At 38.4% G+C, this 101,086-nt stretch overlaps 3 protein-coding genes across 3 annotated transcripts; 1 reads left to right on the plus strand and 2 right to left on the minus strand.

Moving 5' to 3' along the window:
• Positions 1-2,928: 2,928 nt before the first annotated feature.
• LOC139719376 (26S proteasome non-ATPase regulatory subunit 6-like) lies at positions 2,929-22,488 on the minus strand. The gene is made up of 8 exons (XM_071630791.1): positions 22,315-22,488; positions 12,116-12,321; positions 10,794-10,939; positions 9,969-10,188; positions 9,257-9,365; positions 7,461-7,629; positions 5,500-5,605; positions 2,929-3,984 (listed from the first exon to the last, which is right to left on the minus strand). Exons 1-8 carry the CDS (start codon positions 22,457-22,459, stop codon positions 3,916-3,918), a joined length of 1,170 nt encoding a protein of 389 aa, XP_071486892.1. The 5' UTR covers positions 22,460-22,488; the 3' UTR covers positions 2,929-3,915.
• Positions 22,489-30,526: 8,038 nt separating this feature from the next.
• Positions 30,527-51,426, plus strand: LOC139719347 (ubiquitin-conjugating enzyme E2 N-like). The gene is made up of 5 exons (XM_071630761.1): positions 30,527-30,672; positions 47,477-47,578; positions 48,922-49,066; positions 49,703-49,847; positions 51,333-51,426. The coding sequence occupies exons 1-5, from the start codon at positions 30,640-30,642 to the stop codon at positions 51,424-51,426; spliced, it is 519 nt and encodes a 172-aa protein (XP_071486862.1). The 5' UTR covers positions 30,527-30,639.
• Positions 51,427-60,075: 8,649 nt separating this feature from the next.
• On the minus strand, positions 60,076-94,186 carry LOC139719324 (DDB1- and CUL4-associated factor 1-like). The gene is made up of 33 exons (XM_071630739.1): positions 94,083-94,186; positions 92,937-93,087; positions 92,072-92,185; positions 91,216-91,353; positions 89,991-90,746; positions 89,204-89,305; positions 88,522-88,721; positions 87,713-87,851; positions 86,429-86,638; positions 84,652-84,821; positions 83,540-83,659; positions 82,927-83,029; positions 82,146-82,268; positions 81,094-81,247; positions 80,437-80,514; positions 79,749-79,892; positions 78,995-79,107; positions 78,198-78,389; positions 76,932-77,158; positions 74,554-74,629; positions 73,666-73,727; positions 72,962-73,040; positions 71,283-71,354; positions 70,500-70,556; positions 69,823-69,905; positions 68,211-68,295; positions 67,013-67,246; positions 66,245-66,338; positions 65,388-65,492; positions 64,838-64,911; positions 63,287-63,391; positions 61,529-61,781; positions 60,076-60,232 (listed from the first exon to the last, which is right to left on the minus strand). The coding sequence occupies exons 1-33, from the start codon at positions 94,184-94,186 to the stop codon at positions 60,162-60,164; spliced, it is 4,788 nt and encodes a 1,595-aa protein (XP_071486840.1). The 3' UTR covers positions 60,076-60,161.
• Positions 94,187-101,086: the final 6,900 nt, after the last annotated feature.

The following is a 101,086-nucleotide window of genomic DNA, read 5'->3' on the forward strand; positions in this document are numbered from 1 at the left end:
TAAAGACGGCTGCATCGAACCACATCAAAGGGACAAATGCGCCTGTGGAATTCTTTTGTGCATCCATGGAAAATTTACAGCTCTTTGTAAAAGATTACAGCCAGCTGGAACTCCGTCTCGTGAGCCTCCTTGATTTTATATAATACTTATTATTATGTACGTGCCGATTTTCACATAATAATGATAATAAGTACCATGGTTAATGATAATTACTACCTTGTACATGTATTGAATTATTTCATTTCCTTTAGGTCTTTCTTTTTCTTTCAAACTTCTTCTTAGTCACAGTAAAGTATATACATTTTATCGCCTGCCAGAAACATCACCATCTGCGTAGGAAAACTACGATATGTTCATGTGAAAATCTTTCTTACTTAAAACTTTGTCCATGGCGCAATGATAAGATACATTTTCTAGCCAGCAGCCGTTTGTACTCTAGTCTTTAGCTGCTCCGTTGACGTACTCTTGAAAGTTTGAGCCGGCAAATGTCTTCACGAACATCTAAGAAGGGGGAGGGGATCGACTAGTGGAAGATGAAAGATTAACTGGAAAGACAATAGAAGACTTGTCCTTTCTGGTGCAGTTGTTGTTGTCGTTCTAGCATATCCAATCAGCCCTCATTCACTTTCATCCAAAAACGGCAATCATAGATACATATACACAAGCACGAACATGTGAACACATATGTGTACTTTAACATCAACACAAGCACACTACAGACACTAGTGACCATAGAATTTGAATTTGAATTTGAATGGATATGTTTTTTATCGAATGTTTGTCAGGGAGCAACCACGGATCCGTCGGCTGCTCACCAAGCCCAATTATTAAGGGACTATGAGCATAAAATTGCCTAGGGGCGTAACAACTGAAGCTACGGGATTGTGATTGATGGAGTGCACAATCTTGTCCAAAAAGCCTCGACGGCTTCTATAGTTATCAGCGAGTTTTAGAGCTGCGACGCGAACGTTAAGAAGACACTAATAGGTACAAATGATGTTCTGCACATGCGGAAGACAACCGTTTCCATTATCCACCCGCAGTCTGCGTCATCTCAGCTCTCGCGTCGCAGATCTAAAGGTGTTTAATATGTATAATTGCATTAATGATATGCGGACTAAACACTACATGTTTATAACAGGGAATGGGGAATGTTTATATCAACATTGTTGTTTGGAAATCAACACGCTGTAGTCCTTTTATGATAGTGCATGTATTGGCCCGTCAGAATGTAAATTCCTCATGACTTGTGTCCAGAATGACGAGAATCGCATTCATCAAAATGTGGGATTGTAAATATCACACCACCAGATGGCGCTATCCGCGTCGTAGCCTTCAGCAGCATAAATCGGCGACATGTGCTCATGTACTGACAAACACACTGCTGTAAAATGAATGCACTACTCTTTGCCTAGAGATTCAAGCGAGGCTGCTTGCAGCGACAGTAAAGCTAGTCCTTCTCCCGATTTTTTTTTTCCATCTTCCTGCTTTTCCTCTTTCCTTCCCTTTTCCCCTCCTCGGAATTTCTCGATTGACATTATTTTTAGCATCTGCCTCAAAGATACATGAACGCGCAAGTGAAATGTTTACCTGTAGCTGAGTGTAATTATTTACAAGTGTAGTTCTACCACATGTATTCAACGCTCTCCATGCACTATCCCACACATGCACACACATACAGACAGACACCCACACATGCACACACTTACAGACAGACAGAAAGAGACACCTACACACTCACATACAAATCATACACGTAAATATTCATCCATGCAAACATACACCTTCATTCAATCAATACAATTCTGCATCCACAGAGCTGTGTGCTTCTCTTTTGTTTTTTGTTTTTTGTTTTTTGTTTTTGTTTATTTATTTCACATACATTACAGAGTCTGTCATTCTGATAACCATTCTGGCCTCTCGACAAACGGCCTCCCCTGGTTTGACTTTAGAGGACAATACATTTCACTGCGAGTGTTCCTACCTCTGGCACATCTTCTGAACTACACAACATCTGAGTCACAATGACAACCATGCGACATTCACATGACTAACATGGATGGGGTCAATGTATGGCCATGTGGTAAGCAGAAAAGGAGTTATAGTCTCTATTCAAGACTCATGCCATACACAAGGGCAGGCGTCACGTGGATTCTGTATGCTTGTGCAAAATTGTGAAGTTAAAAAAAAAACCCTGACAACAAAAAATACCCTTTTTGCTATGAGTTGGACTTAACGATCACAGGGATTGTATTGGATTGGAAAGGAAAGCACTCATCAGAGGGTTGGTGTGGTAAGAAGTCATACTCATTAACCCTGGAAGGTATGGAGTAAAACCTGTTTGCACTTCACAGGAGTTACTTCTCACTGTTTTTCATGGATTTTATTTTGATTTTGGAATCATGAAAGAATGTCTATATCTACAAATTCTTAAGTAATTTTGCTTTAAAAGAATTATTTCATGCCTCCTTAAGATATTAAGAAAGACCAGAAATCTTACTAACCTTAATCAATCTTATCATTGTACATATATATCATTACATACTTGTGGAGGGCCTGAGATAGTAAGTGTATTGTAGCTAAAAGGCTTATTCAAGGCTGTAATCATTTAGCACTCAAAGAGATCTTGCACGTAATCCACTGTATCCTAATTTCATTAGATGTGATGTCGCATGCTGTTGTTGTTCTTTATAATTACTAAGTTCCATTTTTCCTTTTTGACATTGTAAATCATTTACAAATCAGCCATTGGGAGGCAATGAATAATACAATGAAACTGAGCTGAAAGGAACTAAATTTTCATACGAGAAAAAAAAATGTAAGGAAGATATTTACACTTTGGCCCAATAGGTTATTTCTTTAAAAGCAAGATATTGTTTAAAACTTTGTTGTACTTATCAGTCGGTTATATGCCCTTTTTCAATAGTACAATTGTATAATACACTGTATAACAGCTTGAACAATTCTAGCAAGCCATCACATGTTGCAGAACACATACAGTATATCAAGAACAGACAAATGCTGTTATTCAGGTACTGAACAGGGGGGAAAAACCAACTTTAAACATCAGTTTTCACTCTAACTTACAGAGTACATTTGGTATGTCATTTGTTGTAATGGCATTACGGTGAAAATCCTACCATACAACTTAAATGGGGACAAACTTCAAGCTCAAGAACCTATCACTGATTGAAAAAGAAAAGAACTAGCTGGTATTCAACCAGTAACCATAAAATGCTTGTTTGCTCTTTCTATCTCATAATTATGTCAGACTGTTTCATCCCTTAGCCTTTCCACTATCATTATACTTCACATGTCATAAGATAAATAAACTTACAAATGCCTGTGCCATTATGAGAACATAATAAGGTGATATTCAGAGGAGTCTTATTTCCTTCTGCTGACATAACAACTTAAGGTCTGAAGTGTTTCACAACTGATAACCTTTTGTTACCAACCAAAAATTGTGCAACTGCCATCAGAACTTTAGCAAAACATCCTAAACTTCCTGGTTACTTTAAATGCTTTAATATTGTTTTCACTAAGGAGATGGGGAGAAGAGAATGAGTGATTATGGTAAGGGGAAAAGGCATAAGAGATATGCTGCTCGCCAGACATTGGATAGTATCAAACCAGCAGACCGTATGATCGTATCATCCTGTGCTTCTGGGGTTTGGGGTTTGGGGTTTCTTGTGTCCCCTTTTGACATGCACACTGAACAATCCTTTGAGCTCTAGACATTAACACCTGCAAAAATGAATGCTTACCAGAGTTATAAAGTGTCTATGTACAAAAAATGTCAGTTGACAAAAAAACGAAAACTGCATTGTTCAAGACAGGTATGACAGAATGGAGCAGGATGTCATCAGATTACACAACTTGGGGTACCTACAAATTGTAACACAGGGACTTCTTCTATATGTTGATGACTCTACTAAGTTTCTGCACTCTGTTGAGAAGGATATCACCTTGCTTGATGGTTGCCTGTAGAAGAACAGGAGTAAAAAGACACAAGGGGGGTTATAAAGTAAAATATAGATGGGAAAGAGATACAGTGGACATAATTATTTGCTAAATACACATTCTGAAGACATAGTGACCAGTTCAAAGCTTAAAGGGAACGTATAGTTTTGGTTGACACCTACAGTAACTTCAGGTTTCTTACATTTTGGGGTGAAATAATGAGAAAACTCTTATGAAATATGAAAGATTGTGTAATTCCAAGAGGAATTCGACTTTTATTTGATGAAAATTGCTTTTGAAATGGCTGAAATACCCAAAATCGAGCAATCCTAATTAAAGGTGGGACCCATCTTCTATTTTGATCGCATTGTTTTACTTTGTTCTTAGATGTCTCTGCCATTTCAAAAACCGACTTTTATCAAATAAACTTTGAATTCCTCTTAAAGGCACATGGTCCCAGTGGTTAAGTCAAATGCATACGTGGGTGCACGGCGCAAGTTTCCTATAGAGACCTACGCTATCGACTCCTCTTTAAAGCTTACGCTGTGGCCCACTTCCCGAAGTCCGAAGAAGTCCGATCCACTGTAGTCAGTGCTCTGATCACAGTTCGGCTCATTATTCAGCTGAGGGGAATGGGATGACAGCTTTAGCAAACTTCTCTTGGGATTTCATAATAAGAAGCACATATGCAAGCACCCTGGCATTACTACAGACTGCGCAATGCGCAGAGAAGACAATGAAGGCAACATTACTTTATAATAGCAACACCTACGCACTTTACTCTTGATGACAGCTCAACTTTGGTAATCTACATATCGATGCTAACGGTGATCGGCAGTATCATCAACAGCACCCTCTACGCTACCGGGGACTAAGCGCCTTTAAATGGTATGCTGTATACTATTTCATAAGTGCTTTCTTGGCATCTCGCAAAAAGTTAAAAGCCCAAACCTCATCTCCACCAAAACTATACCAACCCTTTAAATACAAAACGGTACTTAACATACAATTTGGTCAGACTTATTTCGTCACTGGGCGGCAAGACCTCGTATCTTACATTTTGGTGAAAATGACTTTTTCTGATTAATGGTCAGATAATCAGTTAAAATGATGTCCTGTCCGAATCTTAGCTGTCTTACCCCACAAATGAAGCTGCCATGGCATGTCAAAGGAAAGGCTCTCCCATTTGATATAGTGCTTTGGCTGCCATGTTTTTTGCTCTCCTGAACATATGACATTTTGTAAATACATGTATGAGGTCTTGTCGCCCCAGCGACGATTCGGATATGCTGAAAATATAAGATTGGCATGCTATCTTCCTACTTTCATCGTTTTCTCGTCTCCTCCATGTCACATAAAAATCACTCGTTACAAAGTCTCAGTAAACTGTGCCATATTAATTTTTCGATCCATAATATGAGCATCCCTGCTTTTTCCAGAAGCAGAAAAAAAAAAATCACAAATGAACACAGAACAAAAAACAACAACAACAACAACAACAACAACAACAACAACAAAGAGCCTATGCTGAGTTACCTGATACTGGTAGTTTTTGCTGTCAGGCCGATTGGTCTCCACGATGCCACCAACTTTGTCTATTTTACAGTGCAGCCTGCCTGCTGCAATGAATCTTGATAATTCTCTGTTGGTGAAAACAATAGTTATATCCAAACATTGTATGGCAGTCACTTCATCTTTTTAGCTCATACTAGCAAAAACATAAACAATGACACTTGCCCTAATTACCACAAAAGTCAATGGGCTGTATAAAAGAAACAATTGCTTGTGCTAGCTTTTTGCTTGAAACCATATGAATAAAAACAAGCAATTGCTTGTGAGCAAAAGTAAGCAATTGCTTGCTGCCAAGTAATTGCTTTACATACAGACCATGCATTCACCTAAAAACATCTGCATAAAATGGACCTTTTGCTTGTTTTTACTATTAATGGCTTATATTTTTCAAAGCTCTGTTAAACAAGCTTGAGCTTTTGCTTAACTGGGACATTCACTTTTAAGCCTTCTGTTCATTCAGAAAAGAAAGACCAAAGTTGCGCATGAGTGGTATAAATTAACAACAAATTTATCCTAAAGATGTATTGGTTTTTGTTTCAACAAGGGGAATGCCCTGTGGTTAGCCCACAAAATGTGATGAAAAATGGGTAGGATGTCTGGCATCTGTGGAGAGCAAGGAGACCTCTCTCAACGTGCCTGGCAGATCCAGGCTACTATAAGTCAGGGCTGCATTTTCGACTGGTCTGACCTGAATCTCGGACCAGTAGGAACCCATTTTGTCTATTTTTTACTGGTCCATTCCTGAAAAAAATACTGGTCCAACAGTGACTTTTACTGGTCAGGGACTGTCGGACCAGTGCCAGTGTGCAGCCTTGTATAAGTGAAGTGATGTAAATCAGGCAGTATATGTATGTGTGTGTGTGTGTGTGTGTGCGCATTAGTGTGTGTGTATATGTGTCTGTGTATGTGCATTTATGAATGCCATTTTTAAACTCTGCTATGTCAGGAAATCAATGTTGCCGCAAACACTCTCCATTTTGAATACATCCTACCAAACCTGTGGTTTTTCTTGTGTTTGCACAGGTGTGACGTCCCTTTTATTTATCATGTGCAGGGCACGCAAAAGGTTTGTACAAGTAGAAGGTCATGCATCTACATGTATATGGATTTCAGCAATTGCTTGAGCTTGACATGCTTGTGCTAATGCTTGAAGCAATCGCTTGCAAGCAAATGCTAGTTTTTATGCATACGGCCCATTGTCTAAAGCACTCCCATCACAACGTACCCACTTATAAGGAAATTTGGCACAACTATTATTTTTCTATATAAACTATTTGTTTGGCTATGACAAAATTTCGATACAATGAAAGAAAACTGCCAGTCCCAATGAATTTGTTTTAATAGGAATCACTTGACACTTTTCAATATCACCAATATTTGTGCTCTTATACTGTCAACATTTGTGGCAAAAATGATTGTGCTATAGGTCAGTTTTAGCCAAACAAGTCTGTTAATCCATTTGACGGAAAGAGTAACATTGGTCTCATGACAATGAAGAATAGATAACAATCTAAACACTAATTAAAACAGCAAAATAATGGATACATGGTACCAACCGCAGTATAAACATGAATAATACCTGACTGTTCAAAATAAGAGGAAACGGTAATGGTAGTAGTAAAGTAGAAGTAGAAGAAGCAGCAGGAGCAGCAGTAGCTGTTGTTATTGTTGTCACCACACGAGTAGTAGTGACAGAACACATGTTAAGAAAAGAAGCAGAAGAATTATTGAATGTGGTACAGCTGTAGTGGTATGAGTGGCAGTAGTTGCAATAAAACAGTATAGTCCAAGTAGTAGCAGTGGCGACAGAAGTAGTAAAAGGAAGCAGTAGTACTCATCAATGCAGAAGTAGAAGAAGTAGTAGCAGTGATTCCTGCAGCTGCAGTACAGGAAGAAAACATAATACTAGACAGTGATATACATACTGGTCAATGAAGTCCACACTGACGCCAAATGCATCCGCCATGTACTGCAGGGTGAGGCTGCGGTAGGATTCCAGTAGCTGGGTGTAGGCTAGAATCCTCATCTCGCGTACGTAGTATCTGAAGTGGGGTGCCATCGACCGATCTATCTTCAGCTCCTGTTCAACCTTAGCTGCAGAGTTTAAAAAAAGATGTGTGTGGCTAGAGTGTGACATCTCTTACACACGGGTTTCTCATTAATGCTTTCAGTAGAACATGAAAGCGCTGCTAAGTGACCAGCCATCACCAAATCTGCAGTTAGTCTAAATCACACATGGTGTTGTGTGAATACACTACCTGTACCTGGGTATACACGCAAAATACAGGTCAGACATCAGATTTTCATTATGTGCATCTATAAAGAATATACCTGTACTATGAAGAATATAACTGTACAGCCACACCATGAGAGCTAGGACAAACTCCAACTTGTTGAACTGCTTGACATTACATCCAAACTCACTTCCAAGGCCTAAATCAAAGGAACATGCAATATATAAACAGGAGACTAAATGTAGGTCTCCAGTCATCAGATGATGTAGCTATAGACCGATTCTATGAGGCGATTTGTGTATTATCGGCATGGGCAGCGCCATTACTGCGGTGTTAACACCTACCCCCCCCCCACTCTCCCACTCCCCTCCCTACATGAGCAAATGATGCACGCGCATGGAAGGAAAAACTGATGCATGGTTGTTTTAGCCAATAGGCATCTCGTACTGAGTGCGCGAATGCTTGCTTAATGCGCGAACATTTGTAACAAGTGCGCTTACTCCTGCTACAAGTGTGCAATAAACATGTTTGCCCGGGGCGGGGACACCGCAGCTAGAGCTAATGGCTGCGCCCTGTAACCGCAACTTGTCTACTGCCCTCAATGAACTCGAATCGGTCTATACTGTAAAGAGTAGAATTTTTTTTTTAGGTGGTCAGTTGGGCCACCTGAGCAGGAGTTTCAGGCGGCCAAATGGATTTTTAGGTGGCCCAGAATGAGACAAAATATATTCAATCAGCGAATTGTACATTATTATGTGCATAACCGTACTACTCTAGATCTCCACGTGCATCCTTTGCGCATTTCCCACAACATGAAACTAATACAAAAATAAAAGCACACACATTTTTTGCATGTTCTATATAAAACCTTTGAATATGCGAAATAAAAAAAAAAAGTGGAATACATTTTACCCAGTGGTGTGCAAAAAGTTACTTGCACAAAAATGTTTGCTTTTACAGTACCATGTTAATTTTTTTTTCCTACATGCCTCCTTTATGACAGAGCCGAAAGCTCCTGTGTCCCTTGTTCATTATGATTTCAGCTTTGAAATCTAGCAGAAATCACTTTAAATCAAAGTGTGACAGTCCATGGTACATGCTGGCATCACATGTGAGAAATACAAACACCTTGTACTGCAGAGAGTGGATTTCATTAATAGTCAAGAATGTAATTTTTACAGGTAGTTTGAATGTCAGGCTTATTCTAAACCATATCACAAAAAAAAAAGGGCCATTCCTTGCAAATTCAAAGTACATATCATGGTACCAAAGCTTAAGATCTGACACCAAATGTGCACACATATTAGCTTGAATACCATGTGGACATGGCACTCCAGCAAATTTGGTCTGCATGCTAGCAGGTTTGGCTTACATGGGTTTGGTTATACATTACATTTCTGTCGTTAATTTGTCAAAATTTATTTTCTACTCCTGATAACTGCATGGTATGTTCAAAAAGCAAAGTCTTTGATTCTGCACACACTTACCAAGGGATTGAAAGAATTCTGCATAGCGGCATTCATAGAGCGAAAACAGGAATGTGCGCAGTTCTGGAAGGCTGTGAAGCACCTCTAGAATTTCTGAACCTTTGACAACCTAAATTAAAATGATCAAAGGACAGGGACACGTGAACTGGAAAAACTCACAAATAAAGTCAGTTCATTCTTCATAAATACCAAAGGTGAATATTACTAATGCTTTGATGGATAAAAGAAAAGAAAAAAACTTCACAGCAATCAAACATATGGTACACCTTGATTCTTTCATGGCACAAAATACAAATTTCTTCAGAATGTAAGAACTGAAAACCCCTATAGATGCACAATATCACTACTATCGTATTCTAAGGACCTTCATAAGCTACTCTTTAAACTGGTGGATTACACCTATGCCATGCCTGTCCATTCTTTATTATTTGGATGATAAAAGTAAGACTACATTTTACACACTTGCTCAAGGCCATCATAAATGACGTTTAAACATAGTTATTCAAATACGATAAGAGTGGCTGTCTCACACAGGTTTATGTCACTACTTTGTCAAAATTTTAATCCCTAAACACTTTTCTATTTGTCTAAAGCTTGGTACTCAAACATGTCACACAGTGTCTTTTGCCATATACAATTCATTCATGCAACAAACATGGTTTTTGCAATGTATTCGGCAGTTTACCAGAGCCACTGCTCGCCACACACTTACTTTGGTTCTCAGTTCTGTCCTGTTCAGTGCAATCATGGACACGATGACAGTGTAGGTCACAAACTGTTTGTAGTCCATCAGCTCATAGGAGGTGAAGGTGGAGACAGTGTCGAGGAAGAAGTTGGCAGCAGCCTTGAATTCCCTGATGGACATGTTGTAGACACCTTGGTACACCTTGAGACGGTTTCTCCTATCCCAGTCTCCGCCTTCATCAATCATGCTGCCAGAAATCACCGAAAAAGTAACAAATTGAAATTGGTCGGGTTGTAATCATCAAAAAACAGTGGCCATAAATGCATTAAAAGATTATAATATATATGTATTACTGAACATTCATCAAATTTCTTCAACATGGATTGGTGTCATTACAACTGAAGAGAAAAAAAAAATCACGTAAGTACCCTTTGTGACCTGCATCAACCCAAGTTTTGTCTCCATTTTGGTATGTACCTTTACATTGAGTCGACTGAACTTAGCTGTTTAGAGTTTTTGCATACATATCATGATGTATATATACTTTTTTTTTCATTTGCCAGTACCTAAGTTTATTAATGATAGAAATACCAATTACTTTTTTAATGATTTTAACTTGATATCTTTGTTTTCTGTACATATACGAGAATTTTTTGTTTTCTCTTTGTCTCTTAATCAATAAATGACTCATTTGTCATTTGTCTTTTCATATTTCACTCTACATGTTTCTTACTTGTTGATCTACATTGCTACTCTGCAATTCAGCCTCTTGGCTGCCATGGCAGTACTTTTAATTAACCAAATCAAATAGAAATGAATTAAAAGAACATATAAATGCATGTAATCTTATACCTTTTGGCCTTATCAATATTCCGGGTAATGAGATCATTATCGTTCCAGAAGATGCCAACCCTGATGAGATGAAATATGATGTCCAGTCTGTGTCCAAGGGCCACTGTCTTCTCAAATGCCTTCCTAAAAGTGGTCAAACAGGACTCCTACAACATACAAACAACAAACAAATAATATTTCACTAACAGGCTCAAAAGTGTCACTTTCAGGTATCACATCAGGGTGCAATAGTTCACACATATTCAAGAATGCTTTACTTAATGGTATTGGGGAAATCAAACATCAAACCCAATCCACAAAATTATGGAATCATAAAGTTTCAAGTGTTTTCATGCTGCAATGATATCTGCCCAAACCACATCTGCATATTGAGAAGATTTGATGCCAGCACCTCTCTAGTCTCCCAATTTCCTAATAAAAAATAAAAATATCATAAAATCAAAATATCTCCACAGATTTTTCTTTTCAAGATAAAATTAAGAGTACCATATAATCAATTCCTACATATAGCAACAAAAACTCTCCACAGATTTTTCTTTTCAAGATAAAATTAAGAGTACCATATAATCAATTCCTACATATAGCAACAAAAACTATCAGGGGAGAAAGAGCTAATACCTCAGTTGCTAAATTATCATCCCAAAACATGACTCCCTTTATGATTTTGTGTATAAGTCGATGAGAGAGATGTGAGCTACACTCAGCAAATGTCCACAGTTTCGTGTAGCTGTGATCAACATATATCATCATTTGTGAGGACATGCAAATTTTTAGGAGCTCTGTAACTTCCTTAAATGTGTGATTTCATGAAACTATTGAGTTTTAACATTCTGTTCTATCAGTGAAGTCTACTTTAACATGGTGTGGCAGTAAACTTGGAGACTGAACAGTTTGGCCTGTTTAAATGGATTTGAAGACAGAGGTACATAATCATGTAAGACATTCTTCATTCTGCTTGAAAAGACTCAGTTGCACTTTTTCTCTTAAAATTTTTCTTCACTTTTCAGTGTTACTGATAATGTTCTCAATCAGATAAAATCCCTCCTTTCCACTCTCACATTTCTGAATACATCTCACAGCATGTTCAATTTACAAATCATAGTAATGGAGCAATTCGCCATTTCTCATTACGCTTGAATAAACTCAGTCACAACACTAATGAATGTTGCCGTGCACTCTGTTGTTTGAGATCACTTGATAAATCATCATCAAGATGAGGACAATAACTGTGACAATATAATACAACAGGAACTGATTTTACAACAAAGTTAGACTAGTATGGACAATATACACCAACACGATTAGACTTCATGCCTCATTACCTTGTCTCCAATTCGACAGAAGAACTCTGCCTTGGCCAACAAGGCATCACGCACTTCAGTCTCTCCAAGATTTTGTTCAGCATCTTTCAGAGTTTCATCCAACTTTTTCAGCTCTGCTGCATTGTCATCTTTCATCGCCTGCAGAACTTTGGTGTCAACCTTCCAGTTTAGCTCCTTGCAGATTTCTTCATAAAATGGTGCCATTTCTGAGGAATAACACATGAACATGTCATCACGTCAATCTTCTTGTACATGCATACAGGCTGCTATTTTCAAAACAATGAATACAAATTACATGACCCACAGTCAGTCATGAGTCAGTTATTATTGTTATTGTTCAGTCATTAAATTTTTTTTCATGCTTTGTAGACACACCAAATTGAAACATTATAATAGTACTCCTTGCAAACTATAAATACAAGTATGTACGTGCATGTAGTTCCACTCTCAGAGTGAGAAGCCACATCCTCTTAATGTAATTTAGTACACTGCACATGATTTGCAAATTTTGAAAGCTGAAAATAGTCCTGGCATTTCCTCTAAAGATCATTTGTATTCTCATTTTATTTTGTGTTTTAGGTGGACTGGAACTACAAATAGAGTAGATTCCACATTCCTGTTATTCACAGGAATACAAGTATATCAGTTTAGCCTATTTCCTCATGACCAGGTAATAGTATGCAAGGCTGCACACTGGCACTGGTCTGACTGTCCCAGACCAGTTAAAATCAATGTTGGACCAGTAACTTTTTCACAAATGGACCAGTAAAATATTAAAAAAAATAATAATAATGCCTCCAGCACCACTTCATGGCGGAGGCATAAAAAACTGGGTGCCTACTGGTCCGACAGACAGGTCGGACCAGTAGAAAAAAATCAGTCCTGTAGTATGCAATGTTAAAATCACAGATCACTGCTGATTTGTAAGCCAGTAGAAAGTTTAGTGTTTAGACAGCTGGCTACGTACATACTGGATGTACACTGTACAGTTTTGTATGTCCACTGTATGCTTTTAATATGCTACACAAGACCATTCTTGGTTCATGCACTAGCAGCCATTTGATCTATGGTGTTTTCATAAATAATTGCACATTGCAAATGCAGATATTAGAGAAAAATATAAAATAGTTCTACAGCTTTTGTACATAGTTTTGAAACATGTACAACACTCCAAATCCCCTCAGGCCCAAGCCCTACCAATATTAAAGATTAACATTAAATTTACTTATTTACATTAAAGTAAATTAATGGCACATAAAAATTCATCAAAACAAAACCCTTTTGATATATGGTAGGTGCCTATAGGGCTGTTAATACTCCCAATAGAAACTAAATTGATATGTAAAAACCTTGCACCAAGGTTGAATCTCTTGGCTCTGTGTATAAACTTAGTTAGACTAGAGTTAATAGACAGACCTTGTGAGTTGCGACTTAAATTTCATTTAATTTTACTGTAAACTTATCTGTAAAATAAAAATCATTCATATATTCTCTACAGCTAATGCTACGCCTACAGTTTTACATTAAACGAGGGCAATTTTGCAATAAATCTTGTTATTTACAGGGACAAAGAGTGGCAGACCTACCGCTTTCATGCAGGCCGGCCAGGATAGTGTACAGTTTTACAAATGTATCTTATTATCGCTTCATTTCAGACCTGGACATTACATGACATGTGTATATCAGTCCGGGAAACCCGCTCATGAGGACCGCTCCCCTGTAAGAGGACTGCCCCCGCCTCATGAGGACCCCGGGGTTCCTCATACTAACCCCGGGGGGAAGTCCTCACGAGGACCCCTATTCACTTCTTTTTCATCTCACATCTGACGTATAAATTGTCGCAACTTTGCATGGTGATTTTTTGTCACACACACATGTCCACTATCCACAAGATCAGGTTAGTACTGATTTCATTTTTCTCGTTACGAATTTGTGTGAAAAGAGGTCAGACTTCAGCTTCACGAGGCTGATTCGCACGCGGAGATGTGCGAGCCGCAGAAAAAAGCACCGAAAATATTTAGACGGATCAGGAATAATATATTTGTTTGTTGTTTGTATGTTGTAGGAGTCCTGTTTGACCACTTTTAGGAAGGCATTTGAGAAGACAGTGGCCCTTGGACACAGACTGGACATCATATTTCATCTCATCAGGGTTGGCATCTTCTGGAACGATAATGATCTCATTACCCGGAATATTGATAAGGCCAAAAGGTATAAGATTACATGCACTTATATGTTCTTTTAATTTATTTCTATTTGATTTGGTTAATTAAAAGTACTGCCATGGCAGCCAAGAGGCTGAATTGCAGAGTAGCAATATAGACCATAGAGTTTGTAGGCCCTATACGTTTTCATGTCATTGTGACTATGTGCATGTGTGTGCAGTGTCGGAAGGTACCGCGGTGCCGGTGCAGTGGCCGTGCCGCAATGTATTGGCAAAGTGTGCGTGTACGTGTCTGTCGCGTAGCTGTCCAGGGGGGTGTTTCATAAAGCTGTTCGTAAAGTTACGAACAACTTACGAGCGACTGGTGATCAGTTCTTGTGCTGAATTATGGAAATTCTGATAAGTATATCACAACTGATCACCAGTCGCTCGTAAGTCATTCGTAACTTTACGAACAGCTTTATGAAACACCCCCTGATCTGTCAGCTGTCTGCACGCACGCATGAAAACATTCGAATGTGATTAGCACGTACATGCTCTGTAACGTTGCATCTGACGGCGATGTATTGTTCTATTTTGAAGAGAAAATGAATGCACTTTTCCAGCAAATGTACAATTATCAAATGGGTGTATCTACAAAATAAATAATTTTCCACGGATTCTGGTTTATCTCGTATTTCTGCGGGATACTTTTCTTTACGATGTAAATTCACGGACACGGCGTGAGTCGTATCATCTGTAGTGTGGTATACAATCATTCATCATCCAAATGATGAGTGATTATCAAATGTCTTTTTAGAACATGAAGAAACATCTTTAAATGTTTAATGCTATAATGCCATATCAGTATCATTTTGACATCCATCTGCAGTTTCCAGATTCCAGTTGAATGTGCTACAGTGTACTGTGAAGAAATGCAGATAGCCTGTACATACCAGCTGTGTGGACACAAAAAGTCACAAACACGAATGATGAATAAAGCAGTGTTTTTAATATCATGGAATTTATTTCAGTCGTACATTCTTTGTTGAAAAACATGTTTTATACCTGTTTCATTTAATAGCACAATACATCAGAATTGCAAGTACACTGGTATCAGAAATGCCATTACAACACTAAATACCAGTATTAAGATGGTCATTTTCCCTTGACATCTGTAGTGGAAAGGAAAAGCAAATGTATTTCTGCATGCATGAAGTTTCATTTCAAGTATGGTACATAATCTATTTGTTTGAAAATGCACAGAGTGCAGGCAAGACATACACTTGGAACCTGGTCTCTCATAACACAGCTATACCAGAGTGATATTTCATTTCATAAATTGGATATAGAAAATAGTAAAGCCCTCTCTCGTTACCTTTCTCAGAATTACCGGACGAGAACACATATTACACCATGTACTTTCATTTTGACAATCCTCGAAAAAATAGTAAGATATCAAATAGTAAGGACCTCCCTCATCGCCTTGCTCAAAAAACCCGGACGAGAAACTACTATCTTTTTTTACTTGGCCTTAATTGTTATGTTAAGAAGTACCGAAAATTTTATTTTGGATGCGATATGTTGTCATTTAAGTGAGAAAATTTCACTTTCGTCAGAGATCGTGCCCATTTTATCGGTTGGTTTTTGTTGATTGCTAGTGTGTTAGTATATGTGTAGTGTGCATGTAACAGTGCAATGCTGTGTTTAGTGGTATATTACCGTGTATGTTGTACCTGCCGCGAACGGCTGCACGGCCGCTTACTGCCGTAGTTACTCTATACGTCAGATGTGAGATGAAAAAGAAGTGAATAGGGGTCCTCGTGAGGACTTCCCCCCGGGGTCAGGCCGTCAGGCCGTCGAACTGTGCTGTCTGAGGGAGGTGACATGTGTGTTTTTCAGGGGATACAAGGAAAAGTAGAAATTACGCGGTGCGTAATATATGTCCCCGCCGGAAGTAGCATTTTGTAGCAAAATGTGCAATATAGGTAAAAAATCAAGGTCAAAGGTCAAAGATGTCAAAGGTCAAAATTCTGTGTAAAAGTTTTGAAGCCCTCACCTAGTGCCATCACATAAAGCAAACGGAATCGAAATCGGGTTAGAAATGGCGAAGGAGTAGCATTTTATAGCCACTGTACAATACAGGTCAAAAATCAAGGTCAAAGGTCAAAGAAGGCAAAGGTCAAAATTCTGTGTAAAGTTTTGAAGCCCTCACCTAGTGCCATCACATAAAGCAAACGGAATCGAAATCGGGTTAGAAATGGCGAAGGAGTAGCATTTTGTAGCCAATGTACAATACAGGTCAAAAATCAAGGTCAAAGGTCAAAGAAGGCAAAGGTCAAAATTCTGTGTAGAAGTTTTGAAGCCCTCACCTAGTGCCATCACATAAAGCAAACGGAATCGAAATCGGGTTAGAAATGGCGAAGGAGTAGCATTTTGTAGCAAAATGTACAATATAGGTCAAAAATCAAGGTCAAAGGTCAAAGAAGGCAAAGGTCAAAATTCTGTGTAGAAGTTTTGAAGCCCTCACCTAGTGCCATCACATAAAGCAAACGGAATCGAAATCGGGTTAGAAATGGCGAAGGAGTAGCATTTTGTAGCAAAATGTACAATATAGGTCAAAAATCAAGGTCAAAGGTCAAAGAAGGCAAAGGTCAAAATTCTGTGTAGAAGTTTTGAAGCCCTCACCTAGTGCCATCACATAAAGCAAACGGAATCGAAATCGGGTTAGAAATGGCGAAGGAGTAGCATTTTGTAGCAAAATGTACAATATAGGTCAAAAATCAAGGTCAAAGGTCAAAGAAGTCAAAGGTCAAAATTCTGTGTAGAAGTTTTGAAGCCCTCACCTAGTGCCATCATATAAAGCAAACGGAATCGAAATCGGGTTAGAAATGGCGAAGGAGTAGCATTTTGTAGCAAAATGTACAATATAGGTCAAAGGTCAAGGTCAAAGGTCACGACTGAAATTCTGTGTAGAAGTTTCAAAGCTCCCTTGTAGTGCTATCATATAAAGCAAACAGAATCAAAATTGGCTCATAAATGACAGAGAAGTAGCAAATTGAAGATTTTGATCACACACGGACGCACACACGGACACACGGACGGACACACGGACGGACACACGGACGGACACACACACGTACGGAGCCCGTTTCATAGTCCCCTGCTCGAACTCGTTCGGCGGGGACAAAAATCCATCCAATCTACATATCTCCAGCAGAAATATGATCTCTATCCAAACGCAATCGTAAATTTTAGCATCTTCTTTATCTAGGGGTGGAATTATTTTTACACCTTACCTTCTCTAAAACATGTATTTTAGAGGAGTCTCTTAGCCTCTCAAGCACGGATTCCAGCCTCCCTTCACAGTGGTCCCACCTATGTCATCCTGTGTTGGCCTGAAACCTAACTCCTCCAAGCTGCACATTGTTTGGGAATCCTGACTGCCTTTCTTCATTGAATGATACATATTCTTCCAGCTGATGCCAGAATCATCATGCAAACTAGCAACTGATGGCGTAATGTATTATTGATCAGTTATTTTAAAGCATGCTGATGGCTCATTTTACCTGTTGCTGATGTTCTATCTCATTACATTGACCTGAGACTGAGTGATAATGATATGATATGATATGTCTACACATGCAATAGGATTGTGCATAGTGTGATGTATTGACATACTACTGTACCGTACATCTGATCTGGTACTGTGCTGGTCATCTCAATTTCAGCTTCTGTGCTTGTATTATTATATCAAGTGCAACTGCACTTTTTAGTGAAAATTACCTGTTTACTGCAGTTTTTTCCAACTGACATCAGAGTCATCCGACCAATCAGCTACATACAGTACTGTGCAGCTGTGCATTGTTTTGACTCATCACCTCATCTACAAAAGAATTGCTTTTACATGTAACGTATGGGTATTATTGACTACCTGCCTACACCTGTACTCTCCGAGTTTAAGCTGAACTATTTCTGTTAGTCCTACATTGATCTACATCATGGAGGTCAGCAAGAAACCACACCACATTCTACTTGTTTTTCTCGCTACTGCCTGTGTTTTTCACATACTGAAATGTGACCTTCTCACAGCCCGCAGTCACAATAGTGCTGGATGTAAAGCTTCTATCCTCGTGTCAATGGGCAACAAACTGAGCACTATTTCTTCAAGGGCACGTTTGTTGACCTTCCACTCGGTATCCCCAAGCCACCTTGCAATGCTACTCCTCCTTGGTGGACAAGTGGAAACAAACCCCGGACCTCTTGATAATCCAGTTCCAAATTTTCCCTGTGCAATCTGTGACAAGGAAGTTCACGATGATGATCCTGCTATCAAGTGTGATGCCTGTACTTATTGGTGCCACATATCCTGCGCTGGTGTTTCATCTCGTTCTTACCAACAACTGCTCAATAAGTCAAGGAGTTTTGCATGGAACTGTTTTCAGTGTGGTTCTACCAACGTTGGATCCAGCTCATCGCTGCATGTACTTGACTTTTCCCATTCCAACAGCTTTTCTCCTCTACGAGATGATGACGAGGATAGCCAAGCAGCCTTCCCTCTCACGTCTACACCGACAGCTAGCCCAGCTAGCCATCTACCTCCTGCCCAGCCAAGCTTTTCACCTCCAAGATCGCACCGTACGCCGAAAAATCAAAGAAAAGCCTTCCGGGTGATGGTAATCAACTGTAATGGCCTCAAAGGGAGCACAAAACGAGCAAACTTCCAAGCAGCAATATCACAATACTCGCCCGACATCATCCTTGGATGCGAATCCAAATTGGATGCTGACATCTCTTCTTATTCCATCTTCCCTGAAAATTTCTTGGTCCTACGCAAGGATCGCAATCAGCACGGTGGTGGCGTGTTTGTCGCAGCTAGGAGTTCAATAATCATCACTGAATGTCCTCACCTTGATGCTGACTGTGAGATCCGGTGGTGCAAACTGGAGATGCTTAATGCTAAGCCCCTATTCATTGGCAGTTATTACTGCCCACCAGGCGCTCGTCAAGCAGGCATAGCTGGACTTGAAGCCTCTCTGATGTCTCTGATGAGAAACCAACGAGGTCATCCCAATATTGTTCTTGCTGGTGATTTCAACCACCCGGACATAAACTGGGAAACCCAGGCTCCAACCAATCCTGCCACTGCAACCTACCATCAGAAACTATTGGATTTATTTCTCCTGAATTCTCTGTCCCAGTTCGTCAGAGATATCACCCGCCCATCTTCAGGGAACATCCTGGACCTAATCGCTACTTCAAACCCCGCACTTGTTGATGATGTACAAGTTCATCCAGGGATTTCTGACCATCATATCCTGACCTTCAATATCACTGCAAATCCTAGATTTAAACCCAAACCTTCACGCAAGGTGTACCAGTTTAACAAGGCTGATCCATTACAACTTAAAGAAGCTGCTGAAGCTTTCTCTGAGGATTTTCTTCTATCTGATCCGGAATCTAGATCTGTGGAATCAAATTGGTCCATGATTGCTGACTTCCTGAACAGGTGCATGTCTGACCTTGTCCCTTCCAAGCTGACCAAGGGCAAAAAGCACTTACCCTGGATCTCCGTCTACATTAAACGTCAAATGAGGAAAAGAGATCGGCTCTTCAAGAAAGCCCGACACTTGTCAAATCCCACTGCTTGGAAAACCTACAGAGAATTCAGGAACCAAGTTGCCAAACTTGTGCATAAAGCACACCTGGACTATGTCAACAACATCATCGGAGGTAGCCTCTCAACAAACCCAAAATCGTTCTGGTCATACATCAGATGCTGCCGCTCAGAGTTTACAGGCATTTCATCAATACGCACAGCAACTAAGCTTTGTGCTACAGCTAAAGACAAGGCTGAGAGTTTGAATGATTTTTTCCAATCTACGTTCACTCATGAAAATCTGCACCAAGTTCCACAGAAAGGTCCATCACCATACCCATCAATAGGACACCTACATATCCACAGGACAGGAGTAGCAAAGCAACTACTCCAACTTGACCCTTCCAAGGCAAGTGGTCCAGACCAGATTCCTCCCCAGCTCCTAAAGATCATTGCCCATGAGATTGCCCCTGCTCTCTCCTTTGTCTTCCAGCAGAGCTACAACTGTGGCTTAGTCCCACCCCAGTGGAAAGAGGCATTAGTTACCCCAGTCTACAAATCAGGTGACCGGAGCGATCCTTCCAACTACCGCCCCATTTCACTCACCTGTATATGCTGTAAAGTCATGGAGCACATTGTACTCAGTCATGTATCGAAGCATCTAGCAAGAAATGACATCCTCACTGATGCTCAACATGGCTTTCGCCAAGGGCTTTCTACAACCACCCAACTCTCGTCAGCAGTACATGATTGGTCCTCTACCTTACAAAAACGCAGCCAGATTGATGTAGTCTTCTTGGACTTCCAGAAGGCATTCGATCGTGTGCCACACCAACGCCTGCGTACGAAACTCCAGTACTATGGAATCTCAGGAGACTCTCTCAACTGGGTCATGTCCTTTCTCAGTGAAAGGAAGCAAGCCGTGGTAATTGATGGTACACAATCCTCATGGAGAGCTGTACCATCAGGAGTCCCCCAGGGATCTGTGATTGGCCCGACTCTCTTCCTTTTGTACATAAATGACATACAAGATGATATCCAATCCTCCATCCGGTTGTTTGCGGACGACTGTGTTGTCTACCGTGAGATTGTGACTGACGATGACTTTCACTTACTACAGCAAGACCTTCAACTACTATCGGCCTGGTCCCAAAACTGGCTCATGAACTTCAACGTGAAGAAATGCGGCATCCTCTCAATAACCCGCAAACGCACTCCCAGTATTTATCAGTACCTCCTTTCCAATCAAGTAATTCCCAGAGTCAACGAGTACAAGTACCTAGGTGTGACGGTTACGGCTGACCTTCGGTGGAACAAGCACTGCCAGACCATCAGGCACAAGGCAAGCCAAACCCTGGGACTCATCCGCAGAACCCTGTCTCCATGTACTAAAGAAGTAAAGGCCAGAGCCTACACTGCACTGGTCCGTCCACAACTAGAATACGCCTCTGCAGTGTGGAATCCTTTCACTTTTATTAATATCAACTCACTCGAGCAAGTACAAAAGTCTGCAGCCCGTTTTGTCCTATGTGATTACAGCCCAACATCATCTTCCACAGCCCTAGTAACAGCACTCGGATGGGATAGCCTTCACTCTCGCCGCCTTCTTGCACAATGCACACTTTTTCACAAAATCCAACATCACCTGGTTGCCATGCCCCTCCCACCCGATATCACCCCAGCTAACTACATTGGAAGACAAGATCACCAACTCAAATACACAATCCCTAGATCCACCATTGACTCCCACAAGTATTCATTCTACCCAAGAGCCATAAGACTATGGAATCGCCTGCCGGGACCCATAGTAAGCACCGCCAACCCAACATCATTCCAAGGAGCTGCTTTGCCCATCCTCAGGGCAATGCAGCCTCCTGCTGGATCAGCCACTGTGTAAGAGGATCGACGCTGTTTTTACTCGCACTGAGCACCTATACTCACATTTTATTGTATGATAGTGAGACATCTGTACATACACTGAATGACACCCCCTCATGACACACAGTTCGAGTTCATCCCAGTATAGCTTCATGTACAAGCTGCTTCAAGGGATTACTACATCAAGGTATCAAAGGTATCAAGTATGAGGAATCCCGGGGTCCTCATGAGGCGGGGGCAGTCCTCTTATTAGTCTAACGGGGGAGAGGTCCTCATGAGCGGGTTTCCCGGACTGATATGCAGACATGCAGATGCAGCTTTGCTGAGGTGTAAAATCCACATAACCTCTTGACTAGTTTGATTTCTACAACACCTATTACACATTTAGAGCTATTCTTTATCTCCTTTTGCCTCCTTGTCTTAATTTACTATCTATTTAGGAAGCTTTGAAAATTGCACAGCCCAGCACACAGCTCAACAGTTCCCTAGGTATCGAAACTAAACCCAGCACAGAATCTAAGCGCTGGGACTGATTAAACAGTCGTGACAAAGCATTTCATTTTTTTATTTGTGACTTACTTCCACTTGTGATCCCCGACATTAGCTCATCTCTGGCCTTTTTGTCATTTTTATGACTTTCTTGCGTCAAAAGGAACTTAAGTTGGGCGAGATTTAAATCTGGGTTCTTCGTAAGACCCTCTTCCTCGAGATTTTCAGACGGCATTTTCGGTGTAATTGACTAGAACTTCTCAACGCGTGTACTACGTGCTACACAATAATCGTATGTATGTGTGCATCATATGTATCTGCGGTGGGCGCGCGCGGGCGGATGCGGGCGCGCACACATTATTTCCAGTCATGCCAGCCAGCCAGCTAAGCTACATTTGTGGCGAGTTTGAATCAGAGTGGATCAAGAAAATTAGATCCTACAGAGGTGTTTTAGAGAAGTGTGGTACCGGTACATAGAGCTGCATTATCAGGGGTGTGGCATCGTATGTCATATTTTTGGTTAGAGGATAACTATTGGATCTAAAATGGGTGAAATCATCTTTGAATCTTAGGTTGGACGATATGGATAAGCAAAATTGGATTGCTGAAGTTGATAGAAACCATGTTTTCATTATAGAATTTTTAAACAGGAGATTGGCTTGGAAAATTATTTATTAAAGTTGGATGTAGTGGATATAGAATAACTGTAAATTTCGTTGTGGGGAACCACAAGCTGCCTATTGCTAATTGTCGATATTTACCTGATCAAGCGCCCGAATTATGTACTTTATGTAATTTGCAGGTTCAAGGGGATGAATTTCATATTTTTTTTTCGTTTGTCCTTTCTTCAGTAAAACTCGTAGGCATTATAATGATTATTAAGATGTATCTCTCATGCCGTCCTAACGTTATTAAATTCCATCAATTATTTAGTAGTAGGAGTATTAAAAAGTTGAAGAATTTGTCCAGATTTTAAGATAATTATGTCGAAGTTTGACTAGAATCATTTTTTCTTTTATTGTTTTTTTTAAGTAACTGGTTGTAGTTTTTTTAGGAGTGCCAAAACTGTTAAGTGTGTCAGTTGACACAGTGTGCTCTATTTGTTGTTAAATCTTGCCGATATTATATTATTTATGTGTTGTGAATGCCAAAGTTTCAATCTTTTTATTGTGTGTTTTATACTCATTGTATTTCTTCCAAGCCCCGGGAGGGGCCGTTTCAAGAAATAAAATTAATTGTCATTGTCATTGTCATTGTCATTGTCATTGTCATTGTCATTGTCACACGTATAATACACACCAAATTAAAATCTCTTTGCTTACACACACACCTATACAGTGGCGTACCGTGAATCAAAACATGGGGGGGGGGGGGGCACCTTGTGGAAAAGTAATTTTGAGGGTGTGTATGCTTGTGCGTGCGTGCGTGTGTATGAGTGTGTGCGCGCGCTGTCAGTCTGCAAACTTAATGTTGTTACAATGGAATGTGATACATGTTCCACAGCGCAGTCATTGAGCAACATTGTAAGTTTTCCTTACATGGATTAGGAAATGACGGTATGTAACGACAAATTACTGGCAGCAACATCAGGATAATTGCATAACAATTAGATACGAGCGAGCTTCAAAATTTTGACATTTTACAGTCCCAAAACTGCCGTTTGTAGCTATATTTTTTCGCTGTAGAAATTAAGGGGGGGTGCAACGGGCGAAACTGCTGGAAATTACTGGCAGTAACATCAGGAAAATGGCATAACGATTAAATGCGAGCGAGCGAAGCGAGCGAGCTTGAAAATTTTGACATTTTACAGTCCCCAAACTGCCGTTTGTAGCTATATTTTTTTCGCTTTGGAAATTAAGGGGGGCGCACCGGGTGCAATTGCTGGCAATTACTGGTAGCAAAATCAGGAGAATGGCATAAAGATTAAATGCGAGCGAGTTAAGCAAGCGAGCTTTAAAATTTTGACATTTACAGTCCTAAACTGCTGTTTGTAGCTATATCTTTTCGCTTTGGAAATTAAGGGGGGAGGGGCGCACTGGGCGCAACTGCTGACAATTACTGGCAGTAACATCAGGAGAATGGCATAACGATTTAATGCGAGCGAGCGGAGCGAGCGAGCTTGAAAATTTCTACATTTTACAGTCCAAAAACTGCCGTTTGTAGCTATATTTTTTCGCTTTGGAAATTAAGGGGAGAGGGGCGCCCGGCGCCCCCCCCCCCCCCGATCCACCACTGGTAGTCAAGGGTGTCGGTTTATGATTGGGGGAGGTATGACCAGCGAGGGGGCGTCGAAGTGATCAAGCGGGGGAAGGATGTCCAAAATCTGCACTTTAGAGCATCCCCTGTGTTTGTGCATGTGTGTGTGTTTTATACATGGAAGAGTTAGGAAATAGACCAGGTCAAGTCCTTAAATATTATTGGCAATGCAAGGCATTTTGATATAGACTAGTATGTAAAGCAACACTACAAAATCAATGATCTAGCTTTGATAATTTTGTATAACGAAGCGTAAGGTACAAAGGTGTACATTCTGCATCACATTGCGCAACATTGCAGCGACTCTTTTTGCCGTTTGGATGTTCTGAGTACTACACTGCTTAAATCCTGCTTATATTCAGAATGCCAACCAGGAATCACGCTGAATCACAATCTTTTGTCGGCTCCGGGCTTTTTGAACAATGTTTAACATTATATGTCTCTTTAATTATGATTATCAGAAATCTTAGAAAAATATCTTATTTCTTTATCACACTTTCGTGTCGATTTCAAAAGCAGTTTACTAACCTTTATATTACCATATATTTTGGTAAGGTTTTTTTTTTTTTTTTTTTTTACCAGCGGATTTTCTTTCTTTTTTTTTTGGGGGGGGGGGGGCGTGCCCCCCCCCCCCCCGTAGTTACGCCACTGCACCTACACTCAAAACACAGTCCAGAGCACGCAGAACTGTAATTACGTTACCCAAAGAGACTGTAAAAATTTCTGGTGGGTCCTACCGCGCAGCTCTAATTCTCGTCAGTGATGATGTCTGTTAAAATAAAAGCAATTCATTTCAATTCAGCACATTTCAATTCATTAGGAATAATACATACGATGTACACAGTAAAAAAAAAGGTAAGTGCTTAGCAGTATGTTTATGCAAGCAACTAGTGCTTCATTTTATTTCATTCATTTCATTTCATCTTATATCATTTCCAACAGTGCAAAACATTTTCATACGCAACTTAAAATAACATAATATCTATACAATGTAGTAACAAAAAAAAAACATACGTGAAATTAACAATAGTCCTGCTACGCGTCACAAAAGCAGATGAAATTGAATTAAAATCAAAGTTGCAGGAAATGGAGGAGACATGCTGAGAAAAAAAAAAAACTAAGCTTGTAATTTGCAGTCTCCTCATTGACAAAATAACTAAATAATAATTATCAAGGAAGCACGTTGTTAGATATGCATGATAAACTAGAAATGTCGCTACGGCGACTGGTGTATGCCTCCGCCATAATGCATGGTTCTCCTAATAGGTCTATAGTACAATGTCTTGACAATGTGTGATGACAGTTTCACACAATTGGCAAAATATTAAAATGACAGGTTTGCCACACTTAATGTGCTGAATGTTCACTTTCCTAGAACTAGGTTCAATTGGAGGAATGATTAAAACATCAAAGTGCAGGTATTTGGGGGAACTGATGATTTTTACTTGACTTTTGACCCTTTTATAAGTTTATGCATTGAGTAATTTTCAAGGTATTGAGAAAAAGTATAATTTCAATATCAAATGGTAAAATAGTATTATCTAAACCTGGCCTTTGACCTTTGACCTCACAGTTCCAAAGAGAATCACTGTTAGGTAGAACATGCATAAATATGTAAGTTTCATGATAATACCTTGAGTTACTTTTGAGATATGGAGGAAGAAGTGCAATTTAGCACTTTCACTTGACCTTTGACCTTTTGACCTTTGACCTTTTGGCAAGAAACTTCCCACAGAATATATATTGGGTTATACATGCATTACATCAAGTTACAAAAAAATCCTTCAGGCACTGCATAAATATAAGGAAAGTAGTGATATTTTGAGGAGTTGACCTTGACCATTGACCCCCTGACCTTTCACCCATGACCCCCAACTTCCCTAGATAATCACTGCCCATCGGTACATGCATATATACTAAATTCCATGAAGATACATTGAACAATATTGCGAGATATGGAGAAAAACATGAAATTTCAACCTTTTTTTCACAAAATAACCTGTGACCTTTGACCCCGTGACCCTAAAATCCAAACAAAGTATCACCCCCCCCCCCCCCCCCCAGGATATACCCTCATACCAAGTTTAATGCAAAACCACCTCACGGTTCTTGAGATATCGACAAAAACAAAACGGGACGGACATTTACGGACGTACGGACGGACGGACGACCCGAAAACATAATGCCTCCGGCCACTTCGTTGGCGGAGGCATAAAAAGTGCACAACACATACGGACCTATACAAACAAACAAACAGACGGACAAACAAACACAAGGAAGCTCTCCTGATGAGAAAAAACAAACGCATTGGAGGAAAAAGATTAAATCATCTTGAAAGGAAAAACAGAAAGAGATATATGAGGACAGGAAAAAGGCGAGAAGGGAGAAGAGATGAAGGTCCTATCACCAGCACACTCGAGGCACAAGATGCGAGAGATCACCAAGCTAACATTAGAAAAGAAATATATAAAAGAAAAAATGAGTATGACGAATAAGAAAGAGAACTTAAAGTTAAGGCTAACTAAAAGTAACTCATTACTTCATATAGGAATTTATGAACAACTTCTTCAATTTGAATGTGACGGTGTTTAAACTTAGAACTTGTCTCATACTATTATCGAGGGAATTCCAAAATTTGGGGCCAGTAAAAGAAAATATAGATTTAGCAAACATTATAGTCCTAGTTAATGGCAACATGGACTCAAACACAGATGGGAGAGAATAATTGGTAAGCTTTGTACATGAATTGCCCTATAGATGTAGAATTACAAATCCTTTACCTTTAAGATTTTGTTTTCATGAAATAACACATCAGTGTGACTTCTCCGCGATTGCTTACCTATTAGGGTGAAAAAAAATAAATGAATAAATAAAACACACACACACCTACACACACACAAGATTTTTGCAAAATGTCTGACAGCAAGAGGCCTTTAGTATCGAAAAAAAGTGATTCATATTATGATCATATCAACGCCTATGCAATAATGTTGATAATTATGATTTATACATTATGTGATATAATGATTATATCATGATACATATAGCGCATGATAATCATATCAACCTATTCTCATGGATTCAGTCATCCAGATACATAATAACACTAAAACATAATTTCTTAAGAGCGTAATGAACTGTCTTGCAGTATTTCTAAGCAAGTACCAACAAAATTTCACCAACATTCTACATTCAATCCATGTAAATAAAGAGGTTTGTGCCTTATTTGAGTTCCAGAACCAGCACTCAGGGGCAGATTAATTGAGAAAATGCTTGTAGGAACGTATATAATATGTGTAGAATTGAAGAAAAAGAGTAGGACCTATCTTTATCAGAGCTGCTACCCCCCCCCCTCCCCCCCCCCCCCCCACACACACACACAGTAACACACCTCTGATGAAACGAGTAGTCTGGGTGCCAAAGGCTGTCTTGTTTTACCGTCCATCCGATTATTTTTTTAATGTTTTTATATCCTATGTGCTGAATCCGAATCTGGATGATGCAACTCTATAATTGCATCCTTGAGAGTTTGAAGATACTCAAAATGGCCACCAAAACGGCCGCAAAAATCTGACATTCCTAATCATTTCCTTACAAATATTGTAAAATTGGACATTGGGCCTACTGGAAAATGACGTTTTATACCGTATTTCGAGGGTGCGGAATCCGAATCTGGATGATGCAACTTTTGCTTTCTTGAGGATTCTAAGATATTCAATACGACCGCCAAAAATTGGAATTCCCATCCCGATATTTCCTTTGCAACAGTGAAAAAAAAAAATGGTATTAACCTATTTTTGGCGGTGCTGAATCCGAATTGGAAGAAGCAGCTCTTTCATCCGTGAGGTTTTTGAGATATCAAAAATGGCAGCCAAAATTTGAATTTTGAAATAGGTATTTCCTTATGAAATGTGAATGAATTGGAAATAAATTGATGGCTTACATCCTATTTCGAGAGTGTTGAATCCGAATCTGGTTGACGCAAGTCTTGAATCCTGGGGGCCCGTTGCATAAAAGTTACAATTATGGTAACTTTGCCATCCAGTGGTAGCTACTATGGTAACAATGCTCAACAGCCAATCAAAATCAAGAATTCCATGGAAGTTACCACTGGATGGCAAAATTACCCTAATTGTAACTTTTTTTGCAACGGGCCCCTGGGTTTTTGAGAGATTGAAAATGGCCGCCAATATAGATATCAAAAATTTTGAATATCTCAAAAAACTCAAGTATTCAAAGGTTGCATCAACCAGATTCGGATTTAGTATCCTCGAAACAGGGTACAACCGTAATTTTTGTCTTGATTAATTCACCATAAGGAAATTCTTATTGGAGTGTCAGTCATTAGGCGGGCATCCTGCCCCAAAAAAGTGTTATATGAGAGTTAACCAGATACGGATTCAACACCTTCAAAATAGGGTAAGTTTATCAATGTTATTCTGAATTTTGCACAGTAATAGAGAAATATACCTAATATCAAAGCTTCATTTTTGGCATCCATTTTGGGTATCTTACAAACCCTCAGGGATACAAAAGATACCATATCCGAATTTAGATTCAGCACCGTCAAAATTTTATGTTAAAACCATCAAAAAACTCATCATCTGAAAAGAAATATATCTAAGTTTTTGACGGCCATCTTGAATATCTTAGAATCCATCCAGATTCGGATTCACACAGCACCCGCGAAATATACGGTAAAACGCAATTGTTCTCTCTAAAAAAAAATCGAGTGAAAATTTTCACTCTAAAAAAAGTGAATACAAAAAAGAGTGAATTTCGAGTGAAATTGGAGTGAATTTTGAGTGAAAATGCTCATTTTCACTCATTTTGGAGTGACGTCAGGGATCACTCCAAAATCTTCGAGTGATCCCTGAGGTCACTCCAAAATGAGTGAAAATGAAGAGATAGCTCAGATATCTATACTTTCGCTCATTATTTTGGAATGGGATTGATTTTTGTGTTATACATTCATCATTATAAATGTGTCCATTTCATTCCATTTCATATCATATAGGTACCTATACATAATATGTGAATCGATATTGCGTGTCAAAATTGCATTAAAAAAAAAGGAAATTCAATTTGCTCAGAAAGACGGTCACTCCGATCATCAAAGGCACAGATCCACCTGTGGAATTCTTCTGTACATCCGTAGAAAACCGACAGCGGTTTGAATATAGGCCTATTATAGACGAATTGGAACTCCATCTCTTATCCTTGATATAAACTAAAATGAGCTTAAATGAAAATTGAAATATATATATATATATATATATATATATATATATATATACACTGTAAACATGATATGAAAGGAGAGGCCCATAAAGAAATGAGTAAATCAATGAATGAAAACAAAGAGAAACTGCGAAGAATGCATGCCTCTTTTCAGCGTTACTTCCGCTATCATTTTATACAAAGTGTTCAATAACAGGTAGGTGCATGACAATCCCTGATGGTTTAGTATTGGTTGAGGTGAGGATTCAGCTCTTTACGTTTTGCGAGATATAGGCCTACTTATAAAACCACTTTATGAAATGTTAAGAGCATACAATAATTAAGAGGATGAAAATCGGTTTCGAAATGGTTGAGATATCCAAAACACAAAGTAAAACAAAGCAATCCTAGATTTTAGTAGGATCGCTTTGCTTTGGATATCTCAGGCATTTCAATTCCAATTTTCTTCAAATATACTTTGAAATCCATCCTTTTAAAACCATGGACCTACAGGATCTTTGGGTTACTGATGAGTCGTCCTTCCCAAATACAGTGTAGTTCTCTTTCCAACTCAATCGATGGTTTTACTTGGCGACGTCGAGTGCGGAAGCAGGTCTTGGAATACTAAACACACGTACAGTACGTGCTATGCGTAATACGTATCCCGTAAAAACATGTGCGATCGCTACATGCAGGTAACTTTGACCTAAGTGCGCGCTTTCTCTGACCTTGCGCGTCCGTTGATCTCTCGAAAAATAGCGTGAAATTTCTGGTAGATGTCGTCGTGATGATCGTAAGGAACGTTTTACAAGTGAGTGATGCACGCTGAGCATTCCGCCTTGTATTATACCAACTAAATTGCAAATGATTGAAGTCTGTCGTGAAAAGAAAACCTTGGTGAACATCTGGAGATAGGAGAAAGATCTGCATATAGTACAAATGTCGGCGGGACTACCTAAAAGAATTATGAAGGTAATTTTGGCGTTCGTTTTGTACCCTGTCTGATCGCATGCCATAGAACTGCAGTCAGTACTCGCCCATTGGGCGCATAGATAGCACACACAACAATCGCGGACTGGTTTGGTCTCACCTTTTTCATTTTTCACAGCATACAGCACAGTATCACATTCATTGGGCTTGTTGCGTGCATTATACAGTGCAGCGGATTATCATGACTGCCTCCCGGCTCCGCGCGTACTTTTTCACGTAGAAAACCCTCGATAAATGACATTTTATTTCTCTGTCAGTTTTTGTTAAGCTCGTTTGTTTTGTTACAGGGTACATGCTCGAGTCGATGCTCAGTCATGGCGTCTAATTTTATTTTTACTCCGGCAACCACCAAGAATATTATAATTGTGGATGAATGCTGTTATTGAGTGTTGTTGTCAGTTTGATTTTGTTTAATTAATAATGGTCACGGCGGCAGTCAAGCTTTCACTCTCAAGTTCCTGCTCTAATGTTAGTCTTGTGGTTTAGACTTGTCATTTCTAACCTAAAAATTCTATCCCCTTCATTTCTTGTGATATTTTCTGTCTGTTTGTCTGGCTCTTGTCTGTGCTCACAGCATTTTTGTCTACGACTACGTGTGTGTGGAGCTCAAACGTTGGTTTGCCCTTGTATAAGCTTGGGTCTTGACCGAAAGATCGGTCTTAAAGTGTAACGACTAACGTTAGTCGTCAGGGATATGTTCCACGGAGACACATGGATCCGGAGGAGAGCGATAACGTCAAAGAAATAAGATTAGACTCCTCCGGACAGATGGATCTTTCTGCTGTCTTGTGCCCATGCTCAGTCCAGTCTTATCTTGAAATTTAGTGTTCACTATGGGCATTGATCACAATTCACATTTTCTGGGCCTGGTATGGCAGAGGATTCCATTCATCCATTTATTTGTTGTCTCTGCGTGGTGAAGTTGGTCTTGCATCTGATTTTGGTGAGCTTCAGACTATGCCTCCTTGTGTTGGAAGTATAGCCAGGTGCCCGCACCTCGTCAGGGGCCCGAATACCGTCACCCCGCTTAAAATCGTTTTGAGCGCACTGAACAAAAATGTATGCCCGGCACTGTGTTCTGTACGCTTGAAACTTGGCAGGGCTACCAAAACCAAGCAAATTGTGATGAAAACCGAACAGTTTTTCGCGAAAATCTGAAATTTTAATAGGGCTATAGGAATACGTGTTATGTCACCCGCACGCATCTTTTACGTGTATGTCTATGGGAACATCACAGTCACCCGCACACGTCTTTTACGTGCTAAGTCTATGGGAGAGCGGGTGACGAGTTGCGGGCCCCTTCCTTAGCGCGCAACTTTTTCGCATCGTTCGCCTTTGACGACGATAGCTGCAAATTTTCAATATCGATCAGTGAACTTGTGATTCCATTGGAATTTTCAGCATTTTTCCTGCATGTGAGTTGGATTTCAAAGAATTTCAGTGGCGAAATGTGATTCAATTATGGGCAAACATTAACTATGACGAGGTGCGGGTCACCCAAGTACAGTCAAACCTGTCTTAGCGGCCACCTGTATATAACGGCCACCTGTCTATAGCGGTCACTGAAAAATCCCCCCGAGAGAAAAGCCCTGTTAAAGACCCTGTGTATAGCGGCCACCTGTCTAACGCGGCCAGCGGCCACAAATTTTGTTTCCCGCGGTAGCTTTTAACCTGTCTATAGCGGCCAAAGAGATGATAATTCAGCGTGTTTTTCTGCTTTTAGTAGCCGTACCAGTCATTCATGGGCAACTTTCAGTGATCGCCATCACTCGCACTGCTTTCATCGCTCTTTTAGAATCAAGCTTTCTTCACGACTGTACACATGCTACTGTGCAACAATAATTATTTCAAGAACACCGGCATTGTTCAATGCATGAAGCACATTTTTGCATAAATACACATATATACATGAACATGTACCCGGTACTAATAGATGTATACAACGTTGATAAATGTGTACATGTACACTTGTAGGCAATGCACTCAAAGTTGGATAACCTGTCTATAGCGGCCACCTGTCTATAACGGCCCCTTTTTTCGTTTCCCTTGGGTGGCCGCTATAGACAGGTTTGACTGTATACAATGTATCATGTACTTGGATGTAGCATCAAAGAAGGCATAAATTACATGTATGCTTTGGTGTCCAACAAACCAACACATCGACACCTGGCCAAATGTTTTTTTTATCAATTGATAGAAAATTCAGATATCGCACCATTTGCCCGAAATTTTACTCACATGTCAAGAAAATACTCTGAATTCACAAGCGTGCATTAAAAATGTGATTTGCTGTTGTACATTTGTACGCTCCAACTACAAGATAACTGCTTCAAATGCATGGGGTGGTCATTTTGACGCAGTCAGTTGCGCCGAAGTTTTGAAACCACCTGCCCCACCCTCCATTGACATTACGTGTGAAATGCATGTAATGCTTTTCCTACATTGTATATGTGCCATTTATAATCTTCGGTATCATCGTTTTTAACTTTTGCTTTTCATCTTGTTTATTAACCGGTTTTTCAGTAATATTTAGACATCTTCACATCCCCAAGAAGAAAGCAAAACCACTGCGCATAGTCTCATATGTGGAATGTTCGTCCTGTACGCGCAATGCAGCAAATGTGTTGGACACCTATTATACTTAGTATTCTGTCCAGGCCATGGATGATCTTATAAACCTGGATACTCCTCTTCTTCTGTATTCAAGGGAAGCTCAAAAGGAAGGTTGAGCGTCTGCTGTCTTTCTGTGTGTGGTAATGTCGTGATGTCAGAGATCATTTTAGTAGATCTCTTCTGGACTCTTTCTATGGCTTTTATTTTTTTTTTTATCCACTATGAAACGAGGGTATGTACCATGGAGTCTCTGTAATCTAATATGGGCCTGACCAGTCCTTTGTACAGCTTTGTGTTTGTGGACCTGTCTCTGCAAACAAAGCTATTCCTGATGCATGACAGCACTCCACTGGCCTTTTTTACAGCATGAGAACCATGACTATGGAATTTTAGCTCCCCATCTACTAAGATGACAAGATCCTTTTCCTGTGTGATGAAAACTACAATTGATGTAGGATGTCATTCCCAAGGGGTTGACTTTATTTGGGGTTATGTTGGCCAATATGAAGGACTGAGCATTTTTGCGTGTTAAAGTGCATCTGCCATTTTTCACTCCAGTCCATCAGAGCATCAAGGTCCTGTTAGAGAGTTATCTGGTCATCCTTTGTGGCAATTTTCCCATACAGTTTAGTGTCATCAGCATATATCTTGGGGCAATTCCACGGTTAGTAACGTTACATTTTAGGGACATTCTCATGATTTAGATTAGACTCATTTCTCTATCTGTGGATGTGAAGTCTCATTAATGTCACCAGAGATCATTCTAGTGTAGACCTAGAACAGAGCAAAGAATGAAATCATTTCATGAATTATTTTAGAAGAAAGATCTGCTTTTAATGCCGGTTAGTAACGTTACAAAAAAAGGACATAAAAAATTGATGAGCATCTTTGAACAAAAAGTTTGCTAAAACTGGTATAGCTTGAAATATATCAACACTTATTTTTCATTTCTAGCTTTAAGGGCAATATCTACCCCAAATATCCTTTCTCATTATAACTTTGTTTGAAAATTAAGTACAAAAATCATGGTTAGTAATGTTACGGTTAGTAACGTTACGGTTTGTCCAGTGATTACAGAATTATGTGTTAACTCAAATCATTACATGTTTCCCCATGAGAATGCAAAGTTAAAGCTAAGAAACATCAGATAAGACATGACACTCTTATTTCAATCATCAAACTCATGCAGTATAGTACCATTGTACTTGTACATTATGTTAAAGAAGACTAGAAAAAAGTTTGCATAAATTACAAACTAAAGAAAGTACCACTTTTAAAGACTAGGTCAAGTGATATCCACAGTTTCATAACTTTGCCAATCACTGTCCATCATGACTCACAGTAATTCACAAAAGCAGCCTGTTTTATTGAGCAAAACAGTTAATGTGTTCCTTATCAAGAGTACCTTTAATAAAGGGGAAAGAAATCAAAGAGCAAAACTAATGTTACCAGTATGTACAGTGTATGGCCAATTGTGGTGTGCGTAGTCATTGCACTATAGGAATCCGGCATAATGCAATGTTTTATATTATTGTGAAAGTAGTTTAAGTCATATGACATTAACTCAAATAATACAGTGTATTAGTTGAATTCATGTTTATTCAAGTCTAGGGACATGTGTTTTTTTCTTTTAGACCAGTTTGAATGTCTAATCTCTGCATTGTTCTGAAAACAAAAGTCTGTTCGCTGTACCTGAAGCGTAATTAACCGTGACAAACCATTGTATAATAATTTCAAATTGGGACAGAAAATTTGAAGTGATGGCCTCAATTGTTTTCAACACTACTTTCCACACAAAATGCTCTGCTGGCCCACATTTCCATCAATTGCCCCTTCACATGGAAAGTGGTTAAAAAAACATTAAAAAATCGCTCAATGTGCACCTTGTGAGCCTTCTGTAGTGATGCGAATACTGTAGACCCCCCCCCCCTAACATTTCCCGCCACGATTCCGCAATGCGCAAAGATTTTGCCGCATCGTCTCATGACTGTTTTCATTGAAGTCTCCCGCATATTTTGAGACCAAATTTGCGACGTCCGGGTACACCGTTCTGCAGTTATGTAATGTTTTGCATAAATGCATGTCGACCTGAAAACAGCTCAAATTCATGATATCGTGTGCAAATCCAATGCAAATTGTGTTTTTTCATTAATTTGATATTAATTAGATTGTTTCAACCTTTGACCAGTGAAATTAATCAATTGTAATGTAGATAAGCTTGAAAAAGTGCCTGGAACAAATTTTGGCAAAAAAAAACCAATAGAAAACAAAAGGTTAAAAAACATTAAAATACATGAGAAATTAACAAAACAATAAAAAACAAAAGAAACTGATTTTGATTTTGCTATTTTTTTTTGCAAGAAAATTGTTTGATGTGTCTTGAGGAACTCTTACACAAAAATTTAGCAATCCTTCAGTCTATTTTATGGTGTTATAGGTGAAAATATGATTTCATGTGTAAATTTGCATAATTAATTTACTAAAAAAAAAAAGCCATTATCTTTTTACTGTATGACCACGTAATCTTGTAGTTGACATCTGGCTCTATCATCAGGCAAAATTTTGCCAGACCAGGACCTGTCCATTGGAGTCTTATTCACTTATTTCATGGTTAGTAACGTTACAATACACACAGGCTGTGGTTAGTAACGTTACGTGGTTAGTAACGTTACACATTTTGACTGCTGTTATTTCTAACTTCTATAATGATTAGTAATACTTATTTTTATATTTCAGTTAGTCATTGGACACAGCAGGAAAAATTGAAATATTATCATTCATAGACAATTTATACTCTCTGGAGGTAAATAATTTCACTTTTTGGTTAGTAACGTTACATGACTGTCCGATGGTTGCGAAATGCACACATGTTTGCATTTCGAAGACATGTAAGTTGATTTTACTTAATCTATACATGAAAGCACAGCATTGCCTCTATGAATTCAATATTTGTGGCTAGAAAATAGCATTTAACTTGACTAGCTATCTTCTTTGCCATTATGGAGATTTTGCTGATGAAATTCAATCTGAAAGATTACTTGTTCAAAATTGGTGAATTCAATACCTAAAACTATCAAGATACCCTGAAAAATAGTTTTTCCTCACTTATCAATGTGTTCTTTCTGAAGTCAAACACAAAAATCAAGGAAAAAACCAAATTGAAATTTTATGGTCATGTCCCTCTAACTGCGGAATTGCCCCTTGACTGTTGCATGCAACCTATCTGGCAAGTCATTGATAATCGGGACATGCAAAGTTGGTCCAAGGACACTCCCTTGCGGAACTCCACTCCTAACTCTGGTCTATTCAGACAAATATGAGTTAACTATAACCCTCTGCCGCCTTTTCTTTAAGAAATCGGTTAGCCATACCTTTGTTGGACCAGATGTTCCATGAGCTTCCATCTTGGAGAGAAGGTGCTGGTGTGGGATGCTATAGTATCAAATGCTTTCATGAAGTCCAGACAGGTATTGTATACAACATCAACAGGAAAGCTTTCTTGCAGTATTGTAGTCCATGTCTCCATAACAGTCAGAAGCTCAGTAATGCAAGAGCATCCTAGGACAAATCCATTCTGCTCATCACTCAGCAAGTTGTTTTCCTTTAACAGGTGGTTCACTGTCTTGTCTGTTATTATGGACTCTAGAACTTGGCATGTTGATGTTACTGTAGGCTGATACAGTTTGTAGGTCGGTAATTTCTGACATCCATCTTCCTTCTTTTTCTGTGTACTGTCACGACTTACATAGCGGTCTTTCCAATCACTGGGTATTATTCCCTCCTGCATAGTTTTGTTGTCGATCATTTAAAGTGGTTCCAGAATGCTTTGGGGTTTGTTTTTATGTCATGAACTTCAATGTAGGTCTCTCTCATATTGCTTTCATCTTTGTTTATGAGGGTTCGCAGTTCTTCAGCCAACCTTTTTGCTCTCATGTCGTCAACTGGATGTTTTGGTCTTTGCTCAGTTTTTGAGGCTCTGTTTTTGGCATTTTTTCTTGAGTACCTGTTGAGTCTTCCATCTTTGTTTTGTTTTTTTCTTTCGCTTTGGTATTGTGTTTGGGGTGTGCCTGTCCATTTTCTCACTCAAGTTACATGTAGTATCTGCAAAAACGTCCACACCTCCTCTACACTTATGTTTTGCAGATCGGCTTCACAACTGATTTCCTCAAGTTCTCTGCGCATGTCTTCATATTGTCCTCTGTGAAACTGGAATTTACAACTGACGGTTGAATTTATGTTTCCATGCCTTCTCTAAATTTGATTTGAAGGAATTAATGCTGTTGCCATTGATGACTTCCAGTGTTAGGCTGTTGGCTACATGATAAGAGAAATTCCTTTGTTGTAGTTTTGGGTTTGTGTGAAGTTTTCTGAGCTTAAGTAATGTGTCCTCTCATCCTGGAATAGGTATGTTACTGAAAGAAATCTGGGCTATGCAAATCATCTAGGCCATTTAAGATCTTGAATGTCTCAATCATGCCTGCTCTGTGTCTCCTAAAAGATCTTTTTTTTTTTTAGAGGCGCAACTTCCTTAGTCATTCTGTGTAACTCGGGTCTCTCAGATGAGGTAACAGCTTTGTTGCTCTTCCTTCTCCAGTTTGACCATGTCTTCGAATATTTAGAGGAGCCAAACACTACCGCACTGTTCCAGGGATGGACGGATGATAGATTTATGTAATTGTACCATAAGCCTCTTTTATCCAGGCTAGAGAAGGATATGTCGATAAATGCACTCCAGTCATTTGTTTCTTCGAGCATTTGGGTAGGACAGGATCTCTCTTTTCTTGACCTATGTTGACGAGGGGTTAGAAGATCATTGTTTTCAAGATGAGTCATTAAAGAATCCCGTACAAGCATTCCCATTATTTTGCATACAGCACTGGTAAGACTCAAGGGTCAATAATCCATTTGAATCACATTTTGGACCTCTCTTGTGAATTTGTGAATTAGGACCACTTTAGCAGATTCCTAAATTACTGGTACATGTACCAGGCCTGTATTTAATGATATCTGCTAATATAAAGAACAGTATTAATTAGCCACATAGTTCCGTAGAATGAATGAATAAATGAATAATCAAACAATCAATCAATCAATCCTATTCCCCTGAACACAGATGTTTGATTAAATCTCAAAACCTGACATACAGTTTACTGTTTTTGTCATGGAAAACCAAACCTAAGCATTGAAGGGCAAAAATTTCTCTACTACAAATTAACGTTGGTAAAGGTGTATCAGTGAAAGTTTTGTTTAACTTATAACAAAAACAAAAAACAACCAAGGGAATTCTTGGTTTCACGTTTTCATAAAGTAATGCCATCGGTCATGACCCTCACAATCATACAAAGGAGATGAGGTTTTGATGTCATTGCCTTTCAGTTCTCTTATTGGTTAGCATCATTCTAAATCAGGTCATAATACCTTAGCATATGTGATTCCTCCTTTGCATACTTAGCTTTTGCCAACATTACAACTCTCGAATCTATAGGTGAGTGTATATAGAAGAAGGTTCTTCATTATGGATTCATATCAACAGGGAAGTGTACTGACGGTTTCCTTTTTTTTTATTTTGACATTCTCTAACATCGGAGATGCTCAAGCATGACTTCTAGGTGCTGAGTACATTGTTGGTGATTCTGTTTCTCTCACACAAAACAACCCCTAGAGTTACAGATTTGGGACTGAAGAAAAAAAAGTAGGCAAATGGACTTGTGGCACCTTGCAATGTCAGCTGTGTATTTACTGCATTATCCAGTACAATACTATCCAAGATGTAATTAGTCAGGGGATGTACACCATACATTGATTTGTTATGTCCCATCTACCTATGAAGATGAAACCGATAGGGATAAACAGGATGGAAGATAAGATCATCTGATTCAAATTTCAGTAGTTCCTTCCTCTTCCTCAGAATCATTTCTTGACAATCACTGGCTGTACGGCTGGTATGTAGGTTCTAGATACACTGTATGATCACTAATGTTAGCAGACCTGTCAGCAAACAGAGAGTGAGCAAGAGGGCAATTATATTCTCAGCTGTTGGGTACATGTAGGTACAACAGTTTTGTTTTTTGGTGTTTGGTGTTTTTTTAAATCACTGAACGATTTGCCGAAGGAAGTGCAGGTACAAGCTGTACTGGTACTCTCATTGCTTCATTCCAGAGTTTTGTTAAAAGTCTGATGGCAGGAAAAGTGATTGACTTGGTGCATCACTCTGTGATGGCGAGCACATGCATGTCAGTTGATCGATAGTACTGAATTCGTGTTGAGCCAAGTGGTTATGATACTTACAGTGAACCTTGGGTTATAGGCATTTTGTGATAGAGTGCACTCCCATCATAAGGAACACGGTTACAAGGAAATTCTTACAACAAAATGAATATTCAAGTCCCCAAATTGTTTTCTGTAACTTGATATGCTATACTGTTTGGTTATAACGAAAATCAATTTTTATGAAAAAAAACCACACCAAATAAGCATGCTGGACCTGAGGACTTTGTTGTAATGGGAGTGTCTGTACTGTAGTGAGTGTTGGTTCATTCTTTTCTTCTTTTGAATACTTGAAGGCTACATGTTATAACACCAATGATAATCTGTGTTGACATGTTTGACATGTTTTTAGGGGTATGGCCAAATATTGTGCATCATGTCCCCTGTAGAGTCTGTGTCCTGTATAATGTAAAGTACAATGGTTCCGCTAGTACAGTGTATTGTACTTGTAATGTAATTAAGCTTTTTCACTTCATGCTACGGCTCACCTGGTCATGCTATATATGTATTCCTCAGTTTTTTTCTCAAAATCTGCTGACCACAGTAACAACAAGTATACTTTCTTTCTTTGTTACATGCACTAACTTCAAGCTGACAGCTGCATGCCATCAAAAGCCCCTGCAAAATTTCATTCATTTGAAATGTAAAGAACATATCATGCATATAATGGGAGATGCTGAGCGCTCCCACAGGGACAAAATGTGGGCTACATGTGCTGTATACAATGTACGGTAATACTGATCACCCTCGCATTGTTATCTTGCTATCAGTATCATGGATAAAGCAAGCATTGGCTATGTACATGACTGGCACTACACTTGTAGTTCCTGGTAATATAATACAGCTGTATGCATGGACTGAACAATCTCTGAGGATATCATGATTATTTCCTTTGTTTCATTTTACATTTTACTGAACCTATATACACACAGTGAAAGCAGCTTTTAAAGGGGCATTCCGGATGATTTTCATAATTTCACATCATGTAGTACATAAATCAACAGCTCCATGTATAGATTCGTGGAATTTATTGTGGTCCTTGAGCAGAGAAACCGATAAATTGAAAATCTTAAACAAATTACACTGAACAGTGTTGATGACATCAGAGCTTCATATATTTCAGAAATGTAGCAGTGTAATTCCATTACAATACCACTTGCTCTACAAGTTCACCTGTGAAAAATCTATGCATGCCTTCTTCTTTTGTTCTGCTTCCTTGAGCCCCAACTCATGCATTCTTATGGTGAGGCTGTCATGTCATTATCCTTGTTCATTGCAATTTGTTATAAATTTTGAAAACATTCTCATTCCTTATCCCAATCACTATGAATTCTGAAACTCTGTACTCAGTTTGACTAATTTATAGTTGTTGAAATGTAAAAGTGTGAAAATCATCCGGAGGTCCCCTTTAATGACAGCTGGTGTTCAATCAGTGGGTATAAGTGACCACTCCTTGATATATGCAATCCTTTCTGAAAAACATGTTAAATTTCATCCTAAAATTTCGAACATGAGATCTTTTCGCAATTTTGACTCTGAAAAGTTCATATGTGATTTATCTTCTGTAAACTGGGAGTGTGTTTTATCAGGCAAAGATGATAATATCGATGCTATGTGGCTGGAGTTCAAAGCAAAGTTTGTTGAACTGTGCGATAAACACGCCCCCTACGTCAGCATAAGAAAGAAGCGTAGTCCCGCACCATGGATAACGAATGAATATCTGATACTTTCAAGAGATAGAGATTATTACAAATCAAAATTTGATTATTGTAAGTCTATTTCTGATACACGATCTATGCAGCATTTTTGGATAGAATATAAACGCATCCGCAATAAGATAAATAATATGAATAAGAAGTTGAAACGAGAATATTATTGTAATAAATTTCAGAGTGTTATGAATAAGGATTTAAAACAGAAATGGAAGGTCATTAATGATCTTTTGTCGAAAACTAAATGTGAAACAGAATATAAGTTAGAATATGAAGGAAAAGTTGTAGAAAGCAAATATGAAATCGGTAATGTTTTTAATCAGATATTCAATACTGTATTGGATAGAATAAATAGGTCAACCACACGAAACCGAAATCAATATGATGAGGACAGCTGTCTCCAAGATGTACCTGTAACTGACAGCATATTATCTTTTACGGATATCACAGAAGAATTTGTAATAAAAGAATTGAAGAGTATTGATGTATGTAAAACATATGGTCTTGATGGAGTGCACCCATTATTACTTAAAGTAGCTGCGGAAAGTGTTGTAAAACCATTGACTTATATATTTAATTGTTCCCTTAAAACGGGAAGTATACCAAAAGATTTTAAATCTGCCAAAATAATTCCAATATATAAAAGCGGTGATAAAACATACCCTTTGAATTATAGACCTATATCTGTATTGTCAATAGTAAGTAAGATTTTAGAAAAAGGAATTTATAAACAGTTGTATGGATATTTGAACGAACATTCTTTACTTGCCAATAATCAATCCGGGTTTCGACCATTACATTCGACAAATTCTTGTATTCTTGATATAACTGAACATATTTTACAAAATATGAATTCTGGATTTATAACAGGTGGTGTATTTTTAGATCTTCAGAAAGCTTTTGATGTCATACCTCATGATAAACTGTTAAAGAAAATGTGGTTATATGGTATAAAGGGTACAGAGTATAGATGGTTCGAGTCATATATTACAGACAGATCTCAATGTGTTTCAGTCGAAGGTATTTTGAGTGACTCTCTTTTGGTGAAAACAGGAATCGCCCAAGGTTCCACCCTTGGGCCATTGATTTTCAGTATGTATGTTAATGATATCTGTGAAATGAAGTATATGCCATTGACTAAACTCTCATTATATGGGCATTTCCGTGAGTTGTGCGACATGACCACCAAAATTTTACCCGCATATTTCAGGACAGCTGATAATCTTACTTTGTTAGCCATAGTTTGAAGTGTGTGAAACCAACTTTACCTTTAAGAAAAGTTCCCTTTTGTGCATTTTTATACCTTTTGAAACCAGAAAGCATTTTTTTACCTAAAAATCCCTAAAAATGCATTTTTGTTGCTCTTTGAGATTATTTTTTATATTTGAGGCTCAAATCAAACTTTGTTTGGTTTTACAAATCGAAAATATATTAATCTAGCAGTAAATAAAGTGGAGACCTCGATATAAGATATGTACTTCGGACATCAGCGTGCTCTTACATAGCTCGAGAAGCTGCTGTAACGTGAGTTACCGAAACATGAACTTTTTAAACTAGCAATTTTACTATGCCCAACTGAGACATGGTATTTTGGATTATCAAATAACTATGCAGCACACATCCAAGAAATATGATGAGACTTATAGTCTTTGCTTCGAATTCTCATAACAGAGGTCTTAAAATTGTAACGTGAGTTACCGTGTAACGTGAGTTACCACAATGTAACGTGAGTTACCGACATGATTTTTCTTTAATACCAAGAAATGATATGAAGGTTGTGATTGTAAGTAACTAATGAGTACATGATTACTAAACTTTTGTATTAAGATTCTATTTCAGTAGATCGTTATTCTCTTGGTCTCTCTCTATCACCAAACCAACTGGTCTACATGTACATGTACAATGTATTAATTACACATGTTCATCACATGTGCTTCAACAGGTTCCATATTCACTATTTAATATTACAGTGCATGTATACTGATCTGTTACGAAAGTTGTTATAAGACATTTCCTCTAAAGCTGCATGGACCTTGTTCCAGCACATTATCAAAATTTTGTGATAACTATTAATAGCCTTCTGATTGGGATAATCACGGCATGATTACTCTTGAAAAGTTCTTGTTTTTGTAATTCAAGTGATTACTATTTGACATTTTATAGTTTATACCTACCTGTATAGACCAAAGCCATTGTTTATGAGGCTGAAACATTTACATGTGAACAGAATTTTAAGATTGGAGCTCGCTTCCTGCTGTTTTTTCTGAGATTTTTGAGAACTGAACATTGTGAATTTGACACATTATATAGATGGTTTTATACTATTCTACTCTGAGGTTTTAGCTATATTGTTGCAAAATCCGACAATGGAACTTTTCCATGTTTACTATAATTTACTTTACATGCTGATCTATTACCAAAAACTTGTTGAATGTGAACCTCATTATCAGACATTTTCTTTAAGAGCTGGACAGTCACGTACCTTAAAGCAAACTATCAACATTTTGTGATATTAATAGTTAGCCTCCTGATCACAAAGTATTTACTATTCATGTTTTTCATTGGAATTTACTGCTTCAGTCTGCTTGATTACTCTAGAAAACACTAGTATACTTTTTACATACATGTATACATGTACAATTTGAATAATGGCTACTTGACATTTCATAGACCAAAGCCATTGTTTTTTAAGGCTTAAACATTTATGAACATGTTTTATTTAACTGATCAATACTGGTAGCAGATAACTAAAATTTATCTGCAGTTTCTGTAATTCAAGTCTAATTTCTGTACCAGTTGAGTATAAGAATTTGTAAACAAATCAAACATACAAACAATTATCAAATAATCAGAATATAAATTGCATTTTTAAAAGTTATAAGATTTATTGAAATATTCATTTCTGAACCTTTAAACTCTCCACAGACTACATGTACAGGTCTCTAGTCTTGTGACTCAGTGTATTAAATGGAATAGTTTATGGATGACTTGTTTTTATCTAGATAGCCGGAAATCCATTTAAATCTCGTAAAATAAAAAAACAATCAAATCAAATTCTCGATTAAATCCTCAATTTCTGATGCATTTGTTAACTGGAAAAGAGTGTAATTTAATGAAATAGACTCTGTTTCATATCATTTTGTTGAATACAATTTTTGTCTCAGTACAAATGAAAGCTTGGAAAACGACTCAATTAAAAATGAAATTTATCTTCAAGTTGGTATTCTAAATGTAAAGTTTCCTGCCTTTTGGTAATCTCATGGATAAAATGGGATTAATTACTGTCAGATCAATGTTCAAATCAATTTAGATTCTTTATTCATGGAGTTTGTTTGTGAAAAAAAGTTGTCTTGGTAAGTTTTCTTTGGATTATTAAGACAAAAAATCGTCTTGTGATCATGTGGACAAACTGTAACGTGAGTTACCGTAACGTGAGTTACCGCTTCACATGACGATACCTGGAGAATGTAAGACAATTTGAATTTTTACCATACTCGGTGATGTATGTTGTTAGTCCATGACTTTGACACAATAGACTTTAAAGTCTCTCTGTTTCTTGTTTTAGGAAACTTTTGAATATAAGACATGCCAAATTTTTGCATGTCCAAATCATATGCTGATGATACTGTAATTTTTTGCAGAGCAAGAACCAAGGAAGAATTACAGATTATATTACAATCTCAGTTTGATATGATAGTTGATTGGATGGATAGAAATGAAATGTATATTAATGTTGACAAAACAAAGGTTATGATATTTGGTTCTATTAAAAAAGTAAGAAATTGTAACATTGATATCATATGTAATAATTTCAGACTGGAAGTTGTAGATAAAATGAAATACCTCAGGGTTATTTTTGATTCTCATATGAAATGGACAAAACATGTTGATAACCTTGTGAGTAAACTTTCATGGGTAACAGTAAATATACGTAGAATTAAAACATATTTGAATCAGAAGAATTTGATTGATTTATATCATACTATGTTTGTCCCTCGTTTGGATTACTGTAGCATTATCTGGGGGAATACGACAAAATATAATATAATAAGATTACAACGCGCTCAAAACAGATATGCTAGAATGATATTAAATGCTGATAGATATACATCAACTGATAATTTATTAAGGTTGCTTAATTGGCAATCAGTGCAACAACGGATTAAATTCAATCATTGTATAATGATGTTTAAAATTATCAATAACGGTACACCCATGTATTTAAAGAAACTAATTTCCAACAGACCGATATATTATTATACAAGATATGCTGCAAACAATCCTCTTTTTGTTCCGAAACCACGTACAGAATATATGAGGTCAACATTTTCGTATCAAGGCACATTGTATTTTAATATGTTACCTATTCAAGTCCAAACTTCTGTGTCGTTTGAAAATTTTAAGAAACAGTGTAAACGTTTAAGTTTTGATTTTTGATTTTTAATTTCTATATATCTTACCCATCTGAGGTTTTACCCAAACCAAACAGTGATTATTTATTTATGTACGAATCTATGTGTAGTTTTCATATTTAAAGAAATTATGTAAATACGAGAGCTTGATTTTTGTTATCATTTTAGCTGAACAAATTCTTGCCGACCGTATTCACCTTTTTTTTTTTTTCTTTCTTTTTTTTTTCTCCCCAAAAACATCTTGCCGCAGCTACTACACTGTATTATCCGGAAAGGGGGGTGGGGTGCGGGGTGGGGATAGGGGATAGGGGATAATGGATACATGTAGATTGTATTTGTTTGTTTGTTTTTTAAATCATGGGTGATGTTTTACTGGTTATAATAAATGTATATTGTTATCCTGAATGTAAGATGTAAGACGTATTTTAATCTTACATTGTTATACATTTTATTCAACTTATATCATACTCAGTTTTATACTTTGATTGCCGTTTTAACTTGTCGTATTTTGTATTGTACTTCATGTAATATATTGTTATAGATTGTAACATTATACTGTATCAAATTTGTTTCGAATTGTAAATTGTATTTCAATGTTTTTATGTAATACAGGGCTCTCTTGTAAAGCAGTTTTATGTACTGAAGAGACTACCCTGTATAAAGAAGACAGAATAAATAAAAAATAAATAAATGAGTAAAACTTCACAGTTAGATTGACCCATTCAGCTTCAAATAATCATTGACTGGGTGGTAATGGTAGTTGAAAAAGCAGTCCTTTTAAAAATTGTTTGTTATCAGAGATGGACACAACAAATCAAAAAGGTATAATTCTGAGTTTCCTGCACAAGTATTGTTTGGAAAAAATGTTTTGATTTTGTGGAAGACTCTTTCATGTTTTTGTGATATTTGTACGGAAACAGGCACTCTTTGTTTTTTGTGTATCTCTTTGATACTTGTTTATTTCACATGTACAAGTGTACTTTGCCATCTTCATCGCATGGATTATTATAAACATATTGTACAGTGTACCGGTATTCATTTTGGTGATAGAGTGTGCCTTATCAACAGGGCATGTGACTGTACACAGACGTATTGCATATATGTAGCATAAAAAGATAATTTCTCTGACTGCTGGCAAACTGCAAGCACATGAATTTACGGAGGAACACAAACATGTTCCTCACATGGCTTGGAGCAGGGAGGTGGGAAGTCCCCCACCTCCCTGCTTGGAGTCATCGATTAGAGCAGCTACATTTGTATGTTACATGTATGTTGAATGTAGCAGTGCTGTTCAGGGTGTAGCTTGTGCAAACACGTAGCTCTCAGCATTTTGCCATTTCATTTGTCATCTCTAGACCTTGAATACATATAAGTGCCATGATAACATTGATAATCAAATATATATGGTGACAACGGCAATTAAAATGTGATTATTCAAACATCAAAGATAATGATCATTAGCTATAGGGACATTAGTGATGCTGTAGTAGCATGATTAAAAACAACTACAATATTTACTTCCACAATGAATTCAAGTCATCTACAGTCATAAGCACTGTTCTAGGCTGCCCATGTGGCATTAATCATTACAGCAGCATTTATACCAGGTACACATAGCATTGCCAGGTAGCCCATCTATTCACCTCAAGCAAGGATGTCTTGTTTGTAACCAGTCCAGAGTGCTCTTGTTGTGTATTGATCATGTTCTTAAAATCAACTTTAATTCAGACTTAACACTCATTGTTTTTTCCTTTCTTTCTCTCGTGATGCTCTCCTTTGCAGGAGACCCAGCGTCTCATGTCAGAGCCTGTGGCAGGAATAAAAGCAGTTCCAGATGAAAACAATTCAAGATACTTCATGGTCAACATTGTCGGCCCAAAAGATGTAAGTGCTACCAGCCCAGTTCATGCATTTACAGCATACATGGCCCTGGGTCTGTTCTGGTATCAATTATGAAAGTGTCTTTTGAGAAGCTGATCAGAGGCTTTATGTGAAAGTTATTTATGCTTGTAGTCCTTAATTTTTTTTCCTTCATCTTTTTTTTTTCTATTTTTCACCTATAGATGTAATGTAAAACCAGAAATTTTTGCGCCCATGAAACTTTGGTGCATTTTGCAAGGAGCCGTGATTTGTGAAAGTGAAATGCATGTGTCAGTTCTTATCTGCACAGCGCACAGAGTGCCAACCCGATGTTATAGTGTACACCATCATGGTCGGCAGTTTGCAGAAGTTTCATGCCATGAAAAAGGTCATCAACGGTCATGTTTCTGGTTTTTACAGTATTCATTACGTTGGGGTTGTTTTGCTAAGCTGAACTTAGGATTCTGTGCACGGAATTCTTTATGATGGTTTTGTTCCCAGATTTTGTGATAGCAATATTAGGACTTTGGAAGTATAGTACATCATCCAAAGTATAATTAATTTTGTATGTACCCCTATGGGCATCAGAAATGGTCCAGTACTTGTTAAGTTCATACAGTCATACTTATGACCATGCATTGGTTGTTGACCTTTATTTACAGTGTGTACATTGTAGCTTATAAAATATTAGACTAGTATGAAAGGAGGAAGGTTGTAAACTCCACTCATTCAGAAGTCCATTGGCAGCAGATTCATGACATCACAGCTTGTGTGATGATTTGCATTTTATGTCACTGTGTATAACATTATATTTGTGATGTAATCTGCTAGATGGCATTGTACTGTATCATGATAACCAGTGCATACTAGGCACAATTTGTTGTTAGTGGCTTTCATCAATTGGTGAAAATAGTGGTGGAATTAAAGAAAATGATTTGGAACACATGCATATACATGTACTATTAAGTGTCAAACAGTCAATCAGAGTTTCACCCCCATTTCACTCCTACTGCTAAGTTCATATCACTTTGCGTGCTGTGCACAGCATACATGTACACGATATAACTGAAGAGCTTTAGTGTACACCTAGTGATTTGTACATTTGTACATTTATATTTTATCACTAATAATCTGTAACTAACTTTTTGATCTACCTAATTATCTTTAAGCCAAATCTTAACGTCTAAAAGGATAAAGATTCCGACTGAATGGGATGATAAGGAAAATGAAGACATGCTTACATTTTCAAGAGTTCATATTGTATACTTGTCCTTTTGTACTTCAGGCTCTTTCGGAAACATTTCTGTTGACATATACTCATGTTGTAAATTTATATATTTTCTTTTTGTTTGTATGCTTTTCACCAGTCTCCATTCGAAGGTGGAAACTTCAGATTAGAGCTCTTCCTTCCAGAAGAGTATCCAATGGCAGCGCCAAAAGTACGGTTCATGACAAGGATCTATCACCCAAACATTGACAAGCTCGGACGAATTTGCCTCGATATACTTAAAGGTGAGGTTGTCATCTTCTGAATGGTAATCTGCCACCAATGCCAGTCACCTATCATGATATTGTTGATTGATAGTTTGCCCCATTGTGCAGCCTCTGCTGATCTCGGGGTGTTATGCCGATGAGGCTCATTACCTTGAATCTGACTCTGTGATTTATTGTTGATCTAATCTGATTTTTGTCGTCAGATATCACCATCACATAACTGTACCAAGGAGTGCAAAGTATGTTAAGATTGCAACTTGAACTGAAGACAATATCACCTTATACTTTGTTCAGTTTAGAGTACAGACTTCTTGCAAACTGCGTGGGCAATCTGATTTCATAAGCCTCAGTTTTATTAACTACTGAATCGTGAATTTATTATGTTGAATGATATTGTGATGTTGTAATGCTGGGTTTATTCTGATTTGGATAATCCACTACACAGTTTTTTGCGATGAAAAACATCACTATGCATAAAGGACGTAAATGTCACTCTCCCACTGACAAAGTTACAATTTTATGTAACATGAGAGGTGTACATGTGCAGGTGTACTTGATAAAACTCAAGATTTCCACTTGCTACAATATATTAAAGTGGATTTGACTGTAATGGAGAGTCTGCTTTCTCTTTTGTGTGTGTCATTTATTTTGTAGACAAATGGAGTCCTGCCCTACAGATCAGAACAGTGCTGCTATCCATTCAAGCCCTCTTGAGTGCACCCAACCCTGATGACCCCCTAGCAAATGATGTCGCCGAGAAATGGAAAGAGAACGAGGCACAAGCTTTAGAGACAGGCAAGTATTTGGTGTCACAAGTTCAGCTCTTGGGTTTCCAATCCCACCACATTAACTTTGCATTTCTTCATTTATATAGAGTATTGATATTGTGTTGATGTTATGATGTAAAAAGGAATGTTCTTGATTTGTTATTTTGTGTTTGTTGAACTGTTATATTTTGTCATTCTGTTGCAGGGCCCCCTAGGATAACAGTGTTTAAACCACTGATGGGGCTACCCTGGGTAAAGAAAACTGAATAAATTGTTTCATGAATTGGTGGGGGTATTTCAGTAACTTTGTAGTGCAGAGTGGATGTGACACATTACCTTTCCTTTCCACCAGAATACATGACTTCGATCTCTTGCTGTGGGACAATCTTCCAATGGCATAAAAAGAATGTTCTTCAAACCAATACACGGCCATGAGATGGCAAAACAATGTATCTACATGCAACCTCATTTCCAGTAAATTGAGTTTAAAGTTTTGAAAGCATACTTCTCTTTTTCTGTTTTTGTGTGATACTTCCTATCTTACCCTGAAAGGACCAACAATATCAATATATTGAATGCAAATTGACTTCACTAGACCCCTTATTTTTAAGAATAATTTGCATAAATCAAAACATACATTGTTTTTTTTACCGTATCAAGCTATTGCTATTGCAAAACAATGTAAGTCTCAAGCAGTGGTGCTCATATATATAAGACAATGTCATTCTGCTCGCGGTTCTGTGGTCCGTGCGCGGCACGCAGCCTATTACTGCATAAACATGTGGCAAAACAACGTATTGTATGTAGATACAAGAGTGTACATTGTTTTGCCAAGTTCATCATGGACATGTGTTGAGAAGGGGCAAACATATCGCCACGTACAAAATTATAACAATTCCCACTGGGAGGGGGCGTCGTATCTCAGTAACGGACTGTGTTCTGATTTAAAGACTTAGTCAAGAGTTAGATTACATCAAACCAAACTGAAATGTGTAACTGAGTCAGTTTTCATGAATTTTTGACATACATCCCACGGACACTTGTATGTACATCAATCGTGTGTTTATGCCTCCTCTTCTGTGGTTGCCAGAGGCATTATGTCTTTGCCATATCCATCCATTCATCCCAGATCATGCTGTCATGCTTAAGAAATCCAAGTGTTTTCTGGACATTCTTGATGCGTGGTCGAGGTTTCCTGTCTTAGGTGCAGATGTGCCGATTACATTTTGGGGAACAGTCCTTGTGGTCTTACATGTACATCATTCAGAGGTCATTGAACGTTGTCCCAAAACTGATTTCCAGCCGTAACTTCAAATAATAGGAATGATGCTATTTGTTAGGAAGGGTAGAGTTGAAAAAGCAACATTTTCCATGATATAATGATGGTGAAAAGTCAATGGTCAGGGTCAGAGTTCACTGTACAGTTGCCATGTATGTCATTTCCAGCTATGACTTTATATTTATCTGTCTGTCCTTTCTTTTTTCTTTTTCTTTTTCTTTTTTGTTCTCCCCTACAGCAAGACAATGGACCAGAACTTATGCAATGAGTTAGGACAGGCCTGTCAGCATCGTTGGAGAGACATCAAGCGGCTAGTAACCATGTACTACTAAGCAGATTTTATTTTGTCACACTATTTCAGTTGGCCTCCTTATTTTAGACCAAAAGCAGTGATAGTGTGCTGGGGGGGGGGGGGGGGGGGGGGGGGGGGCTACAGCAGCATCTGCTATACTTATGCTCCTTGGGAGGGGCAGTTTTAAAAAGGTTTTTTTTTGGGGGGGGGGGGGGGTAGGGGTATGGTACCAGGAATTGGATTATTTCCAGGAGTGAAAACACCTGATACAATGTGCAGGATGTTGATACAAGAATATTGTAGCTTGCAGTCTCAGAGAATGTTCATGTGTGAATATACAAGAAAATAAAATAAGAAATACATTTGTAGACATGTGTTTGAAGTGTCAGTGACATTGGAGAAATCTCCTCCTCATTCATATTGGAACTTTGTTCTAGTTCCAAACCTTGATTTCAGATTCTTACACCAATATAACTTTTCTTCTGGGTTATATTGTACGAGATGACCATGTCAAACATGTGTCTACTCCAGGTAATTTTGCTATTTTGAATGATATAAATGTAAGCGTTATGGATGGGAAATGCTTTAATCTTTGTAATCACTGTGGCAGCCCTCATCTGCAAATGTTTTACAGGATTTTAAGAAGAACCATCTGTACATCACATCAGCCATTGAAATGCACATTGTTCTTTAGTTGATAGCAGTTCCTAGTGTGGAATTGTAGGCATGAAACTGCTCCATAAATTCTGGAAAAGATTTCTTCTGGTCAGTATTCACATACGTGTTGACTATTCAAGGAAATGTCACACTCTGCCATGAATTATTTATGTTATGTATTAAGCACACGTTGAGCAGTGGTTATGTGTCGCAGAAAGTCCAAACTTTGTCTGACAAACCTGGTTCAGTGCTACTGAATAGTTAGGGGCAGATGTCAACCAACAGCACACTATCACTTGGAAACATCCAGATTATTAGCCTCATCTTAAAATTGCAGTACCTAGCAAGGAAATGACCCGAAGTACCCGTATCTCAGACATTACCATTTTCAGCTAGCTTCTCTTGTATGTCGTAATCTTTGCCAGACGTATTTAACTGTTAGTACAGGGAGGGTCGTTTTTGTTTTTGTTTTGTTTTGTTTTAAATTTCTTCCTCCTTGTGTAAAGATCAATTAGTTTGGCATTGTGCCTTTATGAAGACAGTCACATTAATAAGGTAGAGAACAACCATGTATTTGTTCTCTGTAACAGTTACAGCTCCATCATTTATATTGCACCTCACAGGTTCGATTGACCGTGTGTACTTGTAGCAATTAACTAATTATTCTTTTATATAAACCCATTGTTATCGAGCATGTTTTGAAAAGAAAATGTTGCACAGGTATATGAGAGTATTAATTTAAAGGAAGGGTTGGGAGGCCTCAGATTGTGTGGTAGTTTAGTGAAGATATTGCGTAATTTATGAGCCGTTTGTTTCCTACTGAAGAGAGCATTTCCAAATAGCAGACAGCTAACACATGTGGTGGGTGGTTATTGTTGCTATAATTAAAATCTCACAACTGAGGAATTACACCGTATAAAAATTGCAGTTACCCAAGGCTGATATTTTGGTCAAAACATTTTTTTTTTCTTCTTTTTTTGGTCACGGGTTGGGGGGGGGGGGGTGTTACCTAATTTCTGTTGAGCCGTTGAAACATGAGATTCCCATCAATATATGTGACATCCTGTAGGCCGAAGCATGAAGTTCAGTTATTACGTCAAGGACCATTTTCTCTGTTGAAAGGGCGGCTCGTCAGTCCGACATGAGAGCATAAGACTTATCATGTCGTGTTCCGTCACTCATCTCAGGCACACGAAAGTGGCTCGCTTCATTCGGAGGTGGGATGTTCAGTCTCATCAGTTTAATCTCCTCTCTGTGGCGTGTGTGTGTGCATTCTCTCTCCTCTCTCATTATTTTTTTTTTCTGCAAATATAGGGGTAAAAACTTATGGGATTGTCACAAGCATGAGAGAGTAAATGGCTGTGCAGTTCTGTTGTAGGAAGGAAGACGATGGGTGTACATGTATATACATTTGCAAAGATGAGGCAAGAGCTTTGAAGAGTTTGTAGACAGTATGGAGACACTGCTTTTATCACAAGTGGGGCAATACATGCTGAATTTCCAGTTGAACCACGCAAGACTGACGGATGTATCGCTTTGTAACCTACAGTTGTACTCTGTGCAACAGCGCAGAGGTATTTGCGCATCGTTATAGGTAAATGAGTGTTTTTGTACGATAGGCGTGTCATTTCTTTCTAAACCAAGACTCGACTTCTGCATGTCCCTTCATAACAATAATGTGATATCCTCAATAAGTTTCTGCCATAGCAAGTCGTTTGTTTGCCAATGTTTACTTATTGGAAAATCAAGTGAAACAAACTTTCAATCTTGTGTTCATTCTTGTTTTTCTTCATCTGAAAGGGACACTGCTGTAAATTATATTGTGCTTTATGTTTCATTTTACCTTGTAGATGTAATAATGTTCTGGTAGATTTAGATGAAGAATGTACAGGTATGCTCTCTCTGTATGACATACTGTCTAATCCTGAACAGTTCTGTTATTTTGTTCATCTATGCATGTGTCAGAATACAGGATCCTGTTCAGTGGCAGACTATTTCTACCCAAACCTTCTCTTTTTCGATTCTGATCTATGATTAAAATTGTAATTATGTCTACGTACACACAAACTCCAGGACTCGTTTTTTTATTGTGACACACTTTATCAGTGTATTTTTTTGACAAGTAACTCCCATTGCAGTGTGTGTGTATGTGTGTGTGTATGTGTGTGTGTGCACCAGAGCTTATGGAAGTGCAAATGCAAAGTTACTTTCACTTCAAATCTGACACTTAAAAATCAGTTGGCCTGAATATTTTGTACAGGGGAATCTCGCTATAACAAGATCGTCTGTTCTGTGTGATTTTTCATGTTATGTGCTGACTCTTGCATCTGAACACTTGGGGAAAAAAAACTACAAATGTACACTGTAAAATGTATAATTTATATCTTTAATTTCTCTTCATGTACATTTCAATGCAACACAAGATAGTACATTCGAACTTCCTTTCCAAATCTTGAAGCAAACAGACTAACAAATTCTGGAGTCTTTAAATCACATCATGAAAATGACAGACATCAAGTGAAAGATAGCAACATGCCACATCAAATTCACCGAGGGACTTGACAACAACTGTACACCGGTCAGACATAAAGGGTGCCATGAAAATGGCTACAATAGTGCTCCACAACCATGATGAATGGTGCAAGTTTACATACCAACTTTCCAGGTCCTCGATATTTTGTGGAAAAAAAAAAATTATTTTAGATACTTGTTATCTTTTCATATTCTTGAAATTGCTGCTTAGAAATTGCAGCTGCATGTATCTCAGGGCACTAAAAGCAGGATTTTTGTTCTGAATATTAAACTAACTTTACATTGTTTACAGCTGCATACATGTAAATGGCATATTTCACAGTGCTTTTACAAGTTGATTGATATGCGTGAACTTGACAACTTGTAACATGTCCCTGGCGACAAGTACTATGTATATTTGTCTTAAACATGGGAATTTACTAATTTTCTTTTGAAAAAAAAGAAAGAAGGAATTATCTGTACTCCTCATTCTGTCCCTGTGGTTCCTCATCACATCTTTAACCACTCATGGATTGGTCTTGCAAGTCCCAATTCCGAAAGTGTCATACTTTGTAATCGCGTAATGTAATATGGTGTACACATTATGTGTTGATGCTTCTCGAGATTTAACACGCATGATTTTATCCATGACGAGTTTCCACAGTGATTCTGCTTAACCCTTGGTCAAAGTCCTACATACATACATACATGTACATGTATATGCCCCAAACTCGTCGGCCTACTGCAACTTATCCCGACTGATGTGACGACAAATGCTGACATTCAACTCACAATCCCTCTGCCCCACTACTGACACAAGTGAACCTTTTCATTACGAGTCAATAGAAAGACACTACAGTATGAATCAGAGAATTGAAATAAAAGATGCAAAGGAACAATGGATGCTATGCCAGGGGGAGCCTTTGAAATGAACCATGGCATTGGATACCCAGATACAGTCATCTTTGCTTAAAGTTGACCTCACATAAGCCAAATAATCGCCTAAGTTGAAGGTCTTTTCAAGGTCCCTTCTCTTTATATTCTATTGACTTTAATCCCTGGAAAGTCAAATTTTCTCTGAATAGAAGCTATTTCTTCAGTCCAAATAGATTTGACTTAGGAAAAGCTGGCTGTACTAAAACATCATCTCCGGATAACATACAACTGCTCTCAGGCATCTCAATTTCATACAAAAGCCACAACGCATGCTATTCTTTCTTCAATTTCTTGTTCATCTGTTTTCCATCATAATGTATATCCCATTAATTTTGAGATTTTTTCTTTGCAAGAATTTTGCAATGCAACTGATATATTTGCATAATTAACAGCCCATTAAAAATATTGTTTCCTGCAACACAAATGCATCATTTATCATCTTCAAAGTGGGAAATCACAAATTTTCCTCATGAAAAGATATAAATTCTTGTTCCGACAATGCAGTTTTCAATCGCAAATTCAACGACTCACAAAATTGTCTTTACAAGTCCCAATTCCCACAATGTCATATCTGCGAAGTATACAATGTGCATCGTATAATGTTCATAGCGTCACCACATTCAAAAGTATGGTATCCTGCATTCCTTTCATGTCATTCTTCCATATTTATGACCAAACACTATGAAATAGAGCAGTTTGATATATTCATATTCCTCTATAAATTACTGACAAGACATTGAGAGATTTCTCAATGTCAACATTGTGCAGTCATAACCATCTGTGATTGTTGAGACATGAGATTTCCACAGGAATATGTAGGTCTTGTTATCTTATATCCTAAGTGCATGCTAAACAGAGATATGTTAGTTGAAGAAAAACAGGAAATGCAACTGGGTCAACAAATCGAGCTACAGGAAGATTGTGATCACATGATTGATTGTTCAACTGGACCACAGACTTCACTCTTGTGAGATTACATGTGACTCACTGTTACTGGCAAATTTGTATCTTCTTCATATCCATAGCCACAGTTCATCATGCACATTGAATGTCAACAAACAAGAGGTATTCAGCATTGTATGAAATAAACACTGCCAAGGTTTTTAAGTCATTGCATTCCTGAGTCAACAAGTAAGTTTAAGAATAAGAAGACTCTACTGAGGACAACTAGAAGCATTGGGATTGTCGAGCACAGTAAACTGGGATGCCCTTGCTTCTAAAGAACCACAATGTCAGCCATAGGAACACGGCCTCTCATTAATAGATTTTAATGATATTTGTTAATCCTACTGTAATCACTGACAAGAATTCACCTTAAACCTTCTCTCCACACAAGAAATATTTTCTCTTTATTTCTATTTGTAGCACAAGATAGCATTTTTTCACTAGATCTAAACCTAGGGGAATTCATGGCCAGAAAGCAGCTTTGGTTGACTTTAAATGACCTTTCAACCCCTTCACTTCCGACAATCAACTGATTACTGCTATATTTCTCGACCTTCCCACATAATACAACCAGCAGACACCAAGTTGAGGTTATGGCTCAAGAATGACACTTCAGACCACACTGCTATCATGTTCCTGCCAAAAAATTGCTATTTCTACTCTTTCTACTATATTATATCCCATCTGGACATTCCTAGACGAAATTACAACTGAACTAGAGAAGCATTCTGAGAGCGCAGACCTCTGCCAAGCAGCTCATTTCCACCACTGATCTTGTTCTTCCATAGAGATCACTGATTTCCACCCATACGTATGTGTACTGAAAGTTGCCTGATTTCCAAAAATAGAAGCCTTTTGTTACCTCAGCAACTTCAAGCTGCATGGCGTGCCTAGCCCTAGCAGAAACCAATACACGCACTTTAGTGCGCGCATGCCAAAATATAAAAAATTCTTCATAAAACCCACAAAAATTGCCTGACCACTACCAAAACTTAATCATCTGTTCCTCGTGTCATTCTCAACTTTCCTTATAAGTTTTATCCAAATCTGTTCACAACTTTTTTAGTTATTATGCATACGGACAAACAAACAAACACCAAAGAAAACACAACCTCCTCTGGATCCCTTGGCGCACATAGCATTTCCATTTCAAGCCAAATCTCAGTGACCTCTGACCACTGACCTACAGTGATTTTGCCCCAAGTCTAATCAGCACCTCTACACTTCATGTAGCACATCTGGACCTTGTACCACAAAAACCCATGGAGTTTGCTAAAATCATGATAAAAGAATGTGGGATGGACAGACAGAAATACAGATACTCCCATAATGCAATTTAATGCATCCAGCACCCTTCGAGGTAGAGGCATAAAAACAACATTCTTTACACACATAACTGAGGAAGAATACACACTCAAATTTCTGTGCCTACTTGTCAAAGATCACGATGGTCATGATATCTCCAGCGGAGAACACTGTTTGGTTTTTTTTAATGCAGGAATGATATTATCACAAGGAGAGATCGGGTGCATTACAAGTTAGTTTAATACAGTTTTTTGTACAAAGAAAGACCTGACAACTTTTTGTCACAACACATCATTCACCTCCATGTCTCTCAGACTAACTTCAGATGGACTGAGGAACCAAATATGACAAGACTAGCATTGACGAGAAGACGGGGAACCAAACAATATGAGCCATCTTATAGGCATTCCTGACTGGTGTTACAAAGCCATGTCACTGTATCTATTGTTTCATCCGAGCCCACTTTTCCCTACGGTGAGAATCATGCCATTCACTGCCCATGAAAACTCATCCGCTGACACCTACTCTCTGAAGCACCAAAACATTAAGGCTGGGAGGCCCAAGGTATACAGAAATATTGGGCATCACTGGATGGTGTACAGGAATATTTGGCACCACTCTATCACATCATAATGGACATACAAGTGCAATGGATTTCTCAGTCAATTGCAAATTCTTTTCATGTGAAACGTAATAAGCAGAGGTGTCAACGAGAGTGCCTAACATCCACAGTCCATTATTCGCTGCTGTAAATGTGATGTATCACACTTGAGATGCACACAAGAAAGCAAGAAAAAATGGAATTAGATTTCATTTTGACATTCAACTTGTCACATCGCATGCAGCTCTTGCAAGCAGAAGCTGTCAAATCAAACAAAGGTACAACTGTAGCAATAATGGAACCCTGAAGAAAACCATCTTTCCCCAAACAGAACCTACACATCCTTTCAGGCAGATAAAATGCCATGTTTCCAGAAAACAAACAAACAAAATAAAAACAGTATCTCTCTGACAAAATCATAAAGACCAGTTTGAGTTGAAAATTTGGCAATGCAAAAAAAGCAGACATCTGGCATGGAAGTCATGGTAAAACATCTGACTGCAACTAGAATACACAATGGATGCAAATTCTGTTGTACAAGCTTTTGCCACTTTCAAATGATTTCATGTTTGAACAATACCTGCCGCAACACTTTGGGGCAAAGGCATAAATAGCATTGCATTTAATAGTGTGTGGTAATTGCAACGTACTGCAATATTTTGTGTAAAATACAGGAAGTCACAAAAAGACAAAAGGTACTATCAAGATGCACTGGAAAACTGCTGCTAACATGCTGACTGTACAACAGTCATATACAGTGTATTCCCTTGAGCTATAGACAGTTAAGGCACTGGAGTTAGAAGAAAACATACTAGATTATCTTTTTTTTTCCCTGCACACAGATCATCACTGTGACAAGAATGTGAAAACTGCATCAAAAATTTCAAACAGCTCCATCATACATCTATGTCTGTGTCAGCAGTATAGCAGGATGTATGTACAGACATACACGGGAGCCCCACCAATGTCACTTCTGGGTCATATTTTTCTCAGCTTCATCACTGTGTCCATACTAAAACCGGAGGTAGTACACAAAACCCCAACCCATCCACCCCCTAAAAACACACCGCTGCCAATGTCCTACGAATCATGTCTCCCTAGGCTCTGTTGAAGCCAGGTTCTGTGTATCAATGCATATTTTATATGTAAAGCAATATCACCCTTTAAAAACAGGAAATGTAGAATGAAGTCTTTTGTGAAACATCTCAAAGGCCGACTACAAATAACATATAATTTTACATAATTCTTCTTCTTTTTTTTCATTTATGCTGCCTGTTCCTCTGAGAGTGATACCTGCTTAAACTCATTGAGGACGAATCCCGAATAAACTCGAGCGAGCATCTACAGGAAATGCGAGCTGCAGCAAGATCAAATCGTCCTAAACGGGTTAATGCTCTTTGTTGTATAATATGGTATGCTCCGTGTAGCCTTTGTACAATTCTGCTGCATATTAGAAGACGAGATGGACGACAGCGCTTCAGCAAATCTAGCTGCGAGATGTGGGTGGCTCTCCAAGATACATTTCAACAAACAGCAGAGCGGCGGACACAAACTCTGCTGGCACACACTCATCCTTGAAGTTACAAAGTATGAGAAGGAAATCATTCCCGGATTAACTAGACAGTGGCTGGCACATACATGTATGTACTACTGAGCAGCAGAAAAGCCATCAGTTCTAACACCATGAAAACTTCAAGAGATGTCATTTTTGGTCCTGGCACTCAGGGTGGCTATTTCGTCTCGTTATCGCCAAAAAATTTCATCAAAGCTTTCTACAGTGTGGTCCTCGCAAAGACTCTTAATTCCTCTCGAAATTTGCATCACCAGTCCCCAAGTGAGTAGCGAAACTCGTCATCATCGTCGTCATCGTCATCGAGAAAGGCATCCACATCTGAGCCTGTGGGAGAAAGGAGAAAGGCAAATATCTTATTGAACTTTCGGATGATGTAGTCAAAGACATCATCAGTCACTACTACTTTGTTTTTTCTTCCTTGAAAAAGGGTAATTTTCATGTGCCACCAAATTGACTGCACAAAAGCTTAAATTAGCCATGCTGACATCACAATAAAAAATTACTGTTTTTTTTTTAATAATTTGTGTAATTTATATAATCAACATGAAAAAAAGGCAAAATGGAGAGGCTAAATATACAGTAAAACATAAAATTTGACACTGTGAGAATAAGTTGTTATTCCCATCAAAAATTTCAATTTAACAACTCACTTTTACCCAGTCCATACTGTGTGATATTCATTGTACATAGACAGAAAATTTTGATAAGCTTCGATTACAGGTATTCCTCTTTAAAAACCTTCATTTCTGTACAAAATTAATTCAATCACTTGCAAATTACTGCAGCATAAATTTGTCATCAGTTCACATTCTTACGCTAAGAAGAAAATTTCAAACTGCTGTATGTATTTCAAATGCATGCAGAAGAATAAAGTCACTGGCCTTTCCAATAACTTTCAATATTACTGCAAAAGCGGAAATTTTTGCACATCCAAAAAATATGAATTTTGCTTGGTTTTAATTCAGGAAAACACACAATAGTGTTACATATAATAAGCGAAAAATGTTTGTGCTTTTATTCTTGCGCTAGTTTCTTATTGCACAAAATGTGTGAAAATTTCCACTTTTACAGTACAGTCAAACCTATCTATAGCGGCCACCCAAGGGAGACGAAAAGAGTGGCCGTTTTGGACAGGTGGCCGCTATAGACAGGTTATTCAACCTTTGTGTGCATTGCCTACATGTACATGTATCATCATTGTATACATCTATTAGTACTTTAATGCACACGCGTGTGTTTCATGCATTCAACAATGCTGGTGTACAGTCGTGGAGAAAGCTTAACACTAGTGCGGTATTATGACTGTTTGAGTGATAAATGCAGCTGTGGCGATCACTGAACATTGCCAATGAATGACTGGCCCTGGCTACAAAGCAGAAAACAACTCTGTATTATTGGCTCAGCTACAGATCCATCCGGTCTGTGGCTGCTATAGACAGGTTAAAATCTACCGCGGAAAACAAAATTTGTGTCGCTGATTTTTAGTGTCCCCTATAGACAGGTGGCCACTAAGGCAAGTTTGACTGTATTACTTTCTTCCCTGCGGAGAGAGATGAATGGCAACACGTCTACAGAGTTTTTAAAAAACAAAAAATTGCAATAACTATAGCACACCTGAATCTGAATTAAAGATAAGGCTCTCTGGAGTGTTGATGGAACTGTCAGACCCAATCTCGGCATCGCTGTCGCTGCCGCCTGACAAGAGGTTTCCATCTCCATCGTTGTTGTCGTCGTTGTCACCGTCATCATTGTTGTCATTGCTGCCGTCGTCCATGCCAAGGTTGCCATCCCCATCCAGGAGATCGTCGAAATCGTCCAGACTGTCGTCATCATCAGATCCATCATCATCGTCATCGTCTCCGTCAGACTGCAACCAAAGTAACACCAGATACTGAATGCTGAATCATATGTTAAAGGCATAATTTACCATTTGTAGAAGAAACAAAAACCCAGCGTTATTGCTTTAAAATAGTTCTAAAATGTGAGTTAGGGATAGAAACAACCACTGTAAAGATTTGAATCCATATCATCAATATCAAATATTGTTAAATACACAAAATGTGAACAATAGTTACAGTAAAAATGTTTCCAGACGAAACCGTCTACAGTTACAGTTTAATGAGAAAAATACTGATATCTCCTTATATTTTAGGATTTATTGCAAACATTTATGGAAGGATGTTTTATGATACAACAGCCCTACACATGAGCATTAAATGTGATATCTCAAATATCTTTTAAATCACTGCTCCCAAAGGTAAACAGGACCTTTAATGTCGGTCATGATCACAACTACAGTTGCCTGAACAAGACAGCAACATGGGTATTTTGTAAGTGGGGGATTCTACCATCTTGACATATGCATGAATATGAAAATAAACAATTGTACTTTCGATGAATATCTTGTAAAGAAATATCTCAGTAAAAATATTTCAAGAGAGAAAGAGAACATTCACATGATACAAACACACAAACACCCCCACAACACAAACAGACAGATATACACCTGCAAATCAATATGTCTCCCAAAATGATCACACAGAAATATACCCTGTATAAGCTGTTATTTTCGTGAGGGTTTAATGTTCAAATCACAGTTGGATCGCAAATCTAACAACATGCGAAAATGTCTCCATGCGCCCTGCTAATAGTGCATTAACGTAAGCGTTGGCGTCAATTCGCGAAAACAACATCTCGCGAAAATGTAAATGGTCTCGTCATTCGTGAAAATAACAGCGTATACAGTACTCAGATGTTAAATTCTTCTTGACAACTGTAGTAACATGGCAAGTGACTTCAGGATGATACTTTGAAACATGAGACTTACTTTCTCTGCAGTAAGATTCAACTGACAAGAGCTTGACTTCATCTCTGCCTGCCTACACCAACATTGAACATTGGTTTGGTTTGGTTTGGTTTGATAAAGTTATCAAGATAGGATATCAATACTGTATGAACGCTCCCATACATTTATCACTGAGAACCAATAAGTTAAGGCATCTACAGAGCGTTGTATGATATAAACTCCTCTAGGACTGAAATGAGGACACAATTTGAAAGAAAAAAGAATTGTATCAGAAAATTGATGATTTTTATCACTACGCGTGCTATACCCCCTCTGAAGAGAGAAAAGCTTACGATATGAAAACATTCTTATCTTCCTGCACTTTAGATGAAAAGTCAATCAAACATGACAGAAATGATGGAAATATGAGGGCTGGAAAACTTGTCATAGTCACAACTAGTCCACATCCACTCATGTATGACCCCTGACATGTTTCCTGTGACCTTTGAACTTTAATAGTACTGTCATTATGGCAGACAAAATGACTCCCCCATATGCGCATTATCAGCACTTATAAAGGGTCGCACCTGCTCTTCTTCCTCCTCATCTTCTCCATCTGCCTTGCGAGGGCGCCCTACCTCGTACATCCGACATATACTCTCCACATCCACGCTGTCTCCGGCACCTTGTTGCTGTAAAGAAAGGAAGTGGCAACAGGAAATAAATCATTACATATTTTCAAAGTAACCTTTCTTCCTTGATAATATCTTTTATGCAAAACTTCAAATCCTGAAGACTCGAAAGTTAGTTATCACACGAATATCTAACCCACTGAGGATGGGCTGATTTTGCTATACCACACATTTCCCATTGACACCTGCCCAAGTATTCTCGGGATTCATCTTCAACTACAGTTGAACCTCTTGTATCCGGACAAGTCGGGACCGGGGCTCATCCGGATAAGGGATTTGGCCAGATACGGGAGACTCAATGCTTTATACATATGTACATAATATACATACACATGTACAGTAGCCCATTGTAGTACCACATGTAGTAATGTGTATACTGCAACCTTTTCATTGTTACACTCAGTAACAGACCCCAAAATAGAGGTTCGTGTTTGCAAGAATGAAATCATTTTCTTTCATAAATTCTTGGGATTATTTACCTCAATAACTATTAAGAAATGTATCAAGTATATGTAATTCATGTGTGTTTGTGCAGGAGTTCTCAAGGAGTTGGGAATCCCCCTTTCCTCCAGTAATTATTTTTAAAAAAATCACGGCGAGATTGTGTCCGTATAATAGAGAGATCCGGATAAAGGGAGGCCGGATAAGAGAGGTTCAACTGTAGTTAACCGAGGTGTCCCCAAATGTAGGCTTTGACTCTGTACATGAATGTCTAGCAAAGATCAAGCAGGGTCTAGTCATTTGACAGATCAGAACTGGCTTCAAAGAATTCTGAGAAGTGTCAATAAACATCAGTAGCATGTCAATATATGAAAGGAATTGAGCAAATGACATACACATGAAAAAAAAAAGGTTATCAAATGTTTCCCGTCTGTGCCCCATTCTACGGTGTTCTCAGTTAATCAGACTGCAATTCCAAAGATATTGATCATGAGAGAGTCCAATAACCTGGGATCCAACTATAAACTTATATCTGAGTCATGGTTGAAAATGCATGGTCATGGTCAAATTACAAAGTGTGCATCAGGGTTTTTTTTTTTTTTCAAATTATTATTTGCACATACAGTCAAACCTGTCTATCAAAAAAAGTAGCAACAACTGACAAGTGGCCAGTATAGACAGGGTTTTAACAAGGCTTTTCTCTTGGAGGGATCTTTTTTTTTAGTGGTTGTTAATATAGCAGGTGGCTGCGAAGGCGGGTGTTTACGGTATATATTTTGTATTATATTTTATGACTTGTACTTCTTTAATTTTTTTTTTTGATAATATGAATTGACAACTGTATTTCTGTTTGATGGTAAGAAAGTATAAATGAATGGATTTGAATTAAACTGAAAAATGCAGCATGACTTTTACACTATATATACCATTATATCACAGACACTGAAAACAGAGTGCAGAATACATCATTTTGCTTAAGATTCATGACTAGACATGCTAGCTCACCTCAACAAGGGCCAGGTATGTGTCCAGAGGATCTGTAGCCAGGTCAAATATATTTCTCTTCACATCAATGGTCGCTGTAAAATTAGTAGCAAATAAAAAACAAAATATCAATTTTACAGCTAAAATCGACTTAAAAATGCAACCACATAATTAGAATGAATAATCAACATGGCATACACCACATGATAGGGGCTCTAAATTAAACAATTTCTTTCTCACACATTTTTCTTAGAGCACATTGATGAGTTTTGACATTTATGGTTGCAAATACTCAATATTTTCCTCCCTCTCTATCTATCTACAGCTTGAAACTCAGGTGGTCTAAGTTTATATATATTACTGAAAGCTGAAGAAAAGGCTTGGCAAGCCAAGCTAAGTGCCCAAGCACAAAAAGTATCAAATCTTGAATCTCAAAGACTGGCAGTAATGAGTCAAATAAATTTCTTCTTTAATCATGCCTGGAGTTTGCCATCTGATAAAGGGGTCTTTAAAAGTCAACTTCATGTTTGCCATCTGATGAAGGGGTCTTTAAAAGTCAACTTCAACTCACCTATAGGTTTGTAGTCGGTGGCATCAAAGGTCCTGATGGAGGACCCAAACGGACTCTTCATCCTCTCCTCTACCAACTCATCATCACTGTCAGACTGGAAGATGGCTGGATAATGGGGAAAAAAAACACATGGCAACTAAAATTTGATGCACAAGCACACTTTTTATTAAACTTCCAACAGGTTATGGCCACACCTTAGAGTTCTCACAAACACTTGGTAGTGTGCCATTACGTTAATAATGAGGTCAAATATATTTCATGTTTTGATGGTTACATATAATACTATAGTAGCAGTTTTTAAAACTGAAAAATCACAAAAAAAGCTCTCATTCATTCAAGACAAGAATTATTACCAAGACAGTAGTCATGAATGCTGCAAGAATCTACACAGGAAAGGTGGTATCATCATTTAAAAAAAAAATGAGTGTTGTTTTTAATTTCGCAAAGCAGTATGAGATCACAGCATGGGTACTCTATTTTCAAGTTTGAGAATCTTATACCATGAATTGGCTAACAAAATCATTCAGGCTCAAATAATATTGATTTTGGAACCTCTTTCTTATTTCTTTTTCTTTTCCAAGCAACTGTGGGAGAACAGCACAATGGAAAGTTGTCTCAATCACAGACAAAAGTAAAAGACAGTATAAAATGGGTGTTAGACCCTGGCTCTTTTATCAAAACCCTCTGAACCCAAACAAAAGTACCATCACCCCAATACAATGCATTACACCAGTGGTTTCTGCTTTCCCTTGAATTCAAACCAAACTATGAATTGAAAGCCAGGAGCAAACGAACTTTGTAGATGAGTTATGCATGCAATTGTATGGATGATACAGAGAAGCACCACTAGACCTCACCTCCATAGATGACTGTGCCTGCACTGTTGAAGACAATCCTACACTGGTCCAAGGCAGGGACGGTGTGGAGGAGATGGAATGTGCGGATGTCCCACTGAGAGAACCAGGATTAAGGAAAAACGCATCTTAAACCTCTACCACGACATAAAGACACCTTGTAGGCACCTTCCTTTACTTTTCACATCCATTTCCATGCAAACACTCATCAAAGTTTGTTCAGTTGCATATAACCTCTGCAATCATTCACAGTTTCTGCTCATGAAGCACAACTCATAAAGACCAACATGGCATAAATATCTAGTCCACAAGGCTAAATCTATAGTCCAAGTCTAAAAACATATAATTGACTACAGCTCTAATGCCACCATTCAACATTAACCATGAATCTGCAATAATTTATGAAATGACATGAAATACAGATCGAATGGGGATGGTTCCATTTGGCCTTTCTTCTACATTATTGTGACTAGCAATGCAGTGTTATTAATGGTGTGGCAAACCTTACCCACTGTTGCATGTAGTTAGCAGTGGACTTATTAATATTATTAAAACTTAAATCAAAGTTGTAAAATGAGTATGAATTAACGCAACCATGACAAACAGCAGGTTTCCATGATCAAATGCCAGAATTTTGGTACTATAGGCAGCTATAACTCAAACAGTGCACTTGAATGTGGCAGCTGAATGGTCAAGCATGGATTCTACAGGTCTGTCTCTTGGTACACCAGTTACTGTACAATCTCATGGCTCTGGTCTGGGAAAGGATACAATCTCGGAGTTGATGATGACCTCCAGGCCCGACGGGTGGAAAAGGCCGCTGATCTTGTTCTGGAACTGGTCAAACTTGTAGACGGGCTTGGCGGAGCGCACATCCCACAGCACGCCGTCGTTGAGCACCAGGTCGTCCGTGGGGTCAAAGGTGGCACAGTTGTTGGTGTAGTTGTTGCTCAGTTGACCGTCGTGGAGGGTCAGCACCAGCTGGCCAGTGGAGGTATCATAAATCTGGTGGACAGAACAGCCATTTGGTATGTTACTCTGACTTCTTGTGGCTTCAGTATCTACTTTGTCATGGCACAGTCTACCTTACCGTCTATCTACAAGTTTGTGGGGTATGATGAAGTAAACTCTAGGGCCCGAATTCACGAAGGTGGTACAAATGAAACCATGGTTTAAACCATGGACAAAAACCATGGATCGCCAAGTGTCGCACAGAATATTGTGTTACGAAATTGGTCATTTCGTTACACAATAATCATTTCATCGACGAAAAGACTGATTTCGTAACGAAATATTCCATGCGACACTAGGCGCTCCATGGTTTTTGTCCATGGTTTAAACCATGGTTTCATTTGTACCACCTTCGTGAATTCGGGCCTAGGGGTCAGTATCTCATCCCTCTAACCGACAACAAAACAAAAAATTTTGCTCACCACTTCCCTATGCTTTCACTCCGCCAACTGCTAATGGTGAAATTGGATTTTTCTTTTTTGAGGCATGGCTTGTGGCTTTCACTCAAGGTGCATAGTTTGTAGCCCCAGCACAAAACATGCTCTTCTACTTCACCACTTTGCCTCTTGACAGCTGAGCAAGGCAGCATGCAAAACGATCATTTGGCTTCGACACATCCTTTCAGATCAAATTCAGGGGCTGCAATGTCTTTCAAATACGCCAAATACTGACAAGCTAGGGTGGAAATACACAACTGATGCCCAGGCTTTTATTTGTTATCATTTTCTCCCATGTCTGTCAAATTAATCTGAATTAATGTGACCAAATAAAATGACTATCAAATGCAACAAAAAACGAGATTTGTTAAAACAAACCTTTTGATCATGACTGGGACACCTTCCGTATGTGGAAGTCACTATATTTTTGTGAAAGCAGACAGACACGAAAAGTGAAAAGTGAGTGTGAGCAAAGATCGAGGGGGAGACTGCTTTACGATTGACCACAGAGTAGGTCTTACGTGAGCTGTATCATCCTTCGTTCCGATGATGCGTTCCTGAGATGCTTTGCTGAACTCCACATGAACATCTTCATCAAAGGAGAATCTGGGAAACACATAAGATCATAATATGAAGTCCTCCTTGGAAAAAAAAAAATGATTGCTTTCAAGCTACATGTATAACACTCACCCAAAATAAAACAAGTTAGATCTCAAACACAGAAATATGCGACTACATTTAAAAAAAAGAAAAAAGAAGGACTTATATCAAGTGTGCCAGCATTGGAGAAGAGCTTATGATATATTATCACTGTTTTTATTTTCAAATTGTTGTTGTTGTTGTTGGTGGTGGTTTTTTTTTTGGGGGGGGGGTTCTCAAGTCAAAATGCCGATATATGTGACACAAAGTCTTTCACTGCAAGCATCTACACTGATGGAAATGTCTGTTTTACCTGCAGAAAGATGTCAGTGAAATGAAATGCATAACAGATTTGACTTTATAACTTGAGGACAACGATGCATGACATCGACATGAAAATCACTGAACTGAAAAAAAACAAACAACCAACTCACATCTAAAACTGAGAAGTGAGTGAAATTAGCATATTCCATTGTGCAGCAGGAAGGTGATATCTCAGACTTCCTTCTTTTTTTTTCTACCTTCAGTATAAAGGAACAACAATTTGATACTTGTGCAGTCACTGTTACATATGACATTTTCAACTGTGTCAGAGAGAGTGACTAATTGTACAGTAGTGCTGCCAGCAATCACTCTGAATTACAGAAGTGGACTGTAAATAAAAGTAAATTCACTCTTTACTGTAGCAACTCCTTCCTTTAAAACTGATGGTTGTCAAATAGCATGGCCATCATTAACTCTTTCTGATAGGCCATGACACCATTACACTTATCCTTTGTTGTCATTATTTTTGGCGCATGGGCCATATAGTAAGCAAAATAATCAACGTTGGTGAAGGTGATGGGACAAACTATCACTTTCGAGGCGATCTGGATGTAGCTATCTTTCCGAAGCGCAGCTGAGGAAAGATAGCGTACACATTCAGATCGCTGAGGAAGTGATAGTTTGTCTCATTGCCTGAAACTAAAAGTTGATTATTTGCTTTATATTCCACATCTAGGGTCCTAGAAATTCCCATTTTATTCCACATCTGAAACCGTTTTAGCTGTCCTTAGGTATCCTTAGGGTTTAGGCTACATAGTTTACTTTAGACGTGTGCGCGTACTTATGACAAAACAATGAATTTGCTGCGCGCACCGCGCGGCACCGAAGTGAAAGTGCATTGCACTGTGGACTATCAAGTGACCTAGTTAAATGATATTCCACAGTGCAATTGCAACGCACTTTTATTTCGCGCGTACTCATCTCGCGTTAGGACTGTATGGGACTGAAGAGATCAGCGAAACAAAAGGGACTATCAACATAGAGTGTAATGAACTTTTCTTCTCAGGTGATGTAATGGGCAAAACTACGCTTTATCACGTGATCAGCTCTTGACCAATCCTATAGCAAGATTCTTAGTATGTGGAATATAATCTACTCTACCCCAATCACCAATGGTACATCATTGAAATATCATTCACTCTCTTGACGCAAGGGTGCACACAAACTCACTTCTTGTCAAAGGTGGGCTCCCTGCCCCACAGAGCTGACATGGGGTGACTCCACGTACTCGAGGTCAGCACAAGGTTACCATCCTGCCATGGAAGTATGCATAAAAACACAATCAACCTTAGTTTTCTTCCCTCGTTATTTTTGGCTTCAGAACTGACAGCCAACAGGGATTTTTGTTTTCTTTTCAATGAATGATAATGTGCGAAGTGATCACAGTCTCTGACATTACAAAAGTCAAAGATGACATTATTTTCCTACTTTAACTTGTATTAAAAAACTGATACCACTTATCACATATACTATGTCAAGTTTTTCTATTTTCTTTTCTTTTTTTCTGGGGGGGGGGGGGGGGGAGAAGGCCACAAGGATCAAAGCAATAAAGAAAATAAATGCTCTATTACATTTTCAAAGTAATTGTGGAACGAAGATTATGTGTAACAACCATTCACTGAAAACATTGTTAAATCTTTTGTTCAGTCTAGACAAAAAAAAAAAAAACACTTGCCTTTCCACTGAGATTTTCTGAAAAGAAGATAACACTATGGCATCCCTTTAACACACACTTGGAGGTAATAGACCAAGTCTCCTTTTAATAAGGTTAAGCATTTAGCTACCTAACGAGTGTTTATATATTCTTAGACCTCCACACAAGAACTGTAGAGGATAGACTAGCTTACCCGTGATGGTTCCACGAGCCGGATTGGTGAATCGTGGCAAGTATACGAGAATTCTTCCTATTCAAACAACAAACACAAGACGTAACCATTGAAAATGATTACAATTTCTAACATGGCATGAATGAATGTGTTGCAACAAGAATGTTTCCCTTTTCCGTGATCAATGCGTGTGACGGAATACTTGGAAACATAAGAGCCAGGTCATGATCACTCTTATCCATGGTCAGAAACCGTTGTATATTAATGTTAAATGTTTTTCACAACCAGTTAATCTCCTCAGATGTTGGCAAAACCACATTCTATAAATGGTATGAATAACCAGATTATAACCTGCAATTTAAAAACAGTAATACACATTGTACATTCAAATAAAAGATAATTGACATTAATTGCACCTGCTAAATCTGTAAAAGAATTTCCACATTGCATCTCCAAGCACAGTTCCTCATGATTTGAATCACAAATTGTAATGCACACATTGTTCAAGCAAAGTTCTGTCAGTTACTGTCAGTAACTCTTCCACCTAAACAAAAACGAAAAACAAAAATGCTGACGTAATTAAGTTTTCAATTACTATTCCACAATTCCACAATCTCCTTACTATTATAAGTAAGGAGATATATATATTACTATATATAAGTAAGAAGACATATACGAGGCACTCCTAGTTCTTTTTAAAGATCTGTTCCAGGACTTCAAAATGTCAAGAAATACTATCTCCCGCTTCCTACGGCATCAATGGCGGCATCAATGGCACACGTTATAAGGCATGATGAAACTTACTGTCCCTGAGTAGAGATTGTATGTCTTCAGTTCGCCTGCATAATTGCCCATCCAGAGAAACCTATCCTTTGGCTGTGGAAATGGAACAGGCAAACATCATGTTAGCTCCTCGTGGACAATGCTTAAGTGTGACTACAGAATGTCTTCATTCTGCAACATTTTTTACATGTATTTATCAAAAGCTGCATCATACATATAATTATAATTTTTTCTGCATTCTTATTGATGAAGGAAGGGGTCATTGCATCATCTGTCTAAAAACAGGGCAGTGAATTTAAGGTAGCAATTGCCATTCGTGCCTTGATTGGTCAACAATTACCAGACAGAAAAATCACATATCACATTTCAAGGATGGAAATACTCTCTCTGACCGTGCTATTAATGAATCAATGTCACTCTGTTGTCTATGTCAGTATCAAAATAACAGTGAGCAGTGTACTGAAAGTCTTAACACATCATGATTGTCTATCGGTAGAGCTCATCATTGTGATCCCTTCAGCTTAACTATGGCAAGGGGGAGGGGAGAACCATCTTGTTATCACACCTGATTTGGATTCTCTTTTATCGAATTTAAAAGCCACGATTTAAAAGAATCAAACATATGGTTATGAAATACGTAGCTTGGCAAAACACAGCCAAATGCATGGAAACACATAGAGTTGAATTAGCACTGCACTATCAAATCAACGATGTGTGTATCAATCCTGCCACTTTCTGCCTAGAGGACTTTCTCCCCTTCAAACAAGAGCCAAACATTCAACCTCTCAGATCAGAATGGCTTCATACTTGGGCATCATCACATCATGTCATTACAGACCTGTGATAAGTTCAAGTTACCATTAAAACATCAGAATTTACTGTAAAACATGATATTTTCATGGCATGACATTTTCGCGTATTGGAGCCGACAGCCTTTTTCGCAGCATGAATTTTTTGTGAGTTGCTTCTTACATTCAATGTGTATAGCGTAGACAAGAACTTTCGCATGCATTTTAATTTTGCGAATCTTGGCTCGCACGAGATTTGCAAAATTAAAATGCACGCGAACATTCCTCGTTTTACAGTAAGTATAAAAATAATCACAGATTTCGGTGAAAATTCTAGCAACTACAGTCAACTTTGTATTAAAGTCATCTAGGATGAGTTTTTTCAAGCTTTACAACAATCTGATGCAAAGGCTGAAAAGCCAAACTCTTAAACAGGATTGCAGTATAATAAAGGTTGCAAAATGCATATTTTTGTGGAAAAGACATGTTTACCTTTCTGCAATAGACAAAAGCAGTCATACAATTTTGAGAAAAACAGTACTTTTCATGAAACCAGCAGTATTTGAGGCAAATACAATAAGCAGTGCAAAATACTGAAAGAAAAAAATAATAGCTGATATCTCTGTAAAGGACACAGTATATTCTTTGTATCTAATCTGACTTTGGGGAGACTTTGTGAAGATTTGTATGTGAGTTTGTGAGGGAGCACATCATATTCTCATTTCTGCACAATGAAAGTGTGACCTACAATGCATATTTATGAAAATATGTGAAAATGTGCAACTCCCTATCATCAATGTCAATTGTAAACTTTCCATCACATTTTTACTCTGCAATTCATGGGAATCAACTCTGAGCATTCAAGTCAAGTTTGACAAAGAGTGCTATTTCACTTTGAAAAGTCATACTCACATTGGAGTGCTTGCTGAAGGCACAACAGGTGAACCAGCTGTCTTCTTCAGCGTCACGGAATGTCTGGATTGGATGGAATCTGCACAGGGAAAGAATGCAGGGAAAATCAACTGATGTTGCTTTTATCACTCCAGAAACAAAGGTTGAGAGGTAATTGCTTCAGGCACCTATATCAAACAGACACATAACAAAATATCAAAGGAAAATGAAACATTTCCACGAGTACTTGATATGTATGCAATGCCTAGAAATATACAAAATTAAAAGTATTAATATGGCTCAATATGGCAAATTTTGAGGAAAAAATGTGTTATACTATGGTCCAGATGTATTGCTTGAAGGTGTGAAGTTTATAGATATAATACGGTAAGTTTGAACTCCATTAGGATTACTGGTTTGAATTAAGTGAATGTGCACTGGACTTACATAACACATTTTCAGGCCACAAATTACATGCATGCTCACCAGATTTACAGCATGCATATATACAGAAGTCTAACATGAACTCTTAATAGATACATGAACATACGGTAATACATGAACTGGTCTCTGTCAAGTGTATATCTTGTTCATCAACATACAAACTTGTACCTCCCACGCTATAAAGCAAATAGAAAGAAGGAATTTCACCCCATTCCCTGTTATATGAAAGTAGTCATATTTGGCATATCAAATATACTTTCAATGTGGTATTAAAGTCTCACCTGCTATAGACAAAGTGTCTAGAACACCTTGCTCCATCTCTCCCTCCATGGGCTGGGTTTATCTACAAACAAAACCACAGAGGGGTGATTTAGTGATTCACTGAACACCTCAATAGAAAACAGACAAAATAGTCTGTGCCACATGAAGACACAATAATGCATCACAGCCTGACATTTGATTAGATTTCTTGGCTGCAGTCAAGGACAGAAGCAATGTACCCAAATATCTTTTCCTTCAAGGAGAGAAAAAAAAAGTGCCGCACATCACAGAAGTTGGTCATATGTATCATAAATTCTTGCATATTAGATGCCCTGGTCTCTCTCTATCTCACTGGACAACTCTGTGAAAAGTACAAGGCCCTGTTTTTACACAAGGTGGCAAATTCAGTGTCTGTTTTTTTTTTAAACTCTACTGTACAACAACTAGTCCTTTAACAATTGACACATATCATGCAAGAGTACACTAGTGTGTTACTTTCTTTTGGTCATACATATCTACGGATTAAGGTATAAGAGAGCTGTTTTTGTTTTTGTTTTTGTTTTTTTTTTTTTGAGGGGGTTCTTTTTTGTGTTGTTTAGTTTAGTTTAGTTTAGTTTTGTTTTTTTGCAATACTGGAACACACATATGACAGCAAAGGGGGAAAAAAATGCCATTACAAGCTTCAATTAAAAAAACATTTTGAGACTTCAACTCATTGACCAAATTATCCTTGGGCACACCATTCAACTGATATTCTCACACTTTTGTCATTCTGGTATAAGAACAGAATTACCTGAAGGATGCTCAGACAACTCTCACAGATATGTTTTGAAGTGACAGAAATACAAAGATTGAAATTTGATAATATACACAGAAGTGAAGGGTTTATAAAGTATTAAAGAACTTACAGCTCTCCTGAACACTCTAGAGGTTGCATTGATGGGAGCATTTTGTCGGAACTTTGGCTCTGGACATTGATGAGGTCTAGCACAGACAAGAAACAAGAAAACATGTTAAAGGTTAACAAAACCTAGATATACATGTAGATTGAGTGAATGTAGATTGAGTGAATGTAGATTGAGTAAATGTAGATTGAGTGAATGTAGAGATTGAGTGAATCTGAGATGAGTGAATGCAGCAATATCAGTAGAAAACATCAGCAAAGTTTGAGGAAAATTGGAAAATCTGTTGAAAAGTTATGAATTTTTAAAGTTTTGGTGCCATCACTGCTGGATGAAAAAGACTATAATGGTTTGTGATATTACTGCAGGACAACAATATACAGAAAATAAAGAATATAAAGAGAAATGAACAAATTTACATTTTTTAAAGAAAAGTACACATTCCCTTGACTAGGTGCTGACATATCATTGAGTAATATTATTCCCTCTGCTTTCTAAAAGATGTTAGTCAAGTGCTCTTTCATCATGCTTTAAAAGCAAAAATATGTTTGATCTCCATTATATTTTCTTTGTATTGTTGTCCATGCTTAATGTCACAAAATATTATAGTCTGCTCATCAAGCAATGGCAGCATCAAAACTTTCAAATTTCACAAGTTTTCAAAGGATTGTCCAATTTTCCTCAAATTTCACTGATGTGTTCTATCAATATTACCACATTAATTCAATCCACATACACATTTGGATTTCCTTCTCCGTTAACCCATTGAGGACAGACTGATTTTGCTACAACAGGCATTTCCCATAGACACTTGCCCGAGTATATTCGGGACTCGTCCTCAACAGGTTAAAAGATAAGCACAGGATTTCAACAATCAAAGGTTCTTAAGAATACAATTTTTGCAGCACATATGCAACATCAAAACAAAAACAAAAAAAACACAATGTGTCGAATGGTAATAAACAAAATCTGTGCCAAAACATTCTTCAGGGGAAAACTATTCCCCAATATCAAGCTTTTGGGATGTATCAGTGTGCATTTATGACTGGCTGTCTGCTAGCATGAATAATGTATTATGCCTGTACAAACTATCAAAATTTGCATAATACATGGACTAGATTTTGATTCCATTTTTGAATTCCCTTTCAGACTTGCTCACAAAAATCTTAATTTTGAACTTTGAACTGTATTTCATGGGGATAATGGTCACCATAATCTGAGCTGAAAGCAAAAAACATGAACTGTGAAAGAACTTTAAGCTCCACCCTAGTGAGTCTTACTCTAGGACTTACAAAAATCTGAATCTTGAACTTTGAACTGTACAGTATGTCCCAAAAAAAATTACAACGGGGCCCTCCGCAATGATATCTTTCGAAACAGTGAATCAATATAAATACAAATGCAAGGTATGAAACTATAACTCATTGCCCACATCTTACAGAAAACCCCATTCGATTTGCTTCAGTGGTCAAAGAGAAATGAGGAATTTTGTAGAGGATGTCAGGAATCTCTTCTGTCCAAATTCTGTCTATTATTCACACACAAGAGCATTGAATTGCTAAAATTGGAAAAATCAGACTGATGACATGCTTTACAACAATCCACATTTCTCTGTGACTGCTTAACCAAATTGAATGGGGTTTTCCGCAAAATAGAGCTAAGATGTTATGTTTTAAGACCCTGAAGTAGCACTTAGACAGGTTGATCATATTGGGTGTTATCAATTCGAAAATCTGATAACAATTTTGGGGGCGACTTACTGCAGTATGTCCCCCAAAAAATTACAATCAGATTTTCGCATTGATAATGCCCAATACGATTAAATTTTTTAAATGCTACTTCAGAGTCTTAAAATATAGCATTTTAGCTCTATTTTGCAGAAATCCCCATTCAATTTGGTTAAGCTTTCACAGAGAAATGTGGATTGTTGTAAAGCATGTCACGAATCGGATTCTTCCGAGTTTAGCATTTCGATGATCTCGTGTGTGAATAATAGACAGAACTTGGACAGAAGAGATTCCCGACATCCTCTACAGAATTGCGTATTTCTCTTTGACCACTGAAGCAAATCGAGTGGGGTTTTCTGTAAGATGTCGGCAATGAGTTATAGTTTCATACCCTAAATTCGTATTTAGATTGATTCACTATTTTTAAAGATATCATTGCGGAGGGCACCGTTGTAATTTCTTTGGGGACATACTGTATTTCACGGGGATAATGTTCACTACAATCTGAGATGAAAGCAAAAACATGAACAGTGAAAGAACTTTACATTCCACCCTAGTGAATCTTACTCAAGGACTTACTGATAAATATACAATATGAGATGAAAGTAAAGACATGAATTGTGAAAGAGCTTTATGCTCTACCCTAGCAAATCTTACTCTAGGAGTGAGAAGGAGGGGCAAGCCACCACGGGGTTGCTGCAGTGGGCGTGCTGCTCCCTGAGGTACTGGGAGACGATCAGGTCGAGGCTTGGTGGCGACTTGCTGGATTGCCGTGACGACGCAGCCAACGAGGAGGTAGTGGCCGGGGCCCGTCTAGACTGGTTGAGGGCAGCGGGATGGCCCTGACTGGACTTCTCTCGGAACACTCTCCTCCTACTTGTGCCCTGCAGGGACGGTAGAAATATCCATGGTCAATTACCCATGGAGGGAGGGAAGAGTTTGATACATGTTAGCATCTGTAGTGCAGATAATGAAATACAGTCAAACCTGTCTATAGTGGCCACCCAAGCGAGACATAAAAGTGGCCTTATAGACAGGTGGCCACTGTAGACAGATTCTTTAACATGCTATTTCTCTCGGAGGGAATTGTTTTTAGTGGTTGTATGCAGCAGGTGGCCACTATAGATAGGTGGTTGCTAAGACAGGTTTGACTGTACAACAAAGTTGTTGGGCATTGAAATTATTTCTCCACTTCTACATTTTTAATTCCTTGCCCGCTCTTCTCCATCTTGCCATACTCGATCTTACACTTACAAATCTCATTTCCTGGTGTGCAATACTTTCACCTATCCCATTACTGATGCTCAAGTCTAATGTGTATAAATATCACATAAAATTATTTTATTCTCATGCATGCTTATATCATCGGTGTCATTTTAATTTCATTTATGAGTCTGATGTAAAGCAACTGTATCAGCCTTGGAGCTGCTGGATTGTTATTATATATTCGCACAATAAACCATATTGAATTGAATTGAATTGAATTGAATTGAATTGAATTGAATTGAATTGAATTGAATTGAATTGAATTGAATTGAATTGAATTGAATTGAATTGAATTGAATTGAATTGAATTGAATTGAATTGAATTGAATTGAATTGAATTGAATTGAATTGAATTGAATTGAATTGAAATGAATTGAAGTTACATAAGACAAGTCATAAGCAGTACTGAATATTCTCAAAATGGCATCATCTAATTCTCCCGCATGTTTAATCGATAAATCAAAATGTGTTGCCAGCAATTTCCATCGAATGTTAATCACACCTCTGTGCATACTACTACAGTATTAGAGTTTCCTCACCAAACTCATTATTTCACATACTGTATCAAAAATCTCTTTCTGCACAAGATGTCTCATTCATGGGTACAAGTGGGGGGGGGGGGGGGAGTGCCCTGCATTATCACCGTATTCAACTCACTCGTGAACTTGCTGGTGATGAGCGTGACTCCGGTCCAAAGGCTATTCTGGAAGGAGGCTGGGGGGTGAGGCTAGAGGAGACGCCCACACTGGGGCCTGAGGCAGCTGAGGTAGAGGGCTGACTGGAGGTCTCTGGGAGACCGGCGGATGCAGGACCGCTGGGCCCAAGGTGGCTGGTTCTTGGAATGCGGGACTGGACACAAAACAAATTGGAATCTCAGGATTTCTTTCACGTTTGTGAAAACCAGAATACAAAACTGCAACATCACAAGTCATATCTACTTCAACTACATAGTGTATAATGTGGTTTAATGAGACAGATGTACTTTGCAATGATAGATGATATGCTGCATGAGGCTAAAGGAAATGGATAGCATCACCTACAACAGATGGTGGGTCAGCCTTCCCTCAATAGCTATTGACTCATGGGGAAACTGACGATAACTTCTATTGGTTACACTGATAACATCATGAATGAGTCAACCAATCAGAGGCAGATGGATACTGCAAAACGAGAAATGTTCCTGTGCATCTTATTTTCACAAATTTTGCGAGAGTCAAGATTTGCACAATTACAATGCACACAAAAATTCTTGTCTAAACTATATGCACTGAATGCCAGTGGCAATTTGTGAAAATTTCGTGCCACAAAAAAGGCCTTCAGCTTCTGCCGCAAATAAATCTTTTTTTCTGTACTAAGTCTTTATCTCTGTATGTGTTAGTTTTCTTTCAGGTCTTTTTTCCTTTCTATCTCTCCTTGACATCTGAAGACCCACAGCTCAAGGCGATTACACTCACAGATTGGGGTGGCGTCATCATGAGAGACGACAGCAGGGCTCCGGGGGTGCTATGGGTCAGATTCAGAGGTAGGTTGGCTTCTCTCTCCAACAACTTGGCCGTCTCTGACAAACCTGTGACACAGGGGAGCAGATTGTGAGGATGGAGGGTAAATAAAATGGTATACAGCGAACAAAACTTCAAGCTCGAGTTGGCTTGCTCTCGCACATGGTCATGGTCAAAAGTGCACATCCAATAGATCTTTGGCTGACTCAGAGTCTTGGTTTCCAACATAAAAAAGCACTCCATATGAAACATTTGTTTCCCTTGTCCTAGCTAACCCAATAGATTCTCTCAGATAATTGTTCATGTGAAATGAACCACCTGTTCTTTGCTCATTAGTCTATATTTAGAGTAGTTAATCCCACTGACGAAAAACTGTTAAAGAGCATGAATTCTTCGGAAATACCAATCTGAGCATACTTATGAATAGTGTGCTATTATTGCTGCTTTACACAGTGAGAGACTATACAAGTACCTGTACAAAGTTCAACCTATCCGGCCATAACGGTTTGAATTTACTCCCATCAAAATGTGAAAGTTTCGTGTTCAGTTACATTTTGTGTCAACTCATTTAAGGTTTGCAATCAAATGTGTGGAAAGCTTCAATCCACATAAAGCTTGAAAAATAGCTTTCGTGGGAATGTGACCTCTTTGGTCTGGGCCTTTTTTTTGTGTGTGTAAATGTCTCCCTCGCCTGGCGACCTGCACTCACCTTGGGCCGTCAGGTGGTTGTGGATCAGCTGGAGGAGCTCCTTGCTGTCGTACCTGATCTTGGTCTGGGCCACGATGTTGGCCTTGTGCAGCTTGGACAGGGTGGCATCGGCACCCAGGGACATCGCCTTGCCGGTCACCCGCTCTGATGGACAGCAATATTCCAAATAGATGCAGAGAAATAATTACATTGTACAGAAGATAGCACACAATCAAATCAACTCATACTTGCAGGTAGCAGCTCAACTAATATCAAATAAACTAACAATGAGAAGTAATATGAATTTGATGGTATAAGCAATGATAACAATATCAATGGTAATGCTGCTGATGATAATGATGATGACAATAATAGATTATAATAATAATAATAACAATAATAAATTGATAATAACAATGATAATTATGATATGATGATCAATAGATGATGATAAGTAGTAGTAGTAGTAGTAGTAGCAGTAGTAGTAGATTTAAAATAGAATTTACATAACAAATAAACAGCAGTTATCACTGCAAAAAGTTGTCTCTTTCAAACTTTGCTTCTGAAAGGAAACTCAAATCTGACAAAATTCTAATTACTTATTTGTTTATGACATAAAAAGCATGGTTCTATCTCAAGGATGTACATTATTCAAAGGTTGTTGACTGGTCACTGGGCCAGTTTAGAGCATTCTTGTTTCATCACTTACCTATGAGCTCAGACGCATACTTGCAAAACTTGAGATGCTCTGTTCTCTTGTCCTGCAGGACTGGCTCACGCATTAGAGCTGAGAGAAGTGAGAATAAAAACAAAAAGACCCTTTCCACTTTCATCCAATCACCAGCCCGAAAAATGATATGGATAAAATCACAGTGTTGTTTAACTCGAAGACTGTATTCTCAATATCCTGCTTCCCTTTTAAGATTAAAAAGTTTTCAAAACCGATGAAAACGTTGTCAACATCTTATACTATTACAACAGCACCACAATCAAATTCTTTTCTATTTTTTTCCCAAAAAATATTCACATTCAAATCGTTGGCAAGCTTATGTAAATTCTAATAAGACAAGAAAGTCCAGTCTGCCAGCATTCTACACTAAGTCAAGCAAGTAGTATCAATATAAAGTGGTATAAATGCACATTCTGACACTGCGGAATAAAATTGTGAAACACTTGGGCATGAGACTGTATTATGTAAAAATATCTTCGGTCTGAAACAAAAGTTGAAAATGGAAAGATTACATGAAAATAAACTTGTAACTCACATTTCCTCCAGAATTAAATCTTTTGGACAAACATTGATCCTGTTACCAAACAACTCTGATTCCTAATAGAGGCGGTAGAAGCACAATTCGCATTGACTCACTCTGCAACATGCTGCGAGAAAAGATGGGCAGCTTGCTGATGATTTGCCGTACGACCTCTGACCTCGCCAGGCCACACAGGGCCTTGCAGGACAGCGCCCTCACACTGTCCGCCTCTGTGATGGGAGTCTTGACGGTCAACAGGCCAAGCAGTGTCTGAAGTACACAACACAGAATTACGGGAAATGGGGTATCACATCACATGTGCAATACAAGCTTCACTACAATTTCTGAACTCTTCAATTCATTTCATCAGTTATTTCAGCCTATTAGGTTTGAAAAATTTCTACACTTCCTCAGTCACATGTTGGAATGAGGTGATGACTTGCTCCATGACAAATAAGTATGCCTAACTTTCTTCCAGTATTTTCTCACTGATAAATTGAAATGCCTACTCATCCCACAGAAGAAAAAAAAAGCAGAGAGCCTTTAAAGGAAGAAATTGTATAAGACAACTTGCTACATATACAATTTCAAACTCTGCCAAGCCAAAAAGCAGAATCTGCTTCTGATGTAACATCCAATCACCATACTACACACACATTATATTCTATATTATATCACAAATTTCATAATATCATATACTATATTATATATATTTTCCCTGAGATTCCCACTTACTTACATAAAGGAGATTGTACAGTAGTAGTATAAAAGTGGAAACTTTTGCCTGAGTAATTTTCAGCCCTCAGTTGAGTTCGATATATCCTACATGCTTTTAATTCTGCAGCATCAAAATATAAAGTAGTACTACATAAAGCAAGCAAAAAAAAATTGTTGCAAGTTTTTATTTACACGCTAGTTTCATATCACACAAGATGTGCGAATATTTCCACTTTCACAGTTTGCAAATCAATCCTTCAATCACCCAGAAAGCTCCGGAAAAAGGGTCTGGATAGCACTAGAAACCAAAAGTGAGCACATTCAATCATGCGAGACAGATGGACAGACAGACTGACAGAAAAAAGGGGGTCGAAGAAGACATGGAAGTACATGGCACCTTATGCTCAGAGACTTCCAAAACAAGAGAGAAATCATGAGCAATGTCACATACCCTTATGCCATTGTTTGTTCGCACCGTCTCCCACATCTTTTCAATGACCTCAGTCGAAGTTCTGACGGCGATGCGATTCTTCTTGGCACCGTTGCTCATGAAGCGCCCCATGCTGCCTCCAAGCTGGACAAGAAAAGCAAATCAATATTGTTCAACACAGGTTTTATTATTACTTTCAGATTACAAAAACAAACTCTTAAGTATCACCATCAAATAATATGGGAGAAGAGATCACATGAAGTTTTATGTAGCACTGAAAAGGAGAATGAGTGCTAAATAAGGTACTGGTATTGCCTGAAATGGGGGCCATGGTAAATTCAGCAGTTGCTCCAAATGGAAACCATAACTTTATAATCTGCACAATGGCAAGACATGCATTCCAGAATCGATGTCTATTTACTACAATGACACCACGCTGAAGCTGGCCACAGTGTAGAGAATCATCAACATGTGACTGTAGTTTATAGTACTAAAGTGATGATGTCAGAGTCTTTTGGTATAGCTTGTGTTGGAACCAGGTGCGAGCATGTGTAGCAACAATATTGTTCACAGATATTCAAGCCAGGTAAGGATATTTAGAAACAGTTTCCATGGCGATGAATGGCTCTGACATCACACTTTGGTATTCTATACAAAGTATCACTTCTTAGCTGTAAAAAGCTTCACAGTATTAACCTGTTGAAGCCTAGTGACAAGTATACTTGGGCTGGTGTCTATGGGAAATGCATGTTGTAGCAAAATTTGCCTGTCCTCAATGGGTTAACACACAAAGTGTACTCACTCTTGTGGAGGGCCCACATACACAGTTGATGATGACCTGGAGCGCAGCCTTCTGTACATCAGGGTCAGACAGCACATCACCTTCTGCCACTCCATTCACAATGCTGTGCAGGAGGAATGGCAAGGACAGACAAGAATTTGTGTTAAAGACCCAACACTCGATTCAAGCGCTCTTCAGCATCACGGAAATCTCTCAATTTCGAATCACCTTTCTTGCAGTTCACAAGTTGATGCTCCAATTACCAAAACAGAGCAAATTCTGCAGTTTAATTCACATTAAAAGCTACGTCTGAAATGCAGAACTCTTGATGAAGTTAACAAGCCCACCTTCAATCCCAATCCCCGCCGTCCCACACATAAGAGATTTTTTGTTTTCTTTTTAAATGTACAGGAGATACATTCATGAAGAGTGTACTGACAGTCACATAAATCACTGCTTCCAAAGTACAATGAAGTTCTGTCATCCTTTGGACAAAATCACTTATGTTATCGAAAGAAAAGCTTTTTAGTATGACATACAACTAATTCTTTTTTTATAAAAGCAGAAAAAGTGGGATAGCAGAGGAGACAAGATGGCTTAGATAGAGAAGAAAACTGAGCATGGTCATACTCACTTCATGCCTACTATTGATGTGTTGTCTGGTAATAACACCTGCTCACAAAGTTGCAGCTGTCCCTGATTGGTTACCGTGACAACAGCCAATACATCCAATGTTGCTTTTACCACCTCACTCCTTTTGAAGAGACATGACCAAAGAGAGAATATAAAATATTCCAAAGGAGTAAACAAACATGTAGAAGAAATCAATGAGGATTATGCTTGAAATTTCACCCCCCCAAAAAAAACAAGGAAAACAAAAGAAAAATTCATAATCACCAAGCCCTAACTTCGGTTGATAGTGAATATTATATTCCACATACTAAGAATGTTGCAATAGGATTGGTCCAGAGCTGATCATGTGATGAAGCATAGTTTTGCCCATCACATCACCTGAGAAGAAAAGTTCGTTACACTCTATGTTGATAGTCCCTTTTGTTTCGCTGATCTCCACTTGAGTCCACACAGTCCTAACGCAAGATGAGTACGCGCGAAATAAAAGTGCGTTGCACTGTGGACTATCATGTGACCTAGGTCACTTGATAGTACACAGTGCAACGCACTTTCACTTCGGTGCCGCGCGATGCGTCCAGCAAATTCATTGTTTTGTCATCTACCCGCACACGTAGCCTAAGCCCTAAGGATACCTAAAGACAGCTAAAACGGTTTCAGATGTAGAATAAAATGGGAATTTCTAGGACCCTAGATGTGGAATATAAAGCAAATAATCAACTTTTAGTTTCAGGCAATGAGACAAACCATCACTTCCTCGGCGATCTGAATGTGTACGCTATCTTTCCTCAGCTGCGCTTCGGAAAGATAGCTACATCCAGATCGCCTCGGAAGTGATAGTTTGTCCCATCACCTTCACCAACGTTGATTATTTGCTTACTATTTGCAAGAATTTGCAAGAGTAGGGTCTTCCAAAAAGCCACGCTATTGATCTATATTCCAACATACGACATATGATGAGAAGTTAGTTTGATTTCCCTGATTTCCATGTGTGATATAAGCACTTGCATTCATTAAAACCAAGCAATATCTGAGTTGGTTGTCCTCTTCTTCTTCTTATATGTTTCCATCTTTAAATCAGGCATTCCTTGTCCAAAGATGCAGCTTCCAGCCTACCTGGAGCTGTAGTTCTTCCAGACACAAGCCAGAGCTATGATCTGGAGGAGAGGCTGGATGCCCTGAAGCTTGATGAGGGTGCCCACTGGAGCCCAGTGGAGCCTGAGGGGAGCCTGCTCTAGCATCGTCTCCATATTCTCCTGGGTGCTCTCTGGGGTGACTGGAATGTTCTGATGAGCGGCAGACAGATTAGACGAAGTAATATCAAGCATGTGTGATATTTGTGTGGTACAAATACACCAGAAATACATGATTGGAATCTGGTACTGGTTCGGTGGCATCGTTTTTTTGAGTGTTACATTGTATCGTGTCCTTCAATCACAGAGTGTACAATCAAATGTAGTATGTATGGTAGCTTTGAATACACAATCAGTGAATGTCCAACGACATTACAGCATGGACCACAAGAATGCATCATGGAACATGAAGAATAACATTAAGTCCTATGGCCATATCAAACTCATAAGAGGAACTGATGGCTAGCACAAGTTCCTTTTAAACTTTCTATCCATCTAGGCAATCAGTATGAGTATTTGTGTGTACTACAGGGGTCCTAAATATCGAGTACAGTAGATATTACCTATTCAGATTTAAACCAAAAAAAGATTATCAATAAAGTTGTGGACCAGAAACACTTAGCAATAGACTGCCAATACCTGTACATCCACAGATTAAGAGTTTGATTAATTGCCTGTCACAGAAAATTTACCCCAAATGCTCAATTTGCTCTGTGCCATGCATCAGTATCACAACCATCACATATTTTCTGTGGGACAATGTAAGGGCAGTTGCTATTAAAGTTAGTCAGCAATCTGAAACACAGATGTCTGTTGAGATGCAAACGTCATGGAGCAGTCCTAGCCCTCCAAGCATACACTCCTACAAGGTGGCCATGTTGGACCTGAAGAACATCCTCTCTGTAGTGAAGTACACAGCTTTAGTGAGTTTTTACAAGTGTGGAGTCAGATATCTTTGAATGTGATTATCCCTGACAAGATGTCACAACGGACAACACACACTGTGATTTACAATTAATGTAACTAACCACTGTAAACAGGCCAGACCAAACCTTACAAAGAATATTACAAATGCCAAGCTCCAAAGAAAGAATTACCCCAATGATATGCTTTTCTTAATTGAACATCAAGTTTAAGTTTTTGTCAAAGTCTTCGGTGGGCTGTACAAGGTGTCATTTTCTGCTTACACTTCCTCATATTGACAGATTAGTGAGCATTTCAACCTGCATTCAGACTAGGTCCCACATCTTGGGGACAGTCGAGAGAAATATGATCTTTTATATTTTATATATCATCTACACGGCTTTCGTCCATCTCAGAGCTGCTGGAACAATTGTTTGGGCCATGTGTGGTGCTGAAGAGGCGCACTTGCCATTTGAAACTACAGTTTACGCATGCCCACATTTGATGAATACAGCTGGGTGCTTTCAATTATAAGCACAAGGTCACTTTCCACCTCCAAATTTTGTCCTAAAACTGGGCCCTTTTGATAAAACTGATTTTAAATTTGCTAACCACACAGGTTGTCACAGACTTACAGTTTAGATCAACCTTATAATCAATTTTAACTCTTCATAAAACAGGGCCCAGTTTTAGGACAGGTTTCGCATGGACACTGGGAGAAGTCCCCTTCAGCATCCACACTTTAGTTTTGGAGGGAGAGTCTTATTGTTTGGGACTTTCCTGGAGATGCGGGACTTCATCTGAACACAGGGTTTGATCCACGACTGGACCAGTTGGGCTTTTTGTCGCAGCCTCACCTTGTAGGGAGGGATGGGCTCGGGTGGAGTCTGGCCCTGGTTCCTGGCGTAGGCCCGCTTGATGCTGTCCACCTTGAGGGCTAGGTGGGTTTCAAAGTACCTCTTGAGGGCCAGTGTGGTGTGCTTGACCGTCTGGCGGCTGGAGAAGACATCATCGTCGTTCTGGTTGGAGTTCTGATCCTCCGGGTCCAGGATACTCAGGGTGCTCATCTAAAACAAGACATGGGAAGAGTAATCATCGGGAGTCAGCTCAGAATACGAAATGGTTCCAGTCTACATATTGCACAAGTACAGAACATTATACAGTCTTTATACCTTAACTGACTTGCCAATACCATGGTATGTCCAAGAATCACAAGGTCGGGTGATGCATCTACTTGGCAACAGAGCAATTTTTGCCACACCCAGCTGGGCACTATTCAGGTCATAGAATGTTTGGTTAAGGCAGGCATGGCAAACAGCACTGGTTCAAGCTAATACACTTTTCACCCTCAAGAAACACTCTGAGAGAAAAGTCTGGATGTATTCATTTTATCATTACTTCAGTGAAATGATTGTTTTCAGATTATGACATTATACTTCATGGACATGTTAGAAAAATGTGCATAACTGATTAAACCAATCAAAGAAGATGATGGCTGGCTGTGTGTGCACTTTACTGGCTCCAGGCCAGCTAACCAGTACTAGTACCATGTTTCATTGTCCTATATACAACTGCAAGAGATGTTCACACAAACATGCATTGAGAAAAAAAATTGATTTCTAAGGACTCCATTGCTTCTAGAATATGGCAAAAGACTTGTGCAAAGCAGGAGTGAATATCATGATCACTCAGTGAGGTTAATGATGTACATAATTTTCACCTTATTCTAAGATCACTCTGGAGCAACCATGACAATGTGTGATTTTTCTTCAGCAATTGTCATTCTGGTCATGACACCATGACATAATTTTCACCTTATTCTAAGATCACTCTGGAGCAACCATGACAATGTGTGATTTTTCTTCAGCAATTGTCATTCTGGTCATGACACCTAACTGTGCCCCATTTCATAAAGGGTGAGAACCTTCCTGTAATTATTGTAGGTGCCATGGTAATGACTAGACAACAATCATCTATCTATGTCAGACAGTTTATGCTCTTAGCACAGTAACTGCAGCTATTACAATTCCTTGATTTTATTGCAAAGTGGGACCGTGGCATAATCATCACAATATGGTGCTGTGCAAGCCAAGATGTTCATAATTTGAAGATAACCCCAGGATGGGGAATGTTAAACTCACAGTGTTGAAGAGCTTGCGTAGACCATCTTTCCTGTCGAAGAGTTCCAGGACCGCTCCAAAGCCAAGACTGGTCATGAGGAACATGGTTGCATGGCACCGGCCAGACTCGTGGGAACACTCCAGCAGCCAAAGCATGTAGCTGGAAAGTTTGTAAGTAGGAAGTAGTTTGGAAAAGCATTGTACAATAAACACAGTTTGTTCAAGGTCTCAGGTACACTATGTTCTTACCCAGTGATACTCACATGACCCAGTGTAATGTCATCATTGGCAAAATATGCATGGACTCATACAACTATCCCAAGGACAACTACCCCTCCTCTCCCCCTCTATCGCCCCCTCCCCACCCCCCACCTCACCAGCATGATTTTTGTAAGGGGGGTAGTTGTCTGGATATGGTGGATAAAATAAAAGACTGCAAAATTTTGGCACTAATATACAGGGCCATTAGTTTACTGTACAATCAGATACTCAAATACTAGTAGTAATGAAAGAGTACATTCACTGTACGTAGTTGATCCATGGATATACCCAGTCCTGCATCACTGAGCCCCTTCAAAACACTGAACACAGATTATAAGATCCTCCTCATTTCTTCAGGACATATCTTTTAATGAGAAAGACATGTTTTTCCTATCTTCGATCATATAACTCGGCCAAAAATAATGGACGCATGTCAACCCTAGCAGAATTCAACTACAATTCCTCAACACAACCTTGCCAGAAAAAAGGACAACAGCAATTACCAGCAACGGAAAAACACAGAGACAAACAAACAGACAGAAGCAGCATGTGACCGACTAGATTCTTACTTCATCATCTGGGAAAGGACCGGAGCTGGGAGAAGACAGATGCGCTCCATGGTGTCCTCGTTGTAGGCCAGGTAGTAGAGGCAGAGAGACACGCCGGTGGCCGCCACCGAAGGGCGCGGTATCTCCAGCAGCTTCTGGAGGCCATTCATCTCAAGGAATTCCATGGCGTACTTCTTATGGCACAGCAGGGAGGACAGGTACTGTTTATTTTAGAAAAAGATGAGTATAAAATGGTTTTTACAAATAATATAGCATAAAATGAGTATAAAATAAAGCATAAAATGAGTATAAAATGAATGCGAAGTCAGTCATAGTACTTCTACTCTGGCAACCAGTCAGGATGCCTTCAAAACAGATTCAATTTTTATTTTTTTTTTGGCTACTAAAGAGTTAATAATATCAGCTCTCGAAATATGTAATTGACTGCTCCCAACTTAAAGCTTTTATCAAAGCATCACAAAGCACATTGACAAAATTTACTTATTAATTCTATAAGACTATCAAAAATCTAACTGCATTTTTAGACAAAGTACACTACTTCACACTTTGAAAAGTTATAAGAATTCTTAAACAAGACAGAACACACACACACACAAATATATACATATATATATATATATATATATATATATCATATACTGAAGAATAATTTATACATTGATGTATATAAAATTATCTATACCTTGAGAGCATCAAAAGTCAGCCTGATGTCATTGGTTTTGTTGAGGTCAATGTAGTGCATGATTAACTCCATGGAACCATTCTCGATCATTGCACCAAGAAGCTGTGAAACGGTTCAATAAGCAAAACACCAGAATGCACCATCACATAATTTCATCTCATAGAGAATGGAAAAACAAAATTTACTATGAAGCTGGAAAAATTCATTTTTTTAAATATATACATTGTAGGACTCCACTTGGCCATATTGACAAAACCACAAATAAATTTTACATACAAATATGACAAGTACAGGCCCTGGTTCAAAGAGCATATCAATAGCTATTCCTCTTCAGTAACAAAAATTTTAGCATTCTATTGCAGTGTATTTGATTTGAAACAATCTATTTCAGACACCAAAGTTAGCCTACACAGGAGACACTACAGCAATATGAAATTGCCAATTCATGACCAAACAGAGAGTTCATCATGAGTATACCCACACATTCTAGAGGTGTTCAGTATTGAAATGTATTGTTACATGCAACAATATAATACTAAAGTAGGTGTATCATACTGAAGATGAATGAAATTCAAGTTTTATTGAATTACTACTAGATAAATCCTGTACTAAAATACAACAGAACTACCCTTCATGTCTTTGTAATTGGGAAACGTAAATAAATCTCTATTAACAATGATTCAAGACACTGCCCTTTAGGAAGTTAGAGTATAACACATACACTGTATGACTTTATGAAGTATCAACAAAAGATTCCCTTGAAAAGCATGACCCCTGACCTACTGACCTCTTGATACTCCCCGAGAGGGGTCAAGTACTGCAGGATGAACCGCTGTTGCATGATAGGAGTGAGGGGCCACATGCAGTGAGAGCCGATGATGTACTGAGACATCTCTGCCCAGCTGCTGTTGCTTAGCTCGACCTCCGCCCCGCTCAGCTGCTGTGACGTCTTGAGCTTGAACCCTTTGACCCGCGACCTGTGGCCTTTGCCCTTTGAGGACACAGACCCTTTCCCCGAAGACTTTCCCTTTGAAGTCCTGCCACTCAGCCTCTTGACTCTCTTCCCTGGTGGATTTTTACCCTCATTTGAGTTTGTGCAAGGTAACGCCTGTGACTTATCAGTCACTATACCCGATTCTACTGACGATGATTCTGCACAAACAGAATTTTGTAGGTCTATGATGCCAGCTTCTTTTGTTTCTCGTTCCATGACCTCAACATTGCTTCCAAGTTTCTCACTTGAGTATAATCGCGAATTGACCTCAACCTCCATGCTCCCTGAACTGGACACAGACGTATCATTTTTACCACTGAGACTAATGCTGACATTTTCATCACCATCCATTTGACCTGAAATACAGTCCACTGCTACAGGGTCAGTGGCTGTCTCGTCTGCAACGCTTTGGTCCACAACGCCCTCTGTGTCCTCTCTGAAGCAGGCGAAGGGACGCTCTTGAATGTCTGAGACAGGGGAGGGCGATGAACTGCCCGCCTCACTGGAGGCGTTCTTGAAAGCATGCAATCTGTGGAGCATTACCGGAACCTAGTCAAAGAAAGAGCAAAAAATCACACTTCTCTGGGCATACAACAATATCATATCACCACATGTACAACCATTTATACAGCATGGAAATGATGGAAATCTGAGTATTTCTGCTTTAAAATGACCTCAAAATATCAGATTCCAGAGATCATATGACACTCATGAAATGATACAGACTCCCAGGAATTTAAACAAATGAATGCATCTCCTAATATCCTGAGAAATTGAAGAAAAATCAACACATACACACATTCCAAAGAGCAAAACACAAATGCCATTCAAATCATTAAAATCCATTCAAATCATTAAAATCCAACCAAATTATTAAAGTCCATTAAAAGGCATTAATGCAAGTCTTGACAGTCAGAAAACAACTCAAAGAAAGACAAGGGGGTGGGGGATGATTTCCTGCAATCTGCAATAGACCTATGGACCTCGTTCATTTTCATATTTTCAAATGAGAGCTCACCAAACGAGCATTGTCTTCCTTCAGGTTCCCCGCAATGTCCTGGACCTCCACGGCAGCCGCCAGCAGGCCAGTGGTGTAGGCACGTAGCGGCTCCTCCGCATCAGTGGCCCACTCAACAAATCGGTTCACAAAGCCCTCCTATCAGCACAAAGGGAAGAGCGCTTTAGGAGCAATGTCCGTCAAGTGTTTTCAGTGCGTGTCAATTCCTAACTCTTCATCTGTGGGCCAAATAACTGAAGATATCAAAATTCTTTCCTCACTAATGGATAAAAAAAAGATTTTTAGTGTGCTGCAATGGCTGCAAGTATTACCTTATATGTTTCTATACATCAATGGCTAGCATGATAAAGTTTATTGGCTCAACGCTGACTTTTTTTCTACAATCTGTAAATTTGACATTTTGGTGGCCCAAAAAATAAATGTAGTGGCCCTAAAGAGAAGGAAACATAACAATCAAATTAGAATCTTAGTTGCCCAATCGAGCCACCAAGCAATAGCCTTTTTGGAAGTTTGGGGCCGTGGTCCAGTTATAAGTTTTTAATGGCCCTCAGCCACCAGGCCATCGCTGATGTCGAGCCCTGGCTAATATGATTCTGATTCCTGACACTGAGATCAGTTTATTCATTTTGACCCAGCATAATAGTTAAAACAGTATTAATCAAACTTTCTTCGATCTTAAACACATAATACATGAAAAAACAGATCATATGGAAAGACAATATTACTCCAAAGTTTCTCAACCAAAAGAATATATCCTCGTACTCAAGAAGCATCCCTACATCTCGTATCCCTACACCTTGAGGTTTTACAGAGTATCCCACTCATCTTAATGCGATAACTTTGATGACCGACTGACCGTTTCTTCAAAGATGATGGACGTCTCAAGACCTGGGACCACATCCAGAAGAAGCCTACAGGCCAAGGTATTGATCTCCCTGTCACGGGACAGCATGATGTAATCATTGACCAACTGCGGAGAAAACAAACCAACAAAAAAACGAGTAAACATTTAACAAGAGTTCTAAGGTAAAGAACTGAAAGGTACAGATATTTGTCAGATTCTTTCCTCCTATTTGTGATCAATTTTCATCTATGCCAATGAGGGCTTTGTGAAGAGTTGAAAACACCAAACTTTCTACAGTTTAAGTCTTGACGATATGGTAACACTCCTCCTTTACCACTACATGATATCTGTTCTGGTTACATCGTAAGAGATTTTATAATGACCATAAGCACCCCCTCACAACCCTGACTGACCATTTACCAATGACGAGCATATGATAGGCCTGAGGATGCGATAACATGCATTCATGACTGAAAGTACATAATTTAGACAGGAAGCAAGCTGAGTTGAGGTGACTGTTCTAATAAGTTCAATTCAAACTTCTTTCCTTGTTTGTGTTTTTACGAACTTGGCTCAAAGGAATCCTAACACCACTGGACTGAGGCTGTACAAATAGAATGGCACTGATTATCTAATGTATGGTGAGCATTGTATGTCGTCTCTGCTGAAGTTTTCTAAGTAGAGCACAAAGTATCACAAATCAATCAATGAATCATAATCTGATCTCATTTGCATGTATGTTTCTCAATCTTCTCCTGTCTCAATCTGTAAACAGAGCGAGCTTCTGTACCCATCTTGTGCAGTTAAGGGTGTTTGTGTGAATATGTGCATGCTCTCGTGTGTAAAATGATTCATAATAAAGCCCCTTTGACTGCACCTTGCCCATGAAATTATCATTCTTGAAGAGAGTGGTCAAGAGGTCACCAAGGGCACAGTTTGGATCCATCCGGCCGGGATGGCGGTCATCGAATGGGTCCGGGTCCATCTTCAGGAAGTTTTCAGTTTCAGCTTCCAAGATGTCTGCCAATCTGGAGAGGAAATGGCAGCATTAGTTCATCTGAATGATAGAGGTATTATGGCTATCTGACACTCTGCACACATTGATAACATACTGTATACGCCAAATATTTTGCAAGGTTTTTATTTTCGCGAATTTTGCGAGTCGGGCGCTATTCGCGAAATTAAAGACAAATGCGAAAATATTGACTCTGATCCCAATGTGAATGTTACGTTCGCGTGTACATTTCCCTGTTCAGTACAGGACTCCATGATCGCGAATTTAACCACTTGCGAAATCGTTGAGAATTCCCGATTCGCAAAAATTTAGACTTGCGAAATAATTGGTGTATACAGTACACTATACACTCTTGCTCGCTTATAGTCATTTATGTGCACACCTGATGAGGAATACGTCCACATAACCAGGAAAGGCAAAGATATCATTGATTGATAATGATGGCAAGAAGGCAAAGTTCCATGAAACTTGTCAAATTAACTGATCCTTTCTTTCGTCCATTCTGGGTTGTAATCACTTGGTAACAATGGCAGTCACCAGAAATATTTCATTTTAAAGATTTATTGTCATAGGAGATTCTCACATACCAATGACACCATAGTTGTGACAGAACTAACAGAGAAATACCCACGTGACATGAATTCAAGCTCATTAAATTATTACAATACGAAGGCTAATGATTATGGACATAAACATAGAAGGACATCACAGGTTAAGTGCCATTTGACGATTGAAGAAAAAAGAGAGAGAGAGAGAGAGAGAGAGAGAGAAATTATACAAATCACACTGCAAATTCCACATGTATGTTTGGCTGGACAGGCAATGTCATTTAAATGCCAAGCACTAAATTCAGAAATGCACGTCAACTACAACTTTAAGCTCTGACATCACTGAATGAACACAAACCAGCACTGAATATTTGCTTGGTCCTGTATCAAAAGAGATCAAGAGATTGTTAGCAGTTGTGTGGGATAGGGAGAGCATGTCATAGAAGCAGAGAGCTATTACCCTGTGAGGACTGGCACAGGTGAGGTAGCAGAACCCTGGTCCTTGTCCCACTGTGCCAGGAGACCACTGAACCTCACAGCAGCTGGAACCTCCTCTTCCTCCATTCTGGGGCTTCTCCAAACGATTCTGCAATCAAAAGAAGAATTCAGGCATAAGGATAACAATGCTAGGGGACACATTTAGGTCATGATACTTTTCAAATGAACTGATCCAGATCCAGATTGCAAAAAATCTGTACAAAATAAAACACACAAAAAAATCATTTATCTTAACTATGTTATTGCGTGTAAAAGCAGAATACAAAATGCAAAATATGCTAGATAATTTCAGTTAAAGGACTGCACTAAAATGTAAACATTTTTTTTTTAATGAGAACAGACTATGTAATATTGGAAGAGCTGGCTATGGACAAAGTAATGGTAGTTTGCTGTCTAAACTCTGTCTGTTAGAATTTTTTGTTTTACTCATATATATGGGATTGTTTTCAAAATCAGTGATATGAGGATACAATTTAATTCACTTATCTTGAACCTGTCCAGATTCAAAAGGGTAACCCATCAACTAGTGTCATAAACAATTTCCAGCAACCACAATTTACACCGGTGTTAGTAAATATTTATAATATTAAAATGTTACACTTTTATTTTTGTGTAAACTTTTAGAAAAAGTTACATTTAATGTTCTCCATTAGAATCAATCAATTTGTACTCTATTTTAACATTCTACAAGAAAGAGGGCAATACTAATCATTAATTGGACCAACTCAAGAAACATCAGTGCAAATATGATACAAAAACAGAAGATTTACATAACATAAAAAATGGCGAGACAATAAAAAGATGCTACGTATGCGACATTGAATCTGGGCTGGCAATAACTGTGTACAAGGAGCAGTGCCCCAAGGTTAGGTTGGCAAAAAGCAACTAGACTTGTTAATGTTCTTATAACTTCTTCCAGATTGTGACCACATTCAACAAGTTGATTATTCTGTCACTTTTTATGTTTTGTATTTGCATTTGCAACAGCAAATGTTTAGCTGTTGCTCAGAAGCATATCAGAACAAGAAAAAAAGTAGCATTGAGGATTAAGAATAACATATACAAATCTAATTCCTGTTTTATAAATAACAAAAATGACTAAAAATTAGATACCATACACAATTTGAAAACAAACTACAAATTGTCTGCATATAGATCTATGTCAAAAGTAAATAGACTCTGAACATAAAATAAATCAATTATTCATATAAATTTTAATTAATTATTTAATATACTGACATATATAACATCATTATAAATCTAAGCATTATCTATACAAAACTATTAATACTGAAGTAACAACAATGAAAATGTAACAAAAATAAACATACAATTAAAGGGAAGCAGTCCTGAGATTTTCACTGTACTGATAATTAAGAAGAGTAAAAAATATAAACTTTCACCAATTTATACGCTTGGACATCAAAAATTGTCTCCGTACGCGATTTTTGAAAAATAATTCCTGCAAGCGATCGTGAAAGAGCCGGCAAAAAGATGCTACGTAGTGCATGCCCTACTCACCAAGTTGACAGCCGTGCCTCTAAAAACCAATTTAAGTGTTCAAATGATTAGTTGCAATTTTATCATATAATGTGAAAGTTTGTGGTTTTATAATTTTAAACAAAATATTTCAAGCATAGATATATATATTTTACGAAAAATTAATATTGTAAACATAAATTTATATGTATTTTTAAACCAAATATACCATGAACTTGACATCAAATAGGCACGGTCGTTTTCTAGCTTCCGTCCGTGTTGCATACTTCTTAGCGTAGAATTAAACCACTCTCGCGCGCAAATCCTTAGCATACCAATGTATACATACACAGTACACTCGACTCCGTCCAGTCGATTTTGGCATTCAAACCGAAGATAACCTGTGCATGAGAGAGTCGAATTCTTCAAAGAAAATATTGTTTGTATCTCAATATTTCTGTAAGTAGTCAGATAATCGCCTTTCCTCGAAAAAAAAAAATATGACGTGAGCCGGGAAGGGTAAACACAGGGGTCGTAGGGATATGATTTCGCTCCACTTTGCCGTGCATGTCCAGTCGGCACTGGCAGCAGCTAGCTCAGTGGCACTGTACTGCAGTCCAACCCCGGCTGCAGGCCCACGGTAAATTAAACATAGCTAGCCACTTTCCTTACCTCTCTACGCTTTTTTCCCTCGGTTCTCTTCGAAGTCGATGCTCGAGGTGTTTCTGTTTTATAACTCATGTGAGCAAATGGTCAGGATTGCATCTGGTTTCAGGAGTTTTCTCGGTTTATAACCGAGGGCCACAGCCTGCCGGTCCACGTAAAAACATCGCTTCACAAATTGTCCACGCACAGGTAGGTCACAACACGATTTCGAGATTTTGTAGGCCCTAAGTTTCTTATGTTCGGCATCGTTGTACCGATATTTCAGAGCCATACAGCTCACCTTTCACGATACTTTTGTTGGTCTGGGACGGAAAAAAGGATTTTCCTGGGAAATTTTCTGCACGATTCGAGCAAAACTACTGATGTAAGATAGCCTGACCAGACGACGCTGAATGCGGTCGCCCCTGTAGTGTACTAGCAGGCCTGTGTAGTATCGTTTCTACCTAGTACCTACAAATATGTACACTGTGTACGTATAGAACATGCATGAGCGGCGACAGGTAGGGCTGCAGCTGCGCTTGAGACTGGAAAAGTGAGAAGGGCAAACCGCGCACGGGGTGCGTACGCGTATCTACCGTAGATCTATCACCTAGTTGTACCGTCCACACGTGCGAATATAATACACAATACATACACACACACACAAACACACACACACACAACGTAGAAACAATGTCAAATACGAGTCGGAGTAGCCACCGACGTCTTCATGCATCCGGGTAAACTAGGGAGCGTACGGATAACGAGCAGAACACGGCTGGGAAGAGTTGTGCATCGACGACGTATGACTCTCCGCCAAGACTTGCTCATTAGCATATTCACCATGCAGAGTCATACTTTTTCAACCAAAATGTACGAGCTTATTTAGTGATTTTAAAGTTTGTTTTTGGTGAAAGTAGTTCATTGGAGGTACCAACAACAACATATTTTTTTAAATTTCGTGAGGACTGTGTCCCTTTAATACAAAAAATAAGGTCATAATCAATTTACACATAAACTGCACACTCTACTCTTGAACATTGATTGACAAATCAACTCAACTAGTCTATAACAAGCCAAACCTTGGCCTTGGCTTATCTTCAGCCAGTTTTACCAAATACAACCAGTTTTACTAAATACTTGCAATGTAATGGTCTGCCTTACTTACGTCGAGATGAAAATTTATTAGGACAAAGTTGCCCTCGATAAACGATTGGTGATCCCCATGCCAGAGCGCATCAGCTACTAACTAGTAGCTCTAACCTGTAAAAGCAGCTGATCCAACAAGCGCTAAAACTCAAGCGCAAGTATTTACCTCGTCTCTTCGTGTGTATACAACAAGCAAGAAAGGGGGTACGTGGGACTGTTTCTGCACGACGATAGCGATGCAGTATCATCGCATCTTCTTTTGAATACTGTCTAAAAGGAAGATACGAGACATATCTCCAGACCAACATCAACTACAACCTCCCTTCATATAATTTAACCTGGTATATGATCACATTTGGGATTCATTCTTACCAATCAAAGCTTCGCGGAAATACAGATGCAACGGAGTTTCTGTAACACCGTCTACAAAACACACGTGCCAAGGTATTGTACATTTGCGCTGCAATGCAATTGCATTGCATACATGTACTCATCCATGCAGGCTGGCATCATGCAAATGTTGCGCATGAATACTGTGGTGCTAAATTGTTGAATGAGGGTAATACCATGTACAACGAAAATGTTACAAATACCCACCACTAATCAAAATGCTAAACTTTTGACGGCAAAATTTCATATTATTCAAACTCCACAACACCTACTTATAGGCCTACTGGCGCCCTAAACTAGAGACTCTAGAGTTATTAACATATTGGCCTACACTGTAGTTACTCCAGTTGAATATGTAGTTAGTAGTATGAATGTAAATTTTGTAATGGCAAAAAAAAAAAAAAAAATTAAGTTAATTGAGTATTTTCTGCTCGATGGAATAGTGGCGTCGATCCGTTTTCACGATGTGGGGGGGGGGTGCAAAACTTGGAGTTGGTGAGTAACTTTTGGTGAAATGTTTGTCTTATTATTCCTATCAAAAAATAAGAAAAATAAGAATTCACACAATTGAATTGCTAAAACGTGGTATCTCAGCTCTTGTGAGACATCACTGTGTAAGCTTACTAAGCAATAGGGGTTGCCCCCTCCCATGTGAGAGAGATTTTGCATTTTCAAAATTGAAATCAGCAATCTGATGTACACTTTAGTTTTCTATTAAAAAAGCAAGAAAATTTCCACATATCGGGAATAGGTTTGCATTTTTGTTTTTCCTTTTCAAATACTCATCATTTACTTTTTTCACATGGGGCCTAAAAAAAAAAGAAAAAAAAAAGACGAGTTAAAAAAACACTAGACCTGTGCACATTTGTGTGATTTTCTTCACAAATGAACCATTTGATTATAATAGGCGTAATATTGTACACTCTTTATAAAGCGGCAGGTAAATCTCATGTAGTATCCCACAATGCCCCCATCACAGTCGTGTATAGCTCTGTTATTGCTGACCTGCATGAGTGTATGGCATTGAATGTTACGAATAATATCTTGCAATGCAGAAAAAAAGAATGAATCTTCTCAAAGATAATAATTTTCCAGGAAATTGATTGAGCGCATATACCTGACCTGTTATAACTCCCACAAGGATGTTATTGGAATGATGCTTGCCTTTTTAGGTCAAGGGCTGATAGAGATATATATTTGTTCATATGAAATTTAACAGTAAGTCTGCAAATTTGTAATATTCTATATATTTGCTCTCCATTGTTCTCTGTGACAATACATGGTGAATTGCTGAAAAGAACTTCCATTGAGAGAGAGAATTTGACCAAGTACCGGCAATAAAATGGGTTTGTCCGATCATAATACATCCCTCAAACTTCATCATCACCATCACTATATCTCTATTGCTATTATCCTAATTATTATTATTATTGATATTTATTGCATTTATATACACTTTGATAATTGTTGTTGGTTGACTAGCTCACTTTCAATTTGTTACCTCTTCTTGGTACACCAGCTAGGTTAGGGCTCGCTGCTTACTCAGCCCCCCCCCCCCCCACTCTTGCTGTTGCTTTTATTTTCACTCTTTTCCTTTCTTTATCTCTCTGTTGTTCCTTATCTTGTTTGATGTTGTTTCCCTATTTATCGTCATCCTTCACATGTTACCTCCATGATCCTATGGGGATCATCACTGACCCTCCTCATGCCTTTTGTCTGTCGATACCCTCCTTTAAACCCCCTCCCTTTACCTGTTGGGCTCCGTAACCCTCCCCGTTTGTTTTCTTTGTTCTGTGTCCCTAGCCCTCCCCTGACTGTTAATCTTATTGTGTGTAGTCCTTATAAATGTAATTTTTTCCCTGCCTGTTTGTCAGTTTGCCTCTGACTAAGATTCTGCCATACAGGATCGAAAGCTCAGACCCCCTTTGACTCCATTTTATACTCCATTGGCTCTCCACTATTGGATAACGATAAGTTTTCAGCAGCCTTTTTTTTTGCTACACATATTTTTTCTTCTTACATTAGGTAAGGAGAAATAATTTACCTCCCATTTTAAGTAAAAAAAAATCATGCATGCATAAGTAAATGTCATACTCAAACAAGTAGACTACGGAAGATGAAAGATCATGAACACGAGTACAAGAAGCCATGAACAACTTTACACAAGGTCTGAAATATTGATCAAGTCTTGCATAATCTGCTTATTTCGATGTATGGGGTCATATGAAGAGTTTGTTTGCAAAAACCAATAAGTCCATTTTTGAAGATTTTGAACTACGATCTCTCTCATAAAGTACAAAATAATACCTTTTAAATGGTATATTGGTCACTACATATAAAGGTACATTTTTGAAGTTATGGTCAAAAGAAGCAAAAATTTTCTTATTATTCTCTTTATTTTTCTTGACCTTTAATCGAAAATATCTCCATTTGACAAATATGGACTTATCGGTTTTTGCAAACTCTTCATATGCTATTATGTATATCACGATAAAAACATATATTTTTTTATGTTGTTATCATCAATGCATGATAAAATTTATTGATATTTTTTCTTCAGATTATATATATATATATATATATATATATATATATATATATATATAATATATATATATAATATATATATATATATATATATATATATATATATATATATATATATATATATATGTATATAAACAAGGAAGGAAAAACTGACCAGAAACAATTGTAATAATAAATAGCAAAAACTTTGAGCACAGAAATTGGGTTTTCATCGGGATTCGAACCCGAGACCTCCGGATTACTATAGACCGCTGCTCTACCGACTATATTACAAAAAGCTGCATCGCTTCGGCGATCCCTCACATTTATTCCAAAGTTGATTTACATCATTTGGGTTTATGTCAGGTTAATGTGTGTGTGTGTGGCACACATACACACACTATAGCTTCTGACCACACAAGCAAAGAGGGATGGGACGAACACCGATCTAGGGCTTTCAATAGCTCAGTCGGTAGAGCACCGGTCTAGTAATCCGGAGGTCTCGGGTTCGAATCCCGATGAAAACCCATTTTCTTTGCTCAAAGTTTTCGCTATATATATATATATATATATATATATATATATATATATATATATATATATATATATATATATATATATATTGTATATATATATATAACATATATATATATATATATATACAGGAAAACAATCAAGTTTATCTTCTCATTACGTTTTCTCACAGCTTTATAGGGTATTCAAGTACATGTATTTTGGATTTTAGTTGAACCAGGCTTGCAATCTCAGGAGCAAATC

Source organism: Diadema antillarum, unplaced genomic scaffold, assembly GCF_040938485.1.
Source record: "Diadema antillarum isolate AM-2024a unplaced genomic scaffold, OU_Dant_1.0 scf00000109, whole genome shotgun sequence".
Lineage (NCBI taxonomy): Eukaryota > Metazoa > Echinodermata > Echinoidea > Diadematoida > Diadematidae > Diadema > Diadema antillarum.

What these genes read in the sequence shown, in the direction of transcription:
- LOC139719376 (XM_071630791.1), bottom strand. Translation starts at nt 22,459, where the DNA reads ATGCCGTCTGAAAATCTCGAGGAAGAGGGTCTTACGAAGAACCCAGAT. An exon ending in AATATTGATAAGGCCAAAAG is followed by an intron (nt 10,189 to 10,793) that starts GTATAAGATTAC and finishes GATTTCTGGCAG; the next exon opens with CATGATTGATGAAGGCGGAG. An exon ending in AGTGTGGACTTCATTGACCA is followed by an intron (nt 5,606 to 7,460) that starts GTATGTATATCA and finishes TTTCACCAACAG; the next exon opens with AGAATTATCAAGATTCATTG.
- LOC139719347 (XM_071630761.1), top strand. Translation starts at nt 30,640, where the DNA reads ATGTCGGCGGGACTACCTAAAAGAATTATGAAG. An exon ending in TACCTAAAAGAATTATGAAG is followed by an intron (nt 30,673 to 47,476) that starts GTAATTTTGGCG and finishes TCTCCTTTGCAG; the next exon opens with GAGACCCAGCGTCTCATGTC. An exon ending in TTGCCTCGATATACTTAAAG is followed by an intron (nt 49,067 to 49,702) that starts GTGAGGTTGTCA and finishes TTTATTTTGTAG; the next exon opens with ACAAATGGAGTCCTGCCCTA.
- LOC139719324 (XM_071630739.1), bottom strand. Translation starts at nt 94,186, where the DNA reads ATGGAGGAAGAGGAGGTTCCAGCTGCTGTGAGGTTCAGTGGTCTCCTG. An exon ending in TACGCAAGCTCTTCAACACT is followed by an intron (nt 86,639 to 87,712) that starts GTGAGTTTAACA and finishes GTCTTGTTTTAG; the next exon opens with ATGAGCACCCTGAGTATCCT. An exon ending in ACATCAATAGTAGGCATGAA is followed by an intron (nt 83,030 to 83,539) that starts GTGAGTATGACC and finishes CCTCCTGCACAG; the next exon opens with CATTGTGAATGGAGTGGCAG.